This window comes from Diprion similis, chromosome 4 (assembly GCF_021155765.1).
Source record: "Diprion similis isolate iyDipSimi1 chromosome 4, iyDipSimi1.1, whole genome shotgun sequence".
NCBI lineage: Eukaryota > Metazoa > Arthropoda > Insecta > Hymenoptera > Diprionidae > Diprion > Diprion similis.
The window spans coordinates 14,333,871-14,447,129 of NC_060108.1; the positions used below are offsets into that span (position 1 = coordinate 14,333,871).

Sequence of the window (113,259 nt, forward strand, 5' to 3'; positions counted from 1 at the left end):
AGAACCAACAGCAGAGAAATGACGATGAAAATCTGCAGTTTTTTGGCTGTAACTTTTGATCCGTTGCTCGCAGCTTATTGGGACTGCGCTTAATCGTTTTCTCTCGCAAAATTACGTCGGAATAGCGCCTTCAAGAATTAATTGCAGCACTTTTAAAAGTCGTCGAAATTTTCGCCAAAAATCCAAAGGGGTTAACCTTACTTTTTTTGCGATTTTTGGAGCCGAAAATTTCTAGTCTCCGAATTGATTTGTATGACCGTTTCTTGGCTAATTGTAACCCCAGGAACTCAAAAAACACATTAAAAAAAGCGTAGAACCAGCAGCAGAGAAATGACGATGAAAATCTGCAGTTTTTTGGCTGTAACTTTTGATCCGTTGCTCGCAGCTTATTGGGACTGCGCTTAATCGTTTTCTCTCGCAAAATTACGTCCGAATAGTGCCTTGAAGAATTAATTGCAGCACTTTTCAAAGTCGTCGAAATTTTGGCCAAAAATCCAAAGGGGTTAACCTTACTTTTTTTGCGATTTTTGAAGTCGAAAATTTCTGGTCTCCGAATTGATTTGAATGACCGTTTCTTGGCTAATTGGAACCCCAGGAACTCAAAAAACACATTAAAAAAAGCGTAGAACCAACAGCAGAGAAATGACGATGAAAATCTGCAGTTTTTTGGCTGTAACTTTTGATCCGTTGCTCGCAGCTTATTGGGACTGCGCTTAATCGTTTTCTCTCGCAAAATTACGTCGGAATAGCGCCTTCAAGAATTATTTGCAGCACTTTTAAAAGTCGTCGAAATTTTCGCCAAAAATCCAAAGGGGTTAACCTTACTTTTTTTGCGATTTTTGGAGCCGAAAATTTCTAGTCTCCGAATTGATTTGTATGACCGTTTCTTGGCTAATTGGAACCCCAGGAACTCAAAAAACACATTAAAAAAAGCGTAGAACCAACAGCAGAGAAATGACGATGAAAATCTGCAGTTTTTTGGCTGTAACTTTTGATCCGTTGCTCGCAGCTTATTGGGACTGCGCTTAATCGTTTCCTCTCGCAAAATTACGTCGGAATAGTGCCCTAAAGAATTAATTGCAGCACTTTTCAAAGTCGTCGAAATTTTCGCCAAAAATCCAAAGGGGTTAGCCTTACTTTTTTTGCGATTTTTGAAGTCGAAAATTTCTGGTCTCCGAATTGATTTGAATGACCGTTTCTTGGCTAATTGGAACCCCAGGAACTCAAAAAACACATTAAAAAAAGCGTAGAACCAACAGCAGAGAAATGACGATGAAAATCTGCAGTTTTTTGGCTGTAACTTTTGATCCGTTGCTCGCAGCTCATTGGGACTGCGCTTAATCGTTTTCTCTCGCAAAATTACGTCGGAATAGCGCCTTCAAGAATTATTTGCAGCACTTTTAAAAGTCGTCGAAATTTTCGCCAAAAATCCGAAGGGGTTAACCTTACTTTTTTTGCGATTTTTGGAGCCGAAAATTTCTAGTCTCCGAATTGATTTGTATGACCGTTTCTTGGCTAATTGGAACCCCAGGAACTCAAAAAACACATTAAAAAAAGCGTAGAACCAGCAGCAGAGAAATGACGATGAAAATCTGCAGTTTTTTGGCTGTAACTTTTGATCCGTTGCTCGCAGCTTATTGGGACTGCGCTTAATCGTTTTCTCTCGCAAAATTACGTCGGAATAGCGCCTTCAAGAATTATTTGCAGCACTTTTAAAAGTCGTCGAAATTTTCGCCAAAAATCCAAAGGGGTTAACCTTACTTTTTTTGCGATTTTTGGGGCCGAAAATTTCTAGTCTCCGAATTGATTTGTATGACCGTTTCTTGGCTAATTGGAACCCCAGGAACTCAAAAAACACATTAAAAAAAGCGTAGAACCAGCAGCAGAGAAATGACGATGAAAATCTGCAGTTTTTTGGCTGTAACTTTTGATCCGTTGCTCGCAGCTTATTGGGACTGCGCTTAATCGTTTTTTCTCGCAAAATTACGTCGGAATAGTGCCTTAAAGAATTAATTGCAGCACTTTTCAAAATCGTCGAAATTTTCGCCAAAAATCCAAAGGGGTTAACCTTACTTTTTTTGCGATTTTTGGGGCCGAAAATTTCTAGTCTCCGAATTGATTTGTATGACCGTTTCTTGGCTAATTGGAACCCCAGGAACTCAAAAAACACATTAAAAAAAGCGTAGAACCAACAGCAGAGAAATGACGATGAAAATCTGCAGTTTTTTGGCTGTAACTTTTGATCCGTTGCTCGCAGCTTATTGGGACTGCGCTTAATCGTTTTCTCTCGCAAAATTACGTCGGAATAGCGCCTTCAAGAATTAATTGCAGCACTTTTAAAAGTCGTCGAAACTTTCGCCAAAAATCCAAAGGGGTTAACCTTACTTTTTTTGCGATTTTTGGAGCCGAAAATTTCTAGTCTCCGAATTGATTTGTATGACCGTTTCTTGGCTAATTGTAACCCCAGGAACTCAAAAAACACATTAAAAAAAGCGTAGAACCAGCAGCAGAGAAATGACGATGAAAATCTGCAGTTTTTTGGCTGTAACTTTTGATCCGTTGCTCGCAGCTTATTGGGACTGCGCTTAATCGTTTTCTCTCGCAAAATTACGTCCGAATAGTGCCTTGAAGAATTAATTGCAGCACTTTTCAAAGTCGTCGAAATTTTGGCCAAAAATCCAAAGGGGTTAACCTTACTTTTTTTGCGATTTTTGAAGTCGAAAATTTCTGGTCTCCGAATTGATTTGAATGACCGTTTCTTGGCTAATTGGAACCCCAGGAACTCAAAAAACACATTGAAAAAAGCGTAGAACCAACAGCAGAGAAATGACGATGAAAATCTGCAGTTTTTTGGCTGTAACTTTTGATCCGTTGCTCGCAGCTTATTGGGACTGCGCTTAATCGTTTTCTCTCGCAAAATTACGTCGGAATAGCGCCTTCAAGAATTATTTGCAGCACTTTTAAAAGTCGTCGAAATTTTCGCCAAAAATCCAAAGGGGTTAACCTTACTTTTTTTGCGATTTTTGGAGCCGAAAATTTCTAGTCTCCGAATTGATTTGTATGACCGTTTCTTGGCTAATTGGAACCCCAGGAACTCAAAAAACACATTAAAAAAAGCGTAGAACCAACAGCAGAGAAATGACGATGAAAATCTGCAGTTTTTTGGCTGTAACTTTTGATCCGTTGCTCGCAGCTTATTGGGACTGCGCTTAATCGTTTCCTCTCGCAAAATTACGTCGGAATAGTGCCTTGAAGAATTAATTGCAGCACTTTTCAAAGTCGTCGAAATTTTCGCCAAAAATCCAAAGGGGTTAGCCTTACTTTTTTTGCGATTTTTGAAGTCGAAAATTTCTGGTCTCCGAATTGATTTGAATGACCGTTTCTTGGCTAATTGGAACCCCAGGAACTCAAAAAACACATTAAAAAAAGCGTAGAACCAACAGCAGAGAAATGACGATGAAAATCTGCAGTTTTTTGGCTGTAACTTTTGATCCGTTGCTCGCAGCTCATTGGGACTGCGCTTAATCGTTTTCTCTCGCAAAATTACGTCGGAATAGCGCCTTCAAGAATTATTTGCAGCACTTTTAAAAGTCGTCGAAATTTTCGCCAAAAATCCAAAGGGGTTAACCTTACTTTTTTTGCGATTTTTGGAGCCGAAAATTTCTAGTCTCCGAATTGATTTGTATGACCGTTTCTTGGCTAATTGTAACCCCAGGAACTCAAAAAACACATTAAAAAAAGCGTAGAACCAGCAGCAGAGAAATGACGATGAAAATCTGCAGTTTTTTGGCTGTAACTTTTGATCCGTTGCTCGCAGCTTATTGGGACTGCGCTTAATCGTTTTTCCTCGCAAAATTACGTCGGAATAGTGCCTTAAAGAATTAATTGCAGCACTTTTCAAAATCGTCGAAATTTTCGCCAAAAATCCAAAGGGGTTAACCTTACTTTTTTTGCGATTTTTGGGGCCGAAAATTTCTGGTCTCCGAATTGATTTGTATGACCGTTTCTTGGCTAATTGGAACCCCAGGAACTCAAAAAACACATTGAAAAAAAGCGTAGAACCAACAGCAGAGAAATGACGATGAAAATCTGCAGTTTTTTGGCTGTAACTTTTGATCCGTTGCTCGCAGCTTATTGGGACTGCGCTTAATCGTTTTTTCTCGCAAAATTACGTCGGAATAGTGCCTTAAAGAATTGATTGCAGCACTTTTCAAAGTCGTCGAAATTTTCGCCAAAAATCCAAAGGGGTTAACCTTACTTTTTTTGCGATTTTTGGAGCCGAAAATTTCTGGTCTCCGGATTGATTTGTATGACCGTTTCTTGGCTAATTGGAACCCCAGGAACTCAAAAAACACATTAAAAAAAGCGTAGAACCAACAGCAGAGAAATGACGATGAAAATCTGCAGTTTTTTGGCTGTAACTTTTGATCCGTTGCTCGCAGCTTATTGGGACTGCGCTTAATCGTTTCCTCTCGCAAAATTACGTCGGAATAGTGCCTTAAAGAATTAATTGCAGCACTTTTCAAAGTCGTCGAAATTTCCGCCAAAAATCCAAAGGGGTTAACCTTACTTTTTTTGCGATTTTCGGGGCCAAAAATTTCTAGTCTCCGAATTGATTTGTATGACCGTTTCTTGGCTAATTGTAACCCCAGGAACTCAAAAAACACATTAAAAAAAGCGTAGAACCAGCAGCAGAGAAATGACGATGAAAATCTGCAGTTTTTTGGCTGTAACTTTTGATCCGTTGCTCGCAGCTTATTGGGACTGCGCTTAATCGTTTTTTCTCGCAAAATTACGTCGGAATAGTGCCTTAAAGAAATAATTGCAGCACTTCTCAAAATCGTCGAAATTTTCGCCAAAAATCCAAAGGGGTTAACCTTACTTTTTTTGCGATTTTTGGGGCCGAAAATTTCTAGTCTCCGAATTGATTTGTATGACCGTTTCTTGGCTAATTGGAACCCCAGGAACTCAAAAAACACATTAAAAAAAGCGTAGAACCAGCAGCAGAGAAATGACGATGAAAATCTGCAGTTTTTTGGCTGTAACTTTTGATCCGTTGCTCGCAGCTTATTGGGACTGCGCTTAATCGTTTTCTCTCCCAAAATTACGTCGGAATAGTGCCTTAAAGAATTAATTGCAGCACTTTTCAAAATCGTCGAAATTTTCGCCAAAAATCCAAAGGGGTTAACCTTACTTTTTTTGCGATTTTTGGGGCCGAAAATTTCTAGTCTCCGAATTGATTTGTATGACCGTTTCTTGGCTAATTGGAACCCCAGGAACTCAAAAAACACATTAAAAAAAGCGTAGAACCAGCAGCAGAGAAATGACGATGAAAATCTGCAGTTTTTTGGCTGTAACTTTTGATCCGTTGCTCGCAGCTTATTGGGACTGCGCTTAATCGTTTTTTCTCGCAAAATTACGTCGGAATAGTGCCTTAAAGAATTAATTGCAGCACTTTTCAAAGTCGTCGAAATTTTCGCCAAAAATCCAAAGGGGTTAACCTTACTTTTTTTGCGATTTTTGGGGCCGAAAATTTCTAGTCTCCGAATTGATTTGTATGACCGTTTCTTGGCTAATTGGAACCCCAGGAACTCAAAGAACACATTAAAAAAAGCGTAGAACCAACAGCAGAGAAATGACGATGAAAATCTGCAGTTTTTTGGCTGTAACTTTTGATCCGTTGCTCGCAGCTTATTGGGACTGCGCTTAATCGTTTTTTCTCGCAAAATTACGTCGGAATAGTGCGTTGAAGAATTGATTGCAGCACTTTTCAAAGTCGTCGAAATTTTCGCCAAAAATCCAAAGGGGTTAACCTTACTTTTTTTGCGATTTTCGGGGCCAAAAATTTCTAGTCTCCGAATTGATTTGTATGACCGTTTCTTGGCTAATTGTAACCCCAGGAACTCAAAAAACACATTAAATAAAGCGTAGAACCAGCAGCAGAGAAATGACGATGAAAATCTGCAGTTTTTTGGCTGTAACTTTTGATCCGTTGCTCGCAGCTTATTGGGACTGCGCTTAATCGTTTTTTCTCGCAAAATTACGTCGGAATAGTGCCTTAAAGAATTAATTGCAGCACTTTTCAAAGTCGTCGAAATTTTCGCCAAAAATCCAAAGGGGTTAACCTTACTTTTTTTGCGATTTTTGGAGCCGAAAATTTCTGGTCTCCGGATTGATTTGTATGACCGTTTCTTGGCTAATTGGAACCCCAGGAACTCAAAAAACACATTAAAAAAAGCGTAGAACCAACAGCAGAGAAATGACGATGAAAATCTGCAGTTTTTTGGCTGTAACTTTTGATCCGTTGCTCGCAGCTTATTGGGACTGCGCTTAATCGTTTCCTCTCGCAAAATTACGTCGGAATAGTGCCTTAAAGAATTAATTGCAGCACTTTTCAAAGTCGTCGAAATTTCCGCCAAAAATCCAAAGGGGTTAACCTTACTTTTTTTGCGATTTTCGGGGCCAAAAATTTCTAGTCTCCGAATTGATTTGTATGACCGTTTCTTGGCTAATTGTAACCCCAGGAACTCAAAAAACACATTAAAAAAAGCGTAGAACCAGCAGCAGAGAAATGACGATGAAAATCTGCAGTTTTTTGGCTGTAACTTTTGATCCGTTGCTCGCAGCTTATTGGGACTGCGCTTAATCGTTTTTTCTCGCAAAATTACGTCGGAATAGTGCCTAGAAGAAATAATTGCAGCACTTCTCAAAATCGTCGAAATTTTCGCCAAAAATCCAAAGGGGTTAACCTTACTTTTTTTGCGATTTTTGGGGCCGAAAATTTCTAGTCTCCGAATTGATTTGTATGACCGTTTCTTGGCTAATTGGAACCCCAGGAACTCAAAAAACACATTAAAAAAAGCGTAGAACCAGCAGCAGAGAAATGACGATGAAAATCTGCAGTTTTTTGGCTGTAACTTTTGATCCGTTGCTCGCAGCTTATTGGGACTGCGCTTAATCGTTTTCTCTCGCAAAATTACGTCGGAATAGTGCCTCAAAGAATTAATTGCAGCACTTTTCAAAATCGTCGAAATTTTCGCCAAAAATCCAAAGGGGTTAACCTTACTTTTTTTGCGATTTTTGGGGCCGAAAATTTCTAGTCTCCGAATTGATTTGTATGACCGTTTCTTGGCTAATTGGAACCCCAGGAACTCAAAAAACACATTAAAAAAAGCGTAGAACCAGCAGCAGAGAAATGACGATGAAAATCTGCAGTTTTTTGGCTGTAACTTTTGATCCGTTGCTCGCAGCTTATTGGGACTGCGCTTAATCGTTTTTTCTCGCAAAATTACGTCGGAATAGTGCCTTAAAGAATTAATTGCAGCACTTTTCAAAGTCGTCGAAATTTTCGCCAAAAATCCAAAGGGGTTAACCTTACTTTTTTTGCGATTTTTGGGGCTGAAAATTTCTAGTCTCCGAATTGATTTGTATGACCGTTTCTTGGCTAATTGGAACCCCAGGAACTCAAAGAACACATTAAAAAAAGCGTAGAACCAACAGCAGAGAAATGACGATGAAAATCTGCAGTTTTTTGGCTGTAACTTTTGATCCGTTGCTCGCAGCTTATTGGGACTGCGCTTAATCGTTTTCTCTCGCAAAATTACGTCGGAATAGCGCCTTCAAGAATTAATTGCAGCACTTTTAAAAGTCGTCGAAATTTTTGCCAAAAATCCAAAGGGGTTAACCTTACTTTTTTTGCGATTTTTGGAGCCGAAAATTTCTAGTCTCCGAATTGATTTGTATGAGCGTTTCTTGGCTAATTGTAACCCCAGGAACTCAAAAAACACATTAAAAAAAGCGTAGAACCAGCAGCAGAGAAATGACGATGAAAATCTGCAGTTTTTTGGCTGTAACTTTTGATCCGTTGCTCGCAGCTTATTGGGACTGCGCTTAATCGTTTTCTCTCGCAAAATTACGTCGGAATAGTGCGTTGAAGAATTGATTGCAGCACTTTTCAAAGTCTTCGAAATTTTCGCCAAAAATCCAAAGGGGTTAACCTTACTTTTTTTGCGATTTTCGGGGCCAAAAATTTCTAGTCTCCGAATTGATTTGTATGACCGTTTCTTGGCTAATTGTAACCCCAGGAACTCAAAAAACACATTAAATAAAGCGTAGAACCAGCAGCAGAGAAATGACGATGAAAATCTGCAGTTTTTTGGCTGTAACTTTTGATCCGTTGCTCGCAGCTTATTGGGACTGCGCTTAATCGTTTTTTCTCGCAAAATTACGTCGGAATAGTGCCTTAAAGAATTAATTGCAGCACTTTTCAAAGTCGTCGAAATTTTCGCCAAAAATCCAAAGGGGTTAACCTTACTTTTTTTGCGATTTTTGGAGCCGAAAATTTCTGGTCTCCGGATTGATTTGTATGACCGTTTCTTGGCTAATTGTAACCCCAGGAACTCAAAAAACACATTAAAAAAAGCGTAGAACCAACAGCAGAGAAATGACGATGAAAATCTGCAGTTTTTTGGCTGTAACTTTTGATCCGTTGCTCGCAGCTTATTGGGACTGCGCTTAATCGTTTCCTCTCGCAAAATTACGTCGGAATAGTGCCTTAAAGAATTAATTGCAGCACTTTTCAAAGTCGTCGAAATTTCCGCCAAAAATCCAAAGGGGTTAACCTTACTTTTTTTGCGATTTTCGGGGCCAAAAATTTCTAGTCTCCGAATTGATTTGTATGACCGTTTCTTGGCTAATTGTAACCCCAGGAACTCAAAAAACACATTAAAAAAAGCGTAGAACCAGCAGCAGAGAAATGACGATGAAAATCTGCAGTTTTTTGGCTGTAACTTTTGATCCGTTGCTCGCAGCTTATTGGGACTGCGCTTAATCGTTTTTTCTCGCAAAATTACGTCGGAATAGTGCCTTAAAGAAATAATTGCAGCACTTCTCAAAATCGTCGAAATTTTCGCCAAAAATCCAAAGGGGTTAACCTTACTTTTTTTGCGATTTTTGGGGCCGAAAATTTCTAGTCTCCGAATTGATTTGTATGACCGTTTCTTGGCTAATTGGAACCCCAGGAACTCAAAAAACACATTAAAAAAAGCGTAGAACCAGCAGCAGAGAAATGACGATGAAAATCTGCAGTTTTTTGGCTGTAACTTTTGATCCGTTGCTCGCAGCTTATTGGGACTGCGCTTAGTCGTTTTCTCTCGCAAAATTACGTCGGAATAGTGCCTTAAAGAATTAATTGCAGCACTTTTCAAAATCGTCGAAATTTTCGCCAAAAATCCAAAAGGGTTAACCTTACTTTTTTTGCGATTTTTGGGGCCGAAAATTTCTAGTCTCCGAATTGATTTGTATGACCGTTTCTTGGCTAATTGGAACCCCAGGAACTCAAAAAACACATTAAAAAAAGCGTAGAACCAGCAGCAGAGAAATGACGATGAAAATCTGCAGTTTTTTGGCTGTAACTTTTGATCCGTTGCTCGCAGCTTATTGGGACTGCGCTTAATCGTTTTTTCTCGCAAAATTACATCGGAATAGTGTCCTAAAGAATTAATTGCAGCACTTTTCAAAGTCGTCGAAATTTTCGCCAAAAATCCAAAGGGGTTAACCTTACTTTTTTTGCGATTTTTGGGGCCGAAAATTTCTAGTCTCCGAATTGATTTGTATGACCGTTTCTTGGCTAATTGGAACCCCAGGAACTCAAAAAACACATTAAAAAAAGCGTAGAACCAACAGCAGAGAAATGACGATGAAAATCTGCAGTTTTTTGGCTGTAACTTTTGATCCGTTGCTCGCAGCTTATTGGGACTGCGCTTAATCGTTTTCTCTCGCAAAATTACGTCGGAATAGCGCCTTCAAGAATTAATTGCAGCACTTTTAAAAGTCGTCGAAATTTTCGCCAAAAATCCAAAGGGGTTAACCTTACTTTTTTTGCGATTTTTGGAGCCGAAAATTTCTAGTCTCCGAATTGATTTGTATGACCGTTTCTTGGCTAATTGTAACCCCAGGAACTCAAAAAACACATTAAAAAAAGCGTAGAACCAGCAGCAGAGAAATGACGATGAAAATCTGCAGTTTTTTGGCTGTAACTTTTGATCCGTTGCTCGCAGCTTATTGGGACTGCGCTTAATCGTTTTCTCTCGCAAAATTACGTCCGAATAGTGCCTTGAAGAATTAATTGCAGCACTTTTCAAAGTCGTCGAAATTTTGGCCAAAAATCCAAAGGGGTTAGCCTTAATTTTTTTGCGATTTTTGAAGTCGAAAATTTCTGGTCTCCGAATTGATTTGAATGACCGTTTCTTGGCTAATTGGAACCCCAGGAACTCAAAAAACACATTAAAAAAAGCGTAGAACCAACAGCAGAGAAATGACGATGAAAATCTGCAGTTTTTTGGCTGTAACTTTTGATCCGTTGCTCGCAGCTTATTGGGACTGCGCTTAATCGTTTTCTCTCGCAAAATTACGTCGGAATAGCGCCTTCAAGAATTATTTGCAGCACTTTCAAAAGTCGTCGAAATTTTCGCCAAAAATCCAAAGGGGTTAACCTTACTTTTTTTGCGATTTTTGGAGCCGAAAATTTCTAGTCTCCGAATTGATTTGTATGACCGTTTCTTGGCTAATTGGAACCCCAGGAACTCAAAAAACACATTAAAAAAAGCGTAGAACCAACAGCAGAGAAATGACGATGAAAATCTGCAGTTTTTTGGCTGTAACTTTTGATCCGTTGCTCGCAGCTCATTGGGACTGCGCTTAATCGTTTCCTCTCGCAAAATTACGTCGGAATAGTGCCTTAAAGAATTAATTGCAGCACTTTTCAAAGTCGTCGAAATTTTCGCCAAAAATCCAAAGGGGTTAGCCTTACTTTTTTTGCGATTTTTGAAGTCGAAAATTTCTGGTCTCCGAATTGATTTGAATGACCGTTTCTTGGCTAATTGGAACCCCAGGAACTCAAAAAACACATTAAAAAAAGCGTAGTACCAACAGCAGAGAAATGACGATGAAAATCTGCAGTTTTTTGGCTGTAACTTTTGATCCGTTGCTCGCAGCTTATTGGGACTGCGCTTAATCGTTTCCTCTCGCAAAATTACGTCGGAATAGTGCCTTAAAGAATTAATTGCAGCACTTTTCAAAGTCGTCGAAATTTTCGCCAAAAATCCAAAGGGGTTAGCCTTACTTTTTTTGCGATTTTTGAAGTCGAAAATTTCTGGTCTCCGAATTGATTTGAATGACCGTTTCTTGGCTAATTGGAACCCCAGGAACTCAAAAAACACATTAAAAAAAGCGTAGAACCAACAGCAGAGAAATGACGATGAAAATCTGCAGTTTTTTGGCTGTAACTTTTGATCCGTTGCTCGCAGCTTATTGGGACTGCGCTTAATCGTTTTCTCTCGCAAAATTACGTCGGAATAGCGCCTTCAAGAATTATTTGCAGCACTTTTAAAAGTCGTCGAAATTTTCGCCAAAAATCCAAAGGGGTTAACCTTACTTTTTTTGCGATTTTTGGAGCCGAAAATTTCTAGTCTCCGAATTGATTTGTATGACCGTTTCTTGGCTAATTGTAACCCCAGGAACTCAAAAAACACATTAAAAAAAGCGTAGAACCAGCAGCAGAGAAATGACGATGAAAATCTGCAGTTTTTTGGCTGTAACTTTTGATCCGTTGCTCGCAGCTTATTGGGACTGCGCTTAATCGTTTTCTCTCGCAAAATTACGTCCGAATAGTGCCTTGAAGAATTAATTGCAGCACTTTTCAAAGTCGTCGAAATTTTCGCCAAAAATCCAAAGGGGTTAGCCTTACTTTTTTTGCGATTTTTGAAGTCGAAAATTTCTGGTCTCCGAATTGATTTGAATGACCGTTTCTTGGCTAGTTGGAACCCCAGGAACTCAGAAAACACATTAAAAAAAGCGTAGAACCAACAGCAGAGAAATGACGATGAAAATCTGCAGTTTTTTGGCTGTAACTTTTGATCCGTTGCTCGCAGCTTATTGGGACTGCGCTTAATCGTTTTTTCTCGCAAAATTACGTCGGAATAGTGCCTTAAAGAATTAATTGCAGCACTTTTCAAAATCGTCGAAATTTTCGCCAAAAATCCAAAGGGGTTAACCTTACTTTTTTGCGATTTTTGGGGCTGAAAATTTCTAGTCTCCGAATTGATTTGTATGACCGTTTCTAGGCTAATCATAACCCCAGGAACTCAAAAAACACATTAAAAAAAGCGTAGAACCAACAGCAGAGAAATGACGATGAAAATCTGCAGTTTTTTGGCTGTAACTTTTGATCCGTTGCTCGCAGCTTATTGGGACTGCGCTTAATCGTTTTTTCTCGCAAAATTACGTCGGAATAGCGCCTTAAAGAATTAATTGCAGCACTTTTCAAAGTCGTCGAAATTTTCGCCAAAAATCCAAAGGGGTTAACCTTACTTTTTTTGCGATTTTTGGAGCCGAAAATTTCTAGTCTCCGGATTGATTTGTATGACCGTTTCTTGGCTAATTGGAACCCCAGGAACTCACAAAACACATTAAAAAAAGCGTAGAACCAACAGCAGAGAAATGACGATGAAAATCTGCAGTTTTTTGGCTGTAACTTTTGATCCGTTGCTCGCAGCTTATTGGGACTGCGCTTAATCGTTTTCTCTCGCAAAATGACGTCGGAATAGTGCCTTGAAGAATTAATTGCAGCTTTTTTCAAAGTCGTCGAAATTTTCGGCAAAAATCCAAAGGGGTTAGCCTTACTTTTCTGGCAATTTTTGAAGCCGAAAATTTCTGGTTTCCGGATTGATTTGTATGACCGTTTCTCGGCTAATTGGAACCCCAGGAACTCAAAAAACACATTGAAAAAAGCGTAGAACCAACAGCAGAGAAATGACGATGAAAATCTGCAGTTTTTTGGCTGTAACTTTTGATCCGTTGCTCGCAGCTTATTGGGACTGCGCTTAATCGTTTTTTCTCGCAAAATTACGTCGGAATAGTGCCTTAAAGAATTAATTGCAGCACTTTTCAAAGTCGTCGAAATTTTCGCCAAAAATCCAAAGGGGTTAACCTTACTTTTTTGCGATTTTTGGAGCCGAAAATTTCTGGTCTCCGGATTGATTTGTATGACCGTTTCTTGGCTAATTGGAACCCCAGGAACTCAAAAAACACATTAAAAAAAGCGTAGAACCAACAGCAGAGAAATGACGATGAAAATCTGCAGTTTTTTGGCTGTAACTTTTGATCCGCTGCTCGCAGCTTATTGGGACTGCGCTTAATCGTTTTCTCTCGCAAAATTACGTCGGAATAGCGCCTTCAAGAATTAATTGCAGCACTTTTGAAAGTCGTCGAAATTTTCGCCAAAAATCCAAAGGGGTTAACCTTACTTTTTTTGCGATTTTTGGAGCCGAAAATTTGTAGTCTCCGAATTGATTTGTATGACCGTTTCTAGGCTAATCATAACCCCAGGAACTCAAAAAACACATTAAAAAAAGCGTAGAACCAACAGCAGAGAAATGACGATGAAAATCTGCAGTTTTTTGGCTGTAACTTTTGATCCGTTGCTCGCAGCTTATTGGGACTGCGCTTAATCGTTTTCTCTCGCAAAATTACGTCCGAATAGTGCCTTGAAGAATTAATTGCAGCACTTTTCAAAGTCGTCGAAATTTTCGCCAAAAATCCAATGGGATTAGCCTTACTTTTCTTGCGATTTTTGAAGTCGAAAATTTCTGGTCTCCGAATTGATTTGAATGACCGTTTCTTGGCTAATTGGAACCCCAGGAACTCAAAAAACACATTAAAAAAAGCGTAGAACCAACAGCAGAGAAATGACGATGAAAATCTGCAGTTTTTTGGCTGTAACTTTTGATCCGTTGCTCGCAGCTTATTGGGACTGCGCCTAATCGTTTTTTCTCGCAAAATTACGTCGGAATAGCGCCTCAAAGAATTAATTGCAGCACTTTTCAAAGTCGTCGAAATTTTCGCCAAAAATCCAAAGGGGTTAACCTTACTTTTTTTGCGATTTTTGGAGCCGAAAATTTCTGGTCTCCGGATTGATTTGTATGACCGTTTCTTGGCTAATTGGAACCCCAGGAACTCAAAAAACACATTAAAAAAAGCGTAGAACCAACAGCAGAGAAATGACGATGAAAATCTGCAGTTTTTTGGCTGTAACTTTTGATCCGTTGCTCGCAGCTTATTGGGACTGCGCTTAATCGTTTTCTCTCGCAAAATTACGTCGGAATAAAGCCTCAAAGAATTAATTGCATCAGTTTTCCAAGTCGTCGATATTTTCGCCAAAAATCCAAAGGGGTACCTTACTTTTTCTGCGATTTTTGGGGCCGAAAATTTCTAGTCTCCGAATTGATTTGTATGACCGTTTCTTGGCTAATCGTAACCCCGGGAACTCAAAAAACACATTTAAAAAACCGTAGAACCATCAGCAGAGAAATGACGATGAAAATCTGCAGTTTTTTGGCTGTAACTTTTGATCCGTTGCTCGCAGCTAATTGGGACTGCGCTTAATCGTTTTCTCTCGCAAAATGACGTCGGAATAGTGCCTTGAAGAATTAATTGCAGCACTTTTCAAAGTCGTCGAAATTTTCGCCAAAAATCCAAAGGGGTTAGCCTTACTTTTTTGGCAATTTTTGAAGCCGAAAATTTCTGGTTTCCGGATTGATTTGTATGACCGTTTCTCGGCTAATTGGAACCCCAGGAACTCAAAAAACACATTGAAAAAAGCGTAGAACCATCAGCAGAGAAATGACGATGAAAATCTGCAGTTTTTTGGCTGTAACTTTTGATCCGTTGCTCGCAGCTCATTGGGACTGCGCTTAATCGTTTTCTCTCGCAAAATTACGTCGGAATAGTGCCTCAAAGAATTAATTGCAGCAGTTTTCCAAGTCGTCGATATTTTCGCCAAAAATCCAAAGGGGTTAACCTTACTTTTTATGCGATTTTTGGGGCCGAAAATTTCTAGTCTCCGAATTGATTTGTATGACCGTTTCTTGGCTAATTGTAACCCCAAGAACTCAAAAAACACATCAAAAAAACCGTAGAACCATCAGCAGAGAAATGACGATGAAAATCTGCAGTTTTTTGGCTGTAACTTTTGATCCGTTGCTCGCAGCTTATTGGGACTGCGCTTAATCGTTTTCTCTCGAAAAATTACGTCCGAATAGTGCCTTGAAGAATTAATTGCAGCACTTTTCAAAGTCGTCGAAATTTTCGCAAAAAATCCAAAGGGGTTAACCTTACTTTTTTGCGATTTTTGGGGCTGAAAATTTCTAGTTTCCGAATTGATTTGTATGACCGTTTCTAGGCTAATCATAACCCCAGGAACTCAAAAAACACATTAAAAAAAGCGTAGAACCAACAGCAGAGAAATGACGATGAAAATCTGCAGTTTTTTGGCTGTAACTTTTGATCCGCTGCTCGCAGCTTATTGGGACTGCGCTTAATCGTTTTCTCTCGCAAAATTACGTCGGAATAGCGCCTTCAAGAATTAATTGCAGCACTTTTCAAAGTCGTCGAAATTTTCGCCAAAAATCCAAAGGGGTTAACCTTACTTTTTTTGCGATTTTTGGAGCCGAAAATTTCTAGTCTCCGAATTGATTTGTATGACCGTTTCTTGGCTAATTGTAACCCCAGGAACTCAAAAAACACATTAAAAAAAGCGTAGAACCAACAGCAGAGAAATGACGATGAAAATCTGCAGTTTTTTGGCTGTAACTTTTGATCCGTTGCTCGCAGCTCATTGGGACTGCGCTTAATCGTTTTCTCTCGCAAAATTACGTCGGAATAAGGCCTCAAAGAATTAATTGCAGCAGTTTTCCAAGTCGTCGATATTTTCGCCAAAAATCCAAAGGGGTTAACCTTACTTTTTATGCGATTTTTGGGGCCGAAAATTTCTAGTCTCCGAATTGATTTGTATGACCGTTTCTTGGCTAATTGTAACCCCAAGAACTCAAAAAACACATCAAAAAAACCGTAGAACCATCAGCAGAGAAATGACGATGAAAATCTGCAGTTTTTTGGCTGTAACTTTTGATCCGTTGCTCGCAGCTTATTGGGACTGCGCTTAATCGTTTTCTCTCGCAAAATTACGTCGGAATAGTGCCTTGAAGAATTAATTGCAGCACTTTTCAAAGTCGTCGAAATTTTCGCCAAAAATCCAAAGGGGTTAACCTTACTTTTTTGCGATTTTTGGGGCTGAAAATTTCTAGTCTCCGAATTGATTTGTATGACCGTTTCTAGGCTAATCATAACCCCAGGAACTCAAAAAACACATTAAAAAAAGCGTAGAACCAACAGCAGAGAAATGACGATGAAAATCTGCAGTTTTTTGGCTGTAACTTTTGATCCGCTGCTCGCAGCTTATTGGGACTGCGCTTAATTGTTTTCTCTCGCAAAATTACGTCGGAATAGCGCCTTCAAGAATTAATTGCAGCACTTTTGAAAGTCGTCGAAATTTTCGCCAAAAATCCAAAGGGGTTAACCTTACTTTTTTTGCGATTTTTGGGGCTGAAAATTTCTAGTCTCCGAATTGATTTGTATGACCGTTTCTAGGCTAATCATAACCCCAGGAACTCAAAGAACACATTAAAAAAAGCGTAGAACCAACAGCAGAGAAATGACGATAAAAATCTGCAGTTTTTTGGCTGTAACTTTTGATCCGCTGCTCGCAGCTTATTGGGACTGCGCTTAATCGTTTTCTTTCGCAAAATTACGTCGGAATAGCGCCTTCAAGAATTAATTGCAGCACTTTTGAAAGTCGTCGAGATTTTCGCCAAAAATCCAAAGGGGTTAACCTTACTTTTTTTGCGATTTTTGGGGCTGAAAATTTCTAGTCTCCGAATTGATTTGTATGACCGTTTCTAGGCTAATCATAACCCCAGGAACTCAAAAAACACATTAAAAAAAGCGTAGAACCAACAGCAGAGAAATGACGATGAAAATCTGCAGTTTTTTGGCTGTAACTTTTGATCCGTTGCTCGCAGCTTATTGGGACTGCGCTTGATCGTTTTCTCTCGCAAAATTACGTCGGAATAGAGCCTCAAAGAATTAATTGCAGCAGTTTTCCAAGTCGTCGATATTTTCGCCAAAAATCCAAAGGGGTTAACCTTACTTTTTCTGCGATTTTTGGGGCCGAAAATTTCTAGTCTCCGAATTGATTTGTATGACCGTTTCTTGGCTAATTGTAACCCCAGGAACTCAAAAAACACATTTAAAAAACCGTAGAACCATCAGCAGAGAAATGACGATGAAAATCTGCAGTTTTTTGGCTGTAACTTTTGATCCGTTGCTCGCAGCTTATTGGGACTGCGCTTAATCGTTTTCTCTCGCAAAATGACGTCGGAATAGTGCCTTGAAGAATTAATTGCAGCACTTTTCAAAGTCGTCGAAATTTTCGCCAAAAATCCAAAGGGGTTAGCCTTACTTTTTTGGCAATTTTTGAAGCCGAAAATTTCTGGTTTCCGGATTGATTTGTATGACCGTTTCTCGGCTAATTGGAACCCCAGGAACTCAAAAAACACATTGAAAAAAGCGTAGAACCAACAGCAGAGAAATGACGATGAAAATCTGCAGTTTTTTGGCTGTAACTTTTGATCCGTTGCTCGCAGCTTATTGGGACTGCGCTTAATCGTTTCCTCTCGCAAAATTACGTCGGAATAGTGCCTTAAAGAATTAATTGCAGCACTTTTCAAAGTCGTCGAAATTTTCGCCAAAAATCCAAAGGGGTTAACCTTACTTTTTTTGCGATTTTTGGAGCCGAAAATTTCTGGTCTCCGGATTGATTTGTATGACCGTTTCTTGGCTAATTGGAACCCCAGGAACTTAAAAAACACATTAAAAAAAGCGTAGAACCAACAGCAGAGAAATGACGATGAAAATCTGCAGTTTTTTGGCTGTAACTTTTGATCCGTTGCTCGCAGCTCATTGGGACTGCGCTTAATCGTTTTCTCTCGCAAAATTACGTCGGAATAGTGCCTCAAAGAATTAATTGCAGCAGTTTTCCAAGTCGTCGATATTTTCGCCAAAAATCCAAAGGGGTTAACCTTACTTTTTATGCGATTTTTGGGGCCGAAAATTTCTAGTATCCGAATTGATTTGTATGACCGTTTCTTGGCTAATTGTAACCCCAAGAACTCAAAAAACACATCAAAAAAACCGTAGAACCATCAGCAGAGAAATGACGATGAAAATCTGCAGTTTTTTGGCTGTAACTTTTGATCCGTTGCTCGCAGCTTATTGGGACTGCGCTTAATCGTTTTCTCTCGCAAAATTACGTCGGAATAGTGCCTTGAAGAATTAATTGCAGCACTTTTCAAAGTCGTCGAAATTTTCGCCAAAAATCCAAAGGGGTTAACCTTACTTTTTTGCGATTTTTGGGGCTGAAAATTTCTAGTCTCCGAATTGATTTGTATGACCGTTTCTAGGCTAATCATAACCCCAGGAACTCAAAAAACACATTAAAAAAAGCGTAGAACCAACAGCAGAGAAATGACGATGAAAATCTGCAGTTTTTTGGCTGTAACTTTTGATCCGCTGCTCGCAGCTCATTGGGACTGCGCTTAATCGTTTTCTCTCGCAAAATTACGTCGGAATAGCGCCTTCAAGAATTAATTGCAGCACTTTTGAAAGTCGTCGAAATTTTCGCCAAAAATCCAAAGGGGTTAACCTTACTTTTTTTGCGATTTTTGGAGCCGAAAATTTCTGGTCTCCGGATTGATTTGTATGACCGTTTCTTGGCTAATTGGAACCCCAGGAACTTAAAAAACACATCAAAAAAAGCGTAGAACCAACAGCAGAGAAATGACGATGAAAATCTGCAGTTTTTTGGCTGTAACTTTTGATCCGTTGCTCGCAGCTTATTGGGACTGCGCTTAATCGTTTTCTCTCGCGAAATTACGTCGGAATAGCGCCTTAAAGAATTAATTGCAGCACTTTTCAAAGTCGTCGAAATTTTCGCCAAAAATCCAAAGGGGTTAACCTTACTTTTTTTGCGATTTTTGGAGACGAAAATTTCTAGTCTCCGAATTGATTTGTATGACCGTTTCTTGGCTAATTGTAACCCCAGGAACTCAAAAAACACATTAAAAAAAGCGTAGAACCAACAGCAGAGAAATGACGATGAAAATCTGCAGTTTTTTGGCTGTAACTTTTGATCCGTTGCTCGCAGCTCATTGGGACTGCGCTTAATCGTTTTCTCTCGCAAAATTACGTCGGAATAGTGCCTCAAAGAATTAATTGCAGCACTTTTCAAAGTCGTCGAAATTTTCGCCAAAAATCCAAAGGGGTTAACCTTACTTTTTTGCGATTTTTGGAGCCGAAAATTTCTGGTCTCCGGATTGATTTGTATGACCGTTTCTTGGCTAATTGGAACCCCAGGAACTCAAAAAACACATTAAAAAAAGCGTAGAACCAACAGCAGAGAAATGACGATGAAAATCTGCAGTTTTTTGGCTGTAACTTTTGATCCGCTGCTCGCAGCTTATTGGGACTGCGCTTAATCGTTTTCTCTCGCAAAATTACGTCGGAATAGCGCCTTCAAGAATTAATTGCAGCACTTTTGAAAGTCGTCGAAATTTTCGCCAAAAATCCAAAGGGGTTAACCTTACTTTTTTTGCGATTTTTGGAGCCGAAAATTTCTAGTCTCCGAATTGATTTGTATGACCGTTTCTAGGCTAATCATAACCCCAGGAACTCAAAAAACACATTAAAAAAAGCGTAGAACCAACAGCAGAGAAATGACGATGAAAATCTGCAGTTTTTTGGCTGTAACTTTTGATCCGTTGCTCGCAGCTTATTGGGACTGCGCTTAATCGTTTTCTCTCGCAAAATTACGTCCGAATAGTGCCTTGAAGAATTAATTGCAGCACTTTTCAAAGTCGTCGAAATTTTCGCCAAAAATCCAATGGGATTAGCCTTACTTTTCTTGCGATTTTTGAAGTCGAAAATTTCTGGTCTCCGAATTGATTTGAATGACCGTTTCTTGGCTAATTGGAACCCCAGGAACTCAAAAAACACATTAAAAAAAGCGTAGAACCAACAGCAGAGAAATGACGATGAAAATCTGCAGTTTTTTGGCTGTAACTTTTGATCCGTTGCTCGCAGCTTATTGGGACTGCGCCTAATCGTTTTTTCTCGCAAAATTACGTCGGAATAGCGCCTCAAAGAATTAATTGCAGCACTTTTCAAAGTCGTCGAAATTTTCGCCAAAAATCCAAAGGGGTTAACCTTACTTTTTTTGCGATTTTTGGAGCCGAAAATTTCTGGTCTCCGGATTGATTTGTATGACCGTTTCTTGGCTAATTGGAACCCCAGGAACTCAAAAAACACATTAAAAAAAGCGTAGAACCAACAGCAGAGAAATGACGATGAAAATCTGCAGTTTTTTGGCTGTAACTTTTGATCCGTTGCTCGCAGCTTATTGGGACTGCGCTTAATCGTTTTCTCTCGCAAAATTACGTCGGAATAAAGCCTCAAAGAATTAATTGCATCAGTTTTCCAAGTCGTCGATATTTTCGCCAAAAATCCAAAGGGGTACCTTACTTTTTCTGCGATTTTTGGGGCCGAAAATTTCTAGTCTCCGAATTGATTTGTATGACCGTTTCTTGGCTAATCGTAACCCCGGGAACTCAAAAAACACATTTAAAAAACCGTAGAACCATCAGCAGAGAAATGACGATGAAAATCTGCAGTTTTTTGGCTGTAACTTTTGATCCGTTGCTCGCAGCTAATTGGGACTGCGCTTAATCGTTTTCTCTCGCAAAATGACGTCGGAATAGTGCCTTGAAGAATTAATTGCAGCACTTTTCAAAGTCGTCGAAATTTTCGCCAAAAATCCAAAGGGGTTAGCCTTACTTTTTTGGCAATTTTTGAAGCCGAAAATTTCTGGTTTCCGGATTGATTTGTATGACCGTTTCTCGGCTAATTGGAACCCCAGGAACTCAAAAAACACATTGAAAAAAGCGTAGAACCATCAGCAGAGAAATGACGATGAAAATCTGCAGTTTCTTGGCTGTAACTTTTGATCCGTTGCTCGCAGCTCATTGGGACTGCGCTTAATCGTTTTCTCTCGCAAAATTACGTCGGAATAGTGCCTCAAAGAATTAATTGCAGCAGTTTTCCAAGTCGTCGATATTTTCGCCAAAAATCCAAAGGGGTTAACCTTACTTTTTATGCGATTTTTGGGGCCGAAAATTTCTAGTCTCCGAATTGATTTGTATGACCGTTTCTTGGCTAATTGTAACCCCAAGAACTCAAAAAACACATCAAAAAAACCGTAGAACCATCAGCAGAGAAATGACGATGAAAATCTGCAGTTTTTTGGCTGTAACTTTTGATCCGTTGCTCGCAGCTTATTGGGACTGCGCTTAATCGTTTTCTCTCGAAAAATTACGTCCGAATAGTGCCTTGAAGAATTAATTGCAGCACTTTTCAAAGTCGTCGAAATTTTCGCAAAAAATCCAAAGGGGTTAACCTTACTTTTTTGCGATTTTTGGGGCTGAAAATTTCTAGTTTCCGAATTGATTTGTATGACCGTTTCTAGGCTAATCATAACCCCAGGAACTCAAAAAACACATTAAAAAAAGCGTAGAACCAACAGCAGAGAAATGACGATGAAAATCTGCAGTTTTTTGGCTGTAACTTTTGATCCGCTGCTCGCAGCTTATTGGGACTGCGCTTAATCGTTTTCTCTCGCAAAATTACGTCGGAATAGCGCCTTCAAGAATTAATTGCAGCACTTTTCAAAGTCGTCGAAATTTTCGCCAAAAATCCAAAGGGGTTAACCTTACTTTTTTTGCGATTTTTGGAGCCGAAAATTTCTAGTCTCCGAATTGATTTGTATGACCGTTTCTTGGCTAATTGTAACCCCAGGAACTCAAAAAACACATTAAAAAAAGCGTAGAACCAACAGCAGAGAAATGACGATGAAAATCTGCAGTTTTTTGGCTGTAACTTTTGATCCGTTGCTCGCAGCTCATTGGGACTGCGCTTAATCGTTTTCTCTCGCAAAATTACGTCGGAATAAGGCCTCAAAGAATTAATTGCAGCAGTTTTCCAAGTCGTCGATATTTTCGCCAAAAATCCAAAGGGGTTAACCTTACTTTTTATGCGATTTTTGGGGCCGAAAATTTCTAGTCTCCGAATTGATTTGTATGACCGTTTCTTGGCTAATTGTAACCCCAAGAACTCAAAAAACACATCAAAAAAACCGTAGAACCATCAGCAGAGAAATGACGATGAAAATCTGCAGTTTTTTGGCTGTAACTTTTGATCCGTTGCTCGCAGCTTATTGGGACTGCGCTTAATCGTTTTCTCTCGCAAAATTACGTCGGAATAGTGCCTTGAAGAATTAATTGCAGCACTTTTCAAAGTCGTCGAAATTTTCGCCAAAAATCCAAAGGGGTTAACCTTACTTTTTTGCGATTTTTGGGGCTGAAAATTTCTAGTCTCCGAATTGATTTGTATGACCGTTTCTAGGCTAATCATAACCCCAGGAACTCAAAAAACACATTAAAAAAAGCGTAGAACCAACAGCAGAGAAATGACGATGAAAATCTGCAGTTTTTTGGCTGTAACTTTTGATCCGCTGCTCGCAGCTTATTGGGACTGCGCTTAATTGTTTTCTCTCGCAAAATTACGTCGGAATAGCGCCTTCAAGAATTAATTGCAGCACTTTTGAAAGTCGTCGAAATTTTCGCCAAAAATCCAAAGGGGTTAACCTTACTTTTTTTGCGATTTTTGGGGCTGAAAATTTCTAGTCTCCGAATTGATTTGTATGACCGTTTCTAGGCTAATCATAACCCCAGGAACTCAAAGAACACATTAAAAAAAGCGTAGAACCAACAGCAGAGAAATGACGATAAAAATCTGCAGTTTTTTGGCTGTAACTTTTGATCCGCTGCTCGCAGCTTATTGGGACTGCGCTTAATCGTTTTCTTTCGCAAAATTACGTCGGAATAGCGCCTTCAAGAATTAATTGCAGCACTTTTGAAAGTCGTCGAAATTTTCGCCAAAAATCCAAAGGGGTTAACCTTACTTTTTTTGCGATTTTTGGGGCTGAAAATTTCTAGTCTCCGAATTGATTTGTATGACCGTTTCTAGGCTAATCATAACCCCAGGAACTCAAAAAACACATTAAAAAAAGCGTAGAACCAACAGCAGAGAAATGACGATGAAAATCTGCAGTTTTTTGGCTGTAACTTTTGATCCGTTGCTCGCAGCTTATTGGGACTGCGCTTGATCGTTTTCTCTCGCAAAATTACGTCGGAATAGAGCCTCAAAGAATTAATTGCAGCAGTTTTCCAAGTCGTCGATATTTTCGCCAAAAATCCAAAGGGGTTAACCTTACTTTTTCTGCGATTTTTGGGGCCGAAAATTTCTAGTCTCCGAATTGATTTGTATGACCGTTTCTTGGCTAATTGTAACCCCAGGAACTCAAAAAACACATTTAAAAAACCGTAGAACCATCAGCAGAGAAATGACGATGAAAATCTGCAGTTTTTTGGCTGTAACTTTTGATCCGTTGCTCGCAGCTTATTGGGACTGCGCTTAATCGTTTTCTCTCGCAAAATGACGTCGGAATAGTGCCTTGAAGAATTAATTGCAGCACTTTTCAAAGTCGTCGAAATTTTCGCCAAAAATCCAAAGGGGTTAGCCTTACTTTTTTGGCAATTTTTGAAGCCGAAAATTTCTGGTTTCCGGATTGATTTGTATGACCGTTTCTCGGCTAATTGGAACCCCAGGAACTCAAAAAACACATTGAAAAAAGCGTAGAACCAACAGCAGAGAAATGACGATGAAAATCTGCAGTTTTTTGGCTGTAACTTTTGATCCGTTGCTCGCAGCTTATTGGGACTGCGCTTAATCGTTTCCTCTCGCAAAATTACGTCGGAATAGTGCCTTAAAGAATTAATTGCAGCACTTTTCAAAGTCGTCGAAATTTTCGCCAAAAATCCAAAGGGGTTAACCTTACTTTTTTTGCGATTTTTGGAGCCGAAAATTTCTGGTCTCCGGATTGATTTGTATGACCGTTTCTTGGCTAATTGGAACCCCAGGAACTTAAAAAACACATTAAAAAAAGCGTAGAACCAACAGCAGAGAAATGACGATGAAAATCTGCAGTTTTTTGGCTGTAACTTTTGATCCGTTGCTCGCAGCTCATTGGGACTGCGCTTAATCGTTTTCTCTCGCAAAATTACGTCGGAATAGTGCCTCAAAGAATTAATTGCAGCAGTTTTCCAAGTCGTCGATATTTTCGCCAAAAATCCAAAGGGGTTAACCTTACTTTTTATGCGATTTTTGGGGCCGAAAATTTCTAGTATCCGAATTGATTTGTATGACCGTTTCTTGGCTAATTGTAACCCCAAGAACTCAAAAAACACATCAAAAAAACCGTAGAACCATCAGCAGAGAAATGACGAGGAAAATCTGCAGTTTTTTGGCTGTAACTTTTGATCCGTTGCTCGCAGCTTATTGGGACTGCGCTTAATCGTTTTCTCTCGCAAAATTACGTCGGAATAGTGCCTTGAAGAATTAATTGCAGCACTTTTCAAAGTCGTCGAAATTTTCGCCAAAAATCCAAAGGGGTTAACCTTACTTTTTTGCGATTTTTGGGGCTGAAAATTTCTAGTCTCCGAATTGATTTGTATGACCGTTTCTAGGCTAATCATAACCCCAGGAACTCAAAAAACACATTAAAAAAAGCGTAGAACCAACAGCAGAGAAATGACGATGAAAATCTGCAGTTTTTTGGCTGTAACTTTTGATCCGCTGCTCGCAGCTCATTGGGACTGCGCTTAATCGTTTTCTCTCGCAAAATTACGTCGGAATAGCGCCTTCAAGAATTAATTGCAGCACTTTTGAAAGTCGTCGAAATTTTCGCCAAAAATCCAAAGGGGTTAACCTTACTTTTTTTGCGATTTTTGGAGCCGAAAATTTCTGGTCTCCGGATTGATTTGTATGACCGTTTCTTGGCTAATTGGAACCCCAGGAACTTAAAAAACACATCAAAAAAAGCGTAGAACCAACAGCAGAGAAATGACGATGAAAATCTGCAGTTTTTTGGCTGTAACTTTTGATCCGTTGCTCGCAGCTTATTGGGACTGCGCTTAATCGTTTTCTCTCGCGAAATTACGTCGGAATAGCGCCTTAAAGAATTAATTGCAGCACTTTTCAAAGTCGTCGAAATTTTCGCCAAAAATCCAAAGGGGTTAACCTTACTTTTTTTGCGATTTTTGGAGCCGAAAATTTCTAGTCTCCGAATTGATTTGTATGACCGTTTCTTGGCTAATTGTAACCCCAGGAACTCAAAAAACACATTAAAAAAAGCGTAGAACCAACAGCAGAGAAATGACGATGAAAATCTGCAGTTTTTTGGCTGTAACTTTTGATCCGTTGCTCGCAGCTCATTGGGACTGCGCTTAATCGTTTTCTCTCGCAAAATTACGTCGGAATAGTGCCTCAAAGAATTAATTGCAGCAGTTTTCCAAGTCGTCGATATTTTCGCCAAAAATCCAAAGGGGTTAACCTTACTTTTTATGCGATTTTTGGGGCCGAAAATTTCTAGTATCCGAATTGATTTGTATGACCGTTTCTTGGCTAATTGTAACCCCAAGAACTCAAAAAACACATCAAAAAAACCGTAGAACCATCAGCAGAGAAATGACGATGAAAATCTGCAGTTTTTTGGCTGTAACTTTTGATCCGTTGCTCGCAGCTTATTGGGACTGCGCTTAATCGTTTTCTCTCGCAAAATTACGTCGGAATAGTGCCTTGAAGAATTAATTGCAGCACTTTTCAAAGTCGTCGAAATTTTCGCCAAAAATCCAAAGGGGTTAACCTTACTTTTTTGCGATTTTTGGGGCTGAAAATTTCTAGTCTCCGAATTGATTTGTATGACCGTTTCTAGGCTAATCATAACCCCAGGAACTCAAAAAACACATTAAAAAAAGCGTAGAACCAACAGCAGAGAAATGACGATGAAAATCTGCAGTTTTTTGGCTGTAACTTTTGATCCGCTGCTCGCAGCTCATTGGGACTGCGCTTAATCGTTTTCTCTCGCAAAATTACGTCGGAATAGCGCCTCCAAGAATTAATTGCAGCACTTTTGAAAGTCGTCGAAATTTTCGCCAAAAATCCAAAGGGGTTAACCTTACTTTTTTTGCGATTTTTGGGGCTGAAAATTTCTAGTCTCCGAATTGATTTGTATGACCCTTTCTAGGCTAATCATAACCCCAGGAACTCAAAAAACACATTAAAAAAAGCGTAGAACCAACAGCAGAGAAATGACGATGAAAATCTGCAGTTTTTTGGCTGTAACTTTTGATCCGTTGCTCGCAGCTTATTGGGACTGCGCTTAATCGTTTTCTCTCGCAAAATTACGTCGGAATAGAGCCTCAAAGAATTAATTGCAGCAGTTTTCCAAGTCGTCGATATTTTCGCCAAAAATCCAAAGGGGTTAACCTTACTTTTTCTGCGATTTTTGGGGCCGAAAATTTCTAGTCTCCGAATTGATTTGTATGACCGTTTCTTGGCTAATTGTAACCCCAGGAACTCAAAAAACACATTTAAAAAACCGTAGAACCATCAGCAGAGAAATGACGATGAAAATCTGCAGTTTTTTGGCTGTAACTTTTGATCCGTTGCTCGCAGCTTATTGGGACTGCGCTTAATCGTTTTCTCTCGCAAAATTACGTCGGAATAGAGCCTCAAAGAATTCATTGCAGCAGTTTTCCAAGTCGTCGATATTTTCGCCAAAAATCCAAAGGGGTTAACCTTACTTTTTCTGCGATTTTTGGGGCCGAAAATTTCTAGTCTCCGAATTGATTTGTATGACCGTTTCTTGGCTAATTGTAACCCCAGGAACTCAAAAAACACATTTAAAAAACCGTAGAACCATCAGCAGAGAAATGACGATGAAAATCTGCAGTTTTTTGGCTGTAACTTTTGATCCGTTGCTCGCAGCTTATTGGGACTGCGCTTAATCGTTTTCTCTCGCGAAATTACGTCGGAATAGCGCCTTAAAGAATTAATTGCAGCACTTTTCAAAGTCGTCGAAATTTTCGCCAAAAATCCAAAGGGGTTAACCTTACTTTTTTTGCGATTTTTGGAGCCGAAAATTTCTAGTCTCCGAATTGATTTGTATGACCGTTTCTTGGCTAATTGTAACCCCAGGAACTCAAAAAACACATTAAAAAAAGCGTAGAACCAACAGCAGAGAAATGACGATGAAAATCTGCAGTTTTTTGGCTGTAACTTTTGATCCGTTGCTCGCAGCTCATTGGGACTGCGCTTAATCGTTTTCTCTCGCAAAATTACGTCGGAATAGTGCCTCAAAGAATTAATTGCAGCAGTTTTCCAAGTCGTCGATATTTTCGCCAAAAATCCAAAGGGGTTAACCTTACTTTTTATGCGATTTTTGGGGCCGAAAATTTCTAGTCTCCGAATTGATTTGTATGACCGTTCCTTGGCTGATTGTAACCCCAAGAACTCAAAAAACACATAAAAAAAACCGTAGAACCATCAGCAGAGAAATGACGATGAAAATCTGCCGTTTTTTGGCTGTAACTTTTGATCCGTTGCTCGCAGCTTATTGGGACTGCGCTTAATCGTTTTCTCTCGCAAAATTACGTCGGAATAGTGCCTTGAAGAATTAATTGCAGCACTTTTCAAAGTCGTCGAAATTTTCGCCAAAAATCCAAAGGGGTTAACCTTACTTTTTTGCGATTTTTGGGGCTGAAAATTTCTAGTCTCCGAATTGATTTGTATGACCGTTTCTAGGCTAATCATAACCCCAGGAACTCAAAAAACACAGTAAAAAAAGCGTAGAACCAACAGCAGAGAAATGACGATGAAAATCTGCAGTTTTTTGGCTGTAACTTTTGATCCGCTGCTCGCAGCTCATTGGGACTGCGCTTAATCGTTTTCTCTCGCAAAATTACGTCGGAATAGCGCCTTCAAGAATTAATTGCAGCACTTTTGAAAGTCGTCGATATTTTCGCCAAAAATCCAAAGGGGTTAACCTTACTTTTTCTGCGATTTTTGGGGCCGAAAATTTCTAGTCTCCGAATTGATTTGTATGACCGTTTCTTGGCTAATTGTAACCCCAGGAACTCAAAAAACACATTTAAAAAACCGTAGAACCATCAGCAGAGAAATGACGATGAAAATCTGCAGTTTTTTGGCTGTAACTTTTGATCCGTTGCTCGCAGCTTATTGGGACTGCGCTTAATCGTTTTCTCTCGCGAAATTACGTCGGAATAGCGCCTTAAAGAATTAATTGCAGCACTTTTCAAAGTCGTCGAAATTTTCGCCAAAAATCCAAAGGGGTTAACCTTACTTTTTTTGCGATTTTTGGAGCCGAAAATTTCTAGTCTCCGAATTGATTTGTATGACCGTTTCTTGGCTAATTGTAACCCCAGGAACTCAAAAAACACATTAAAAAAAGCGTAGAACCAACAGCAGAGAAATGACGATGAAAATCTGCAGTTTTTTGGCTGTAACTTTTGATCCGTTGCTCGCAGCTCATTGGGACTGCGCTTGATCGTTTTCTCTCGCAAAATTACGTCGGAATAGTGCCTCAAAGAATTAATTGCAGCAGTTTTCCAAGTCGTCGATATTTTCGCCAAAAATCCAAAGGGGTTAACCTTACTTTTTATGCGATTTTTGGGGCCGAAAATTTCTAGTCTCCGAATTGATTTGTATGACCGTTCCTTGGCTGATTGTAACCCCAAGAACTCAAAAAACACATCAAAAAAACCGTAGAACCATCAGCAGAGAAATGACGATGAAAATCTGCAGTTTTTTGGCTGTAACTTTTGATCCGTTGCTCGCAGCTTATTGGGACTGCGCTTAATCGTTTTCTCTCGCAAAATTACGTCGGAATAGTGCCTTGAAGAATTAATTGCAGCACTTTTCAAAGTCGTCGAAATTTTCGCCAAAAATCCAGAGGGGTTAACCTTACTTTTTTGCGATTTTTGGGGCTGAAAATTTCTAGTCTCCGAATTGATTTGTATGACCGTTTCTAGGCTAATCATAACCCCAGGAACTCAAAAAACACATTAAAAAAAGCGTAGAACCAACAGCAGAGAAATGACGATGAAAATCTGCAGTTTTTTGGCTGTAACTTTTGATCCGCTGCTCGCAGCTCATTGGGACTGCGCTTAATCGTTTTCTCTCGCAAAATTACGTCGGAATAGCGCCTTCAAGAATTAATTGCAGCACTTTTGAAAGTCGTCGAAATTTTCGCCAAAAATCCAAAGGGGTTAACCTTACTTTTTTTGCGATTTTTGGGGCTGAAAATTTCTAGTCTCCGAATTGATTTGTATGACCGTTTCTAGGCTAATCATAACCCCAGGAACTCAAAAAACACATTAAAAAAAGCGTAGAACCAACAGCAGAGAAATGACGATGAAAATCTGCAGTTTTTTGGCTGTAACTTTTGATCCGTTGCTCGCAGCTTATTGGGACTGCGCTTAATCGTTTTCTCTCGCGAAATTACGTCGGAATAGTGCCTTGAAGAATTAATTGCAGCACTTTTCAAAGTCGTCAAAATTTTCGCCAAAAATCCAAAGGGGTTAGCCTTACTTTTTTGGCAATTTTTGAAGCCGAAAATTTCTGGTTTCCGGATTGATTTGTATGACCGTTTCTCGGCTAATTGGAACCCCAGGAACTCAAAAAACACATTGAAAAAAGCGTAGAACCAACAGCAGAGAAATGACGATGAAAATCTGCAGTTTTTTGGCTGTAACTTTTGATCCGTTGCTCGCAGCTTATTGGGACTGCGCTTAATCGTTTTTTCTCGCAAAATTACGTCGGAATAGTGCCTTAAAGAATTAATTGCAGCATTTTTCAAAGTCGTCGAAATTTTCGCCAAAAATCCAAAGGGGTTAACCTTACTTTTTTTGCGATTTTTGGAGCCGAAAATTTCTGGTCTCCGGATTGATTTGTATGACCGTTTCTTGGCTAATTGGAACCCCAGGAACTCAAAAAACACATTAAAAAAAGCGTAGAACCAACAGCAGAGAAATGACGATGAAAATCTGCAGTTTTTTGGCTGTAACTTTTGATCCGCTGCTCGCAGCTTATTGGGACTGCGCTTAATCGTTCTCTCTCGCAAAATTACGTCGGAATAGCGCCTTCAAGAATTAATTGCAGCACTTTTGAAAGTCGTCGAAATTTTCGCCAAAAATCCAAAGGGGTTAACCTTACTTTTTTTGCGATTTTTGGGAGTGAAAATTTCTAGTCTCCGAATTGATTTGTATGACCGTTTCTTGGCTAATTGTAACCCCAGGAACTCAAAAAACACATTAAAAAAAGCGTAGAACCAGCAGCAGAGAAATGACGATGAAAATCTGCAGTTTTTTGGCTGTAACTTTTGATCCGTTGCTCGCAGCTTATTGGGACTGCGCTTAATCGTTTTCTCTCGCAAAATTACGTCCGAATAGTGCCTTGAAGAATTAATTGCAGCACTTTTCAAAGTCGTCGAAATTTTCGCCAAAAATCCAAAGGGGTTAGCCTTACTTTTTTTGCGATTTTTGGAGCCGAAAATTTCTGGTCTCCGAATTGATTTGTATGACCGTTTCTTGGCTAATTGTAACCCCAAGAACTCAAAAAACACATTAAAAACAGCGTAGAACCAACAGCAGAGAAATGACGATGAAAATCTGCAGTTTTTTGGCTGTAACTTTTGATCCGTTGCTCGCAGCTCATTGGGACTGCGCTTAATCGTTTTCTCTCGCAAAATTACGTCGGAATAGTGCCTCAAAGAATTAATTGCAGCAGTTTTCCAAGTCGTCGAAATTTTCGCCAAAAATCCAAAGGGGTTAACCTTACTTTTTTTGCGATTTTTGGAGCCGAAAATTTCTAGTCTCCGAATTGATTTGTATGACCGTTTCTTGGCTAATTGTAACCCCAGGAACTCAAAAAACACATTAAAAAAAGCGTAGAACCAACAGCAGAGAAATGACGATGAAAATCTGCAGTTTTTTGGCTGTAACTTTTGATCCGTTGCTCGCAGCTCATTGGGACTGCGCTTAATCGTTTTCTCTCGCAAAATTACGTCGGAATAAGGCCTCAAAGAATTAATTGCAGCAGTTTTCCAAGTCGTCGATATTTTCGCCAAAAATCCAAAGGGGTTAACCTTACTTTTTATGCGATTTTTGGGGCCGAAAATTTCTAGTCTCCGAATTGATTTGTATGACCGTTTCTTGGCTAATTGTAACCCCAAGAACTCAAAAAACACATCAAAAAAACCGTAGAACCATCAGCAGAGAAATGACGATGAAAATCTGCAGTTTTTTGGCTGTAACTTTTGATCCGTTGCTCGCAGCTTATTGGGACTGCGCTTAATCGTTTTCTCTCGCAAAATTACGTCGGAATAGTGCCTTGAAGAATTAATTGCAGCACTTTTCAAAGTCGTCGAAATTTTCGCCAAAAATCCAAAGGGGTTAACCTTACTTTTTTGCGATTTTTGGGGCTGAAAATTTCTAGTCTCCGAATTGATTTGTATGACCGTTTCTAGGCTAATCATAACCCCAGGAACTCAAAAAACACATTAAAAAAAGCGTAGAACCAACAGCAGAGAAATGACGATGAAAATCTGCAGTTTTTTGGCTGTAACTTTTGATCCGCTGCTCGCAGCTTATTGGGACTGCGCTTAATTGTTTTCTCTCGCGAAATTACGTCGGAATAGCGCCTTCAAGAATTAATTGCAGCACTTTTGAAAGTCGTCGAAATTTTCGCCAAAAATCCAAAGGGGTTAACCTTACTTTTTTTGCGATTTTTGGGGCTGAAAATTTCTAGTCTCCGAATTGATTTGTATGACCGTTTCTAGGCTAATCATAACCCCAGGAACTCAAAAAACACATTAAAAAAAGCGTAGAACCAACAGCAGAGAAATGACGATAAAAATCTGCAGTTTTTTGGCTGTAACTTTTGATCCGCTGCTCGCAGCTTATTGGGACTGCGCTTAATCGTTTTCTTTCGCAAAATTACGTCGGAATAGCGCCTTCAAGAATTAATTGCAGCACTTTTGAAAGTCGTCGAAATTTTCGCCAAAAATCCAAAGGGGTTAACCTTACTTTTTTTGCGATTTTTGGGGCTGAAAATTTCTAGTCTCCGAATTGATTTGTATGACCGTTTCTAGGCTAATCATAACCCCAGGAACTCAAAAAACACATTAAAAAAAGCGTAGAACCAACAGCAGAGAAATGACGATGAAAATCTGCAGTTTTTTGGCTGTAACTTTTGATCCGTTGCTCGCAGCTTATTGGGACTGCGCTTGATCGTTTTCTCTCGCAAAATTACGTCGGAATAGAGCCTCAAAGAATTAATTGCAGCAGTTTTCCAAGTCGTCGATATTTTCGCCAAAAATCCAAAGGGGTTAACCTTACTTTTTCTGCGATTTTTGGGGCCGAAAATTTCTAGTCTCCGAATTGATTTGTATGACCGTTTCTTGGCTAATTGTAACCCCAGGAACTCAAAAAACACATTTAAAAAACCGTAGAACCATCAGCAGAGAAATGACGATGAAAATCTGCAGTTTTTTGGCTGTAACTTTTGATCCGTTGCTCGCAGCTTATTGGGACTGCGCTTAATCGTTTTCTCTCGCAAAATGACGTCGGAATAGTGCCTTGAAGAATTAATTGCAGCACTTTTCAAAGTCGTCGAAATTTTCGCCAAAAATCCAAAGGGGTTAGCCTTACTTTTTTGGCAATTTTTGAAGCCGAAAATTTCTGGTTTCCGGATTGATTTGTATGACCGTTTCTCGGCTAATTGGAACCCCAGGAACTCAAAAAACACATTGAAAAAAGCGTAGAACCAACAGCAGAGAAATGACGATGAAAATCTGCAGTTTTTTGGCTGTAACTTTTGATCCGTTGCTCGCAGCTTATTGGGACTGCGCTTAATCGTTTCCTCTCGCAAAATTACGTCGGAATAGTGCCTTAAAGAATTAATTGCAGCACTTTTCAAAGTCGTCGAAATTTTCGCCAAAAATTCAAAGGGGTTAACCTTACTTTTTTTGCGATTTTTGGAGCCGAAAATTTCTGGTCTCCGGATTGATTTGTATGACCGTTTCTTGGCTAATTGGAACCCCAGGAACTTAAAAAACACATCAAAAAAAGCGTAGAACCAACAGCAGAGAAATGACGATGAAAATCTGCAGTTTTTTGGCTGTAACTTTTGATCCGTTGCTCGCAGCTTATTGGGACTGCGCTTAATCGTTTTCTCTCGCGAAATTACGTCGGAATAGCGCCTTAAAGAATTAATTGCAGCACTTTTCAAAGTCGTCGAAATTTTCGCCAAAAATCCAAAGGGGTTAACCTTACTTTTTTTGCGATTTTTGGAGCCGAAAATTTCTAGTCTCCGAATTGATTTGTATGACCGTTTCTTGGCTAATTGTAACCCCAGGAACTCAAAAAACACATTAAAAAAAGCGTAGAACCAACAGCAGAGAAATGACGATGAAAATCTGCAGTTTTTTGGCTGTAACTTTTGATCCGTTGCTCGCAGCTCATTGGGACTGCGCTTAATCGTTTTCTCTCGCAAAATTACGTCGGAATAGTGCCTCAAAGAATTAATTGCAGCAGTTTTCCAAGTCGTCGATATTTTCGCCAAAAATCCAAAGGGGTTAACCTTACTTTTTATGCGATTTTTGGGGCCGAAAATTTCTAGTATCCGAATTGATTTGTATGACCGTTTCTTGGCTAATTGTAACCCCAAGAACTCAAAAAACACATCAAAAAAACCGTAGAACCATCAGCAGAGAAATGACGATGAAAATCTGCAGTTTTTTGGCTGTAACTTTTGATCCGTTGCTCGCAGCTTATTGGGACTGCGCTTAATCGTTTTCTCTCGCAAAATTACATCGGAATAGTGCCTTGAAGAATTAATTGCAGCACTTTTCAAAGTCGTCGAAATTTTCGCCAAAAATCCAAAGGGGTTAACCTTACTTTTTTGCGATTTTTGGGGCTGAAAATTTCTAGTCTCCGAATTGATTTGTATGACCGTTTCTTGGCTAATTGTAACCCCAGGAACTCAAAAAACACATTAAAAAAAGCGTAGAACCAACAGCAGAGAAATGACGATGAAAATCTGCAGTTTTTTGGCTGTAACTTTTGATCCGTTGCTCGCAGCTCATTGGGACTGCGCTTAATCGTTTTCTCTCGCAAAATTACGTCGGAATAGTGCCTCAAAGAATTAATTGCAGCAGTTTTCCAAGTCGTCGATATTTTCGCCAAAAATCCAAAGGGGTTAACCTTACTTTTTATGCGATTTTTGGGGCCGAAAATTTCTAGTATCCGAATTGATTTGTATGACCGTTTCTTGGCTAATTGTAACCCCAAGAACTCAAAAAACACATCAAAAAAACCGTAGAACCATCAGCAGAGAAATGACGATGAAAATCTGCAGTTTTTTGGCTGTAACTTTTGATCCGTTGCTCGCAGCTTATTGGGACTGCGCTTAATCGTTTTCTCTCGCAAAATTACATCGGAATAGTGCCTTGAAGAATTAATTGCAGCACTTTTCAAAGTCGTCGAAATTTTCGCCAAAAATCCAAAGGGGTTAACCTTACTTTTTTGCGATTTTTGGGGCTGAAAATTTCTAGTCTCCGAATTGATTTGTATGACCGTTTCTAGGCTAATCATAACCCCAGGAACTCAAAAAACACATTAAAAAAAGCGTAGAACCAACAGCAGAGAAATGACGATGAAAATCTGCAGTTTTTTGGCTGTAACTTTTGATCCGCTGCTCGCAGCTCATTGGGACTGCGCTTAATCGTTTTCTCTCGCAAAATTACGTCGGAATAGCGCCTTCAAGAATTAATTGCAGCACTTTTGAAAGTCGTCGAAATTTTCGCCAAAAATCCAAAGGGGTTAACCTTACTTTTTTTGCGATTTTTGGAGCCGAAAATTTCTGGTCTCCGGATTGATTTGTATGACCGTTTCTTGGCTAATTGGAACCCCAGGAACTTAAAAAACACATCAAAAAAAGCGTAGAACCAACAGCAGAGAAATGACGATGAAAATCTGCAGTTTTTTGGCTGTAACTTTTGATCCGTTGCTCGCAGCTTATTGGGACTGCGCTTAATCGTTTTCTCTCGCGAAATTACGTCGGAATAGCGCCTTAAAGAATTAATTGCAGCACTTTTCAAAGTCGTCGAAATTTTCGCCAAAAATCCAAAGGGGTTAACCTTACTTTTTTTGCGATTTTTGGAGCCGAAAATTTCTAGTCTCCGAATTGATTTGTATGACCGTTTTTTGGCTAATTGTAACCCCAGGAACTCAAAAAACACATTAAAAAAAGCGTAGAACCAACAGCAGAGAAATGACGATGAAAATCTGCAGTTTTTTGGCTGTAACTTTTGATCCGTTGCTCGCAGCTCATTGGGACTGCGCTTAATCGTTTTCTCTCGCAAAATTACGTCGGAATAGTGCCTCAAAGAATTAATTGCAGCAGTTTTCCAAGTCGTCGATATTTTCGCCAAAAATCCAAAGGGGTTAACCTTACTTTTTATGCGATTTTTGGGGCCGAAAATTTCTAGTATCCGAATTGATTTGTATGACCGTTTCTTGGCTAATTGTAACCCCAAGAACTCAAAAAACACATCAAAAAAACCGTAGAACCATCAGCAGAGAAATGACGATGAAAATCTGCAGTTTTTTGGCTGTAACTTTTGATCCGTTGCTCGCAGCTTATTGGGACTGCGCTTAATCGTTTTCTCTCGCAAAATTACGTCGGAATAGTGCCTTGAAGAATTAATTGCAGCACTTTTCAAAGTCGTCGAAATTTTCGCCAAAAATCCAAAGGGGTTAACCTTACTTTTTTGCGATTTTTGGGGCTGAAAATTTCTAGTCTCCGAATTGATTTGTATGACCGTTTCTAGGCTAATCATAACCCCAGGAACTCAAAAAACACATTAAAAAAAGCGTAGAACCAACAGCAGAGAAATGACGATGAAAATCTGCAGTTTTTTGGCTGTAACTTTTGATCCGCTGCTCGCAGCTCATTGGGACTGCGCTTAATCGTTTTCTCTCGCAAAATTACGTCGGAATAGCGCCTTCAAGAATTAATTGCAGCACTTTTGAAAGTCGTCGAAATTTTCGCCAAAAATCCAAAGGGGTTAACCTTACTTTTTTTGCGATTTTTGGGGCTGAAAATTTCTAGTCTCCGAATTGATTTGTATGACCGTTTCTAGGCTAATCATAACCTCAGGAACTCAAAAAACACATTAAAAAAAGCGTAGAACCAACAGCAGAGAAATGACGATGAAAATCTGCAGTTTTTTGGCTGTAACTTTTGATCCGTTGCTCGCAGCTTATTGGGACTGCGCTTAATCGTTTTCTCTCGCAAAATTACGTCGGAATAGAGCCTCAAAGAATTAATTGCAGCAGTTTTCCAAGTCGTCGATATTTTCGCCAAAAATCCAAAGGGGTTAACCTTACTTTTTCTGCGATTTTTGGGGCCGAAAATTTCTAGTCTCCGAATTGATTTGTATGACCGTTTCTTGGCTAATTGTAACCCCAGGAACTCAAAAAACACATTTAAAAAACCGTAGAACCATCAGCAGAGAAATGACGATGAAAATCTGCAGTTTTTTGGCTGTAACTTTTGATCCGTTGCTCGCAGCTTATTGGGACTGCGCTTAATCGTTTTCTCTCGCAAAATTACGTCGGAATAGAGCCTCAAAGAATTCATTGCAGCAGTTTTCCAAGTCGTCGATATTTTCGCCAAAAATCCAAAGGGGTTAACCTTACTTTTTCTGCGATTTTTGGGGCCGAAAATTTCTAGTCTCCGAATTGATTTGTATGACCGTTTCTTGGCTAATTGTAACCCCAGGAACTCAAAAAACACATTTAAAAAACCGTAGAACCATCAGCAGAGAAATGACGATGAAAATCTGCAGTTTTTTGGCTGTAACTTTTGATCCGTTGCTCGCAGCTTATTGGGACTGCGCTTAATCGTTTTCTCTCGCGAAATTACGTCGGAATAGCGCCTTAAAGAATTAATTGCAGCACTTTTCAAAGTCGTCGAAATTTTCGCCAAAAATCCAAAGGGGTTAACCTTACTTTTTTTGCGATTTTTGGAGCCGAAAATTTCTAGTCTCCGAATTGATTTGTATGACCGTTTCTTGGCTAATTGTAACCCCAGGAACTCAAAAAACACATTAAAAAAAGCGTAGAACCAACAGCAGAGAAATGACGATGAAAATCTGCAGTTTTTTGGCTGTAACTTTTGATCCGTTGCTCGCAGCTCATTGGGACTGCGCTTAATCGTTTTCTCTCGCAAAATTACGTCGGAATAAGGCCTCAAAGAATTAATTGCAGCAGTTTTCCAAGTCGTCGATATTTTCGCCAAAAATCCAAAGGGGTTAACCTTACTTTTTATGCGATTTTTGGGGCCGAAAATTTCTAGTCTCCGAATTGATTTGTATGACCGTTTCTTGGCTAATTGTAACCCCAAGAACTCAAAAAACACATCAAAAAAACCGTAGAACCATCAGCAGAGAAATGACGATGAAAATCTGCAGTTTTTTGGCTGTAACTTTTGATCCGTTGCTCGCAGCTTATTGGGACTGCGCTTAATCGTTTTCTCTCGCAAAATTACGTCGGAATAGTGCCTTGAAGAATTAATTGCAGCACTTTTCAAAGTCGTCGAAATTTTCGCCAAAAATCCAAAGGGGTTAACCTTACTTTTTTGCGATTTTTGGGGCTGAAAATTTCTAGTCTCCGAATTGATTTGTATGACCGTTTCTAGGCTAATCATAACCCCAGGAACTCAAAAAACACATTAAAAAAAGCGTAGAACCAACAGCAGAGAAATGACGATGAAAATCTGCAGTTTTTTGGCTGTAACTTTTGATCCGCTGCTCGCAGCTTATTGGGACTGCGCTTAATTGTTTTCTCTCGCGAAATTACGTCGGAATAGCGCCTTCAAGAATTAATTGCAGCACTTTTGAAAGTCGTCGAAATTTTCGCCAAAAATCCAAAGGGGTTAACCTTACTTTTTTTGCGATTTTTGGGGCTGAAAATTTCTAGTCTCCGAATTGATTTGTATGACCGTTTCTAGGCTAATCATAACCCCAGGAACTCAAAAAACACATTAAAAAAAGCGTAGAACCAACAGCAGAGAAATGACGATAAAAATCTGCAGTTTTTTGGCTGTAACTTTTGATCCGCTGCTCGCAGCTTATTGGGACTGCGCTTAATCGTTTTCTTTCGCAAAATTACGTCGGAATAGCGCCTTCAAGAATTAATTGCAGCACTTTTGAAAGTCGTCGAAATTTTCGCCAAAAATCCAAAGGGGTTAACCTTACTTTTTTTGCGATTTTTGGGGCTGAAAATTTCTAGTCTCCGAATTGATTTGTATGACCGTTTCTAGGCTAATCATAACCCCAGGAACTCAAAAAACACATTAAAAAAAGCGTAGAACCAACAGCAGAGAAATGACGATGAAAATCTGCAGTTTTTTGGCTGTAACTTTTGATCCGTTGCTCGCAGCTTATTGGGACTGCGCTTGATCGTTTTCTCTCGCAAAATTACGTCGGAATAGAGCCTCAAAGAATTAATTGCAGCAGTTTTCCAAGTCGTCGATATTTTCGCCAAAAATCCAAAGGGGTTAACCTTACTTTTTCTGCGATTTTTGGGGCCGAAAATTTCTAGTCTCCGAATTGATTTGTATGACCGTTTCTTGGCTAATTGTAACCCCAGGAACTCAAAAAACACATTTAAAAAACCGTAGAACCATCAGCAGAGAAATGACGATGAAAATCTGCAGTTTTTTGGCTGTAACTTTTGATCCGTTGCTCGCAGCTTATTGGGACTGCGCTTAATCGTTTTCTCTCGCAAAATGACGTCGGAATAGTGCCTTGAAGAATTAATTGCAGCACTTTTCAAAGTCGTCGAAATTTTCGCCAAAAATCCAAAGGGGTTAGCCTTACTTTTTTGGCAATTTTTGAAGCCGAAAATTTCTGGTTTCCGGATTGATTTGTATGACCGTTTCTCGGCTAATTGGAACCCCAGGAACTCAAAAAACACATTGAAAAAAGCGTAGAACCAACAGCAGAGAAATGACGATGAAAATCTGCAGTTTTTTGGCTGTAACTTTTGATCCGTTGCTCGCAGCTTATTGGGACTGCGCTTAATCGTTTCCTCTCGCAAAATTACGTCGGAATAGTGCCTTAAAGAATTAATTGCAGCACTTTTCAAAGTCGTCGAAATTTTCGCCAAAAATTCAAAGGGGTTAACCTTACTTTTTTTGCGATTTTTGGAGCCGAAAATTTCTGGTCTCCGGATTGATTTGTATGACCGTTTCTTGGCTAATTGGAACCCCAGGAACTTAAAAAACACATCAAAAAAAGCGTAGAACCAACAGCAGAGAAATGACGATGAAAATCTGCAGTTTTTTGGCTGTAACTTTTGATCCGTTGCTCGCAGCTTATTGGGACTGCGCTTAATCGTTTTCTCTCGCGAAATTACGTCGGAATAGCGCCTTAAAGAATTAATTGCAGCACTTTTCAAAGTCGTCGAAATTTTCGCCAAAAATCCAAAGGGGTTAACCTTACTTTTTTTGCGATTTTTGGAGCCGAAAATTTCTAGTCTCCGAATTGATTTGTATGACCGTTTCTTGGCTAATTGTAACCCCAGGAACTCAAAAAACACATTAAAAAAAGCGTAGAACCAACAGCAGAGAAATGACGATGAAAATCTGCAGTTTTTTGGCTGTAACTTTTGATCCGTTGCTCGCAGCTCATTGGGACTGCGCTTAATCGTTTTCTCTCGCAAAATTACGTCGGAATAGTGCCTCAAAGAATTAATTGCAGCAGTTTTCCAAGTCGTCGATATTTTCGCCAAAAATCCAAAGGGGTTAACCTTACTTTTTATGCGATTTTTGGGGCCGAAAATTTCTAGTATCCGAATTGATTTGTATGACCGTTTCTTGGCTAATTGTAACCCCAAGAACTCAAAAAACACATCAAAAAAACCGTAGAACCATCAGCAGAGAAATGACGATGAAAATCTGCAGTTTTTTGGCTGTAACTTTTGATCCGTTGCTCGCAGCTTATTGGGACTGCGCTTAATCGTTTTCTCTCGCAAAATTACATCGGAATAGTGCCTTGAAGAATTAATTGCAGCACTTTTCAAAGTCGTCGAAATTTTCGCCAAAAATCCAAAGGGGTTAACCTTACTTTTTTGCGATTTTTGGGGCTGAAAATTTCTAGTCTCCGAATTGATTTGTATGACCGTTTCTTGGCTAATTGTAACCCCAGGAACTCAAAAAACACATTAAAAAAAGCGTAGAACCAACAGCAGAGAAATGACGATGAAAATCTGCAGTTTTTTGGCTGTAACTTTTGATCCGTTGCTCGCAGCTCATTGGGACTGCGCTTAATCGTTTTCTCTCGCAAAATTACGTCGGAATAGTGCCTCAAAGAATTAATTGCAGCAGTTTTCCAAGTCGTCGATATTTTCGCCAAAAATCCAAAGGGGTTAACCTTACTTTTTATGCGATTTTTGGGGCCGAAAATTTCTAGTATCCGAATTGATTTGTATGACCGTTTCTTGGCTAATTGTAACCCCAAGAACTCAAAAAACACATCAAAAAAACCGTAGAACCATCAGCAGAGAAATGACGATGAAAATCTGCAGTTTTTTGGCTGTAACTTTTGATCCGTTGCTCGCAGCTTATTGGGACTGCGCTTAATCGTTTTCTCTCGCAAAATTACATCGGAATAGTGCCTTGAAGAATTAATTGCAGCACTTTTCAAAGTCGTCGAAATTTTCGCCAAAAATCCAAAGGGGTTAACCTTACTTTTTTGCGATTTTTGGGGCTGAAAATTTCTAGTCTCCGAATTGATTTGTATGACCGTTTCTAGGCTAATCATAACCCCAGGAACTCAAAAAACACATTAAAAAAAGCGTAGAACCAACAGCAGAGAAATGACGATGAAAATCTGCAGTTTTTTGGCTGTAACTTTTGATCCGCTGCTCGCAGCTCATTGGGACTGCGCTTAATCGTTTTCTCTCGCAAAATTACGTCGGAATAGCGCCTTCAAGAATTAATTGCAGCACTTTTGAAAGTCGTCGAAATTTTCGCCAAAAATCCAAAGGGGTTAACCTTACTTTTTTTGCGATTTTTGGAGCCGAAAATTTCTGGTCTCCGGATTGATTTGTATGACCGTTTCTTGGCTAATTGGAACCCCAGGAACTTAAAAAACACATCAAAAAAAGCGTAGAACCAACAGCAGAGAAATGACGATGAAAATCTGCAGTTTTTTGGCTGTAACTTTTGATCCGTTGCTCGCAGCTTATTGGGACTGCGCTTAATCGTTTTCTCTCGCGAAATTACGTCGGAATAGCGCCTTAAAGAATTAATTGCAGCACTTTTCAAAGTCGTCGAAATTTTCGCCAAAAATCCAAAGGGGTTAACCTTACTTTTTTTGCGATTTTTGGAGCCGAAAATTTCTAGTCTCCGAATTGATTTGTATGACCGTTTTTTGGCTAATTGTAACCCCAGGAACTCAAAAAACACATTAAAAAAAGCGTAGAACCAACAGCAGAGAAATGACGATGAAAATCTGCAGTTTTTTGGCTGTAACTTTTGATCCGTTGCTCGCAGCTCATTGGGACTGCGCTTAATCGTTTTCTCTCGCAAAATTACGTCGGAATAGTGCCTCAAAGAATTAATTGCAGCAGTTTTCCAAGTCGTCGATATTTTCGCCAAAAATCCAAAGGGGTTAACCTTACTTTTTATGCGATTTTTGGGGCCGAAAATTTCTAGTATCCGAATTGATTTGTATGACCGTTTCTTGGCTAATTGTAACCCCAAGAACTCAAAAAACACATCAAAAAAACCGTAGAACCATCAGCAGAGAAATGACGATGAAAATCTGCAGTTTTTTGGCTGTAACTTTTGATCCGTTGCTCGCAGCTTATTGGGACTGCGCTTAATCGTTTTCTCTCGCAAAATTACATCGGAATAGTGCCTTGAAGAATTAATTGCAGCACTTTTCAAAGTCGTCGAAATTTTCGCCAAAAATCCAAAGGGGTTAACCTTACTTTTTTGCGATTTTTGGGGCTGAAAATTTCTAGTCTCCGAATTGATTTGTATGACCGTTTCTAGGCTAATCATAACCCCAGGAACTCAAAAAACACATTAAAAAAAGCGTAGAACCAACAGCAGAGAAATGACGATGAAAATCTGCAGTTTTTTGGCTGTAACTTTTGATCCGCTGCTCGCAGCTCATTGGGACTGCGCTTAATCGTTTTCTCTCGCAAAATTACGTCGGAATAGCGCCTTCAAGAATTAATTGCAGCACTTTTGAAAGTCGTCGAAATTTTCGCCAAAAATCCAAAGGGGTTAACCTTACTTTTTTTGCGATTTTTGGAGCCGAAAATTTCTGGTCTCCGGATTGATTTGTATGACCGTTTCTTGGCTAATTGGAACCCCAGGAACTTAAAAAACACATCAAAAAAAGCGTAGAACCAACAGCAGAGAAATGACGATGAAAATCTGCAGTTTTTTGGCTGTAACTTTTGATCCGTTGCTCGCAGCTTATTGGGACTGCGCTTAATCGTTTTCTCTCGCGAAATTACGTCGGAATAGCGCCTTAAAGAATTAATTGCAGCACTTTTCAAAGTCGTCGAAATTTTCGCCAAAAATCCAAAGGGGTTAACCTTACTTTTTTTGCGATTTTTGGAGCCGAAAATTTCTAGTCTCCGAATTGATTTGTATGACCGTTTTTTGGCTAATTGTAACCCCAGGAACTCAAAAAACACATTAAAAAAAGCGTAGAACCAACAGCAGAGAAATGACGATGAAAATCTGCAGTTTTTTGGCTGTAACTTTTGATCCGTTGCTCGCAGCTCATTGGGACTGCGCTTAATCGTTTTCTCTCGCAAAATTACGTCGGAATAGTGCCTCAAAGAATTAATTGCAGCAGTTTTCCAAGTCGTCGATATTTTCGCCAAAAATCCAAAGGGGTTAACCTTACTTTTTATGCGATTTTTGGGGCCGAAAATTTCTAGTATCCGAATTGATTTGTATGACCGTTTCTTGGCTAATTGTAACCCCAAGAACTCAAAAAACACATCAAAAAAACCGTAGAACCATCAGCAGAGAAATGACGATGAAAATCTGCAGTTTTTTGGCTGTAACTTTTGATCCGTTGCTCGCAGCTTATTGGGACTGCGCTTAATCGTTTTCTCTCGCAAAATTACGTCGGAATAGTGCCTTGAAGAATTAATTGCAGCACTTTTCAAAGTCGTCGAAATTTTCGCCAAAAATCCAAAGGGGTTAACCTTACTTTTTTGCGATTTTTGGGGCTGAAAATTTCTAGTCTCCGAATTGATTTGTATGACCGTTTCTAGGCTAATCATAACCCCAGGAACTCAAAAAACACATTAAAAAAAGCGTAGAACCAACAGCAGAGAAATGACGATGAAAATCTGCAGTTTTTTGGCTGTAACTTTTGATCCGCTGCTCGCAGCTCATTGGGACTGCGCTTAATCGTTTTCTCTCGCAAAATTACGTCGGAATAGCGCCTTCAAGAATTAATTGCAGCACTTTTGAAAGTCGTCGAAATTTTCGCCAAAAATCCAAAGGGGTTAACCTTACTTTTTTTGCGATTTTTGGGGCTGAAAATTTCTAGTCTCCGAATTGATTTGTATGACCGTTTCTAGGCTAATCATAACCTCAGGAACTCAAAAAACACATTAAAAAAAGCGTAGAACCAACAGCAGAGAAATGACGATGAAAATCTGCAGTTTTTTGGCTGTAACTTTTGATCCGTTGCTCGCAGCTTATTGGGACTGCGCTTAATCGTTTTCTCTCGCAAAATTACGTCGGAATAGAGCCTCAAAGAATTAATTGCAGCAGTTTTCCAAGTCGTCGATATTTTCGCCAAAAATCCAAAGGGGTTAACCTTACTTTTTCTGCGATTTTTGGGGCCGAAAATTTCTAGTCTCCGAATTGATTTGTATGACCGTTTCTTGGCTAATTGTAACCCCAGGAACTCAAAAAACACATTTAAAAAACCGTAGAACCATCAGCAGAGAAATGACGATGAAAATCTGCAGTTTTTTGGCTGTAACTTTTGATCCGTTGCTCGCAGCTTATTGGGACTGCGCTTAATCGTTTTCTCTCGCAAAATTACGTCGGAATAGAGCCTCAAAGAATTCATTGCAGCAGTTTTCCAAGTCGTCGATATTTTCGCCAAAAATCCAAAGGGGTTAACCTTACTTTTTCTGCGATTTTTGGGGCCGAAAATTTCTAGTCTCCGAATTGATTTGTATGACCGTTTCTTGGCTAATTGTAACCCCAGGAACTCAAAAAACACATTTAAAAAACCGTAGAACCATCAGCAGAGAAATGACGATGAAAATCTGCAGTTTTTTGGCTGTAACTTTTGATCCGTTGCTCGCAGCTTATTGGGACTGCGCTTAATCGTTTTCTCTCGCGAAATTACGTCGGAATAGCGCCTTAAAGAATTAATTGCAGCACTTTTCAAAGTCGTCGAAATTTTCGCCAAAAATCCAAAGGGGTTAACCTTACTTTTTTTGCGATTTTTGGAGCCGAAAATTTCTAGTCTCCGAATTGATTTGTATGACCGTTTCTTGGCTAATTGTAACCCCAGGAACTCAAAAAACACATTAAAAAAAGCGTAGAACCAACAGCAGAGAAATGACGATGAAAATCTGCAGTTTTTTGGCTGTAACTTTTGATCCGTTGCTCGCAGCTCATTGGGACTGCGCTTAATCGTTTTCTCTCGCAAAATTACGTCGGAATAGTGCCTCAAAGAATTAATTGCAGCAGTTTTCCAAGTCGTCGATATTTTCGCCAAAAATCCAAAGGGGTTAACCTTACTTTTTATGCGATTTTTGGGGCCGAAAATTTCTAGTCTCCGAATTGATTTGTATGACCGTTCCTTGGCTGATTGTAACCCCAAGAACTCAAAAAACACATCAAAAAAACCGTAGAACCATCAGCAGAGAAATGACGATGAAAATCTGCAGTTTTTTGGCTGTAACTTTTGATCCGTTGCTCGCAGCTTATTGGGACTGCGCTTAATCGTTTTCTCTCGCAAAATTACGTCGGAATAGTGCCTTGAAGAATTAATTGCAGCACTTTTCAAAGTCGTCGAAATTTTCGCCAAAAATCCAAAGGGGTTAACCTTACTTTTTTGCGATTTTTGGGGCTGAAAATTTCTAGTCTCCGAATTGATTTGTATGACCGTTTCTAGGCTAATCATAACCCCAGGAACTCAAAAAACACATTAAAAAAAGCGTAGAACCAACAGCAGAGAAATGACGATGAAAATCTGCAGTTTTTTGGCTGTAACTTTTGATCCGCTGCTCGCAGCTCATTGGGACTGCGCTTAATCGTTTTCTCTCGCAAAATTACGTCGGAATAGCGCCTTCAAGAATTAATTGCAGCACTTTTGAAAGTCGTCGAAATTTTCGCCAAAAATCCAAAGGGGTTAACCTTACTTTTTTTGCGATTTTTGGGGCTGAAAATTTCTAGTCTCCGAATTGATTTGTATGACCGTTTCTAGGCTAATCATAACCCCAGGAACTCAAAAAACACATTAAAAAAAGCGTAGAACCAACAGCAGAGAAATGACGATGAAAATCTGCAGTTTTTTGGCTGTAACTTTTGATCCGTTGCTCGCAGCTTATTGGGACTGCGCTTAATCGTTTTCTCTCGCGAAATTACGTCGGAATAGTGCCTTGAAGAATTAATTGCAGCACTTTTCAAAGTCGTCGAAATTTTCGCCAAAAATCCAAAGGGGTTAGCCTTACTTTTTTGGCAATTTTTGAAGCCGAAAATTTCTGGTTTCCGGATTGATTTGTATGACCGTTTCTCGGCTCATTGGAACCCCAGGAACTCAAAAAACACATTGAAAAAAGCGTAGAACCAACAGCAGAGAAATGACGATGAAAATCTGCAGTTTTTTGGCTGTAACTTTTGATCCGTTGCTCGCAGCTTATTGGGACTGCGCTTAATCGTTTTTTCTCGCAAAATTACGTCGGAATAGTGCCTTAAAGAATTAATTGCAGCATTTTTCAAAGTCGTCGAAATTTTCGCCAAAAATCCAAAGGGGTTAACCTTACTTTTTTTGCGATTTTTGGAGCCGAAAATTTCTGGTCTCCGGATTGATTTGTATGACCGTTTCTTGGCTAATTGGAACCCCAGGAACTCAAAAAACACATTAAAAAAAGCGTAGAACCAACAGCAGAGAAATGACGATGAAAATCTGCAGTTTTTTGGCTGTAACTTTTGATCCGCTGCTCGCAGCTTATTGGGACTGCGCTTAATCGTTCTCTCTCGCAAAATTACGTCGGAATAGCGCCTTCAAGAATTAATTGCAGCACTTTTGAAAGTCGTCGAAATTTTCGCCAAAAATCCAAAGGGGTTAACCTTACTTTTTTTGCGATTTTTGGGAGTGAAAATTTCTAGTCTCCGAATTGATTTGTATGACCGTTTCTTGGCTAATTGTAACCCCAGGAACTCAAAAAACACATTAAAAAAAGCGTAGAACCAGCAGCAGAGAAATGACGATGAAAATCTGCAGTTTTTTGGCTGTAACTTTTGATCCGTTGCTCGCAGCTTATTGGGACTGCGCTTAATCGTTTTCTCTCGCAAAATTACGTCCGAATAGTGCCTTGAAGAATTAATTGCAGCACTTTTCAAAGTCGTCGAAATTTTCGCCAAAAATCCAAAGGGGTTAGCCTTACTTTTTTTGCGATTTTTGGAGCCGAAAATTTCTGGTCTCCGAATTGATTTGTATGACCGTTTCTTGGCTAATTGTAACCCCAAGAACTCAAAAAACACATTAAAAACAGCGTAGAACCAACAGCAGAGAAATGACGATGAAAATCTGCAGTTTTTTGGCTGTAACTTTTGATCCGTTGCTCGCAGCTCATTGGGACTGCGCCTAATCGTTTTCTCTCGCAAAATTACGTCGGAATAGTGCCTCAAAGAATTAATTGCAGCAGTTTTCCAAGTCGTCGATATTTTCGCCAAAAATCCAAAGGGGTTAACCTTACTTTTTATGCGATTTTTGGGGCCGAAAATTTCTAGTCTCCGAATTGATTTGTATGACCGTTTCATGGCTAATTGTAACCCCAGGAACTCAAAAAACACATTAAAAAAAGCGTAGAACCAACAGCAGAGAAATGACGATGAAAATCTGCAGTTTTTTGGCTGTAACTTTTGATCCGTTGCTCGCAGCTTATTGGGACTGCGCTTAATCGTTTTCTCTCGCAAAATTACGTCGGAATAGTGCCTTGAAGAATTAATTGCAGCACTTTTCAAAGTCGTCGAAATTTTCGCCAAAAATCCAAAGGGGTTAACCTTACTTTTTTTGCAATTTTTGAAGCCGAAAATTTCTGGTTTCCGGATTGATTTGTATGACCGTTTCTCGGCTAATTGGAACCCCAGGAACTCAAAAAACACATTAAAAAAAGCGTAGAACCAACAGCAGAGAAATGACGATGAAAATCTGCAGTTTTTTGGCTGTAACTTTTGATCCGTTGCTCGCAGCTTATTGGGACTGCGCTTAATCGTTTTCTCTCGCGAAATTACGTCGGAATAGTGCCTCAAAGAATTAATTGCAGCAGTTTTCCAAGTCGTCGATATTTTCGCCAAAAATCCAAAGGGGTTAACCTTACTTTTTTTGCGATTTTTGGAGCCGAAAATTTCCTGTCCCCGGATTGATTTGTATGACCGTTTCTTGGCTAATTGGAACCCCAGGAACTTAAAAAACACATTAAAAAAAGCGTAGAACCAACAGCAGAGAAATGACGATGAAAATCTGCAGTTTTTTGGCTGTAACTTTTGATCTGTTGCTCGCAGCTTATTGGGACTGCGCTTAATCGTTTTTTCTCGCAAAATTACGTCGGAATAGTGCCTTAAAGAATCAATTGCAGCACTTTTCAAAGTCGTCGAAATTTTCGCCAAAAATCCAAAGGGGTTAACCTTACGTTTTTTGCGATTTTTGGAGCCGAAAATTTCGGGTCTCCGAATTGATTTGTATGACCGTTTCTCGGCCATATGGAACCCCAGGAATTCAGAAAACACCGCAAAAAAAGCGTAGGACCAACAGCAGAGGGATTACGATACACAGACCATCATCTGAAAAATGGAAAAAACTTGTCTTTCGTTTCTTGGCTGTAACTTGTGATCCGTTGCTCGCGGCTTATCGGGACGCTGATTTATAGCCCAGAAATGTTGGCTCATAGAGTTGATTTGGAAAATCCTTTTATCTGATAAATGGACCCTGAGAAATGCAAAACCGACAGCCAGAAGTCTGTGAGCTCCATCACAGCGAAGATATCGCGAAATCGTTTTGGTTACCTATCTGGCTGTAGCTTTTGACAAGTTCATCGCAGCAACTTCAGATCTAGCGCACTCGTTTTCTGTTGCACTAACACGTCAGAATAGCGTCTGAGTCTATCATTTTCAGCGGTTTTGAAAATCTGTAACTTTTGAAGTGAAGCCTTGATCCCAACGTCTTTGAACTATGTGCGCAACCGCTCTTTCAGCATGATTACAGAAATTGAACTTCCGTGAAAATGCAGTCGAGCGTTTTTTGAAATCCAATAAATTTCGCTGGAAACATTCAGTTGGTCAAATTTCCTTGTGATCCAGCGATGTTCAAGATGTTTCTTTCAATTCCTGAGGGCTTCGTTAGTCAGGAAAAGCTTCTACATATCCATTCGCAGACAAGTGTGTGGCAACAACATCTCAAATAAAAATAGGAAAACTTGCAGAATTGCAGAATCAATAAGTGCTCGTGTTGGCGAAAAGAAACCATGATTAGCTCGCGTTTGATGTTTGACCGTAATTACTGGATCTCTCATCTAAGCGTTTGTAGACTTATCACACTACAGTTTTCCTGAGGAATACAGTTGACCCAGCTGATTGAGGAAGTGGTTCTAGCAATTCTGTTTCTCGATAATCCTCAAAATTTGTATAAAAAAAACAAAGCATCGCTAAGTGAGTTTGTAGGTAAGTAGTTAAATCATTATGCTTCAGTTTTATTACATGTACCGTCATGGTATCTGGCCTCATGAGTTCAAAATTTGACGTCGTTAAATATAATGTTCTTTATCGAATTGCTGTTGCTACATTTTTTAAGATAACCTGTTTACGTTGTTAATACGGTTTAGCTATCCAAGTTCGAAATGTGTATTTAGGTCTGCTGGGGAATAGCAGTGGGTAAAATTTTTTTTAAGAGGAAAAGGAAAATAAAAAAAAACCTTACGGATTTATCCTACTACTAAGTTTTTTTCCCTAGGAAAAAAGATAAGACTAATATCTCATTTCCATAAGAATGTGAGACAAAAACCATGACTACAAACGATTTCTAATATTTTTTACTGAAAGCTCCGTTATAGTTCAATATTTTCATTCCAGACCTCAAGTGAAATATCGATTGCCATCGTGCACAAGAACCGAACAATAATCGATAAGTATTTGATAAGAAAAATAGTGATTTTACATCTTGTCAACACCACAGAACGGAAAATCGATTTCAAACATTTGTTTTGTAAAAGTTTTATTCATGAGTAATATCATTCTACTACGTATATACATATCTTGTTGTACCACTTTGTAAAATCATTGAATATATATATATATATATAATACCGATGCGTGCCTAAGTTGATACATACATATACCTATGTAAATGAACTATTTACGAAGTAATACCATTTCATATGTACGATGCATCTCAAGTGTTTAATATCGGATTATGAGAGTTATGCATATTATAGCACGATGCCGTTCTCAGATCTCACCGTAAAATTGAATTTAATATCATCATCGTGATAAATCTTTCTTGGAGTACAGCGGGAACACCGAAATATTAGTCTAACGAGATATAATTTTAATTGTAGCAAAACGAACTAACCACTATTTGAACAGCAATAAGCTTACGTATAATATGTATGTATATAATAATCAATTATTAAATATATAACAATTTAAAATATTACCAACTTCAAAATGGGAATCACATGCGCGATATCGTAAATGAATTTGGCCAAATATTTGGACTCAGGTATGATGAGAGCGAAGAAAACAAACTCACAAATAATTAGCTAACAAATTACATATCTTTGGATATATGAAATATACATATTACATAAATGCTATCCTCGGAAAGAAATCTCGCCGAAGCAATTCACGCAAACTGGCCAGTAGACGTTTTCGAGTATTTTCAATATTCGAATAATGGTAAGATTTGATGATGTAGCATGGAATCTGAGGTTGCTTGCGTTACAAGTTTCAGCTCACACTTTGGACTAGAACATTGTGACATCACAAGTCACCATAGAGACAAGGTATTTAGCAGTCTTGGCAGTACTCGCTAAACTAATTATGGTCTTTCATGCCAAAAAATTTTATTAATTAAACTATTAAAATAACAAAGAAGTCCAGATTCTGCGCTGACAGAAAAAATTAGAAAAAAGAATATACAATTTTAAATCGAACCCACATTTCGTACATTCACAACTTTGTTAAATATTATACCTCCATTATTCTATATTCGGTAGCTTGCAGTGGTCAGGGATGCTCCTGGTATGGGGTTGCTCGGTCAAAATAACAATGCATGTACAGGTATTGCATTTAATTCTGTATCGATCGTTCACTCCAAGTTCTACATATCTGACCATGTCATGCAGACTCAAGCGATGGGCCATGAGGTGGTAATATATTTTACACGATAATGGGCACCATTTTTAGCTCTGAATTTTCTAATTCGTACGCTTCTCTTCATCCGCTGAATAGATAACTGTCGATAAATAAAAAATAACACATCAAACACCGTTTGGAAATTAACTAAATGGTCAATAACCTTGTATACTTTCATATATGATAACAATATATATTTAAAATCAACGTATGAAATAAACTACGATGGTAAAATTAATATGCTAAATAAGGACTTTCCACGGTTTCGCGCATCGGCAATACCGATACTTTGGTGAAATAATGAAGCAAATTTCAACACTTATACTTATTTAGTACTATATACAAGTCGAATCAGTTAATATACACCCGTACATGATCGTAAAATCCAACTACTGGTTTACCGTGACGAAAAAACTTTTGGTTATAACGTTTTCATCATCTTGCCAAGCAAATAATTAAACCACGTACAAGGTGTCAGCCTATGTGCGGTAAACGCAACTATAGGATTGACGATGAGTCGGTTTGAAAGTCGACTACCATTAATCTCGGAAAAATTGATTAGCCAACACTTCCAATAACCTTCGGAGTAATATAATAAGTATGGGTTATAATAAGACCGGCAAATACAAACAGATTGAACTATAGAAAATAAAAATCTGATCCCCTAGCAGTTCGAATTTTTTTAACCGTTACAATCAAATTCTCCTGCAGAATTTTACTAAATGCTCGATTGATATTATAAAGTGATAAACGTATCGAGTATCCCTGTCGTAATAATTAACGAAAAGAGAAGTGATGGATATTCGTTTCACTCTTTGAAAATCAAGAGAACATGGAATCGCAATCCGCAATAAACCGCAGAATGAATCAGGTTATATTTCTTGAAATTCGTACTGTATTACTTACTGGGGTATTCATAAAAATACGTGCGGTACGGTCTGATTTAGTCCGAAAGCGACTGCAGGTAAAAATTAAATTATCTTTTTGGATAATAATCTAGTCGTCACTGTCAACATAATCATCGCTATCTCCACTATCATAGGACATTGTTTTCAATCCCTGACGGATCAAAGACGCCTGAATTTCGTCGGTGAATCCCTGATCCCCAGTAACGTCGGCGACGAGCGAATCAATGTCTGCATCTACAGTTTCTCTGCCAAGTGTATCAAGATTCGGTGATGGCACATCTTCGTTTGAGGATTCATATAACCTGTAATACGAGAAAAAATCAGATTTGTTGCAAAAGGAGTATGTATGTATTTCACTGATAAGTCTATATAGAACAAGCAATGAGTTCATTTAGCTGGTAAAATAAATTCATTATATAATGAATAAAAACAATCTTCAAGTGAAATATTTTATGAGCATCATTATTGAGTAATGTATTACGGAAGCCGAAAATCAGAGAACAACAAAACGAAAAAGAATTGCAAATAAAATGGCAACGTGCAGTTAGCGTTTAACATAATATGTGGGATTGTATAACTGCAGCATTGATATGTGTTTGATCACGTGCATTTTTTGCAAAAGAACATGCACATTTCGTTTACTTACTCAGCTGTAGATGATGGTTACATTTCATCATCACACAGCCTGGAACAAAGGCATCGCATATCGTCATCATAAAAGGTTAAAACCAATCCGATATCATGACATCCGTAAACAACATATTAACCAGTCATATCCCCGCAAAAAACTACTATCATGCCCCACGGTATAATCACTCGAAACAGAATTGCACTAACATTATACCTGTGTGTATAACGTTTATTTACTCATATTGCGATCAAATAAAATTTAATAATCTGCCGAATTGTACAGCAGAGGTTTTCTCTTTATGCTCAAATAACAGTGGAATGGGATATAAACGGTTAACCCCGCTAAGTATACGATTACAAACGTTGCAATCATCAAATGTATCAACAACACACATAGGTATGTGTAATATCACAGTTATACCTTTGCATGTATAACACAAGTTGCGGGTACCAACAAAAATTGTTGCAACGATAAGCGTATCAAATACTCACATTTGTTCATTTTGGTCGTTCCCACTTTCCTCGGCAACCAAAAGCTCGTATTCCTCGGCTGCAAATCGATCCCAGTCGGACAGCTATTGAGGGGTAATTGAATTTTATTAATAGAGTGTCAAAAAATAAAGACGCGATTTATTTATAGCAAATGATACGTACCTCATGGCCGTCGGCATCGTGATCTCGAGTTGAGGCGAACGGATCCCTTTGTTCGTGATCCAAATATTTCTCCAAGTTGAAGAATGTGTCGAAGAATATCGACGTCATTTTACACCTCTTCAGATCACTCAGGGATATTTTACCAGGAATCGTAGGATGTATCATATCCAGCATCTAATTAAAGTAAAGAATAAATAAACATGAGCTCATAAGAAGGGCATTTTCCGAATGATATTCATTTGGGAATTTAGGATTTTAGCATACGCTTGTTTTAAAACAGAATAATATTCGCTCAGAAGCAATGGTTCTGCAGAACAAAAATGAATTTTCATTTATTTACCCATTTTGAATAGAGCGCGAAATCTAAACCCATCGTACCTGGCAGAGACAATCTTCAAACGGCAACGTTTCGATGCCGATTGCTTCCATCCGATGCAGCTGCTCTTCGTAAAAGTATTCTAATTCGTACATTGAGAGATATCCATCCCCATCTAGATCCATACACCTGTGTGTCAAGTTAAAATTTTAATGTTTTTCAGTTATTGTTTTCTTCCGTTTTTCAATCAACTGGTGATATATTTACTTTATTAGGTGACAAACGAATTACCTGAACCAATACTCTATCGCGGTTGGATGGTTCTTATCCTCTTCGCTGAGCAAAAACCACACAAATTCCGTATAGCTCATCTTATTTTCACCAGGCTGCTGCTGCGACTGTTGATAATGATGATGCTCATCATTCTCATCATCGTGGTGGTCATGGTTATGCTTATGATACTGTTGAATCTGCTGCGATCCAGAGGTCCGTACACCACCGCGAGTTACGGCGCCACTAAATATTCGTTCAATCATTCTCGTTGATAGAGCTAGAAAATCAAAAAACAACATTAGAAATTAGCGGTTGAAGATAAATTAACTCATCCACACAGCGATATAAATTTCTTTGACTTATGCTTTATTGGACATCGATAAGCTAATGTACAAAAATAAAAATCTTGCAAGTTTGGATTAAAAAAATGTCAATTATAATAATCCGCAATAGAAGGTTTTCAAAACATCTGCAAATGAAAAAATATTCCGCAAGTGTTACTTATTCAAAAAAATATCCATTTATATTGTAGTTACTCTGCAAGCTGCGAATATGGTCGCAGAATTCCTCCAATACTTCCTTCTCTTTGTCACGCAACGAAGTGAAGGTAAATTTAAAAAAGAAAAAAACTAACTAAAAATAATCGATTACGTTTAATCACATCCGCGTAACTTGTGTGACAACTTTTTCACTCGATGAAGCAAAAAACTTTCGCCCGTGGTTCACTCGACGGGAAATTCTTTGGGCTTTCGACAAGCTTTTTCACTTAAGCTTGCAATATTTCTCTTTCTGAAGTTACACAAGTGGAAATTAACAGGTGACCATTAATTCGAATCGATAATCGTGGCGACAATGATCAGTTCAATCGCTAATACATTATCACTTTCGAAGATCGTATGGCGTCCTGCTCACAGTCCTTACCGTTGTCGTTGTGCCTTGTAAGATCCAATTTGTCGATAAAGAGATCGTGATCTCTATCAAGTTCCCAAAACTTGCAATATATAACGTAAAAATGCTCATAACTGAAGTACGCTGTGACGTGATTAATGTCCTCCTCGTGTTCCAGCACCGAGATAACTGCCAGTAAATTACTTCGTCTCAGCTCAGAGACAGATATTTTTCCACTCCAGCTTCGATTTACGGAATAAAAAATTCTGGCCACCACCTGTAACAAAAATAGAATCGATTTTTCATATTTGAAATATTGCAGTGAAACATCTACGCAATAAATCGTGAATACATTGATCCATATAACTGATGCTACAGTGCAGATTGGCGGTTGCGTGATTTTCAACATTTTCCGATCGAAAAATATTCCGAATAGTTCTTTTTCCGGTAAATTTCATTCCACATGGCTTTCCCGAAAATAAAACTTTATATGACACTTTTTCCACTATATGCTGACGTAATTTCTACAACAGTTTTATGCGATTGGCAACGGTATATTTCTGACCCGATTTCTCGCCTGCGCGAAGACATTGCACCCAGACATGGGTGTGTTGTAAAGCCAAAAGACGTCCAAAAGGCTGTCTCTCGTGGTACAAAAATAGTTGTCCGTCCAGAAGATGCCTTTCAGTTCTAAATACGTCTTTTCGAGAATCATTTAACGATGGAAGAGAGGTTCCGACTAGCACGTCTTCGCCGGGGCCTGTAATTCTTTTAGGTTGTTTAACCGGTCGGTGAATTTCGATTATAGGTAAGCTTCTCATTTGAAGTAAGCAATTGATACATAAAAACTTCTGAACCAATTTTCTACGCTTCAAATCGAAATTGCTGAGAAATCACGTTTACCTCTAAATGAAATATCGAAGTCGGTTAGCCCATAATTACCGTGTGAACGTATCGAGAATGAAATTCCGTGGCTTCCTTGAGGAACGTCAGTCCAGGATGCGTTTCAACGACGTCTTGAACCAGGGGTATCAGATCCTCAGGGATAATGGAATCCCTCAGTCCGCGTGTCGTCATTCTAACAAATCTACTAGCTGCGTCGTGACACGAGTTCGACCATCTGTGGAATCAGGATGAAATCCCCGTTTATAGAAATGTATAATTGTGACTATTTTACCTGTGTTGTGGTATTACATCGAATCTGCAGGATGTTATTTAGTTAGAATGACATTACGTGAACCCTTCTTTATGCTCGTGCATACATTATAAGCTATCGGTGTAACATTTCGCAACTCACTCTTTCCAGAAATCTAAGAATACACTCTGGTCGACGTAGGCATTCTTATCACCCCCGGACGCAAGGAAGAGCGGCACTTTCCAATACAGAGGACAGTCGCAAGCCTGAAGCAAGTCGATAATAGTTGTTATAACGTTATAACGATACCAAGTGACAATAAATTTAATCAATTTTTCTGGTGTAGAAAAATATCAGTGCACTTCTGAGTGAAGAAGAAACATTTCTTCTGTCTCGAAATTTGTATAATCACTTTCCCTAAACAGACACTCTGTAACGTGTACGTTAAATTATCGCACCTTGGTGATTATGTGGAACTGAGTTTTGGTGGCTCGGTGACCAGGAAGACTCTGAAATGCGGCAGATATTCGCACTAGGGTAGCATCCAGCTGAGACGTCGGTATCGGTTTTCCACCAGGAAAGTAGAATCTAATAAAAATTAGTCGTGACAAGATTAGAGATAGATAAAGACCTTAATTAATAGACAAATTTTGTACTTAAGTTACATTGATATACATATATAGTGTTCCTAAGTTGGCCACAAAGTTGCAATAAATTCTTCGAGCGACAATAGAATTGAAGAAAAAAACGTGTAATCTTGATATCGCATATTGCCAATAGTTTAAGAGACTAACAAGCTGTAGGATACTAATTTATTGTGACTTCATCCAATCTTTCTTTCCTCCTCTTGTGTTCATTATACGATACACGTATCCAGGTAAAAAAGATGAATCGACTGACACGAACGAGAAGCCCCGAGTATGTGAAAACTTCTACGTAAGATATACGTATACCTATACGTGATTAAATATCTAATTACCTTGGTATGTGTACATTCCGATTTGCCTTAACGTGCCTCTGTAACGTTGTGTGAGGCGGCAGGTTCTTCTGCGTCTGTGTCTTCTCCCTTGCGTAAGTCTGTAATTATGCAAATACGTGAAAAACAAGGAAAAACAAAAGATAAAAAATATGAACACAGATATTATAAGTAGACAAGTTATAGCTAGTAGATAGATATAGATATATATTACATCAGAGCAGCCTACAAGCCATGATAGAATATGTTTATTCAAAGTTTTTTAATTGTATATCACAAGAATCTCATATCTCGTTCGTGATTCCTTTTTTTTCTCTCATTTTCTGTCTAAATGAGTGAATATTTATCGAACTCTGATGTGTTCTGTATAAGATAAGAAAAAACTAAAATACACACGAAACTTACACTAATTAAACGCGCCTGAATTTCTTATCTACAATAAAACTAGCAGATATGCAAAAAGGAAACAAAAAAAAAAAAATAAATAATTATCCTAATATCTCGCTACCTGACAAGACGTAACTATATATTCCAAATCTTGACGCAACAACACAATCATCAATTTACACAACATATTAAGCCTATTGTCGCAATTTTGATAAGAAAGATCGAAAGCTATATAGAACAGTTCGCGTATTTAGGCATCATCGTTTATATATGTGAGGTATAATAGTAATCGCAGTGTACCGCACCCACCGTAATATGATTATCGGAATTGAGTTATGAGATCGCGGTTCGCTTCCTGCGACGGCATCTAATGGCATAATGCAGCATTATGACGATACGTTGTTGCTTGTATGTATGTCATAGGTACCTATATAATATCGTAGTGTAAATATATTACGGTCAAGGGTCAAGACCTGGCACGAGTTACGAGTACAATTCATTCACGGCTGAACGAGCAGCACAGCGCATGGCAGCGCGGATACGCCAATCACATTGCCAATTGCCAATTGACATTGCGAATTTGACCGCGCCCTACACACGCACGATTGTTCGAGGTTGCTGCTTATTATGATTCTCTTGCGTGTCACACACCTGGGTGGGTGCGTATGCAGGTCCTTGATGCGCGTTGATGGGGGGAAAGAAAGAAAAAAAAAAAGAAAATGAAAAGCGAATAGGCGGAAAAAAGAAAACAGTCACGTAGATGTAGAAGAGGAGCTCGATTTAGGACGGCTTTTCGACGCGTGCATGGCCTGAACGGCCAAGCGTATATACGCTTGAATATATACTCGTATATATTCAACCGTATTCATAAATTTGATTATTATGAAATTATGCTAATCTGCATAAGTGTATAAGCACTTAATAACAGAATAATGATAGTGGAATGTGTACTCAGGAACAAAATTTAGCCTCGACAAAATATGCTAAAAAGGTAATCTTCTGGTGCGGAACGTGTACATATAATACGTTGAGTATCGTAAGGTGACGGTTTTCTGGAAAGGTCATTTCCGTACATTTCGCTGCACAGTTATAATTCTGACAGGCCACGCTTTCGAGAGTAAAATATAGGCAGGTTGAAAACAATTTTTTTTACAAACACACAAAATTCACATTGAAGAATGCCTTGCGCACAAACGTTCAATACGCGATTCACAGGCTCGTTCTGTTTTTTCACCGCTGCTTTCTGAAGAGTTTTCACTGTGAACTGTTCTCCGTGTGTTACTTGGCATGTATATGCTACCGGCTAACGATACTTTTGACCTGAGACACATTTCTCAAGCTTTTCATTAAGGTAGGATTTTATGATTACGCGCTCAATATTAATATTAGTATTAATTTTAATTTCAACCCTTCGATATAAACATATCAATGTATAAATTTAGTCAGGACTGACAATTTACGAAAGCATTTATTTTTCACATTTTTTTCGCTTCGAATTGTTCTCAAAAAAGCCTTATAAAACAAGGTATACAGTTTGGATTACAAGTCGCAAGTTTGACAAAATGGAATCAGCGGTCAGAAAAAATGAAGAAGTAACGCATCCCGCAAGCGCCAGATGATACCTAGTTATAGACTTTGATGAGTCTGATTGAAAAATTGCTTATGCGTACGGAGGTGTTGCTTGAAAGCACGTTGAAAACTACGCAACACTCTATAACGGAACAATGAAAGTAGTTGAATGTGTATACGAGAATCCATAAATAAACATGTGTGACCATAGAGAAGAAAATACTTTGAAATGCAGTGGAGTTGATCAACGTTGGATCGAATACATGGTAATTTATCCAAACAAGAAGGTATAATTACAGTTTAAAATTGGGGTGGATTATCTGACTGCATGATACTGTGGTAGGTACTGTAGATGTGAAAGAAACTGATCTTACTTATTCAAGGATATAGTCGCATATTGTGTATCGATATTATACGTACACAGTCATCACCATTACTGATCGTGGGAGTCAGCGTAGCCGATTTTCCGTAAGAACTTGCGAGCTTCGCGTGGCGGATGAATCGAGGGTGTGTAAATTTTTTCTTACAAAGAAAATTCGCTTTTGGCTCTCCGTGGAAAACTTGACGTAGGCATCCAGAGAAAGAACTGCACGAGTCGCGTTTTATAGTTGTTGTTGGTGCAAGTTAGCTTAACGGGGCAGAGAGTTGGAAGAAGGCAACGGAAGGCTGTTGAGCGAGGCTATATTTGGTGCATCCAGAAATATCGCCTATCTATACATACGCGCGTACGTGCATAGATGTAACCAAGTTAGATGTGTATGTAGATACATACAAATGCGTATAACGTATAACAACGTACACGCGGACGATGTGGGAACGTCGTGTAAGACGACGCTTTCTTCATCGTTGCACCTTGTTATAGTGAACTCGCCTCTCAAGTTGCAGCAGTATAATACACTATTTTGGAATTCGATAACGGTGTTTATGTCCTGCTCATTAAAGCTGGAATCGATTTACTTCAGGTAAATGACCAGTGATCACGTTAATTAACGAAAATTAAAGTGCCATTAAAAGGATCTCAAAATTACTACGAACTACGTAATCCCGAATTGTCTGTAAATTTTCGAAAAACGATATTCGAAAAGATGTCGAAATATTTGTATGCTTGAATGAACTGTGTTCAAATTGTTTCTGCTTATCTACTCATAATAATGCTGGTATGATTGAATCTTATTTGAATGGCACAAAAGTTCTGCATCAATTGCCCGAACTGACAATCGATTCGTAAAGTTTCTTTCGAATAATTATTTCCTTCGAATATGTTATAACAAGCTTATATAAATCGTTTATACCAGTTTATAATCCATAGAAGGCTGTAATTTCCTTTGTAAGTTCATTCACACCAATAACACGTATCGCGTGAACTTTAATACATCTGTACCTATATAGTATGCCGGTTTCGGTATTTTGGCTAGGTTAATGCGTTGCACGCGCTCAATTTTATAGTGGAAACAGCATCAATAATATCTGCAAACCACTTTTTTGGTACCTGAATGTCCCGTTATAGTGTCGAAGATTAACTCGAATCGAATAATATTCTATAACTTTCAAGTACAAAATAAAAATTACCATACATTTAAATAATACACGTGCAGCTCCTCATACTGGTAATATATATAACCTGCACGCAAATATTCTGCAAACTTAATTTAATTAATTTACCTACAGCTTTGATTGCAAGCAAAATATATTCTCATTAGTTATGCTGAAATCCGAAGATCGATTACTTAAATTTAAGTTTATCTCTATAAAAATCCCATTTTCGTAAGAAGACAACCTAGAAAAAGTATCTCTTTTCCCCTCAAAAGTGTCACATGGAAGCATTTTCGATCAATTACAACGTAGATCATCATCGTTAAATCTAAAACTTGCTATACATCTACACCGTTAGAGAAATAGTAAAACGCAAAATTCACTTGTAGCTGATGTAAAAATTTATCCAAAATCCTGAGATGTGAAAAAATCTTTGCACGATCAGCAGTTGTTCTTGGACTATCTTCGTCAGCCAAGTAACTCCCTATCATCTTCGGTAAGTGTTGTAAACAATAGAAGGTTTCACTATGAATATACCTAGTATATTAATATACGCAAGAAAGATACTACGCGGTGTACGAGCGTACACGTGGTAATTCACGGTGACGTGGAAAGTGCGACAAGACGTTACTATACAAGTCTATAAAGCCTACACCGTCGTAGCCACGCGTAGTCGACCTACATCCATACATTACTCAGCGTAATATATACATCCAAGTATATATATTATTCGTATATAAATACGGCATGCCAATTATCACGAGCAAACAAAGGGGTCCGAAAAGAGAGATGAGATTCATCTTGGAGATGAAGAGAAGAGAAGAGAAGAGAAAACAAACTGTTATAAGATACGTATTATAATACCCAACGTATGAACAAAGATGTACCTGCGCTTTGCTCTGGACCTCATGCCCCGTTCGCCAAGTGACAATAGCCGGTTGTCTGGGTCCTCGTTTGTCCAGGAGCAGTTCGCTAGGACATTTTTCGAATATAAGAACTCTCTCGGCGACCGAGCCTCGCGTTAAGAATGGCCGAACCGGGTTGTTTCCGGTCCCCGTTGCCGCGGCTCTGATGTGCTGCCTCTGTTGGGTGGTGAGCTCAGGATGAGGTACCAGTTGTTCAAGTCGAGGCCTCGAGGGTGTACCGACTCTAGGACCCCATCGCGACGTGCTGGCGAAGTCCTTTTCGTCCTTGGACTCCCTGTACTTGGCCTCTTCGACATCCCTCTCCTTTCCGTCATCGACTTCCTTGCCCTGTGCGGCAGGTTCGAACTTGGTCCTTGCCGCGGAGACTAGCTGTTCCGCATGGTTCGACGCACCGTCAACGTCGTCCTTGCTGCTGATGGTGTTGTTGTTGTTGTTGTTCGTATTGTCATTATTATTGTTGTTCATACTGCGACGATGGTGATGATGGTGATGGTGGTGATGGTGGTGGTGGTGGAGCGAATGTCCCGCGTTGTTGTTCACACTTCCAGCGTTCCGCTGCTCCTCGAGCCGCTTCTGCGTCGGTGGATTTTGCTGGGCCGCCCTGTACCTGACCTTAGCGTAATCCACCATCGACATTGTCGACAGGTCGTCCTTACTGAGGGACTTTGGTTCCAGCACAGCGTTAGCCTGCACCGGGACGCCGATCCCCGATGATGCGAGACTCGAGCCGTGTGCCAGGATGATCGGCTTGACCGGTTCGACCTTCGGCTTCTCCTTCTTGATGGCCGGCTTCTGCTTGGCGACCGGATGGTGTTCGACTGGCCGGGGTTCGAGGGGTTCCTCGGGGATGATAACGCCGGTCATCAAAGCGTTTATCAGCCGTTCTTCCTCCCTGGCAACCTCATCAGCAAGGCAGCTCTTCGCGGTGGAATCGCCGAGGGTTGAAACAGCGTCGGGAATAACGCTCGCCGATTCTCTGGCTGGTGATTTTGGGGATTTCTCATCCGTGACGGAGACCGTGGCCCGATTGCCGCTTTCGAAGACCTTGGCGGAGGTCTTCGCGCCCCTCTTCGCTTCGCCGTTTGAAATTTTATTCTTCAACGGCCAGGTGGTGAGTCCCGACATATTGGCCGAGGCGGAGCCGGTCGATCCGTTGCCCAAGGATCGGTCCTGCACCCTGCAGGACACTACACTAGACGGCCTCTTCTGCTGGACGACGATCCTAGCGGGCGTCAAATCCGCCGGAAATGTGGTCTCGATGGTCTCGAGGAATACCTCATTGTGATGTGCCGGGGTTGATTTTGTGCTCGGCGATGCCTGCGGCCGCGTTATCTCCGCAGGTTTGTTTGCGTAGGATGCAGGTGACGGAGACGGCGAGGTGGAGCCGCTCTTCGGCTGCACCTGAAGTGGTTTAACCGTCGGCGTGGATGCGGCGGTTGTCTTCACGGGCGATGATTGGGGCGTGGAACTGTTGCGTTCGAACTTCTGGAGGGCGAATTGAATCGAGGAGGGTAGCACCTTGGATGGTGATTTCTGCCGTGAGGCAGCCAGCCTCGCCTTGTCCTCCACGACGAAGTTGTTGACCAATTTTTCAAGCTTGTTATTGTCCAAGGTCGGAGCCTGGGCCAGCAGCTCAGCGGCTGTTGGGGGATTTTTATTCGAGTTACTCTGCACCGCGGGCGTCAGGACCGAGTCGAACTTATCAGCTGCTGTAGCGTTACTGTGACAGTTCAGAATCTCGGTTGGTGCCAATCCACGGCTCTTCCAGGTCTGGTAAATCGCCTCGGCGTGATCACTTATCTGCTTTGCTATCGCCGCAATGTCCTCCTCGCCCGTTGAATCCGTCGGAAACTTTTGCCTCAGATCGTGTTTGGCTGTTGCCGCCATTATACAACCCGGTAAACCTCAGTGTTAAGTACTATACGCTTCGCGTGCCTATGCATATACCTGCAGAACTGCACTACTGTTATCACGGGATGCGATTCTTAATCTGAAGCCGTCGTCTTCCTCGGTCGTCAGCCTGCGGGGCGTCGATGATGCCGTCCTCGGCATCGTTGCACCGCTGACACTTCCAGCCCTTGGCTAGATTAATTTCCTCCAGTTATCCCCTTGCTCGGAAACACAAATTACTATTATCATCACTCGATATCACACTAAAAAATCATCACCCGACTCACACACCATCGATTATTACTGTTACTACTGTTATTATATTTTTATGCAATTATCTGAACTATTAGCTGGAGACCAGTCAATCGTGCACCTCTACATATTCACTGTTTTTCAACGTAAGACGCGCACTTGCAGACTGTTTTTGTTTTCTTCAATACGAGACGAGGAGGTGCACCGCAGTATAGCAGCAGCAAAAGTAGTACAGCTGCTGCAGATTTTCTCAGCTTCGGTATTCAATTCCCAACGAATGAACAACACCTGCAACGTGAGAAGAGAAAAGAATTGGTACATGAACGTGACAATGTTGACGACAAACGTGACTTCAAAATTACGCAGCGACTGTAACCTTTTTATGTGTGTTATTTATAACGGACTAAATAAATTCTCTTTCCTATTACAAATCAGCTGAAACAATAATTATAAAATTATTGTGGTAACTTTTCTCTGGTAACGGTGCCGTCTGTTCCATATACTAGACTGCGTCAAAGGGCGAAAGTTTATCGTTTACGTACACCGTTTTCATTATACGAGTTGCACAAAAGTTTGTTCTAACATACAAGCGCATGGAAGTTTTCGTTGTGCACAAGCAGTCGTCGAGGTGAATTGACAGCAGCAGAGACAGTGAAGTACGTGTATTTATAAAACGTATTAAAATTTATGCGGCAACTTCAGGTCACAAGTTGCTGACACGTGACTGTGGTGTAACTTTATAGGCTTTGGAAGATTAGTAATTACAATCACGTAACCGCAGCAGCGTTTGAAGTTGGGTTTAGAATGCCTGCTGAAGTATATACGGAAGTGCATACAGCGATGTAAGAATCGCTAAGATTATGAACGTTTTGTTTTTTTTCCAAGTAGATCTGACCTTAAAACTTTTCCAATTAGACAAAAAGGTCGGAACGTATAAGTATAACAATTACTCACATGTAGATCGTAATGAAGTCAAGAATAAAAGTGACACACTTGATCTGCTGCGGTCGAATAGAGAAAAGCGATCAGCATATCCATGTACGTAATGAAGACGCATAATTACCTCTGATTACGATGATGGAATTCGCTAGGTATAATTAATATGTACTTTCAACGGCCTATTAATTTTTCCACCACGTGTGTAAAGGTATCTATTATAATCGACACTCTTCCGTGAAGCCTAGCTAATTATCTCGTCCCATATTTGAGTATTCGTGAAACACGATGACTCGAAAGCTGTAATTGAAGCCAATCAAGAATTGAGTTTAATCGAACCATATCCCCTTGAGGTAAAAAAAAAAAAAAATGTAAACCTAGAAACCGTAGTTGAAAAAATCTTAATTGTGAATAAATTTCGAGAAATTTCGTTATTGTATAATTATTTCATGTTAGAAATGCACGTCCGACCACTTTTTGTATAAACAAATGCTCCCACATGTTTACGACAGAAATATAATAGGTTGTAACCTTGGTTGTACAAAGAAGATAACGATATTAAAAATTATTTTCAACAAATTTCTGGAGAATAAGTTTCAAATAGAAAAAGCAAATTGGTCAGATTATAATACGATTATGACATTAAAAGAATGGAATATTAGTCTGTTGGTTTTTGTAAAATACTTATTGTTAGCTACACAACTGTTGTTGTTCTTTTAATTCATGCCATTTACATTTACGTCGAGTAGAGATTATTCTACAAAATAAATAAACTCTTCATTGATAAGTTGCACCGTAGCACATTGATAAATAACTGTCCAACATATCCTGGAGCAATGTCATGCGTTCGAAATTAAATTTAAAGAATCCTTGCTGCGAGTAGACGTGGGTTTGCGTTGCGGATGCGTGGATAGACTAATTAAATCGGAAGCACGTGCGTGCGAGCACGTTTTTGTATTCCATGCCACGTTTAAACCACGGCCGTCTTCTCTTCCGTTCTATGTCTTTCACTCGATCCTTATCCTAGTTTCCCTTTGGGGGACACTTCACAGATCCCGACACGCGTTGCGTGTTACAATTATACGTATAGGTACTAAAGTTATAAGGTATAAAGAACGCGGGTGTATTATAATTACGTCCAATCATATAATACCATCGCAGCTGCTCGAACTATAATAATATTCACGCATGCATCTATAGACGTGTCGCTGTAGATATTGGTTACTGATTTCGCCCACGCATAATTCCTATACCTGTCGAAAGCGTGCGGAACGTGAAACCTCCGCCCTCTTAGCTATGCATACCTGCAGCTATGAGACAAACAACTGGCACAACGGCACCGATTATTGCAAGTGAAACCGGACCGTCATCGTCAGTCTGATACATGCGTACTTTTCTGAACGATGTTACATGTATCAGGCTAGAATAATCCATTAAATCATGTATAATCGAAGGTCTGAACTGCAGAGAAAAGGAAGGAATTGAAAAACGGTGTACAAACGTTACGGATATTGAAAAGGTAATTTGGTCATTTTTTCTTTTCTTTTTTTTTTTTTTTTGTCCCCATGCCCTTTTGTCATCACGTGATAACGGATGTGTGGGTAAAGCTTGCATTATGATATATACCTGTCGACGTTTGCGAAAGAGATAGATACGGGGGCTTGGTTGGCCTACGCTGGCCTACGCTCGACAAATTGCTATATACTTAAATTATACATATGGAAAGGAAGGAAAGCGTAGGCCAGATTTTAGCTGGCGGGCAGGGAACAGACGAACAGAAACATCGAATGCTAATATACCTGTATTATACGTGATAATAATATCACAGATGTACGAAATTGATCGCGGTATGTGGATAGTTGCAAGTTAATTACGGTCGTGGGTAGAAGAAATATATTCGTGTTACAAGTTATAATGTTAATATCTGTAAATATATATAGATATATATATATTTATCTCATTACGCACGTTTACCGTTCGATCCGCAAAATCAACCTACGACATGAATATATTAAGGCGATTCTTACGATTCTTGCGATTCTTACTATACAACATGACCGGTTCAGACGAGAACGGATTGTTTGCGAAATTTTACACACCTTGCAAGCTCGTCATAATCGTTATAACCGGTCATCAGCAGCTCGATCATGCTGCAGGTTAATTAAACATTGGGAGAAAAAAGTCGTTGAATCGACTAAACGTGCGATCACGTGCGGCGATATGAATATTTAATTGTGCGATCAATTCAAGATCTGTTGATCTAACAAAATGTTTAGTTGGAGTATTTAAATCAAGTCAATATTTTGTTACACCAATACATCGTGAATTGGCACAAATAAATATTCATTTCGCCACCGGTGACCCCACATTTAATTGATTCAACGACTGTTTTTTCTCAGTGTAATAATTACAATTTTATAATTATCATTTGCAGTGACAATTGAACAATTGCAGTTATCTACTTTTTAGATTTGTAACTCTGACTGGTAAGTTGACGAATCGCCCGTTCAAAACTTTAAGATGATATTTGGGAAGACGAATTTCACAGAGTCTGAATCCCACGTATCTGGGACACACCCTGTAGAAACGGTGAAGAGGCATAGAAGATTGCCAGCACCATCGTCATCTCGCTTTCTGTCGTTGGAAGTTCGGGAGTTACGCTGTATTTAGCTCCGACCGTTTCATTTCCCCCTGAATGTCTTAATATAGGTACGCAGGGGATGCCATGCCGCACGGTATGCCCTATGTATACAATGAGAGAGAGAGAGTGCGAGAGAGAGAAAGCGAGCGATATGCCTGGCGGTCGGATGAAGGAGAGAAATCCAAAGTGAAATGGAGAGGAGAGAAGAGATGCGAATAGGAAGAATAGCCGTAGACTGTACAGGCGAACTGGATGCGGAAATAGACGATGAAGAGGAAGAGAAAAGCGGAACCATCGCATGCGCCAGAATCTCGTTTCACCGCACAAATCATACATTCTTACTCGAGATAATCGCTGCTATAGTTATATTGTTATATACATAGGTATACTTTATACTGTAATTTTCGCAATCGCAAATGGTAACGCAAGCAGTGGGAAATAATATGGGTAAATTAAATAATTACAATTCAACGGAATAGTTTATGTAATAATATGTATTTTGTCGACATTACGAATCACTCGAATTGTGTAGTTATTCGAAGTGATCTGCGGTCACCGTCGTCGGGAAATTCTGTCTTCATGGAATCATCGTTATATCATTACTAAAATATAGATGACAACTAAGTGGAAGGATAACTTAGTATCGAGAAATTGAAGGACATATTTAATTACGTTTAAAATTTTTTCGCAACACGCAGTGCTTGAATCGCGGTCCATAGAAAATGGAAAAAATTCATATAGGTATAGTATAATGCAAGGAGAAATTTCTTTGGATAAGGAAAAGTGAACGACACTTTTACGTTTCTAGGTTTCATAAAATCACTTTATAAAAAGCTATATTGCAGCATGTATCACGTTACACGCGTTACATCTATGCCTATAATAAGGATATTATGTTAATCGAGAAATTAAGTGCAGATTAAGTTTTTCGGCTTACGGATTTCGGGTATATTCATATAAATTCTTCATACAAATATTCGAAAATCTGAAACTCTAAACAATGTAAGTACATACATACATACGTGCATACACTCCGAATTTATCCGTAGTGAAAACAAATCTCCAATTTCTCCCCGAACTACGACCAGATACCCTATTCGTCAAATCCCCTTACCCCTCCTCTACCCCCAGTATCTGTGGCAAGAATTTAATCGTTTTTTCAAGAAATCTTATTCTAAGTTATCCATGGTGCACAGATACGTAGGTATAGATAGATATGTAGTACATACATGACGTATACATACATATACGGCGTGCCTATAAAATGTTACACGTATATAGTCGTGGTTCGACGAATTGAATAACGATTGTACTTTTAAAGGCCTATATTATGCCATGTCTGTCTGTGCACAGACGAGTCTTGCAAATACGACCGCAACCTGAGTACACAATACATGACAACCACAGAAGACGTGGTTGTCGAGTTGCGTCAGATAAATTTTTCGCCAGTGTCTCAGAAGTGAGTTACGTACTTTAGTTACTTTACTACACATTTAACCTCGCTTCTGCACTCCTTTGAGAAGTATCGAACTTATAGGGTGCGTTCCGAAACTACTACTTGGCAGCGCAAAAGAGATAAAATATGGTTGACAGCACTGGGAGCTAATTTCGGAACGCACCCTTAAAGTCGGCACAACTACGGGAAATCCCCGGCGAAAAAAAAAAATATCCCTAGCAATTTGTCTGCATTTTGGTTCTTTTAAACTTGGTACGCGTATTAATATGCAATGCGCGTTGATGCACAAGTGCAATGCACCCGATGCAGTGTATGCATATAGCCCACTAGCATTAAAGCACGTGATATGCAACGCAGGAGCGGTAAAAGGTTGTAAGTGTCGCGGTTATAGAATAAACGCCAAATTCGCGGGTGCTGACGACGCGACGGTCTGACCTTAATTCAACGGAGTTTATATTAGGTGTGGTACTAAATTAATTATAGCCGTAATTGGTGTTAAGATGACATTAGACGTTCCCTAGTACCGCCTATATTCTATGTATATGTATAGAACTGGTGAATTCCGCTCGTTGCTCTGCAGGGTTTAATAATCTTTTCACGCCACGCCTCTGGCATCGCATCCGGCCTGCACCGCTCGTCCACGCGTCTTAAAAATATAATATCACATGTTTCAATTAATGGTACGAGATTTTTTCAGCCTTTGATGGCATTTAGAATTGGCGATAATACCGTATAAGATATTCCGATGCGCGAACAACTTCCCGTCGAGACAACTCGTTGTAAGATAAGTACAAATGCAGTCATTATTCTACGAATAGTTTGATGTTCGTGAGCTCAACGTAATGATCTGTTTTTATGATAAATCGTTATTTAAGAAGTTATTTAAATCGTTATTTAAGAAATCGTAATGGAACCTAGTATAGCCGTAATTCGCAAAATTAACTACTTCAAAATTATTACAAAGTTTGTAAAATATTGATTTTTTCTTTCAAGATTTCGATGTGAATTATAAAGAAGATTCTGAACCATTAAATTGAAATTCATTTGAAAAGAGTTGATCTACGTCAGCCGCAGACGGGTGGTTCGATTTACACATAAGGCTTTATAGGTATTGGCTGAAATTTCACAACCCAATATCATGAATATGGATAAAAATAAAAAAAATTTTTAAATAATCAAGAATATTTATACAGCTCGAAAAAATGTTTATGGAAATACAGATATTGAAAGTTGTTAAAAATGAAAAACGATACAGCCGATAATTAACTTCCGAGATTACTCATGAGGTGAAGTAATCAATTTTTCTTCTACAATCAACACGTACTAGTGTTATTATACATATTTCATCATGAATTTCAAACAAAATGCATTAAATAAAATTTCTTCCACGTGTAAACTTAAGAAAATTTCATGAATTTTTATGAGCCGAATTTCATCGGCTTACAATTTGCAAGAGAGGTATTATGATCATAAAAATGAATCCAATACTGAGTAAATACAGAAATGTGCGGAAAAGTGGGATAAAAATAAAGATCGGAATAGAAACGGAGGAATAAGATTCTTTGTTATACGTTATGGGATTGGTGCCGGCTGCGCTCACATATGTATACATATAACATACCGTATACATATAACGTGTATAATACAACGCATGTACGAGAGAAAAGAAAATAACGGGCGGTGCAGACAGAACGGAGAAAAGGCGCGTGGCTCGCTCGACGTCGTCGTTCGGATAGACAAATAGATAGATAGTGGGGCAAATAGACACAGAGTCGTTGAGGTATACGTCTAATACGTGAAGGACCGCGGTGGAGGAGATGGAAAAGGAGACAGAGCAGAATAAGAGGGAGAAGAAGAAGAAGAAGAAGAAGAAGAAGAAGAAGAAGAAGAAGAAGATAGTGTCGCCCGGTCGAAATGATTTACCGTTTCTTCGGCCGATTCCGCCGGCATTCGGGTGCATTCGGTTATCCAAGAATAACGCGAGCCGCCATATTTGGTAATGCAAGGCGAGCGGCGCTCGCGCTCGACAAAACGAACGCGCGGGAAATCGACGTAAAGATTTCGAATTTCAATTGAGAAAGGTTAAGAACACGCGCTGCTCTCCCACGCCCTCGTCGCACGTACGTGCGCCATACTAGTTAACAACTCGTACACTCGCTCTTGTCAATTACACGCTGTTTTATCGTCATTTTTTATACTTTCTCATATTCGTTTTTTTTTTTATTTTTTTTTTTTTATCATTTTCTCATATTCGTCGACAGGTGAATTCTAGAGAAATTCCCCGATTTTCAAAATGAAAACTTATATCTGGTTTCAGTTTTTTCATTGAAATGATAATATAACCATGATCTGCTACTGTTACGACGGGTGGCCACCAGATGCTGCGAGATCTGCGCGCTCCCATGAGAAAAGTAACGCGGCGGACCAATTTGTCAAAACTACTAATTTTACAACTGATGAATGACTTGTATTTTTAGTGTTAGTTCAAGAATAGACAAATTTTGTCCAATATCTTTTGATTTCTTTTTTTTTTATGTACTCATAGGCTCGATCCAAACGCTCAATTTAATTCATTTCAGTTTACAGAAATCTTTTTAACATTATTACAACGTTCAATTGTCAAAACAACTGCCAACAATTTGAGTAACCAACGCAGATGAAAAAATTTAAAAGTTTGACGTGATCATTCATTTCTACTTTCTGTATTATCAAAAATATTTAATATGATAAAAAGAATAATATTAAACTGTGAAATATATTCATATATCGATATTGTTATAGTAATGATTGTTATTTTCCACTTAGCTGCCGTTCATAGTCATACAATAGCTTTTTTGTGCGTTGATTTAATGTACATGGACTTGACTCGTTTATTGCCTAATAAATAAATAAATAAAAATTCCCCAAACATTTTCAGAATTTCTGCTTTCACAACCACCCTGAGCGTTGAATTCGAATCAACGGTGACAAATGACGATGCGATGACTGATACGAAGTGATCGTACGTGCAAAAAGCGACAAGAAAACAGCGCAATCTAATTGTGAGAAAGTCCTTGCAGGCAAGAATAAAGCGCAAGGAACGCACCGCAAGTGAGAGTGACCGAGTGGATCAATGCAAGTAGTGAGCGTTGCGACGCCGCGACGCGACGGTTCTCTGGGCGTCGCGACGACGGTACAAAAACATCTCTCAGCCTGTGCGCTCGTGCGTAAGGAACCAGCCGAATACCTAGTGGGAACATACATCGAACAGCGAACGCGTCTCGGACAGTTTGCGTCTGAGCCAGTGAAGACGGTTGTTTGTCAAATCCCAGCAAAGCACCCGGGGCACCAAATCGATCGACGATAATCCTGAACGTACACGATAATAATTCTTAAAGGCTGATCAAATATGCGGTTTATCTTGTATCCATCAGGTTTTGATATGAAATATGTAATGAAGATTCGTACCAAGAGGCGAGGGCCGTTGAACCCCAAATTCCAGGGCCGGTTCTCTTCTGCTCGTATGATTTGTATTGAGAGCCGTCGCGATACGATATTACAGGTGGTACGTTGTTGCATATTTATATAAATTCTAAGCCTCTCGAATTACGTTTAAAATATGAATGCAGTTTTCAATTATACATGATTCAAGAATTTCATGAACAATATTATCGCGGTTTGCTCGATCCGTTTGGTGCATACTCTACTTATAACATGGTGTCCAGTAAAAATCCGTAGCAAATTCAAGGACGTTTCCATTATTCCAATTGAAAAACATTAAAAGTAGAATATTTGTAGGATTGCTGGACACCGCGTGTAAGCCCTCTGCCATGTGCATGCTTCATCGAAAATATAGAGCATGAGAGAAAAAGCAACAGAAAAACGCATTCGGCTCGACGGTTAAAATCAAAGGCGGCAACTTGAGAAGTCTGTCTAACAAGAAAAATCTCGTAAATATTTGCAGAGTCTCACTTCTGGAATTTTATAACACGTGCTGTTTTGTATATCTATATCTAAATTTCACGCCATTGCAGACTGCACGAATGCAATACGTGTATGTTTCGAAGGGTGCGGTGTGCAGTTCCACGACGGACTAAACGCTGATAAAACGACTCTATAAAGTTTGGTTTTAAATGTTTACGAACTTTCCGTCTCCAGTTCGCCAGCAGCTGACCAAAGATGAAACGAAAATTCAATGAGAATTAACTGTGTTTTAGTCTATGACTCCGACAAAGCTGCGTAAATCAAGTGGCTAATTTTAGTCTCGAATGTGGTTTATGATGCACTTTTGAAAATTTGCTTGACAAGTGGTTAAATTTAATGACGTCCATTACAGAGTATGATTAAACCAGTATTATTTATGGAGGAATAATGTATTTTAAATGGAGATTCAGAATCATTATTTAATCGTGTCTAAAAATAGGTAATTGCCAAATTAACGAACCAAACCTTGTGATGGATATACGTAAGGATGAAATTTATTCTCCTGATGCTGTTTTCGATTTTTACTTTATTTGATGCGATGTGTTTCATTGGACATTCACCACAGCTAACCAGAACCGTTTTTGTAGATTTTAACTATGTTAATGATTGCGATAATTACATTTAATTTATTGACGCTCAATTAAAAATACCATGTACGATACTAGCATTAAATATGTAAGATGATGCTGCAAAGTAGAAATGATCATTCGTCATTTGCTCGTCTCCTCGAATTTTTCATAGAGAATAAACGAATTCCCAGATCTCTACATGTGCGACTTTTTCTTGACTTCACATCTCTTTGTTTAGAGTTCCTGATAACAGAGGTATTATCTGCAAACGGACTCCACACGTCCGTTTCCCTGCTCGTGATAATTTCAAAAGCATGCCCTCATTTCTCTCGCTGTTTTACTGTGAACAAAATTCTTCGATTTTCATACGATGTGATCAGTAGACAGTCGACAATTTATCGAGTTTCGACAATTCGACATCCTGATATTCATACATTCAACAATTCAAAGTTTTTAAACATTCTTTCTGCATATATTTGGCCAAACTTCGACACGAGTGTTGGAGTCTACGTTATACGAAGCATAGATACACGCGTACGTATGTACAGATACATGCACATGAGTATGTGACCAACGCGCCCGGTGGCTGGGTGATCCTAGAATAGCGAGTGACCTAAAGAAAAAAGAATATATAGGGGACTGTACGAACAACAAGTCGAATGAAAAAAGGGATCAAAGCGAGAAGCGACGATGCCAGCTTGCTCGTAAGGTGTAGTATATTGTAGTAGGTATATGAATAACGTATCTCGGATACTCAATCAGCACACTGAATACTTACTTCATCGTGACATACAGGAAGTTATGATTCGCATGAATCGTTATCGTTATCATAACGAAACATTGTTGAAGAAATCATTATTTTCTTAATTTTACAATGATTTTTAAGGATCTAAGATTTCGAAAGACGAGTATCTTTTGTTTTATTACGGTTTACTGAATTTCAGGCAATTCTAAAGCCGCGAAATAAAAAATTTTTCTCAGTATGAATCGTTACAACAACATTATTAACTTCAATTTCTCATTGATTTCCTACGCATTTATACTGTTCAATCGAAACGAATCGAGCAATTCGAATCGATGCGAACTGATGAACAATCTCTCGATCTCAAACTTCGGAATCCTTAAGATCCTGAATCGATCGATTTACTTTAGCTTTACGTGTTGTCTGATTAAATTAATTCTTATTCTAGTAAGCCTATATGATTACCGCTATAGTTGAACACGATGCTAGCCTGCGACATTAAAGCGATAATAATATGGACATTTCACAATTGGGAAGACCGTTCCAAGCTACGCGTTCGGAATCCCCGAAATGATTGCATGGTTGAAAAAATTACAAATTATAAACGGGATTTAGTAACGGGACAATACCGAGACATTTGACCCTTGCAATGGAAAGAAGCTAATTGTGATGGGTACCACACGAAGACGAAACCTGACAAGAAACTTGGACACAGTCAGCCAATGAAGGACACAAACCGCACGCAATCATCGAGAACGATTGTATTGCAGACTGTAAGCTGCATATTTCTCTCCTTACGTAGGAAGTCTATTACACCGGCTGCACGCGAAACAACAAAGAAGGTCAATTAATCAGAGAAGCCAGTATGACAGGTAGTTGGCTCAGGAACAGAGAAATACACTATGAAACGTGCAAGCTGATTGTCAGTGACGTTGTGAGAAATCATTTTTTTTAAACTCTAATTTTCTTCAGACCAAGCACAACGACTTGACATCGATACAAATTATAGGGTTCACCTTTCGTCAAGGTTTTAGTTTATTGATCAACGGTAGCTGCGAGTAGTACAGAGTTGCATCGAAATGACAAAGTGCGCGGATTTGATATTATCAGGGTGTCCAGTTATTTGTAAAAGCGTAATCAAAATCCAGTTTTTCCAGACAAGAAACATTACTTATTTAGATTGTTCTCATGTACACAATCAAAGAATATTTTATGTTTGACTAGAGCACAGCTCATTGTGAGACGAATTCGTAAGAATTCGTTAGCACGTAAAATTTTTAAGAAATCAGGGCTTGGTTCATGACCATTACCTGAAAGTTGAAGCAAAAATTTTTTTTCCTCACCAAATGGCTAAATTTTTATGAACCTAGAATGAAAATTAGTATGTTCCAGATACGACATGAAATTCTCTGAGATTTCCAGATTTTTTTCCAGGGAACATCGAATTCCCTGAAAATTCCTTTATCTCATAATTTCCATGAATACTGGACACCCTGATTATATAAACCTCTCCGCTTCGAATACTCTGGGGAGACATTTTCGTCTTTGATCGCCGAATCCTGTTACAAAAAATGAATTTCAAAATACTATCGGCCAAAGGAACCGGCGTGTGAATAAAAGTCACTACCAATTAGTGGAGCGACTCTTGTGCCATGCTAATATCAAGCGTACATATCAGCTGTAATGAAAGAGTAACAGGTTAAAGATCCAAGATACCCATTGACGAAATCCTGTTTCACTTTATCGGATGAACGTAGGTCGCAACACCCACGAAACGGACATTCGTTGACAAAGTAGGTACACGCGGCAAAAAAATGCAAGTTATAATAAGAATGTTGTACATAACATCGTATGTTGCATGAAATTAATCGTGATATCATTCTTGCTCGAGGTTCGAAATCTCGGATGTATACGTAATAAGCGTTGCGTAGTGCAATTGCAAGTTCAGCTGACGCTAATATTTCGATGATGTATAAAATTCAAAGCTGCAGCTTGGCACGGGAGAGAATGTACAATGTGCATAGATGTAAATTGAGAGTTCAGAGACATGGAATGAGGGGGGGGATTTAGTATGAAAACATGACCAATAGCCTGTTTACATCGGAAGTATAGCTACGTGCAGTTGTGGTAGGTGTATCGTATAAGCATATCGATCGCAGATGCAGCCCTCCGAGATATCGGGGATGAGTTATTTTAGTTTACCACGACGTGTCAGGCGCCCAGGCTATCGATAAATAAACTAGACTGGAAAGGAAGGGATGGGATGGGGCAGGGCGAGACTCACCAGCTCTAGATGCAGGTCGGTGCACAGGAGATTCACGCCTCCGGTCCCGGACTTTGGATAAACTTCGGGTCACCCACTGCCGGAAACGAGCACCACACAGACAGCGAGAGCACCTGCGACTTACGCGTTATTTGCGGAATAATAATAACGATGTCGGTGGATGTATCGTTCGTCGAGAAGCCTGATTTTTAAACAGCGAAATCGCGCGTTACTGTGGACCGGTACGTTTGCGGCTATAAATAATCCTGCAGTATCCGGCACTGTGACATGTAAAAACATTCGGAATGATCTCGTTTCACGGGGACAAGAACGGGAGCGAGACCAGCGACAACGTCGACGGTGACATGCATGGACGATAATATCGCTCTTTTCCACCCTCCGAGAATCAATCGCCTGTCTTCAGTCCCTTCGGAGCACCAAATCGCGTCGAGCACAATTATGCGAATTCGGGGGTTCCCGGTTAACGCGATATCGACGTCAGAGCCGTGTTCATTTATTCTCGTGTAAATAATAACACCGACGGAATAGAGGAACGAACGGCGAACCCCGCGAGTGGTAATGTCGTTCACTAAACACTCTCAGCAGCACCCGACATTGTCGAAATGTCGACAACGACTGAACTGGCGGCTGCGCAGTCAAAACACACTCAGCCGAAATGTCAAGACGGAACGACGAGGCCTGCGCGCGCCACCCTGAAGCCGTACGCCGAACCAATAAACTAGTGTTTCTACACCCAGTCGTAGCTTATAATTATTTCGTTGCATGGTCTTCACTCAGTGCATCTCGATGCGTATTGATGACCTAATCTATTTCTTGAATACGCTTAAGTACCGCTTTTCTTTGGTTTGCAGCAATAAGTATTTGCGTGGAAAAACTTACCAGCACGACACAGACGTTACTCCAGTTGCTAGCCGTAAGGCGAAAATGACGCTATCAATAAGACCGAATGTTTAGCTTCAATTTTTCTTTAATACTATTTCCAGAATACTTAAGAGTGCATTCCGAAATTAGCTTCTAGGACTGTCAGCAATTTTTTATCTTTTTTGCGCACCCGAGTTCGTGACTAGCTCTGCCTCTGTCCTAGGGAATTTTTAGCACTGCTAGCCAGTTCCGAAACGTACCCTTAGTATTAATCAGATTTTATCAGTTTTCGAACTTCCATCGTCACGTCAAGCATAGTTTCAGCAACTAATCATTTATTTTCATTTGCGCATGGGTAAGTTAATCAGGGTTACAAGGTAGACCTATAAGACATACTGGATAAAACTTATTGAATTGCAGTTAGTGAAAAAAACGAAGGAGATATCATTTCTAACAATATATTTCAGTAAAATCAAGTTCTTATTGTTGTATGACGTACTAAACTAGATGCGTCTTCGACTTACGTATTTTTTTTCTAATACAACTTTTGCATAACGAATCTCAAATGAATCCACGGTCACAGCTAGCTGTACTGTTCATCCTGAAGGATACAGCAGCGATATGAGTAAAAAGGGTTTTAAAGTCGACTGTATACAGATTCGTGAACAACCATGGATGGTTTTATATCCCTTGTCGTTGCGCAACCTGAAAGTGACATATAAATATAAAGAATGGGATGGCAAAAAGAGAATTAATTATTACAGTCGAGCCACCCCGCGATATCGTACCTGAAAGCGCGTAGGCCTTATCGATTTCTGATCTAAGTATCTCTAGTACGGAACTCGCCCCTTGTTCTCCGTTACACGCAAGACCCCACAGCATGGGGCGACCGACGAATATCTGAGAATAAAGCGAATGAAACAAGGATATGCAATTGTTAATAATGTACGATGCCCTGGCGATTTAATTTACCATTTTAGCGCCGAGCGCTAGTGCTTTGAATACGTCGATTCCTTGCCTAACGCCGCCGTCCAAATACACCTCTGCTTTGCTTCCCACAGCTTTTACAATTTCCGGCAACGCCTCGATCTGTAGAAGATTACGGTAATACGGTTATTATATTATTCACATTTTAATGAGGTCAGCGGCAGATGCGAAATTGATTAGCAAACTTGTGGGTCGTTAATCGTGATTAAAGAAAAAGCATCAATACCGACCGATGCTGGAGATCCGTCGATTTGCCGCGCCCCGTGATTAGAAACCAATATTGCGCTTGCTCCGTGTTCTACTCCCAGAATTGCATCCTCGGCCGTGAGCACACCTTTCAACACAATTGGCAAATGGGTGATGCTAGAAATAAAGAAGAACGTCGATGAATAATTTACACGTGAGCTGTATTAAGTACATGTATACACTGGCACAGCAATACATAGTTGAGATAATTGACTGTGAGAAGCAAGCATAACGAAGACATGCGCCGCAACTAACTGACCTTCTTAACCAGTCAACATCTTCCCAAGATAATGAAGCATCAAACAGACTCAAACTGTACTCAGAGAGTCCAGATTCTTGGTCAGCAGAATTGATTCTATCTGATTTTATTCCTTCAAAATTGGCTAGCCTGGAAAATGAAAATTGTGATCAAAATGAATAAAATTGTTCTGAGTGCTCCAGATTTTTATTGTGCATACTTTACCGCTTCAAAATCTGTAGCTAATGATAAGGATTACCAAGCCCGCCGTCATATATTTAAAGCCAAAAATAATCTAAAGAAAATATCATATGCAACAATGCGACTCCAATGTAAATAAAATAAACGAAAAAAAAATAAAGACATTTGCCTACATTTCAATTGAGTATTGGTAATTATAGATTGTGTTCAAACTTAGGGGTTGATTTTAAGAAAAATCTGACTGAATAATCATGCGATAACCTTAGGTGATTAGGGAGGGAAAATTTGTTTCGTCGATCAGCTCTTCTTTCGCCAAACATTGGTGTGTCGACCGTAAGAACGAGGGCTTTGAATCCTGCGGCCTCCGCTCTTCGCACCAGACTAACAGTGACATTTCGATCTTTATAAACGTAAAGCTGAAACCACTTTACTGCCTTCGGGGCTGCCTCTGCAACTTCTTCTATGCTGCTCGTCGATAGAGTCGATAGAATGAATATTGTCCCCGCAGCAGCAGCGGCTACGGGAGAAAAATAGAGCAAACATTTTAAAGCCTGCCGCACACGGTGCTTGTTTTCTCGATTTTTACATGCTGGATTGCTTGCTTGATGTGTTTTGTGTAAATGGCACGCAAGCAATCCAGCACGTAAAAACCACGAAAATAAGCATCCTGTACGGCAGACTAAAATTATTAAAATATCAATTAATTATTAGTAAAATTACTAATGCGAAGTGTCGTGTATTGACATTTCATACATCTTCCATCTCCCTAACCTCTCATTGGTTATCCTCCCCCGGGCCATTATTGAGTCTAGGGATTTTTGTGTGATGGCTTTGTCAAACTGCAAACGACACACGAGTCAAATGTCGGTCAATCAGAGCGCAACGTTTTGCTCAAGCATAATCGAAACCAGCTCGCTGATTGGCCAACACTTGTCGCTCATTGCGTGCGGTGTCTTCATGAAAGTGCGCCCATAGTTCAGAGAGAAACACACGACCACGACAACGGAGCACACGACGGTGATCCGCCAAATATGCCTCTTATAGGTTATGCGACCAACAGTGTATGTACATTTATTTTAAATTGGCTATAAACGATCCTGGGAGACTGTGTATTAGTTTCTAGCGGGATAATTGACGCGTAGTTCTCAAACATACGTAAGTATGGTGTGAACGAAATACGATTGTTTAGGGAATTGTAGTGCGTCAGTGACGGCCGGCAATTGACAAGCAAAACGAAGAGGACAACAACAGGGAAATCCTTTGTGGCGATAGCGATTGGTATTTTCGAAGTGATAGGCCGAAGTTATAAAATATCATAAGATCGCGAAGAGGCGTGAGTGTCGTGGAGGCAGGGTGGTGGGGGGAAGTGTGACAGGAGAGACACGTGGACTGCCTGTCAGGAAATAATTTATATCAGCAAGTCGTGTGTTCAAATATTGAAATAACGTTTAGAAACAATTTAAACACGACATGTCCGAGGCACGATGCGACGCAACATAGTGAGTCTGGTTAAATTCCTCTTTCTTGCATTCGTCACGATCTTCCTCACCGTCGTCATATTTCGATACGTACGACATCCACAGTTCCGTACCGATTTTATACCCCTTCAGGATCTTGTTCGCGATCGTAGGGTCATAGGTAGTGATAAACGTGAATTTCTTCCCCATCCCGATGAGCTTATTGGGGGTTCTGCACTCGCAGCTCGCGGCCAAAGCGATGATAACGAACGCGGAATGGTGAGCATTATTACTTGATATTACTCGATGATGGAATTCTTAATTCCATTGCACCACCCCCCCCCCCCCCCCCCTCCCACCCCTCTTGTTTCAACATTCCTAGTTGACCCTTACAGTTTCGTACCATTTCCCCAAAGCTGACAGAAATACCCTGTCAAAAATTTTCTACGAAGTTGTAAGGCAATGAATTACAAACGATCCCATTCCAGCAGTTTTTTTCCGGGTTTTAAATATACTTACACTTATAAAGTATCTATCAATTTTATGCTATTGTGACTAATTCTTATTCACAATTTTAAGTTGAGAGACATTATAAAAGCTCATAGTTTATCTTAATTTTTTACATTTACACATCATTATCACCTTTGCAAATTGAGTACACAGTCAATATAGTACCGAATCAGACCGGATGTGGTCAAGTTGATAGTAAAAAGACATTAGTGTAGATACAGTCAAACCAGAACTACAATTTCCCCGTTTATCAATCCCTCCCAACATACGTACGAACCTGAAATGTTGAATTTGTTTCGTTTGCTGAAGCAGGATACGGCCGCAGAGAACGTTAAGATGGACTGGCACGACTACGAGCAAATATCGCGAGAAAAGAAGAGGGTTGGCCTGGGAGAGCACGGCCTTCCCGCATCTCTGTCAGGAAGCGACGACGGGGTGAAGGCATCGCTGTACAAGGTGAACGGATTCAACGCGGCACTAAGTGATAAAATATCGTTGAATCGTTCGGTCCCGGACATCCGAAACGCCGGATGCAAGGCGAAGAAGTACCTCAAGAACCTCGATCAGGTCTCGGTAATAGTCTCGTTCCACAACGAGCATTTCAGCACACTGATGCGAACCTGCTGGAGCGTCGTAAACCGTTCGCCAGCCTCGCTTTTACGAGAAATAATATTGGTCGACGACGCGAGCACGAAACCGGAGCTGGCCGGTGAACTGGACAGATATGTGGCCGCGAATCTGCCAAAGGTCAAAGTTATCAGGCTGCCGACAAGGTCGGGTCTGATACGGGGCAGGCTGGCCGGTGCCAAGGCCGCGACGGCCGAGGTCCTCGTGTTCCTCGATTCTCACACCGAGGCCAACGTCAACTGGCTGCCCCCTCTGCTCGAGCCTATCGCCCTCGACTACAGAGTTTGCGTCTGTCCGTTCATAGACGTGATCGCCTTCGAGACCTTCGAGTACCGGGCCCAGGACGAGGGGGCCCGGGGCGCCTTCGACTGGGAGCTTTACTACAAGCGACTGCCACTGCTGCCTGAGAGCGCGAAACATCCAACCGAACCGTTTGAGAGCCCCGTGATGGCCGGGGGTCTTTTCGCGATAAGTACTAAGTTCTTTTGGGAACTTGGAGGGTACGATACCGGGCTCGATATTTGGGGCGGTGAACAGTACGAGTTGTCCTTTAAGATCTGGCAATGCGGGGGACGGATGTACGACGCCCCGTGCTCGCGGGTAGGTCACATTTACCGCAAGTTTCCACCTTTTCCGAATCCCGGTCGCGGCGACTTTCTGGGAAAAAATTACAAGCGCGTTGCCGAGGTTTGGATGGACGAGTACGCGGAGTACATATACCGCCGTAAGCCGCACCTGCGGTCCCTGGATCCCGGGAATTTGACCGAACAACGAGCTCTCAGATCGAAACTCGGCTGCAAGTCGTTCAAGTGGTTCATGGAGACGGTCGCGTTTGACCTCGCCGACGTCTATCCGCCCATCGAACCGGATGATTTTGCCTACGGCGAGATAAGGAACATCGGAGCCCCGGAATTGTGCCTCGATTCGAAAAATAAGCACCGGGACGAGGATATTGCTGTTGAGTTTTGCAAAAAGGACAACGCGAAGTTGGCTGGTGAACAGGAGTTCCGATTAACGTGGCACAAGGACATACGCCCGAAGGGGAAAACGGACTGTCTGGACGTTTCACGGGGCGACGGAAAAGCCCCGGTGACCCTCTACCCTTGCCACGGGAAGCAAGGAAACCAATTGTGGCGCTACGACGTGGGGAAACAGTGGCTCGTTCACGGGTACAACAACAGGTGCATGGACCTGGATCCTGCCAGAAAAAAGGTGTTCGTTACTGCGTGCGACGCCTCGGCATCGACCCAGAAATGGCGAATTGAGACCGTCGATATGAAGGCTATGAACAATTGGGAAAATTCGGGTCCTAAAGGAAGCAATTGACGCTGATTACGGTTATTAATTTTCCTGTTTGATACGAAGTTGAGAACTGTATATTATCTACCTTGGTGTCCACTGGTTTGTCGTTAAAATTATAATTATAGAATGCGCAGCTGGCTATGCATGAAGCGCAAGCATGTATAAACAGGTGTAATATTTGTATATGTTTTCAACTACATGACGATATATGCAGGAGATTAAAATAACACTTTTCTTTATCTGCAAAACATTACTTCCTATTTCTTGTACGATATTGTACTGGTTTACAAACCACTTCATTTCCAAACAGTATAACAAGTAATGCGATGATAGAGTGCATTTCAGCGTTGAATCTTATATGTAAAGTGATTTTAAATTTTAATAATCAATCACAATTATGTGTACATACGTACATGACACATGCTCAATCACCCGCAATTTTACCAGAGGTGTGCAACTATATCGTTGATTTTTCACCAAATGTTTATTGATAGGAGTTTCGCGCGGGTCAAGGGTTTATATGGTTTATATGTATACTATATCTATTAATCAGTGTACCCCGTATTCTAATTACGCATTAGTTAATAAAATTTTCGCTGTAAGTCAACGTATGCATGACATTTCATCAAATTTCTACACATCTATTACATACATAGGTATGTAGGAAATATGCTGCGATAAGGCGCAGAAAAAACATATCACCCTTCACAATTATCGTGAAAACGATATATTGTTGAAGGCGTAGATATTTTTTGCATAGTGCCTTGCTATTTGATTTACCTTCGAGATTACGTAGCAACGTAGAAAGTTGTTTAATTGAACCAATTCAAGCTGCCAGTCTTGATAAAACAAGAAACACATTGGATGGATGATAAATATGAGTTAGAAACCAACCGCGTTACAATCAGCTTAGGAAAATCGTATTATACATAGGTGTTCGTACAGATGCGTATGTATGTCATTATATCTAAGTAAGAGAGTATAACTTTCAATCCTGATGAGCAAATTATGTCAATAAAGCGATTGCAATTATTTTTATATGTACATGATTGTCGTGAAGAGTCAATAGATTCTTACATGTTACGATTTAATAAAAATTTTACGTTTTGTGCCAATAATGATGCATTTTATTTTTTCTTCCACTTACGTTAAGAGTTTTTATGACCCGCTTTTAAGATTACTCCATATCGATTACTTTTCTTTGTATAGTAAATATCGATCGAAACCCGTTATTTTCCGCATCCTTGCTTTCAAGCAACTTAACCGAGGAATTGGCCAATATTTTCATACCCAAAAGATATCTTTGTTTGCATCGAGATGAGATCAATTAAATTGAACGAGTGATACATACATACCTCTATAAACAATAAAAAAAAAGATTACGATATATACAAAATTACTAGTTATATTTCCATGTCAAGAAATGATGTACCAGACTGAAACTATTCACATAAGATTTCAAAATTGATCATTTTGTGGAGCATATGCATTAATGGCGGTGCAGTTGGCACAATTTCGAATACACAGCTTTAAACATCGTTCGTATAAAAACGCAACACTCATTATCGAGGTCAACGCTATCTAAATGTGAATACATGAATGGATAACACTTATTAGTGCAGAATAAAAATTACGGCTCACAGACACGGTTGCAGGTAGAAGAAACATGTGGCATACACGGTAATCAATTACTGCCGTACCTGCGAATTGAACCAATGAAACTCACCCCTGACGTTTGCGCATTCTCCGTCTGGATGCGCCATCCGTTGCATGGCTGTCGGTGAAACCCCCAAAGGCATAGAAACCTTGTGTCCCAGTACCACAGTACTGATATCGCGATTTGCAACATTAACCAACACTCTTGGCTTAATTCGGTACCTGCAAAGAATCGCGATAGGTTACTGAAATGTAAGTACGTACATGTACAGAACAATATTATGTAAGATGCAGACTCGTGGCCGTATTGACGAAATGAAATCAGTTGCACGGCGCGTGAAACTTCAATCAAATAGAACCTGGGGGAACCCCAATAAGAATTAAATTTTCCTCCTATTCTTATACAACATATTTCAAATAACCCTTCCGACAAATTCTGTGTCTAAACCATTGGGTGTGTTATCGTAATTTTCATCATACGTTACGACTAATGCAAAAGTACGTTATTATAGTGTTGGTGAAATTTTACCACCGTTTTATAAATTTGATCGGTACTTTGACAAAGGTATACATAATCCAGTGACTTACTTCTGAAATGCGTCGACGTTCAACCTGAGGGTAAATTCTTCTCCAGCGCCACTTTTGTAGTAGTCGCGCACGATCGACGGCAATCTCTTCAGAGCTTCTCTTTCGTAGTCTTCAATACATACCAGTTTCCCAGCCATTTTTTCCCACACTCTGTATACATTTAGGCATCCGTTAAATAAATTTTGGACACTATTGTAAATTGACAGTCCTCAATGCCGCTCGAATATATTCTCTCAAATTCATCTGAACCTCCACGACCATGATTATACAAGCAAGCGACAGATTATACTGCACATTCTACATTTATGTAGCGCAGTTCAGGATCCACATAATGATACCTCGATGAATGAGAAATTATTTCAACACAAAAACCATTAATAGTTGAGCAAATTCATTACGCCCACGGTATATTACATTATGAAAACACAGACGCGCGCGCGATTATCTCAGATTATCGAAGGAATTGCAAAGAATTTTTGAACGATTTTTATTGATCTACGCGACACATCAAATACCTAGATACATACATGTCACTGGACAATTCCGTGGCTTTCTTTTCTGTATCGTGATTGATGCGACTGTGGTTTTAGTCAATCGACAGTGCTGGCCGTTTGATTCTTTACAAGCAATTATATGACTGTTATAATGCGTTTAAGACGTGCCATCGAATCTCGGAAATGGGGGGGGGGGGGGGGGGGGGAATGTTGCTTATCTATTGCCAATAGTCTACGTACCCCGTTACAGGGAGGTCAATGATTATCGGGTAGAATGGATGGCGGGTCACAACATAAAATATATATATAATGTCGCCGTTGCTGTGTAAACGTTTTCGAATATGCCGGTGGGATGAAGAAGGAGTACACATAAGTTGAGGCATGATTACTTGTCGCAGCAATTGTGTAACAATCACGTAATGCGTGTACACTGTATATACGTCGATTACATATCATGCCAACAGTCATGTACATACATACATGTTCGATAGAGCATGCTGCATAATAATCGCTCTTTCGCGTAACTAACAGAACCGAAACGGCGAAAATTATCTGAACTGTGTTTTGCGCATCGGAATATTACATTGTTATTATACGAATACCAGATTGGTATTGCATTGTCGTTGAAAAGTATGGATGGAAAAATTTAACTTGATGACGGGTATAATGTATGTAGATTATAACAATGAAGTAGTGGGACATAGGCTGATCAATTCGTCGAATAAATGTATGGTAATATTCTCCGCAAATACACACTGAATTAGACGCGAGCGGAATTTTAGGAAAGATAGTGATAGAGCAAAAGTCAAGGACTAGATTAGACAAAGATCGCAATAAAAAATAGCAGCACAGTGTCGGACAGAAAGTAAATCGATAAACGAAATGATCTGCTAGAATTCCCGCCCTTAATGATAATGCCCTTTTTAATTAATTTGAAATAGTTGTAGGTTCGAATTTAAAAGCATATAATATATACACATCAGTTTTCACATAACGATACGCAAATGGCCGCGGTGAACCGTAAAATGCTGGAGACGCCTATTCAACTATGACTCGAGCAAAGAACAACAATTTCTCCAAGGAAGACATACCGCATCGGGACTACAGCTACGCAAAAATATCAAAGATCAGACTTCTATTATCAACAAAATTAAGAACGTCATCTACACGATCATGATCAATTGATCGAGATTGGAGACATACAGAAAAAAAATATATGATATATTTGGAAAAATTATTCAGATACTGGATAGATATACATTTTTTTCAATATTCATTCGACTTGTTAAGGAAGTTTCACTAAGGTTTTAACTAGCTCCTGGAAATGCAAATATGCCAATTAAATAGAATATTTTTTCGCTAAATGAATTTTTACTCTATATAGCTAAATTATCATTTCTTTCCTAATTGTTAACTTTTTCTTTCTTTCTGTAACATGCAAAATAAAATTTAAAAATGTGTAATATTTAACATTTTATTACATTTGTTAGAAATAATACACAAACACTAAGGTTTTATTTCTATAAAATAAATATAGCCTTCCTTATCATATTTAGAAGTAAAACCTTGTTACATATGCCGACGCGCACAACCTGCACAATTCGTTTGCGATCATGACACGCTGCCCATTCGCGGTGGTAGCGTGCGGTGCAAAAACTTCATATTATAGGTATACCTACCCTAGATAAGTATGTATATTATACTATTTATATGTATATTGGTTCATATGTATACCTATAAAAGACATGAGTGTATACAGACAAATATACTGCAGGAGTTGTAGCGTCGGTCGGCCATATAGGTAATTATATACGGGAAAATCAAATGCGTTGATAAATGCGCTATTAACAAATATTACACAAGTTACGTCACTGCTATCTTTACACATTTCTCCTTACTTGCGAGGAGAGGTAAAAGGCAAATGAGAAAGAGGTGAAGAGAAGAACAAGGAGAGGATAAAAAATCGAAAGTAGGATCGAGGTAATGTAAAAAAAATAGGAATTATACTACATTTGATTCGCAATCAATTAATGATGGTATTCAAGTACACCTTGTTACTACTTTCGATTCCGTTTCTTTCGGTCCAATTTCTCGGAGTCCCAATTAATCGCTTATATCAAATGAAGTATAATTAAACGAAAAAAAAACGCACGACGATTCGAACAAATGACTAGGTATGTCGTTCGGTTTACCGAATTATAATTGCCAGTTATAAGTTATGTAAGTCAATTATGGTCAATTTAACTTGGCCCTCTCGTTTGGAATAATCCTCAAAAATTACAGACATGACTCAAAATCACGATGTAATGTAAGTATAGTATCATATTTCATAGATGGCAATGTAGAAGATCGCGTCACAAATGCACATTGAATTCTTTGTAGAATACTAATTGGAAACACCAACGTTACACTCACCGAATTAGTACTCGAAATTGATTAAAATCATCACGTTCATCGACTAAAGTCAATATCCTTCATAACCAAGTTAAAAAAAAGTAAAACAAAAAAAAATTAATTAATAAATAAAAACTGTTCGCATTCAAGTACCGCGACTTCTAGCAATTTTAACCGTTAATTTAAATTTTCGTCGATCTTAATTTTGACAAGAAATCTGACAGTGGAAGGAATAAGTGCGCGCCTGTTTCTCAATACTTCGTATGTGTATGTATGTATGTATGTATGTATGTATGTATGTATGTATGTATGTATGTATGTATGTATGTATGTATGTATGTATTAGGCTCTCAAGGAGCCAATATGCGATTGCTCACTAACAATCTTATAACCCACGTCTGGATATTGTAGGTATGTATGTTCAATATGTGATGCAGAAAGAGTGAGCATGTAATCAGTAAATGGTGTATTATAGCATTGCGCAGGTACTACATTTAATTTTTCGACGTGGTTCGTTTGTTCATTATTATTATCATTATTTTTGTTGTATTTCTAAGTTGAAAGAGCTACAATTACCTATGTGGCTTACAAATCACAATTGAATCTTGAACTGCCCGAAGTAATTAGACAATTAAAACACGCGCTCATTAATAGTAATAATAATAATAATAGTAGTCGCAGTAGTAGTAGTAGTAGTAGTAGTAGTAGTAGTAGTAGTAGTAGTAGTAGTAGTAGTAGTAGTAGTAGTAGTAGTGTAGTAGTAGTAGTAGTAGTAGTAGTAGTAGTAGTAGTAGTAGTAGTAGTAGCAGTAGTAGTAGTAGTAGTAGTAGTAGTAGTAGTGGTAGTAGTAGTAGTAATGGTAGTAGTAGTAGTAATGGTAGTAGTAGTAGTAGTGGTAGTAGTAGTAGTAATAATAATAGTATTAATAACAACAATGACAGGATCATTGTCAATAATAAATATAATAATGATAATAATAACTATAATAACGAGTAACATGAGTAATCAGTAAGTTGACTATAGGCAATGACGACCATAATAACATATATGTAGATCAGTGAGAATAGTTATTGGTGGAAACTTAACACCATCGTCACCATCACTATCATCATCATAGGTATCGTTGTTGTTCTCGTTATTATCATTACTATCATGCGCGGCTATCATACTATATGTTATCGGCGTTATCACAATATTAACGTGTATTCATATAATTATGTATTGATTTCAATATATTCTTATTTCTTTTTTAAAAATGTCATATCTTCTATGTATGTACACATGTATTTGATTAGTTAGAAAAACGACACTCTTCCGGTGTTTCATAACAATACCTTACATAATTATTATATCATTGGTACAGGATTACAAACTGGTAAGTGCGCAATAATAATTTCTATTATATTTCAAACTTGTGTTTTTTATTCTTCAATTTGTTTCTTTATTCGTCATCTGTTTCTGTTCTATTCACACAGCAAAGCCTAGGTACCACGAAATAATCATGAACAATCTTTCACGAATTTACCTACCAGAATCAAACCCCTCCTAACTCTGTAACTGCGAGTGATTTTATATACATGTGTAGATTTATACATACCTATGTGCGTATGTACATAAACATAATGTATATCTTACATACATACATATATATGTATAAATATTACTGTATTACGAGAAAAAGCAGAGAGTAGTAAGTACGGTGTTCTTTGTTGATTTGTCAAAGTTTGGTAAAAGTATATACATATAATATACTGTATTTATACGATACTTCGGAATCGTCGTTGAGTTCTTTCGCAATATATACCTATATATATATGTGTTTGTGTGTGTGTATATATACATACATACACGCACGCACACACGCTCTCACACACACACACACTATACATAGCTACTGCAAAGTTGGGTCGTTCGTCAGTAAGTAATGGGTGAGAAAACGCAAATTAATAATTATTACGCGTGTCTGACATCCTCACAAGGTGTTGCTGCTATCCTACATAATACGTATGTATTATATTTCTACAAAAAATCAAAACCCAAATCGAATCACGCAGTTTTTCCAGTGTTTGCCGATCAAATTATTTAATACTCTTTCAGTGAATGAATGACCTAACATGTTCAGTGAACATATAATATCGTGTGCCATTGAACATCAACAAGTTTTTCCAATTTTTTTTTCATTGAATCCTACGAATTATTTTTTTCCTTCTTTCAATTTGATACAGTACATGGAAATTATTCTACAGCAGGCCACCGCTCTTGTTTATTACTTTCATTAGACTCGGTAATATGTATCTTCATGGAGGTATTTTTGGCTGACACTACGTGAAGAAATTACGTCTGGCATGTAAATATCTCTGATATCAGTCTACGTTTGAGACTGATAATTTGGTACATTCCAGCTAACACACTCTAGTTGCAATGTCGTCATAAAAACAAATGGTTCGGATTCGCGTATAATACTTACACCAATTAATTGTTGAATACTAAGAAGTCAATGTGGGATAGAGCTCCAATGCAACATCTTGGAAGTATATTCATATGAAGACATACCATGTAAATTAGTTTTAGGTGCAATTGTTGATCTTCGGTGGACATAAAATTAATTAAAATGGTAATTACACCTATTTAAGTAATATTTCAAACTACTTAAACGAGCTGCGGAATTGAATATCATTAACAACGATACTTGATAGTGGAGAATAGGAGTTAAAAAAAATATGATAGGAAAGAATCAAATGGGGAAGAGACAACGTGGAGTCCAAGAGAAAGTTGGGAGGCATGGAAACTAAAAATCTGCCTAGCCTGCGAACTGTGTATAAAAACTGGGATTCACAGATAATTCTTTCATTGTCAAGGTGAAAACTGAAAACATAATAATATAGTGACATTTATAGAAAGCAGTTGCGTATTTACAAATCGTGAAAGATTCAGATGTTATGCCACTCTTTACCTCTAAACGATCCGGGTGGACTTATTTACGCCTGTACACGATGAAGATTTTGCACATATCCAAGTACCGCGTTGCGTTTAGCACATAACTTGACTCTCTGTATAGGGTTAGCGGTTTTACATCATTGACCGTTTCATGGCGGTGGACGTCATGATCTGGTTAGACTCATAATAATTAATAATATTATCTGTGCAATAACTATGTATAACGTATGCTGTTAATTCGCAACAGTTCCCGATATTTTCATGGCATTTATATATATATATATATATATGTATATATCTACCTAGAATTCCGATTTTTTGTCTACGGTATTTTTACCCGAGGCAGAGACACGCAGCAATTGTCTCAAATCATTTATCAATCCATTTGATTATACATATATATCCTGTATACATACATGTATGCAGATGCTTACTATTTAATTCGAGTCAAGAGCGAGATCTGTGTACCAAACAAGGAATCGTGGAGACGAGAGACGAAAGCTCTGATAAAACCAATTCAAGCTTTACAACAATACAACTACACTTTGTATTTACTGGTTCAAAGTTCTTAAATTGCTACCACTGCAGTATTCAATTTCAATTCCTTAATACATAGTGGGAGATTTTTGCTCTCTTTACCGTCCTCATTACATGACCTCCTATATTTTTTTCTATACAACATTATTCTACAATAATCCGTGGGTTTTAGCGTTGTGTTATCTAAGATTGATACCCCGCGGAGCGTGAGTATTTCTGAAAAATTTTCTTCCATAAGTTTCCGCTAAGGCCCAATGTCATATCGCGATTCCGTACAAGCGGACAGATATAGGTATTCACAACGGCTATGTTATGTATTATCCATATTGATTTTTTATGATTTACACAAAAACCGACCTGTATAATGATATGGCAACAACATTCTGCGGTAATGCTGTGTGTAGTGTAGATGATTTAGCCTCATTATATAACCGTTGTAAATTTAGTTTCAAAGTGTTTATTAATAAGTTCAAATATGTTCAAATTTACATCGTAGGTAGATATTACACTATATGGAAAATTGCGTTCGTTTACTTTCGTTTACATTTACTTTTGTTTTTGTTTGCTTGTCTGTTTTTTGTATTCGTATTTTTACTTTTTTAAATTAATGAATTTTTCTAATTAATAACATTTCCGCTCTTCACCCATTCTCTTTTTATCTCGTTGTTAATATTACTTTCGCTCCTTGTTTCCGTTTCTCGTCATCTGCCTTTCCCTTTTTTCCTTCGCATTCTCTTTCTGTTTTTCTTCCACTTGCCGTTTAATCGTTCTATCATGTCTTCGTATTCTTGATGGTTAGAAATGGGATCCAACAATATTAACCGCACTATACATTTATACAAACTTGTCAATCTCTTGACCACGATACATCCCTCATTTTTAACTACCAATGTATTGTAATTATTATCGGTATAGCTGATTACTGAAATCGGTCGTATTGTGGACTTGCCCCGGCTCGATATACGACGCTTTCCATGCACGTATCAAAATGTCCGCGTAAAATGTAACTTGGTATAAACAACATCAACCAACACTCCATTCAGAAGAGCAAACTTTTAGGGTTTGCTTCAACTATACGTAAGAATGAAGTAATTCTATTTATTCGGCACTGTGCAATTGGTGCACGATTAATGCAATGTCGAAGCGTTCGTAAATGGATGGATCCACCGCCGTCACTGATGGTCCATTATGGATCCTGGTTTGAGCCTTGGGGAGGGTCACCGTTCTGGGGGACTGGTGACGCCGACCTCACATTCGATACAGTACTTTGAAGTGAATGAGTTGGTGATGAAGATTCTGGTTCTGGATGGAGTTGCTGAGGGTCATGCTGTGGTTGTTGCTGCATCTGTTGCTGCTGCTGCAGTAGTTGTTGTTGCTGGTCTTGTTGTGGTGGTTGTTGTTGCTGCTGCTGTTGTGGTTGTTGTTGTTGCGGTGGCTGCTGTTGTCGCTGTTGTCGCTGCAGAACACATTGCCTCAACGCATCATCCAGATCACGTTCAGTTTCATGTTCGTAGTGACGGCTACTACACACACACACACAACACACATAAAAATATGAAATTATAGTTCAAAACATTTGAAAAACGAATAAAGTATTCAACTGTAATTATGAAACACGTATCATATAGTGCTATGTGTATTGGTATGTGTTTATATTGGTTTCTAGTTGAATGCAATTAGTAAGGCAGCAATGCAATAGCTGTACATGAAAAATTAAGTTAAAATTGTGCTGAAATCGAAGAATTGAGTCATATAAGGATAAAGTCACATTTCGTTCAGAGAACGTATATGTATGTGTTTACTTTTGCAGTAAACTTGTCCATTTTTTAGCTCTACTAGCCCCATCATTAGTCTCTATAAAAATGCCTGCAGTACACATAAGTAACTCCACATTGAACAAGTAGTTTGCACCAAATGTAAAGTGCTTCATAGGTGTCCCACTACAGGTTGCTGTTCAAAAAATGTTTAATAAACACATACGTCTCCTGAATACATCTTGAGACGCGAGTTTTGGTACGATAGATGATATAATGGGGTTGCAAAAAGCGAGTATTCCCAGTTACTTGCTCATAGATGTATTGCGAAGTACTTTAAAAGTCGACTCACGTCCAATAAAATTTTTTTACATGCCTCCTTCTAACGGCATTTCTTGGAGTTTGCAAGTCATGCGATAGTTGTGCCAGGCGTGATAGCTGCACGTACTGCTGTTGCTGCTGTTGCTGTTGCTGCTGCTGTTGCTGCTGCTGTTGCTGCTGCTGTGCATATCTTTCTGCATCATCGGTGGCTTCTTCACTGGCATCTTCAACCTCTTGTCCGTCATCAGGGCACAATTCGTATGCTTGCTCAAGTGTCTTCTTAGCGCTATTGCTACGCTCCAAAAAGTAACCATTCGTCGATTCATTGGACTGTGCAGGTGGTGACCAATTATTATAGGCATACTGCGCATTTGATGTATATGGTCTCTGCGAAATTACACAAGATAAAACGAGAAAAAATTAATTATAGTGAGCAACTTATTTCATAAGACCCACAAATAAGCCAGTAGGCAGAAAATGATATTGTGTCTAGTAGCGTTTTCAACTGGATTTTGCAGATTCAACCAGTAGCAAGGCTGAGTTGTAGTCAGTTACCGCATCTTTTTTCACACACAAATTGAAGCTCTCAATATGAGCCTTTGAGTTCATCAGTTATGTACGTAAAGCATGACATGTGTCTCTCATGGATGCATAACCACCATTACCATGAATACAACTGAATGAACTCACACAACATCATCATAGATTATTACCTGGAATTCCTTACTTCTAGTAATCAGATAAAAAATAGAAATGTAATTATTTGATCTCTCAAAACCTTGTCAAGTTCTTCTTGTAACCATCTGATAGCAAGCGTCCACTTTCGTTTCAATTCTGGATGGAGGTGTAAGAGCTGATGTGCTGGTGCGCATTTACTGAACAACTGAACCATACATTTAATGCATTGATAAGCTCGTTTTTGATAGTGATTCTTGCTACGTTGTATGGTCTCGAAAAGGCCCTCTCTCTCTTCAGGTACTCCTGTAAGAAGTAATCTTTTACATACAAATAGTTTTGTGAAGGTCGCATAAAAAAGTGCAAATGTTCACATGCATCATTGGTAGATCCTTATACCCAACCATGCTCTACATAGTTTTGTAGCTTGTTATTGTGCCAGAAACAGTTTAGGGTGCCCTGGTATAATTCTGGTCTTGAGTATAAATAATAATTTTTGTGAGTAACTTTAATTCTATACATGGATGAATACCGTCATTACCTTTCAAAGCATTGTGAACACGATGAGTCTGCCACGAGTCTTCAATAAGTAACATGGCTAGCAGAAGATCTGTGTGATGCCTCAACTCGTGAGTGTAGGCAAAGCCAATTTGCCATAACAATTCGCTGAGTACAGTCCTAGAAAGGTGTGGATTCTCCCAGCAACAGTACTGCAGAAGTTTTACTGTGTCTTCAGTAACATTTGCATCCTCAATAAGTTTCTTCATGTAACTGTAAAGATGATTGTTATCATAACACACCAAATATTTAAGTTGATATTTGCATCAAATCGGATAGTATTTTAGCGTACAGAAAGAAAAACGTTCATCCCGCATTTCTTTAAACTTGTCAATTTGAAACAATTACTAATAATTATTAATTTTTCATTGAATAATAATAATTTCGATTCATTATTATCCCAGACAATGCTTCATTACCTTGTTCTGACGAAGAGTATCTCAGCCGCCTGCGGCTGTATTGGCATAAGGTAGTCCGGCTGGCACGATGGCTCACCATATGGATTTGGCAATGGAGCTGCAGTATAACTCGACTGCGTCCTAGACGATACATCACAGCATCGCAGTAACATACTTACAACTTGATGCAGCTTTGTCAGTTCGGGATACTGATATTTTATTGTAGGTCCAGGTCCCTCATCTATTGCCACCAACATGAACGTTACTGGCACATTTAGCTAAAATACAGCAATAGCAGATGCATAATTAGGATGATTACAAAATATAAGAGTACATTCATAGTTCAATCACGATTCAAATCGATTGTAAGTCAATTTTTTTCATAAAACGGATAGTATTCTCTAATTCAGTCAGGTATAAGATTTCCATTCCTAGGATATGATTACCTTGAGCAGCTGTGCTTTTTCCGCAAGACCGAGGCTTGCATACATATGAAATAGAGAGAAATAATGGGGTAGATAACGACCATGATCAGAGACCTCTCGATGAAGTAGTGATAAAACTGCATGTAAGAGGTGGTCACTGAGAGTTGCCGTAGGATCCAACAATATCGCTGCAAATAAAATAGTACGTAAATTGATGAGACATCCTATTCATAAAGTTAAACAAAAGATTCAGGAATAAAAGCTTACTTGGAGCATTAAGACTAGGTGGCACGCAGGGACCGTCCTGCAGTGAGAAATGAGCGAGAAATACCAATATCTTCAAGAAAGCTGTTCGTACCTCAGTACTGGGGCAGCTTAGTAGATATTCACAGAATCTATAACTCATTTAAACGAAGATATTATTCAAAGCTATTGATACATAGATCTATGACTCGTATAATGGCATGAGTGTCTACATTGAAACATCAAATACAATATAATCAAAATCCCCATAAAGACGATTAAAACCACACGTTGCCAAAGAAGCAGGACCCCAGAAGCAAAAATAAAAGAACAGGGACAATATTGATTTAGAAAATAGCTTTTGCATAGTAGTGGTAGAAAAAAACTTTTTTAAACCTGTGGGGGTGGTTGAAGAGGACGTTGTGGGCGAACCATGAACGAACTGCCTTACTACCACGCAGATGATGACAGAGAATGTCATACCAATCCGTAGCAGCTCCTCTAAGAGTTTTCTTCGTGTGAAAACCGGTATAAAACAAAAATCGTGACGCTAACTGCACAGATAGCATCGCAAGTTCCTCTGATTCAGGGCTCTGTAAAAAGCAAAACATTCATCTAATTTGACAAGCATGGATGATACGCAGTATATCTGTAATACACATGCACAGTACTCATTGAACATTACCGCATGGCAGTCACATAGCAGTAGTAAAAACTTACAAGTCTGTCATCCATATTCAGCCGGTTTACTGTATGTGGATTGCAGGATACCAACTTTCTTATGAATTGAAAATATTCAGCACTAAATTGATTTCGATTGTGCATAAATTTAATGTTCTGCTTCCTCACACTGTATTCAATCGCAGGTGGCATCTTCATCACACCGAGCTTGGTATCTATGGATAAAAAAATATTTGCACCATGGAAAAGGTCATTTCTCAATTTCTGTATTTGTAATAACATCTGTGTCCCTGTGGACCGGAGGTAGGTATTTGGCCGGAGGGATGAATACGGGATTATCCAAGTTTTACAATTTTTCACAAAAAATTATATAATATTACAGCAAACCACTCACAGAGGGACAACTCGTTGACACTTTTCATCAGAGAATTTTCTTCAACATCTAATCTTGTGTAAAAAAGCATATATGCGTTCCACCATCGTTTTTGCCTTCTGTAGCTCATTCGTTTGAGCATATGGTCAAACACTTCACCCATGTAATCACCACCAAAACACTGAGTTTTCATCTCTTCTTCTTCTTCCATCTTGCACTCAGTTACTTCACCATCATCAAATTTGTACCATTTTGCAGTCCCATCATTTTGCCTGAATTTGGAATAAAAATCATGCCCAGCATAAATTGACCAATGCAGAAAAGAAAAATATGTTAATGATTCTTTGATGTACATAAGTATCAATAAAGCACACCTGTGTAATACGTATGAGTAGTAATGACCACCGCTTGCCTGCCCACTGTGAACGACTATTCCACTCAACTGATACTTAGTACAAGTTCCTCTATTTGCTTCCTCAAAATCACAGTCAATTACCTCACCTTCTAACTTAGCAAGTCCCGAAACCGTATATGGTTCCATATCTAAATCTCTTGGGAACTCAAAGTAGTCGTTAAATTTGATCGCACAAACCCTTTCGAAGTCATATTCGAATCTCTTCAATTGAATTGCCAATATTGGTGGAAGCTTTTTCACGCATAACCGTTTGACAGTTACAACCTGCAACAGCAGTGATGGTTTTATCCACTGAACTGTAATACAATTGGAAAGCTCACTGAGTTGGTAGGGTTTCAGCGAAGAGAGATAGCTCGGAGGTGAAGTGATGTCTTTTTCTACTAGCTACTGCGCATGCGTGGCACAGTCTAAAAAAAATTGTTATGTTACTGATTTAAGTGAAGTAAACGCATGCACAAAGGTTGTATAAGCTTTTTGAAAGACTGTACCAGTGCAAGAGAGACATTACTTCACCTCCGAGCTATCTCTCTATGCTGAAAACCAGCCATATACTGAGCCATGCAGTAAGCGTTCCGGTTGTATTATAGTTCAGTGGTTTTAGCAATGGGTATAAATGAGAATCATAGTTCCGAATGGGGCATATGAGGAAGTGAAAAAACATTTAAGTAAATAGAAGGCAGCAATTACAGAATATTCATAAAAAATGTACCTTTTTGTTGCACTTGTCGCAATGATATGCGTCAGCTCCTTCAAGAAGCTCACCTTTAACATACTGTTCTAAAGAGTCGAGCAAATTGCTATGATTTCTGATATCTACGCTAATGACACTGAACGGCTCCTCTTTTGAGTACCTTAAAAAGAATTGTCCACATTCAATAGTTAGCGAGGGAAGTAAAATACTAATGATATCAATTTACAAGATCGACACCATACCTGTGGGGACAACCCTTGCAGATCTTCTGATCACTGTACGAACCACCTAATATTTTGCCCATTATCTGTTCGTGTCCGAGTGCTTTAAGTGCTTCGTCCAAACTCTCAACCAAACTCATAAAGAACTCGACTGCATCTTGCTGCTCCCTCAGATTGACGGGCTCACCCTGAAGTCTGAAAATGTAATGAGACTTAGAACATCCAAAATATGATATAACAACCAACAAAACTGATATAGTAATAAATAGTCACTACAGTGTACTACACTTATAAAATTTATATATGTGTGTGTGTATGGTGTGTTTTACTTGAAATGCTTCCATAGGCCACGGGGTATATAGTACTGAAGTTTGCTGTAAGCCAGATGACCAAATATTGCTTGGACATGTTTGAGGATGCCAACGTTATACTCTTTCCTGGATTCATCTGCACCGCATTTCTCCTCATTTGTGTCATTGTCATTTGCCTCAACAGTTTGTTCCCCCTCTGCCCTCTCTTCGCCAGAAAAATCTTCATTTATGTCTGTTGCAGCACCTTCAGCCGCCAATAGACCCACCCTTATGCTTTCTACCATGTACAGCTGTTGTAGCACTGAATTCATGTAGCATGTAGCCCCAGCGTTTTTCAAGCCTACAAACCCCTTAGTGGGCCTCGGCCCTACCGGTGGCAGGTAGTCCCATTCAACGAGTGGGTCGTCTCTTTCCGAATAAAACATGTCTGTAAGCATAGTGACTAGAAGTTTCATGTTTGGCACACAGCCTACACAGAGACCGACGAGCAAATCCAACGCAGCACTTGTAGACAGTGGACTTGAGCACACAGGTGATGTCTGTGGTGAACAAAGTTCACCCGTTCCACAGAGTTGAAGCATCAGCCTTGAAGCCGGAAACACAAAGTCCTCCACCAACTCCTGCATTAAGGATCAGTAAATGAGAATGCGTGTGAAATACACAAGCGTGAGACATAATATGCAACAATTCAACATTTGAGGAAGTGTCTAATGGTGAAATCGATTTGCAAAAAAGTGCGTGCCGAGTGCAGTATTCCGAGTTTTCTAGCCTTTCCATTATCTGAAAACTTTGAAATTTGCACTCATTACACACTTTTTCTGCGAGTAGAGTTCACCCTAAAGTAATAAAAATAACGTTCTACCTTTATTAGATTAACGCCACGTTTTTCATCCGAGCCCAATTCGTACTTTTTACCTGGCGGTAAGAAAGAGAGCAATTCCTTGGCCAGGCCAAGATGACCTTCAAGAACAGCTTCTTCAGTCTGACTCTCTCCAGTCTCCCTGACTCTATCCCTTACTTTCTTTAACCAAGCAATTTCGTTATTCAGCAGGGTTTCTGCGGTAGATAGTGGACACCCTGCCACATGAGCATAGTTCAACAATCTGCAGAGGAGCTAAAAGTGAAACAGGGAACACGTTGTTTAAAATATACGTTACGTGATACCTGTGCAGATTCAAAATTTGCATGAACTCAATCAATTTGACATACGGCAACATAACATTAAAAAAATGCCCATAAACTAATTGTTTCTCCTAATACCCGTCATCCCACGCGTATAGACACACATACGTGCAGAATACGAGCAGATGTACACATAGGTTACATAGAATCTAACCATTTCTCAAATGGTGAACGCCAAGTTATGATAGTTAGAACCCAACAGCCCAAGTATACACAGCAAATATCACAATAATTACCTGAAAGTATTCTTGGCTTTGTTTTGCATATTCTACCACCGTTGTATTGAGAACACTAAAGAGGAGAGTGATGGTAAATTGGAGTTGTTGGTGACCACTGCTGCACCAGGTGGATATCAGTAAAAATTGATCAGCAGCGGCTACCCTCACTTCCCGCGATACACTCAACAGGACAAGATCTATCAAGAACGTTTGCCACATCTCATGTCTTGTGAGATTTTCGAGTGCACTGGGATTTAACACCAACGCTATTGCCAGTACTTCCAGTGCTTCCTTACATACTGTGGACAATTGCTTAACGTTAACAAAAGATTATGATGCAGCAAGTTAGTTAATACATGGTATTTGTGTGCAACATTGATTGAAGAATAAGCAAATGATTTGGAAGGATAACGTTTTTACCCAGTTCATCCTCAATGTCTGGTATTCTCTGCTCTTTCTGGCAGGTCTCATGCACTGCATGTAACACCTCTGTAGAGGCATTAACGTTGGTCAAATTTCCGGTAGATGAAGCCCAAGCCAACCGTACAATTGCACGTATAGTTGCAATGTCTGGTAGGTCCCAAGATAATGCTTGAACAAAAAGCTGCCGACATCTATCAGACTCAGTTCCCCCTGATAACATCTGGTCAGCCAGATGCTGAGCGAGCTTCGCTGCAACGCTTCGTAACATATGCTCTGTATTTTGATTTGGAACACTGTGCAGTGCCTGTTTCAACACAGCTATTGGCCCACGAACGCCATTATTATGATTATCATTATTTTCATGATTTTCCGGATTAGATGATTGTTGCTGCACGACTTCATCGATAACACGCACCATCACGTTTCCGACTACAGTCAGTAATAATTTGCACAATTTCAAAACAGTCAGATACGCGGCTCGTTTGGTTGACTCATCAGCATTTGGAAGAAATTTGTTCTTGGTGAGCATGTCTAGAATGACACTGGCTTCTCCACTTTTAATGAAATTGTATTGAAATTCGAAAGCTCTATCCGACATTGGGTCTAGTGCAGGCATCAGAAGCGCATACAATACCTGAAAGAATTGATAATATTGATATACAAAGATACATCCATTGGTATCACTATGCAACACATATGCCAGGAGTTTTGGTGTTATGAGATAAAATGCATACCATCATATTGTATAAGACTTGGCTAGGACTGCTAGCAAAAAATAGGCAGTCAACATTGGTGTTTTCTTCATTGCAGTGGTGACTTTGGGAGGCATCATCGTCAGAGCCTCTGTAACGGCCAAAAAACCATTGAAGACGAGCTACTGTTAATGTGTCAGGCGGTACCAGTGCCAAAATATTACGGGCACCATCACGAAGCTGGGGATATTGCAGGCTACATCCAAGGTCAGAAAGTTGGAAGAAAAATGCAGCATGTTGAGGGCACTGCGAGATTACCTACACAGATAGGGGAAAAGTAATTTTATATGAAATACCTAAATATGTGTATTCACTTACACATTTTTTCAGGACGAATACAAATACTCACCACACCAGGTAGGTTATTTTCTGCTTCCAAATTTGGCCCATCGTACGGATGATGAGGTGAACTGGTTGAGCTATCAGAACTACTTTCAGGGGAACTAGGTATGTTGCTATTGATCTGACTCAATTTAGCTGACAACAACTGTAATGACGAAAAACAGAGCTGAATTATGATATAAGTCACATATTGGAATGTGAAGTAGAAGCATGACTAGAACAATGGCATTGCAACTGGGTTAACAGCTGATCAGTTTAGTTAAACTATATGAACGGAAAGAGACGAAAAACTTCTTATAAGTGATTCGACTTATGTTTAGGTACGTTGAGTTAATACAGAGTGACATATATGTTGAAAAATGATTTTTATAATTAAATACGACCTGGTCACTGTAGTATATTTTGTTGCCATAAGATGGCATTCTTCGATATTTCAGATCACAATTTCTTAACGATTATTATTTTAATCAGAAATTAAATAGAAGTTTAATCGATGAATTATAACAGTGAGTATTTACCAGGCACTAGACCTTTTATGATAACAAGAAAACAAATATACTAATTTTAAAAAAACAGTCATTATATGCACACAAACCATTTTGTCTCTTAGCGGCAGTTGACAAAGTAATTTCCTGTCATCGGCTTGCTCAAGAGGTTCTCCATTAATAAACAAATCTAGTTTAACGTTGGTACCACTAGCTTTGATTCTTCGTAGCACTTGGCGCCTTAAGGAAGCAAGTGTATCTTTGGTGTGTGTAAAAATATCTATGTCATCAACATTACGACCAGGACTAGCGAATCGAATTACCAAAGATAAATGCTTCCCACGAACTGCTCTGTAAACATATACACAATTATTCGTGTATTCTCTGTTTCTCTGTAATTTTGAAAACTTTTTGCAACACAGAATGCACAACTCGTATTGGAAACGCTTGTGATTGATGGTGGTGCAAGAAACATGCTCGTCATGTAACTTATAAGCAGTCCGAGTCAAAATTCAAGTGCTTCACTTCAAACATTGCAAATCACTCAATTTTGATTCTGCACGCAAATATTGATCTGAATAAACACTTAGAAGGATCAGTTATAGCAATAGACGGACTGACAAGTGTGATATTAAGACTGTATAAATAGGGTTTTGAAATAACCACCGGAGTGCTTACGTTGATTCAAGCGTCATGAATACCATATTGTTCGTAATATAAGTCAAGGTTTTTGGTGCTGGATATGCTCAACTTGTGTACAGAATTGAGCTCAAAGGTATGTTTAAAGAAAAATTACTGAAATAAATTCTCAGAGTCAGAATTTACCTTATATCCAGGGTAGAGTCATACTCAGAACAATGCGGTATCTAGTATGTGTGCAGTGACTAAAAAGCAAATACTTTGCTACCAACCGTACGTTGGTATTTGAAAAATAACCAGACTCACCGATGCAGTGGTAGAATTTTCCTCTCCCCTGGAAAGGCGGCATCACATTCGTTTAGATACTCTTGGAGTACCATCATCACCCGGCACATTTTCACCGCTTCAATTTGTATCGTGTTAGCTACTTGATCTTCCCGCTCTTCTTTACTGTCGAGGTATACCTTACTTAATACAGAAACGGTATCGTAATGAGCCTTTAACCTGTCTAAACACTCGGCAATGTAAGTTTCGTGAAATGCTAAAACGGAAGCTTGCAACCGTGGCCCCAAATTCGTGTTTACTTCCTTCAGTAGTTCAATCCCTCGATTTGCAATCTCATCGGGACTGTTTGTAACTACCTGTAGATTAAGTATTTATCATGATATTGTTATATGATTTTTCTATTGATTGAATTAATTAATAATAACAGTATTGAAGTAAAACGCAAACTATCAGTGTTGGGATGAAAAAGAAATCATAAATCAATGATTATGTGGTATTGATAATTGCAAGAATCGCGAATAAAAATAACTCAAAATCTCTTCAGAGTTTAACTTACCCGCCATAAATAATCGGTGCCGATGAGATCAACATCATCCATCAAAAATGTCCGCCTTTTTAGTTTCAATTTACCCTCCTTAGAGTTGACAGCTTTAAAAAACCTTTCATAACACTTTATTCCACTCTCTGTTAAGAGAGCAGGGTCCAACTGAAGTATATTATTTTCAAAAAAGTCTTTGTTTATTGCTGGGTCAAGATCAGGTTCTTCACCCATTAACTTTGAAAACCATTTGAAACAGGCTTCTCGATCAGAAACAAATACTGCTTGCTCAGCCAAGCATTGCCATATTTGCTTAGCCTGTTCCGCACATAACCATAACTGGCCATCCTTTAAAATAAACAGAATATTAGCAGTCATTCATCAATAAGTGTATGCAAGTGCTCACAATTCATTGATTACATACCTTAAGTAAGAACCTCAAAAAATTCAGTCTTTCTTGGACTTGAACAATATGGTTATAACGACGATCTGGCATAAACGTAGCAGCATCAATTTCTGGATTCTCCTTCACCATGCGCCGAACTTTGTCCATGTAATTCGTTAAGCTATTTGTAACGAGTATCACAACGGAGTGTTGATTTTGCAAACGCTCTATAACTTCTTGTCTGGAGAGAAAATATCGTGATTGTTCTACAATTTTTTTAACGTCAGCAGTGTATGATATCAACGTATTGTTCCGAATATAAACCGAGGTTTTTTGTCAGTGACACCTCCCAAAATCGTCCTCATTTTATACACGGACGCGTCTTATGTACAGGTAATTAAGAAAAATACCCTGAAATACTGTCTCAAAATTGGGAGTCGTCTTACATGCGGGTTCAGTTTATACTCAGAATACGGTAATTGAAAAAAATTTCCACCAAAACAGAAGTGACATTTTTTCATATTCACTATGCATAATCATGCAGTAACTATTTAGGTATCACCATATCCATAGTTACCTATAATACACGAGCTGACTACGCTGACTAACGCCTATGTTTGGGTCGGGCTCGTAGAGGCAACAGATTTCACGTATCTGTTTTAAAGCAGGTAGAGCCCATTTGTCCCCACTCTTTAACTCCTCAACACACTTGTCAAGCCATATTGTTTTTTGGGCATCTCGTTCTTGAGAGCAAGAATAATCCAATATCTTGACATGAGCATTCAACGCCTGGTCCATTATTTCCGTTGGTACCTCGTCAGAGTGCGCGAGATTCCAGAATAGAGTGAGCACCTAAAAATTTTTCAAAGAGCAAGGTCTTGTAAGTGACAAAATAGATTTATCATAAGAAGTGAAACACTCTCTATCGGATTACCAATTATAGGCATCTAGGGCTAACAAAAAATGTAATTGATTCATGTATTATGTACTTCGAACCTTATGTGCCATTACGCCATCCTTGTCATCTTCAGCAAGTCGTCTTATGAGTTCTAAGAGCTTTTCCCGTTGCTTCTTGTTCGCGGTCTTCCAGCTCGACTGAAAAATGTGTACATACAATGATCAGACAAGTTATTCAAGTCATACGGGCACGTAAATGTATATACATGTCGTATACTGTAAAATCAAATGCAAAATATCTAAAGTAAGCACATGGAGATGCAATTGTGATAGATAAATTCACCCACCTGAAAACACTCGAATAAATGATCCAGTTGATCAGCACTAAAGTCCCATGCCAGTTTGGCAAGTAAGTCATGAACATTTTTCACTATGGCCTCGTGCTTACCAGCCTGAGCAGCCCAGACTGCATCCAAGTCTTGGACAGTCAATGCACGCTCCTTGATGATAAATCGAAGAATCTTTTCCAGTTTTTCTACATACTGAGGTTGATGGAGAGAATCTCTCAGAACAATTTCCAACACTCCGTTGTCTTTTATCCATTTCTGAAGTTACAATAATTAAAACAAATATGACAAATGCATATGTAATAACGTACAAACAGAATTCAGAACACGTTCGGACCATAATTATATATGATACAAGCAATCTATATGGGATTAAGCAAGCAACATAAAGAGTAAAACCCAAACATACCGCCATTCTCTCTGCTGTGAGCCATTCTTCTTCATCAAGACCTGGATTCCGATGGGGATAATAGCTTACACTGGCAATTACTTTGTTAACCTCGTTTAAAGCGTTCATTTTCCCATTAAAGGAAGATATTTGCAGAAGTCTCAGTATCATCTTTAGCCTTAATATTTCTAAATTCTTTATCATTTCATCTGGCTGAGGCACACGTGACACCAAACACTTAGTGGCCTTGATTATCGCCGAGATTGCATCATTTTTTGATTCATTCTTTGCTTCCTTTTTCAACTCTTCGTCTGTTAAATTATCCAATATAACTGGAACCATTTCCTGTTCAATTCACAAAATACATATTATAACGTTCCGAGTAATATTTCCAGCGATTTAATTTTTCATGCGAAGAGAAGCAATTATTTATTTTTCTCACGATTGTGAATGAAGTTATATTAGAAACATTTGCCCCAATCTAAGCACTATTTTAAGGACTTTAGAATTTTATATTTTTCCCGTACAATTATATACAAATTATAATGCTCAGAACCATAAGACATGCTTACCACTATGGGCATCAGGTACTTGATGATTGTATGAACTGTCAAAAGTTCGTAACATTGTCCAAAAGGTTTGATCAAAGCGTGGATCACAGGTACTGTCAAATTCCGGCCACTTTGAAACCTCGAGAGTAATATTTCAAATCCATTCAGGCTTCCAAACCTATGAAATATTTACATAATTTTTTACGTATACCCAAATGATCTGATGAAAGATGGAGTGAACATGCAAGATTGCAATTTATGAATCATTTGGTTTACTTCTTTTTTTAATAATTATGAAAGAAGTCAATAAATTAGATAGATACAGGATTTGTTAAAATCAGTGAACAAGGAATATAATACTAAGAGGTGGCGCTAGAGGATCAAAAATTCGACTATTGGTTACAACGTATAAAATGACAAAAACTGACATCTTTTCAAATCTATATAATCTTTCAAACAGCGTAATACCTTGTCCAAGTTGGGAGATGAAAATGTTAACAATTGATATGTATTAACTTACCTGTTTATAAGATCTACAAGCCAACCACGAGGGCTTCTGGGGTCAGATGTAGGCCGAGCATATAGTTCTTCATCTGGGATGTTACTACCTTGTGGTACAGTCTCAGAAGCTCTGGCTGCATTGAATGTGTGAAATCTGAAAATACCAATTCTTCTATCAGGAATGCTCATAACATTTGAAATATTTGATATTCAAAGCACAAGCTACCTGAGAAATATGTGTTTAGGTTATAATTTTAGAATGAAAGAATAACATACTTGTTGTTGGGATTAAACGCCATTGCGAGTAAGTCAAGAAGAGGAAACCAGTCTTCGTCCAGCTTGAGAACACAAAGTTCCACGAGGCGTTCGCAGCTCGCATTTATACAGTTATGTATATTCAGCTTCCAGCTATTCACAGCATCGTCAGTCAAGATTTTGGTGAATGATATTGTCAAACCTTCACGAAAAAAGCGCTGGCACGCTTCACTTTGGACATCTAGTTCTAAAAATTGCAAATAACATTACAATGGGGATGTGAAAAGCAAATATCACACAAGTTATAGTTAATTAATATTTGCATACTTTTGCGGCATAAATCGATGCTGGCTTGCATCAGGCATTCTAATTCCTGTTCAGGTAACACGGGGACCACCCAACGAGGGCTAGATATTTTTTCATCTAGCATTGCTAGCTTAGAACGGGGAAAGTCAGGCTCGCCGCTACGTCTTTCATTACTGTCATCTGCAGGGTTGAGAGTTTCGGCAGATACTTCACTCTGCCCGACATTCTCTGTCAACTGAAGCCCAGACATGGCGTCGACCAATTGTTGAGGCCCTGGTGGGCTATGGATCTATCAATAATATTTGCGGTTAAAATTTCTGTATAAATAACACATCAACCAACTGCTTTTAAGCGTCTTTTATCAATCACTTGTGCCACAGTGAAATCACAGTTAGATAAAATTAGTATTTCTGATCATACTCTGGACTGGAAATCTCTATGAAGATGAAGTTAATAACGCTACTGTAGCGGTGCATGTTTAGGAAAAATCGATAATTTGCACCTTTGTAGCTTTCTGAAATTTAGTAAACCATTATACAGAAAATATAACAGTGATTCTGAAAAACCAACTCCTTGAAAGTCATCCTATAATCGACCAATAATGATTTTCTCCTGATGTATCATTACTAATTTCAACTTCATAAATCTCGTTAAAAACGTTGTATCGTTACGTTAATGTGACTAACTTCCACCTCATGTGATGAGAGCTTATGAAATGTATCAGCTCATTGGTCAATTAGCATACCTGAGCAGTTTGCTGCTGGCTTTCGGGAGGATCTACTCCAACTCCCTGTCCCCTTGTGGCAATTGTCATTTTGCAGCCTTTACTCTGCTCCAATTATCCTATGATCCTTTGGTCCTTTGGATGCCACCACGACAATGAGCATCCGACACATTCAATGGCATTAAATATTATTATATCCTAAAGGCCTTGTTCCACTAGCTGTACATCTACATTATCTAAAATAAGATTACAAAGAAGGGGTGATTTTCAGTAGTTCAAAAATCTTCAAGCAAACTTGCTGATCCCTGTGTGTACCTGAGAATCAGTTTCATGCAATACAATTGGTTCCTACTAAACTAAATACAATCCTTTTGAGAACCAAATGAGAGAGACTGATCATTAATTGCACAATGTTAAACCAGAGTTTACGAGTGTATCAAGGGAAGAAAAAGGGTAGCAACAGCAAATCTCCATCGTTACAGTGACCAACGAGTCGTAGCGACTTGAGCTGGGAGCCTACGTACCCGGGCTCGTTGTATGTCACCGCGACGCGGCTGTCACGCGAGGGTACAAACCGTGAAACCGTCGTGAAGTAAGGTACCCTTCAACATCGTCATTCGGGACGTTACACGTTGGTGTCTATGTCAAACGGATGACTTAGATTACGAGAATCGAACCGGTAAATTAGGAAGACTGACCATTTGCTATGACGTTGCAAAAATATGAATATAGGATAGTATTATGAATTAACAAAGAAACTTTGTCAAAATTTGTTCGCCTAGCCTCGCCACCGGACGAATCAGCTCGCGACTTCTTCGTCAGACTGTCGGTCCTCGTAACGCGTCACAGTAAGATGAAACGAACCACTAACGCCTCGAAAAGCTATCTCAGAATCCCGAGATTTCATCAATTCATCCGTGATGACAAACTTGTCGAGGGTGAACGGCGGTACAATATTTTTCGCCCTATTCACCCGACCGGGTATCCAGACAAAATGGCGACCTTCTTAATGATTGGCACTACGGTGGTGAATATCAAACGTGGTATAACGTGTATCTTTTCACCCTTCTACTTCCCAATTCCCGGATTACAATCACCCCCTGTATCGCGGACGGTTCACCGTACCATATTAGATGGTGATAACGAACCTTTACATAATAAATTGTTGTATAAATTAGTCCTGGCAGTTTTGACGTGACGTTACGAACTCACTGCAAATCTGTAAACACTAAACACGACCGTAGCGCTGCCTTCGCCATCCCCGCCCTGCCCCGACCCGCGGCGTCGTCGCTTGTCTAGCATTGGCGTCACAGCTGCCGCCACCATCGCATTATCGCCGGCCACAAGTTTGCTCTGTGCTGGATGTATTATTTGATGCTTCAGCATTTCAGGAATATTTTCCGGTATCTCCAAGTCCTGGAATTGTTAGAACACACCCGTACATCACCGAGTTAATCTTTCAAGACGTATTCACTTCTAAAACAAGTTTTTTTCTATGATAAATACGACTACATTTTCATCAATCAATGAAATTTAAATTGCAGTCAGAGCTATCACCTGCGTAGCCACTCAAGCGGGAAACAACCCGCGAAACTTTAAATCATCTATTTCGAGCAAGACCTGGGACAATTTGCTTTCTCTCTCCGTAGACCGAAGATATTTCGGTTCTCTTCTCTCGTGGTTTGGTATTCAAAGAGCAAATATACGCATACTACTCGAAAAGATTTCTGTCAGTTATAGATACTAGTCATATACATTGTACATACATCACCATCCAAAATAACTGGACGAAACTGAATGTTTGATTCAAGGATTTTCCCGAATAAGTTGCAGCGTTGGGCGCTGCTCAAAATAGTTTTAACAAATCGGAAGAATTTCACAGTCGATATAAGATATGGGTGTTTGTGAAATTCGTATAATCATAAACAGAAAATACTGCTGTATAGGAATTAATAATTAATTACATTTTCATCACAATATCTATTATTACGTCTCTATAATAGGATTGCGTTTAATAATTTATTTCTCATAAATTTCATTAAACTGTACATAACATTATGAGCAGTTGGTAGGCTCACAAGCGTAGTATATATATGTATAAATGTGAGTGTGCACATGGTGAACAATATTCATTCTTCGGATTGATACATGCAATCCGACTGTTTTGTTGAGATACTTTTGGAAACGGGTTGGTATCATAAAACAAGTTCTTGGAGTTCCTTTAAAAGCTCAGGTTCCTTTTTAATTTTATCCAACTGATTTATCTCCAAGTGCTTTCCAGCCTCCAACTGTCCTTTCAACTTTGTTATTTGATCCAGTTTCTGCAAAACAAAAATACAAACAAATAGGTTTTTTGTTTCAAAAATAATCACATCCTCTCTATTCGCTAACTCACACAATAGCATTGGTTTACTTACGCTTTTGACTTTCTTTATTTTTTTGTTTTTCTCTGGATCGTCTGTGAGGCAAGAATCCGAGTCTGCGACATTATTACTCGAAGGTCCATTCGAACTCGAATTGCTCGGCCTAGTCTGTTGGCACATTGTCGGTATACCTGTTATTGGCGTTGCCGGCGTTGTGGTAGCCACAGTCACCACTCCGGCCGATGCCTCTAATTCTTTCTTGGCTTTCTTTGCTTCCCGCTTCTTTTTTAGCTTCAAAGCAGCTTTAGAAGGATTAGCTGTAAATTAGTTAAATTGCATTAGGTATTCAGATTTACTTGTGATGAATATCATAGTCTACAGCATTGAAAAATACTGTACAATTCGGTATTCTAATAATTGAGTGTATAAACAATAATTCAAGTCATAGCCCAAACCTACTACTTACATTCCGAACTGTTCCTAATGCCCGGTTCGTCTATATCATCATGTAGTTTGAAATTAATAATTTGCCCCCTCGCCGAAGGTGGCCGATATGCTTGTTTCGACGCTGTTTATAATGGGCAGATAAAATAGATAGTTAGTACATTACGAACCACAAATTACAGTGATGTTATCAGCAGGGTGAAATTAAAAATTTTTTACTATATTCTACCAACCTTGAGGTTGACTGGAGGTAATACCTTCCACTGCCCGATAACTGATTGGTTTTTCCTTAAACGTGTTATGAGGATAGGTCTGCCACAGTACCTCCCACAACTCTTCCTGCTTGTTCCACGGCCTCTCATAGAGCAGGGTTCCCGTATAGTGCCAAATTTTAAATCTATGACAGGATATATTATTTACTTACAGTTACTTAAAGGTTAATATGAGTTGCGGTATGTCAGTCATAGAGAAATACTTCTTTATTTGTATCCTACCCATTTCCCATACGAAGCCTTGGAGCGGTAGTTGCAGTGACAAAATGCTCACCGTCAGGTGACCACCGAAGCAACGTCGTATCCGGAGCTTCAATTTTGGCAATAAGTTTCCTGCTTCCAACATCCCAGAGCTCCACACCACCATTCAGATTACCGAACCCAGCCAAAATCAAAAGTTCACAGTAGTCAAGGAATTTTGATTAGTTCATCAAACATGATTATACTTCACCATAAACGTGAAACAGAATAAATTTTCTTAACGCTAAAGAACTGTTAGTAAGTTTCTTGACTATGTGTTATTTGTACAAAATGTCGGATTATCACATAGTACTGCGAGAAATATCTGCAGATTCTCTGCCATTACCAGCACTTCATCAATTATGTAGGAAAAAAAGGATATTGTTCCCATGTGGATTGTAGTATATGCTGTTCCGGTGTTTTGTGCCAAATTCAAAAACTGGTTCACACTTGAGGTTGAATAAAGTAGTTTTAGCTGGCATAAATCCATAAATTACACAAAATTCCACATGCTTCGGAGACCATTCAACACTATGAATTGGCCCTTCCTTCCCTGCAAATGATCACGTTCAATCAGGTTTACAAATGAAAGAGAATCGTTACAAGAATCTAAGCATTTAGACGTATGATTTTGAGAAAGCAGTGTTGCTTACCAAGCATTACCATTGCCGTTTGACCTTTGGTGTCAAGGTAATGTAATGTTTGTTTACCATAGTATGATGCACCCGTTTTGTCTACCTCTGTGCTTGTCATCAATAGGGCACTAGTCCCTCGTTTGTTCCAATATATATCCACTCTATCAGACTGTATCACCGTAAAACGCAAAGGCACATGTAAGTAAATATTTACATTGTAAAAATGTATATCTTATAAGCAGTGATATTTACCTGAAAAAAACTTTTATTAGCCAAAGACTGTGATGCTTCAAATTTAGGGTACTGAAATAGTCGGCCAAAAGAGGGCTGGCCAGATGATCCTGAAAATATATGCATGAAATTACCAAAATTATTGCAGAGAAATCCAGATAATGGTTCACAAATACCGTGAATTTATGGTGAACAGGGAAAATGGAGTAACCAACATAGTTGAAAAAATGATTTTTAACCTCTTGTATGCCATCCGTAATGCAATTGACAAACTATGGACATCTCAATCCATTTTTACGAATGTTAGATTCACATGCACTCGACCTTTCCTGTTTCCCATAAACTCACTATACATGAAAATATAATTTATTTACCTGGCATGTTGCAAAGGACATGATAGGGGGGATTGCCTGTTGCTACACTAAATTTTGCAACCTTAGCCACGCTTATCCTATTCACAACCTTAGAAAAATTGGCATCTTCATAGAAGTTGACAGTGCTATTAACCAGCATACCACATATCCTTTCGTCACTAGACCACTGAAGCTCCCTGGCAATATTTACAGCAACGAATTATCATTAAATGTTGAAATGTATTGCAAACCAATTTGAATTTGTACGTATCATCCTACCCTTACCAATCCATTTGTTTCTTATGAATAAAATCCTTTACCAGCTCGCCATTTTCAGATTTCCATATACACAGGTTTGGACAGCCCTGGGGATTAGCCTGTGATACTAAAACAAGGATTTTGTGTTAGAGATCCTTAAGCATTTGCTACAACATATCAGTGGAATATCAAGTTTCCATATCAAAGTATTTCAATCATTAATCATTAGAATTATGGGATCTGTGTCCATTTGTATATAGTCAATGTCGTATGTGCATGGAAATGAGAATTACGAAATACACAACGTACTTATAAATGGTTCCCAAGTTGCTAGGTACGTTCCTTTGGGTGAGAAATCTATGGCAGAGATCTTAGGCCGTTTAATTTCAGCAACAATTTCCCAATTTTGGGTAGTAGCTATCTTCAGCGATACTCCATTTGTCCAGACGTAGTATCTCCCCTCGGGGCTGAACGCCATGAGTTTACAAGATCTACTGACATCGCGGGGGAAACCACTGACTGGCTCATAGGTTGGTGGACCCTGGCCCAGACTCGTTCCTGTCGAACCTCGCACTGTAAACAAATACGCGTACACATATAAACATTATGTATGCATTGATTCGAGACTCGTGACACCAATCTTTCTGCCTTTTGCACTGCACTATGAAATCTCTCAAGCAGTACGCTCCTGAACATGCTCTACAGATATAGCCTTCGTACGTCTTACGTAGGATTCTCCGGGGAAACATAAGATCAAGATACTGATGAAACAACAGAAAACGCCGGCGAGAATTATCGTAATAATTAGCTGACTTACCAGCGATACAAGGAACGGTCGTGGCCATTTTGTAACTTATATTCTGCCTGTTGCAAAATCCGAGTTAATCCGACATCTTCGGAAATAAATTTGTGCTTGCAGAGCGAGGGTTCCTAAATTTTTATAGATCTTTCTTCTTCCTACCCAATTTGATAAACAAAGATGACACGATTACGGGATTCATGTACGCACACGTATGCATACACATCGTGTTCGTAGTCGAGCTACTGTTGGACCCTACCGGTCTTGAACCATAACTTGCTGTGATCGCCGCGGACAATCCTGGATACGAAAGTCAACAGAAGGTGGCTGCGGCAGCCCAAAGGTTAGAATAAATTCGGCCTACGAATGACAGAGGCTCACCTATCCCAATTATTGGAATATTTTCCCAAAGATACAAACACATTTCATCATATTTCGCTAATCGGATAAATAAATTATACCAATTTCACCCGAGTTACTCGCGAGTATCATTGTTTCTCTGTTTGATCTTATGCGTTTGACGGAGATACGATGATAGCTGAGTGAACTCGAATAAGATTTCAGAACGCAGCTCTGGACGAGTACCTAGGGGAAAATTATTCCGCCGGTAGCCGGTGAGATCAAGCATTTCTAACTGCACTACAATCATCTGCAGACGAACTGTAAACGATTCTATTAATTAGATTAGATTAGATTAATGGTTTGGTGGCTACTCTGATATTAATTACATAACAATGATCGTAACTCCGTGATCGTAACCAAAATGAAATTACCTCTATTTTCCCA

General features: G+C 39.1%; 5 protein-coding genes and 1 long non-coding RNA gene across 16 annotated transcripts; 1 reads left to right on the forward strand and 5 right to left on the reverse strand.

The window, feature by feature from the left end:
* Positions 1-49,472: 49,472 nt before the first annotated feature.
* Positions 49,473-76,175, reverse strand: LOC124406027. 4 transcript variants are annotated; one of them, XM_046881338.1, is made up of 13 exons: positions 75,560-76,175; positions 60,788-63,256; positions 56,415-56,512; positions 55,894-56,023; positions 55,598-55,701; positions 55,243-55,420; positions 54,334-54,577; positions 53,431-53,689; positions 53,202-53,328; positions 52,824-52,997; positions 52,662-52,744; positions 52,186-52,224; positions 51,702-51,841 (listed from the first exon to the last, which is right to left on the reverse strand). In XM_046881338.1, exons 2-12 carry the CDS (start codon positions 62,711-62,713, stop codon positions 52,203-52,205), a joined length of 3,345 nt encoding a protein of 1,114 aa, XP_046737294.1. In that variant the 5' UTR covers positions 62,714-63,256; positions 75,560-76,175; the 3' UTR covers positions 51,702-51,841; positions 52,186-52,202. The 4 variants fall into 4 exon arrangements, with proteins under 4 accessions (XP_046737293.1, XP_046737296.1, XP_046737294.1 ...); XM_046881337.1 differs by lacking the exon at positions 52,186-52,224 and having other exon boundaries at positions 49,473-51,841; XM_046881340.1 differs by lacking the exons at positions 52,186-52,224; positions 75,560-76,175 and adding an exon at positions 63,299-63,302 and having other exon boundaries at positions 49,473-51,841; positions 60,788-62,266.
* Positions 76,176-77,055: 880 nt separating this feature from the next.
* Positions 77,056-84,913, reverse strand: LOC124406029 (hydroxyacid oxidase 1). The gene is made up of 9 exons (XM_046881343.1): positions 84,760-84,913; positions 84,233-84,382; positions 83,715-83,866; positions 78,354-78,609; positions 77,913-78,041; positions 77,638-77,770; positions 77,393-77,509; positions 77,209-77,320; positions 77,056-77,125 (listed from the first exon to the last, which is right to left on the reverse strand). Exons 2-9 carry the CDS (start codon positions 84,367-84,369, stop codon positions 77,058-77,060), a joined length of 1,104 nt encoding a protein of 367 aa, XP_046737299.1. The 5' UTR covers positions 84,370-84,382; positions 84,760-84,913; the 3' UTR covers positions 77,056-77,057.
* Positions 79,109-82,840, forward strand: LOC124406028 (N-acetylgalactosaminyltransferase 6-like). Of its 2 annotated transcripts, none has more exons than XM_046881341.1 (2): positions 79,109-79,828; positions 80,369-82,840. In XM_046881341.1, exons 1-2 carry the CDS (start codon positions 79,577-79,579, stop codon positions 82,010-82,012), a joined length of 1,896 nt encoding a protein of 631 aa, XP_046737297.1. In that variant the 5' UTR covers positions 79,109-79,576; the 3' UTR covers positions 82,013-82,840. The 2 variants fall into 2 exon arrangements, with proteins under 2 accessions (XP_046737297.1, XP_046737298.1); XM_046881342.1 differs by having other exon boundaries at positions 80,372-82,840.
* Positions 84,914-88,581: 3,668 nt separating the features above from the next.
* Positions 88,582-90,097, reverse strand: LOC124406021. The gene is made up of 2 exons (XR_006929148.1): positions 89,001-90,097; positions 88,582-88,887 (listed from the first exon to the last, which is right to left on the reverse strand). It is a non-coding gene; the product is annotated as an uncharacterized LOC124406021 (long non-coding RNA).
* A 1,160-nt stretch (positions 90,098-91,257) lies between these two features.
* Positions 91,258-108,089, reverse strand: LOC124406018 (probable ubiquitin carboxyl-terminal hydrolase FAF-X). 6 transcript variants are annotated; one of them, XM_046881324.1, is made up of 33 exons: positions 108,027-108,089; positions 106,900-107,114; positions 106,176-106,443; positions 105,870-106,095; positions 105,613-105,747; positions 105,114-105,270; positions 104,563-104,886; positions 104,154-104,411; positions 103,906-104,004; positions 103,487-103,761; positions 102,949-103,150; positions 102,543-102,872; positions 102,008-102,342; positions 101,173-101,413; positions 100,585-100,722; positions 100,218-100,493; positions 99,481-100,117; positions 99,079-99,359; positions 98,523-98,774; positions 97,679-98,280; positions 97,371-97,544; positions 97,147-97,288; positions 96,397-96,701; positions 96,044-96,294; positions 95,689-95,864; positions 95,365-95,561; positions 94,993-95,120; positions 94,747-94,913; positions 94,322-94,578; positions 93,886-94,115; positions 93,448-93,650; positions 92,796-93,056; positions 91,258-92,008 (listed from the first exon to the last, which is right to left on the reverse strand). In XM_046881324.1, the coding sequence occupies exons 2-33, from the start codon at positions 106,966-106,968 to the stop codon at positions 91,781-91,783; spliced, it is 7,824 nt and encodes a 2,607-aa protein (XP_046737280.1). In that variant the 5' UTR covers positions 106,969-107,114; positions 108,027-108,089; the 3' UTR covers positions 91,258-91,780. The 6 variants fall into 6 exon arrangements, with proteins under 6 accessions (XP_046737280.1, XP_046737279.1, XP_046737278.1 ...); XM_046881323.1 differs by having other exon boundaries at positions 91,258-92,114; positions 92,725-93,056; XM_046881322.1 differs by having other exon boundaries at positions 91,258-92,117; positions 92,725-93,056.
* A 794-nt stretch (positions 108,090-108,883) lies between these two features.
* On the reverse strand, positions 108,884-112,680 carry LOC124406020 (eukaryotic translation initiation factor 2A). Of its 2 annotated transcripts, none has more exons than XM_046881326.1 (12): positions 112,492-112,680; positions 111,984-112,247; positions 111,702-111,801; positions 111,438-111,613; positions 111,085-111,173; positions 110,851-111,001; positions 110,580-110,750; positions 110,180-110,354; positions 109,919-110,082; positions 109,708-109,809; positions 109,296-109,558; positions 108,884-109,199 (listed from the first exon to the last, which is right to left on the reverse strand). In XM_046881326.1, the coding sequence occupies exons 1-12, from the start codon at positions 112,517-112,519 to the stop codon at positions 109,074-109,076; spliced, it is 1,809 nt and encodes a 602-aa protein (XP_046737282.1). In that variant the 5' UTR covers positions 112,520-112,680; the 3' UTR covers positions 108,884-109,073. The 2 variants fall into 2 exon arrangements, with proteins under 2 accessions (XP_046737282.1, XP_046737283.1); XM_046881327.1 differs by lacking the exon at positions 112,492-112,680 and adding an exon at positions 112,323-112,454.
* Between the last annotated feature and the right edge of the window lie 579 nt (positions 112,681-113,259).

Coding starts and splice junctions, on each gene's coding strand:
- LOC124406020 (XM_046881326.1), bottom strand. CDS start 112,519: ATGGCCACGACCGTTCCTTGTATCGCTG. Junction 111,174..111,437: donor TGTCCTTTGCAACATGCCAG/GTAAATAAATTA, acceptor ATATATTTTCAG/GATCATCTGGCCAGCCCTCT. Junction 109,559..109,707: donor CATTAGGAACAGTTCGGAAT/GTAAGTAGTAGG, acceptor ACTAATTTACAG/CTAATCCTTCTAAAGCTGCT.
- LOC124406027 (XM_046881337.1), bottom strand. CDS start 62,713: ATGGCGGCAACAGCCAAACACGATCTGAGGCAAAAGTTTCCGACGGAT. Junction 56,024..56,414: donor CGGAATGTACACATACCAAG/GTAATTAGATAT, acceptor AATTTTTATTAG/ATTCTACTTTCCTGGTGGAA. Junction 52,998..53,201: donor TTGAAGATTGTCTCTGCCAG/GTACGATGGGTT, acceptor TACTTTAATTAG/ATGCTGGATATGATACATCC.
- LOC124406029 (XM_046881343.1), bottom strand. CDS start 84,369: ATGGCTGGGAAACTGGTATGTATTGAAGACTACGAAAGAGAAGCTCTG. Junction 78,610..83,714: donor AGAATGCGCAAACGTCAGGG/GTGAGTTTCATT, acceptor TTTCTCCCGTAG/CCGCTGCTGCTGCGGGGACA. Junction 77,126..77,208: donor TAAGGCCTACGCGCTTTCAG/GTACGATATCGC, acceptor TGTCACTTTCAG/GTTGCGCAACGACAAGGGAT.
- LOC124406018 (XM_046881319.1), bottom strand. CDS start 106,968: ATGACAATTGCCACAAGGGGACAGGGAGTTGGAGTAGATCCTCCCGAA. Junction 95,562..95,688: donor TGAATATGGATGACAGACTT/GTAAGTTTTTAC, acceptor TGCTTTTTACAG/AGCCCTGAATCAGAGGAACT. Junction 94,579..94,746: donor AAAAAGCACAGCTGCTCAAG/GTAATCATATCC, acceptor GCTGTATTTTAG/CTAAATGTGCCAGTAACGTT.
- LOC124406028 (XM_046881341.1), top strand. CDS start 79,577: ATGCGACGCAACATAGTGAGTCTGGTTAAATTCCTCTTTCTTGCATTC. Junction 79,829..80,368: donor ATGATAACGAACGCGGAATG/GTGAGCATTATT, acceptor CGTTTGCTGAAG/CAGGATACGGCCGCAGAGAA.